At 39.4% G+C, this 121,896-nt stretch overlaps 1 protein-coding gene across 1 annotated transcript; it reads right to left on the bottom strand.

Annotated features, from left to right (window-relative positions):
- Positions 1-13,251: 13,251 nt before the first annotated feature.
- Positions 13,252-93,144, bottom strand: ENPP1 (ectonucleotide pyrophosphatase/phosphodiesterase 1). Its single transcript, XM_055433146.2, has 25 exons — positions 92,901-93,144; positions 54,632-54,704; positions 51,908-52,024; positions 50,704-50,829; positions 49,770-49,830; positions 48,642-48,739; positions 46,706-46,785; positions 45,715-45,834; positions 44,536-44,645; positions 42,180-42,245; positions 41,806-41,878; positions 39,570-39,678; positions 37,538-37,669; positions 36,052-36,083; positions 35,086-35,213; positions 34,067-34,136; positions 33,052-33,139; positions 30,217-30,386; positions 29,375-29,426; positions 28,184-28,335; positions 24,415-24,544; positions 23,322-23,402; positions 22,362-22,494; positions 19,578-19,740; positions 13,252-17,375 (listed from the first exon to the last, which is right to left on the bottom strand). The coding sequence occupies exons 1-25, from the start codon at positions 93,138-93,140 to the stop codon at positions 17,205-17,207; spliced, it is 2,775 nt and encodes a 924-aa protein (XP_055289121.2). The 5' UTR covers positions 93,141-93,144; the 3' UTR covers positions 13,252-17,204.
- Positions 93,145-121,896: the final 28,752 nt, after the last annotated feature.

Raw genomic sequence — 121,896 nt, 5'->3', positions numbered from 1 at the left:
CATATTGTGGTCATGGAGTGGAAAATGTGTCAATTCTCTCCAGATTGATTTGTGTGTGTGTGTGTGTGTGTGTGTGTGTGTGTGTGTGTTCAGTCACCTCCTACTCTTTGTAACCCCATGGACTGTAACCCACCAGGCTCCTCTGTCTATAGAATTTTCCAGGCAAGAATATTGGAGCAGGTGGCCATTTCCTACTCCAGAGGATTGTCCTGACCCAGGAATTGAACCCGCATCTCTTATGTCTCCTGCATTGGCAGACAGGTTCTTTAACACTAGCGCTACCATACATTCATTGCAATTTCTGTAAAAGTTCCAGAAGATATTTTACTGGTAAGGTCAAGGTTATTTTAAAATTATTTGGAAAAGTAAAGTAATTAGGGTAGTTAAAACAATTTTGAAGAAAAAATATAATCACATGGGAGGACTCACCCTACCTGATTTTAAGTCTTTCTGTAGTGGTACAGTAAACAGACTGTGCTGTGTTGATGGAGAGGCAGACACCCAGATCAATGGAAGAGAACAGAGAACCCAGAAACAGAGCCATAAACATCCACCGGATTGGTTTTTGACAAAGGTATGAAGGGAATGCAATGGAAGAAGGATACACTTTCAACATATAATGCTGGAGCAACTGAATACTTGTAGGCAAAAATATTAACCCTAACCTAAACTCACATTTTGTACAAAAATTAATTCAAAGTTTTGGATCATAGGTTTATATGTAAAACATGAAATGGTAATGTTTATTTGAAGAAATCACAGGAGAAAATCTTCAGGACCTAAATGTTTAGTGAAGGGGTCTTAGACTTGACACCACAAGCATGCTTCATTAAAAAAAAAAATAGGATAAATCAGACTTCATTGAAATTAAAAGCATTTTAATTTTACTAAGTAAATGCATCAAAAGTTCTTAACAAATCCCTGTTAAGAAGTGGAAAAGACAATCTACAGACTGAGAGAAAATATTTCCAAACCTACATATCTGATGAAGAATTTATATCCAGAATGTTAAAAGAATTCTCAAAATACAATAGCAAAAAAAAATAATAAATAAACCATTCAATCAAAAAATAAGCAAAAGACATGAAGGATATTACACTAGAGGACTTACAGGTGGCAAATAAGGACATAAAAACATATTAGCAAATAAGGGAATGCAAATTAAGATCACTATGAGATATTGCACATCTGTCAAAACAAGACAAATGAAATATTACACAGAATGTTGGCAAGGATGAAGGAAAACTGGATCCTTCATACATCACAGGTGGCGATATAAAATGGTATGGCCACCTGTAAAACAGTTTGGCAATTTCTCAAAAAAAACAAAAACTAGTAAACATACACTTACAATATAACCCAACAATTGTCTTCCTAGACATTTATCCCAGAGAAATCAAAACTTATGCCTAAACAAAACCCACACATGATTCTTCATAGCAGTTTTACGTGTACTAGCTAAAAATTGGAAATAACCAAATGTCCTATAATAGATGAGTAAGTAGACTCTTGAACATTCATAATAAGAACACCAGTTAGCAATTGAAAAGGACAAACTAGTGATTTATGCAACAACTTGAATAACTTGGATGGACCTCAAGGATATTGTACCGCGTGGGGAAAAAAAGGTAACATCAAAAAATTACATACTATTTGAATTCATTTACAACATTCTTGAAATGACAAAATACCTTAGTATATTTCCTTCATTTGATTTCCATGATTTCCATGTCTGTGTCTTGCTATTAGACATTATGTAGGGGACAATGCCATCTTTTACAGATTAACAGTGTCGGGTGTTAGGAATGCTGGAGGAGGTGGGTGTGACTCTCCGAGAATATACAGCACTGGGAGGTCTGTGGCAATGGAGTACTTCCCGATCTTGATCGCAGTGGTTCTCACCAAATCTAAACATATGATAAACTGACACAGAACTACGCACACGCTTTATACCATCATCAACTTTCTGTTTTGGAGCCACGATCACTGGGAAAACTGGGTGACAGAGGCAGGGGACTAGCTATACTACTTATGCAACTTCCTGTGACTCTGCAATTATTTCTAAATAAAAAACTGTTCTTAAAAAAATCTAACTAGAGAAAAAATGGAGAATATATTCAAATATATAACTAATGTATCTGTACGATCATATCACGTCATCTTAGAGAATTCTAAGGATAGGAATCCAGTTTACTAATCACACTTCTGCTGAACCTCTTTACTGCCTCCTTTTTGTCTTCATTCTTATTCTCTAGTACACAGACCACTTCCATCGTTGATAACACTTTACTGATGCAAACTCAACTGCTTTTGATGTAAACTTTAACTGCTCTTTAGTTTAGTGTTAGATTCTAACAAGTGCAGCGGCAGCAGTTTTCTAGGCTCAATGGACATTAAATTTCACTTAATCATTTACATGTCTATATTACTCTATTAGATGCCAAACTTAGATCCACACCAATGTCATCTTTGAAAACTGTTTAGCACAGCTCCTGGCACCTGTTAGGGTTAAACAAAAGTTGGAGGATAAGTGAGCTATACCCAAATGAACTGTACATTCATTTTAAGAAATGGAAAAATGATAAGCAAATAATTATAGATAATGGCTCTGGGAGATTAGTATCTCTATAGAAAATATTTTGGTAAATAAAAGCACTTAATCTTACATGAGCTTTCCTGCTGGCTCAGCAGTAAAGAATCTGCCTGAAATTCAGGAGAAATAAGTTCAATCCCTGGGTGGGGAAGATTCCCTGCAAGAGGGAATGGCTATCCACGCCAGTATTCTTGCTGGGAAATCTCATTAACAGAGTAGCCTGGTGGGCTACAGTCCATAGGGTCACAAAAGAGTCAGACAGGCCTGAGCAACTGAACAATAAATCTTACATGGGTCGCGTTTATTACATGACCAGCTTATTCCGTGACATTACTTTGCCAGCAAAGGTCCATCTAGTCAAGCCATGGTTTTTCCAGCAGTCATGTATGGATGTGAGAACTGGACTACAAAGCAACCTGAGAGCCAAAGAATGGATGCTTGTGAACTGTGGTGTTGGAGAAGGCTCCTGAGAGTCCCTTGGACTGCAAGGAGATCCAACCTGTCAATCCTAAAGGAATCAGTCCTGAATATTCATTGGAAGGACTGATGCTGAAGCTGAAACTCCAATATTTTGGCCACCTGATTCAAAGAACTGACTCATTTGAAAAGACCCTGATGCCAGGGAAGATTGAAGAGAGGAGAAGGGAGGAGAAGGGGACGACAGAGGATGAGATGTTTAGATGACATCATCTGCTCAATGGACATGAATTTGAGCAAACTCTGGAAGATGGTGAAAGACAGGGAAACCTGGCGTGCTGCAGACCATGGGGTCGTAGAGAGTTGGATATGACTGACTGAACTGAACTGAACAATTCTAATATGGCCAGCAGGGGGCGAACTGCTATTTAGTTTAGTGTTGGAATCTAAAGTGCAGCGGCTGCAGTTTTCTAGGTTCCATTTTATACTAGCTAGGTTTGTCATAGCTTTCCTTCCAAGGAGCAAGCGTCTTTCAATTTCTTGGCTGCAGTTACCGTCTACAGTGATTTCGAAGCCCAAGAATATAAAATCTCTCACTGCTTCCACTTTTCCCGCTTCTATTTGCCGTTAAGTGATGGGACTGGATGCCAGGATCTTAGTTTTTTGAATGTTGAGTTTTAAGTTAGCTTTCTCACTTTCGTCTTTCAACGTCATCAAGATCTAGTTCTTCACATTGTGTCATTAGAGTGGTATATCATCTGCATATCTGAGGTTATTGATATTTCTCCCAGCAGTCTTTATTCCAGCTTGTGAGTCATTCAGCCTGACATTTCACATGAAGTACTCTGCATACATGCTTCCCTGATAACTCAGTTGGTAAAGAATCCACCTGCAGTGCAGAAGACCCCAGTTTGATTCCTGGGTTGGGAAGATCCCCTGGAGAAGGGATAGCCTACCCACTTTAGTATTCTTGGGCTTCCCTTGTGGCTCAGTTGGTAAAGAATACACCTGCAATGCAGGAGATTAGGATTTGATCCCTGAGTTGGGAAGATCCCCTGGAGAAGGGAAAGGTTGCCCACTCCAGTATTCTGGCCTAGAGAATTCCATGGACTGTATAGTCCATGGGGTCACAAAGAGTTGGACATGACTGAGAAACTTTCACACACACTCTGCATGTAAGTTAAATAAGTAGGGAGACAATATACAGCCTTGTCAGTCTCCTGTCCCAATTTTGAACCAGTCAGTTGTTCTATGTCCGGTTCTAACTTTTGCTTCTTGAACCACATACAGCTTTCTCTGGAGACAGGTGAGGTGGTCTGGTAGTCCCCTCTCTTTAAGAATGTCCACGGTTTGTTGTGATCCACACAGTCAAAGGCTTTAGCATAGTCAATGAAGCCCAAGTAGATGTTTTTCTAGAATTCCCTTTCTTTCTCCATGATCCAATGAATGTTGGCAAATTAATATCTGGTTCCTCTGCTTTGAAATCCAGCTTGAACATCTGGAAGCTCTTGGTTCACATACTGCTGAATCCTAGCTTGAAGGATTTTGAGCATAACCTTGCTAGCATGTGAAATGAGTGCAATTGTACCGTAGTTTTAACATTCTTTGGCATTGCCCTTTTTTGGTATTGGAATGAAAACTGACGTTTTTCCAATCTGATGGCCACTGTTGAGTTTTCCAATGATATATTTTTGCATAAAAACCTAGACATAGTAGCTTAAAATAATGATTTAATATTTCTCATGATTCCTTGGGTGTGCTCAGCTGGGTGGTTCTTTTGATGGTCTCCTTTGGGGCTATTCATACAGCTGCAGTTATCTGGCAGCTCCACTGGAGTTAGACCATCAGATGGCCCCACATTCTTGTTTGGGCCCTTAGAATAGGCTGTGAGTTGAGCCTCTTTCCTACATAGTCTTTCATCGCTCAATAGTTAAGCATTGACCTCCCTACGTGGTGGTAGGAGCATTTTCAGAGCTGAAACCATAAGCCGCATGGTGACCACATCAGTGGACAACCTCGTTAGTGAAAAAAAGTCACTTCTTCTACATTCGGTTGGTCAAAATAAGTCACAAGTCTAGCCCACATTCGAAGGATTGAGCAGCAAAGTCATATTGAAAAGAGGTATTCAGAGTGGAAAAAACCAACAATCTACTCCAATGGTTAAATAAGGACATAACAGGAAGAAAACCAATGAAACAGAGAAAAAAAAAGTATAGTTGACAGATATGTGAAATCTCCTTGGTCTGCACTAAATTGGGGAAATAACTCAAAGTCCAAAATTATCCAACATAGGATTTTTTAACCGAAGATGAAGTGAATGGTTCTCTGAGACACAATCTCTGAAGAAGGAAAGATCCCAAATATCATAGAAAGTCTAAGACACCATCCCTACCATCCATCCCTACCCTGCCCTTGAGCTTCAGACAATTGAATAGGATACAAAATTATTCCTCCCTGACACAGTAGTTTAAAGGAAAACACAAATTCTCAGATGCAACTAGATGACTGCTTCATCTCAGAATAATATACAATGAGTAATATAAAAAGAAATGGCATTAAACTCAGAAAATTACTGTAGGATAAAAAAGGAGGGTGGGTTAGGGTTAGGAAGGAAGGATTGTAGAAAGGGAGGAAGGGCGGGTTCATTTCATCTATTTCATCTAGAAGAAAAACACATAGGTCAAAACAGTGGGAAGAAATGTTTCACATTACAGAACAGGTTAATAGAAATATGAATCCAGAAAATAAAATAAACTTAAGGAAGACAGAACAATAGAAGGATTTTGAAAAGAGGGGATAACAGGCTCAAAGAAGTAATAATATAAAAAAAATAAATGACAAAGAAGAAAAATATTGCTGAAAAATGGAATCAGGATCATGTAAAGATGCTTGAAAAAGTCATAATGTTTGAAAATACAAAACAAAAAGATTAATGCAACAATCAAGAAGTTAATTAACTAGAAAGAATGTTATCACTGGGAGCCTGCATCAATGAGTGCTTTTTTCCTTTTTACGTTTTACAATATATTTTTAAATTTCCAAAATAAAAATAAAATCTATCAATTAGGAAAATTTCTTAAAAATTTTTTTTTTATATGGACCATTTAAAAATTTTTTATTGAATTTGTTACAATATTGCTTCTGTTTTATGTTTTGCTTTTTTGGCCATGACATATGAGGCATCTTAACCCCCCCGCCAGGGACTGAACCCACACCCCCTGCATTGGGAGGTGAAGTGTTAACTACTGGACCACCAGGGAGCCCTACAGGAATTATTACATTTTTAAGAGAGGTTATAGGAAGTAAGGAAGTTTGGGGAGATGATTTGAAACCAGACTTTCAAACAAAGGGGAGAGATTGGAGAAGAAATAAAGTCAGGAAACAAAAACCAGTCACTTTTTTGTTCTCTCCCATAGTGAGAGAAGATTGTGAGGGAATCAGAGGGGCCAAACGCAACAGGGTAAATACGTTAGATAAATAGGACACACGCATAGTCACAGCAGAGACACGGGATCATTCAGAGGTAGGAATCAGAGATGTGTGTGTGAGAAAGAACGGTTAATCGTTAAGAAAACAAAGTCCTCCAGGCAGTGAGGAGTCAGGTCTGGGGAAGAAAAGAACCACACTTCCTCTCTGATACATTAGAAGGAAGTAGGATCAGAAGGAAGTTGAATCTGGTGTGTGTGCACGCAGAAAATGGAAAGGAAGATGATAAAAGACAAATGTCTTGTGCTGCTGCTGCTGCTGCTGCTAAGTCACTTCAGTCGTGTCCGACTCTGTGTGACCCCATAGACGGAAGCCCACCAGGCTCCCCCTTCCCTGGGATTCTCCAGGCAAGAACACTGGAGTGGGTTGCCATTTCCTTCTCCAATGTGTGAAAGTGAAAAGTGAAAGTGAAGTCGCTCAGTCGTGTCTGACCCTTAGCGACCCCATGGACTGCAGCCTACCAGGCTCCTCCATCCATGGGATTTTCTAGGCAAGAGTACTGGAGTGGCTTGCCATTGCCTTCTCCGAATGTCTTGTGCAGTATGGCAGAATTCAAGTCAGAATGTGCCTTTTGGAATTCTGTTAGCATTGCCACGGCAACCAGCAGTGTAATGAGTGAATGGCACATATAAACTACTAATAAGTATCTAGTCACTATCCCTCGGTACTGGGTACTTTCTGCTCTTTGGAGTTTTTACCACCTATATAGATATTGGGAAAGACACTTCAGGTACTTTAAGAATTTTTAAAATATCTTTTACCTAAATGAATTTTACTGTTTCTTTTCAGATTATGAAATTAATGCATTATAGAGGAACAAGAAAGTGAAGATCATTTCAAATCCCATCACTCAGATACAATTACTGTAAATATTTTAAGGTGTTTACTTCCAGAGGGAACAATAGCGAGAAAGAGAAGGAAGAAAAGGAAGGGGAAAGAGGAAGAAAAGGGATTTTCTTTTTCCTTTCACCAAAATGGATACGTTACCATATGCTATTTTAGAAGTTGTCATTTTCAATTCCTGTTGAAACTGAAAGTGAAGTTTCCTACTTTAATGAATTTAGATAAGCATCACATTTTAAGAGTGTATTCAATTATATGAATATACCATATCATTACTGTTTCTCTAATAATAGCCAACCATTTAGATTGAATATTACTTCGTATCTTCTGACAGTTGGATAATGGCTTCTTTAGAACAAATTTGAAGAATTTCCAGTTCTTCAAACTGAAGACTGAAGTGTTTATGGACGATTTTTAGATTTCAGAACACAATCATCAAATCGCTGTCAGAGATGTCAGAGTATCTTGTCTTGTGATGCCCTTCTTAAGGTCTCACTGCCTGTTAACTTTGAAACAGTGGAGATTTGTATCTTTTTAATTTTTTCACCACGGGGTAAGCACAAAAACGTTAATTAATGAAGTAAAACATTTTCATGCACTTAGGTTTGCTCTATGCATTTTTTTTCCTACAAATGACTTAATCCAAACTTTTGCCCATTTTTCAATAGAGGGTTAACGTATCTTGGCTATGTTTTTAAAAAGCTTTTTGAAAAATTGATGATATGTCCTATTATTAATATTTGCTCTATTAATAAATGTATTTCAAGTACTGTTTTAGAGTTCAATTACTGATGGAGTAGAACTTGATGCGGAGAAGGCAATGGCAAGCCACTCCAGTACTCTTGCCTGGAAAATCCCACGGATGGAGGAGCCTGGTAGGCTGCAGTCCATGGGGTTGCTAAGGGTCTGACACGACTGAGCGACTTCACTTTCACTTTTCACTTTCACACATTGGAGAAGGAAATGGCAACCCACTCCAGTGTTCTTGCCTGGAGAATCCCAGGGACAGGGGAGCCTGGTGGGCTTCCGTCTATGGGGTCACACAGAGTCGGACACGACTGAAGTGACTTAGCAGCAGCAGCAGCAGCAGAACTTGATGACTTGAGCATTTTCCATGTGTTTATTAAGAAGGCAACATGATATACTCGTTAAACATATGAACTTTGCCGGGATCTGAGTTCAAGTCCCTGCCAGGGATATAACCCACTAGCCACAGTTAGGTAGTATTTTCACATTACAGGATGGTTCAGAAAATATATGTAAACCATTTAGCGCAATGTCTGGAACAAGATAAGCATCCAGCAATGGGTAGTTATTATAATTATCATCATATTTGATCTAATTTCAAAGACTTTTTTTGTCATAATAATATTATTGATGCACTGGTTATTTGAAAATTTAAGTTTAGTCATTTGTCAACCTTCCATCAGAGAGGGGTTGGGTGACTTAACCCACCTCCAACACTTCTTACTTCACTACCATCATAGGCAATGCTAGATCCCATTGCCCTAAATTTCAAAAATAGGAGGAAGAGTTAGGAAAGAGGAAAATCTCTCCTCTTTGGTAAAGGGAAGTCGCCTGAAATCTATTTGTTCCAGGTGCTCCAGGGTGGTTGTTACCACCTACTTATTTCCTTCCAGGCTGATCTGTTTTCCCCTACTGCAGAAGGTGTTACTGGAGTTGATGAACATGAGAACTAGATCAGATGTGAGGGCCCCTCTTGGGACCCTACCTGAACTGAACTCCCTTCACCCCCATCCCCATCCTGAGCTCAGTCAGGAGGTTCTTTCTCGCTCAGGTTTGCACGGCCAATAATGAAAGAGTTTGGAGCAAGCAAGATAGACTTACACCAAGCCGTTGAATGAAAATTCAATGGCCAGAGGATAGAGAAGAGGTGCTTGAGCACCAAAAGCAACATTTTCCCAAGGGAAGGGAGGAAGGGAATTTTAAGGATCAAGAGGCAGACAGGTCGGCAGGGCTCCAGGAAAGGGGTGGGGATTTCAAGGGGCAGCCCAGGCACGTGCAGTCTTCCAAGCTCCTTTGCACACAGCACCAATTGTGCCAAGCACAGTGCAAATCCCTCCTTGTGGGGAGATCTTAGCATGGTGATAAAGCAGAGGTAACTCTACACTCCCCCAGGTTTCATATGTGCAAGCTTGGTTCTGTGGTCAAGTAAGAGCCCAGCTGGGGGCAGCTGATTGCTGTGTCTCTCTCAAAGCAGGCGTCTCTCCCAGTACAGCTGCACAGCATCTCTGCTCAACACCAGGTACTTTTGAAACAAACACAGAAATGAGTCAGGGCCAGTGTCCGTAAGCTTTGAGGGGTTGGTATGGGAACAGAGAGAAATCAAGACACGGAAAGTAGTGACCTTTAGCTTTCTTTGTCCACCGTCTTGGATTAAACCAGTTCAGTTTGATTTTGCCCCAGGCCTTTGTGCTATCCTGTTGATAAAACACAAATAGCTTGTATGGTCAAAAAAAAAAGAAAGCTTTTGCTCCTGGGGTGTGGGCTACATAGCATGGGTAACACTGCCACGCATCTCCACCTTTGCCAGTGAATATTTATGACAACAACTTGTTACTGGAGAAACACTAAGTGCTTTGTGGAGGGGTTTTCACTTGACATGTCAAAAACTCTGAAAAATTCCCTCTTGTGCTTTTAGTTCATCAGGCATCATACTTTCCACAGGATATAGTCAATGAAACAACTGTGAATGGCCCTTGAAAGGCATTCTTGATCTCTTATTATTTTTTTAAAAAAATCTGCTTTGTGCACTAGAAATATATTTATAAATGAACTCTTTTTAAAAAATATTCCATTGAAAATTCCATCTGGAACTTAAAAATAGGGATGCGAAGAATTATTCATTTCATTGTGATTGTCCTTCAGCTGCATTTTTGTAACCTGTGATGCCTTGGCAATCTTAAATGGATTCTTTGCTAGGACCATCTCAGTGGTTTCTATTCACTTGGTCATTTCTCACATTGAACAGCTACTGCATGCAAGGTGCTGTGCTAGAAACAGAGAATATAAAGATAATTTCTGTTCTCAGTGAGAAATAACTTTGGAGACAAGACGATAAATACATGAAAATCATCTATCAATTTAAGAAATACATGCCAAATACCAAATGAGAGTTATGTGAAATGAAATTCATATTTATGGCAAGATAATAAAAGTATAAACATAAAAATTCTTCTTTGGCCTCCCCTCTCCCTGCACCGTGCATTGTGTCGCTGCATTATGAATTGACCAAACTTCCCCCATCAGCAGGAATACCTAGTCAACTATAAACAGCAACATTCTCCTAGTACCAACAAGATAATTCCTTAGAAGATAATATTGTTGATGTTGTAAAGGATCACATGACCCACCATTATGGTGCTGAAATCTGGTTATATAATCAATAATGCATCATTTAATATACAGCCTTCTGCCTCAAGGGCTTCCCTTGTAGCTCAGCTGGTAAAGAATGCACTTGCAATGTGGGAGACCTGGATTCAATCACTGGGTTGGGAAGATCCCCTGGAGAAGGGAAAGGCTACCCATTCCAGTATTCTGGCCTGGAGAATTCCATAGTCTATGGGGTTGCAAAGAGTTGGACACAACTGAGCAACTTGCACTCTGCCTCAAAAAACGGATGTAAACTGTGCCTTGACTTCTAATGCGCACAACGGTTCTTAGAGCTTTCTGAGATGCTCTTCCTGGGTTATAATCCTAGAATTTGACTCAGTTAAAATTTCCCAATTCTTTCTTTAATTTTTTGTTGACAATTCAAACCACAGGGGTGGGGAATGGGGAGAGGGGGTAATATCCCACAGAATTGAGTTGTACTCCTGGTGAAACAGCAAACTCAATTTTACTCGACACACATCAAAATTACAGTATTCTGGAATAAGCTCAAAGGATGCAAGTTAACAGAAATCATAGGCTGAGAGACGTATACATGACGCAGCTTCTTGGGACTTCTCATTTTCCTTACACAGTTTATGGTAATGTTTTCTCTTTAGGAGACCATCCTGCCAGGTCTTTCCCTGGAAACCTCAGATGGAAGCTAAAAATCCTCTTATACCTATAACCACATTACCCTGAAACTATTTTATTATCTTTTATGGTTGCAGACTGCCTTTTGCAAGCCATGTACTTAGATCTAGCATGGGAGTGGGTTAAGGCGTTTGGGGACAATCTCTTGGGTCTCAACGCCATCTAGCAACATTGTGCCCATGGAACACAGGTCATGGAACACAGGCAATTGGGACAACTACACAAGAATGTCTAGTCTTGAGCGGAGGTGCTGTCTATAGTCTCCAAGGTCTAGGAGGGTATGATCACATGATCAATCCCTTAGGGGAATAGAGAAGAGGACTCATAAGGACATCTGCCTTGGAAGTGAAGTGTTAGTAGCTTAGTTGTGTCTGACTCTTCGTAACCCCATGGATTGAGGCCTCTGTCCATGCAATTATCCAGGCAAGGATACCAGGAGTGTGGTTAGCCATTCCTTTCTCCAGGGGATTTTCCTGACCTAGGGATCGAACCCAGGTCTTCTGCATTGCAGAGCCACCAGGGAAGCCCCAATGTGCCCTGGGCTAGAACTCAAGTACCAAGGAAGGGGACAGGCATCCTATCTGCCCTGTTCCCCAATTTATCCCTAATGCCTAATTCCTTAACAGAGTAAGCACAGCTTTGAAACTTATTGTCAGTTTTGCTCTAATTGAATCTAATCTAGTTGCAGTCTTAAAGTGTGCTACTGAGTTAATCAGTGGTGTTACCTTAAAAACAAGATAGTAAACAAATAAAAGCCCCATTGATTGACCAGCTTGTTTCTGTTTGGACCTTAACAAAACTGAGTAACTCAAGACAGTGAAATTGTGTCAAGGTATAGAATAGTTTGTGACCGAGAACTCAAAATCGTAGGTTTTATCTGAGATTTTTTTTAATTGTGAAATTGGAGCAATGAGATCTATTCATTGGACTGAGAATATTTTGTTCTCATTGATTTAAAATCATTTCAAGCTTTCATTAGCTTCTAAACTTTCCATTGAGACCCCTGTTTTTCTTCCTTTATTTAAACCCCAAACCACTGCGTTTAAGTGTAGGCAGAAACAATCTTTGATAGTGAAAAATACCTGGACATCATTGGACAAAATTATCAAAAGATATCAAAATCTCATTTCCTGTATCTTTATTAAATTGTTGTGTATCTCTGTTCTGTGAAAGCTGAAGTCTATTCTGAGTTCTGAATTTCTGATATATAGTGAAATTGGATGAGTTTTAAAAATAATATGTTAGATATTTTTATTAAAATCCTCAAATTGTCCCTTGAATTGAGTGCTTGGGGCAAGTATGAAGTTAAATGTAAAACAATTGCATTGGGGTAGGATTATATTGCTTCCTTTTACCATCCCGTAGGTGTAATACCCACTCCTAGTAGACTAAATGTATTTTATATATCTATTGTTCCGGTATAGATATGATTTCCAGTAAACATCTTTTTTTTCCCCCAGTCACTATATACTATGGAGAAGATAAATAGGAAAATTTCATGTTGAAAAAATTTATATGTTACAAGTTGGAGTCTTTCCTTCTGGTTTCAGATCATTTTAAATACCGAAAGATATTTCTATATGCCTTGCATTTATATATGTTACTTGTTTTTACTTTGAAATATAGCTAAAATGTAATTAAAATACCAAAAAACAAGGATAATCAGTCACACATCAGAAACGGAAGTTCACTTTGTGAACCTGGAATGAACTTTGGATCTTCTCGCGCCTTCGGACAACACAGCTGCGGTTAATTGTCTGCAACTCTTGTATTCAGCAGCAGTCCCGAGAGATGCGGCTCCACCCATTCCCCACCCCTACCCTCCATACACACATCCACATCCACACAGGAAAGCAGCCAGTCTTCTGGATACACAACTTTTATTTGTAAATCCACATTTCTTAGCTTAGAGACACTTATTCTATAGAATTTTTTTCTATCTTACAAAATTTAGACTGGCCAAAAAATCAGGGGAAAACTGTCCTTGAACTATAGTCATATAAAGATTTAACTTGGTCCTTATGAAAGCACCTACATACCAAATTCCTGTGCTAGTCTCCAGTAGGAAGTGTGATCACATTTAGTTTCAAAGTTCAACAGTTTCAATTATAGATAAACACGTACCCATAGATCCGGGCAGGACAGTTATTGCAGCTAATGGCAGAAAAGAGTCAAGAGGGGGTCAGAGCCTCCTGCAGGACTTGGTGGTTCAGCTCTCTCCCAGTCTGGACTATCTTCTCTCCTTAAATAGGACCAACCAGGCCAACTGACCTATGGATCTCCTTATCCCGCTGGCACCTGAACATTCCACCTTATTCTCCCTAAGGCTTGCCCTCTTTTCTCTGATTCCCGGAAATGTTTTTAGGTTTCACCTGATCTGCCATCACTAGACTAACCAAGTAGAAAATTTTGCATGAGAGTTACTTACCTCATTTAAGAAGTGCTGACTAGAGACAGGGCAGTAAAATTAGGGATAAACAAAAGTTTTTGCTGTTCATTTGAAAGGAAAGAATGGCCTTTATTGAGAAAAGTAAGAGAAAAACATTTCCATACATGATCATGTGAATTTAGCATTCAAACTGGAGACTAAGCGTATGTTTTAAGTTGATTAAAGAGTAAAAGAAAGGGTCTCTTTCAAGACAAGAGGGAAAAAAGAAAGAATGCTGTATAAGAGCAACTGAAAACTAAGTAGGAACAGATATGCATGCCTTTCCCTTTAAAGAGCACAGAATTTATATTCTGACATTTCCTTTAAGAACAGGAGGTCACCAAAGAAAAATGAAACAGTTGCATATTGTAAACTGGTCACAGTGACACTTGTAGAACATATCAGAAGCAGCAGTAAATGGAAAAATGCCCAAAATGTATGCATCCAAGGGAGGCCAAAATGCCCTTTCCTCACCTATTCACCTGAAGAGCTCAAATTCATCCTTCAAGTTCTAGCCCAGTCAGCACCACTTCTGGTAATTCACCACTCTCACTGCCAAGCAGCACCCAGTATCTCTTTCGTGCTCCCTGGCACTCCGCCCATGGCTCCATTATAACATTTACCACACTTTGGGGATCATTTACACTTCTTATGTCTCCTCCCTTTCTTCAAGACTAAAAAGACTGTAACTTGTTTTTTCTGTTATTCCTGGTGTTTGGCAAAGGGGAAAGGCATCTATCCACTTAATTAAGATCTGCTAAGATGTTCTATGTAGAGGCAACTGTGTTTGTATGTGTTTTGAAGAACATATAAAAATCAGTAAGATACTTCTATAAAGAAGTAGATATCCTTCTGCAAAGTGCAGATAAAAAGCTTTGTTATTATATAAAAAGAAACATAGGAAGAGTCTAAAAGGTGGAGAGGAGAAGGCAGACAGGCTACGGACCTCAAGACCCAAGAAGCAACACTGCAATGAGTTTCCCTGGATTTTCTTTCAGTTCATATATCCCAGACTTGTTGCTGAAAAAGTCAGCAACCTGGAAATTCCAACAAGGACAAAAAGAAGCCCCAAGAAAGGCCTGCTATCTCTCCAGCCAAAGGACCAGAGGAGGAGTGGCCTAGCAAGAAAGAAAACAATAACCACTCCACTCCAACTAAACATCACCATGCCAGGAAAGACAGGGGCTTGACAAGCTGTCAAGAGTTGCCCCAAATTCTCTGCCAGAATAGCATTAGAGAAGGCTGAGTAGGAAACTGGTAATTTTATTCCCACTAGTGATAAAAAAAAAAAAAACCACTTGCCTTGCCACCCCTGTCGACAGCATCAGTGAAGACCACATGGGAGCATTAATTAGGAATCTAGCACGTCCAATGGCAACTCACTCCAGTGTTCTTGCCTGGAGAATCCCAAGGACAGAGGAGCCTGGTGGGCTGCTGTCTATGGGGTCGCACAGGGTCGGACACGACTGAAGCGACTTAGCAGCAGCAGCACACCCCAGGCAGGGAGGCATCAATGGAGCTACAGTACGATATTAAATTCCCACTCTGTCCAGAAACAAGGGTTCCTCCTCCCTCCAAGTGTCAATAGAGGGTAAAAAACACCTGGACTCTAACACAACTGGCATTAATAGGATAGTGCCCCCAATTCCCCTGCTAAATTCAGCTAAAGCAGAAAGTGTAAATGAGATCCACAGTCTCAAATATAACCCCTAAAATATTCAGGTTTCAGTTGAAAATCATTCATTACAACAAGAACCAGAAAAATATTTTTGAATGAAAAAAGATAACAGATGCCAACATAAAGACCACACATGTAGGAATTATCTGACAAGGATTTTACAACATCCATCATAATGCTTCAATAAGCCATTATGAACATGTTTGAAACAAATGCAAGACTGGAAAGTCTCAGCAAAGAGATAAAAATTCTCAGCAAGGAAATAAAAGCTACAAAGAAGAATCTAGGAAATTTTAGAAACAAAAAATCTGCAATAACTGAAATATAAAAATCAATGAATGGGCTCAACAGCAAAATGAATTAGAGGAAAGAATCTGTGAAATTGAAGACAGAACAATAGACACGAACAATAGAAACTACTCAATCTAAATAACAGAGGAAAAAGAGACTGGGAGAAAAAGAAAAAATGTATAGAACTTCAGGGATCTGTGGGACTAAAACAAAATCAAGGCAACTTTCTAAATGAGTGAATAATTTTCAGATGCAAACTGTATTATCTAAAGGTTTGGGGGCCCCTATGCTATTGAAGAACAAGGGAATGTGAAGGACAAATACAGGCCTTTGGTGTCATCATTAATATAACACTTAAATCAGACTCAAGGAGCCTAAAAAATGAATGAAGCTTTTGAACATTCACAGGTTGGTACTGAAGGGTATATATAGTCTATGAGGTGAAGAAAATCAAGTTAATTTATCATGAGCATTACGAAGATATAAAATGATGGTAATACATTCTCTTCAAATCAATGGAACTTCAAAATGAACATCTCAGAACAGTACAGCTCTGTTGCTAGTAGGGTGATTTTTGTGTATAGAGGAAAATATTTCTATTATTTGGATGAAAAAATGCTATCTTGCATGAGTTGACAAGCCCCACGAAGTTTCACTAAGACAAGACACACTTTTAACAGTATAAAATAACCATTATTGAAGTTATTTTCAACCTATATTAGCAGTGATCAGATTGGGAATATTTCTCTTTTTTGGTACAAATGTAGAATAAAATTTTATAAAGGGTAGATACACTCAGTACAGATGGTCCCTCAAAGTTTAACCTGAAAGAAGAATTAAATCTGAAGAAACCCAGTCACAATTTAAAAATAGCTTTTGAGGGGGTGTACAGAAGAGATAAAAATAGGGCTTCAAATATTTCTGCTCCCATTAACTTTTCTGGTTAAAATGAAAATAAATGAATATCTAAGTTATCATAAAAGAATCCAGGATCACTTTTAAATTCCTGTGAATAAACTAATGAAACATGGTCTACTCCAGTCCTATTCATTAGTCTCGTGTTTGTCAGCATCATAAAAATGTATTAATGATAATATGATTCAAATATCTGGTGTCCAGAGAATGTTCACAGCTCCTTCTGCCCTCAAGAGAAGTAGAAGAGCAGTTTTAGGTATGATCTGTCTTTATTCCCAAATCTGAACAATTCTTACACATTCAAACATGTGTGAGACTCAGTAGGAACACTTTCCTACTGTTTGGCAGAGGCCACAAGTTTCCCTGAGAAGGTCGTGTATCACAGAGGATTCCCAGTTCTAACTCTGGTCGACAGTCTCCAAACAATGCAACAGTGTAAATAGAGGATGTATAAAACAGAAGGCTCTTTCACAAAGATTTACTGCTGTGTTTTTGGAATAAAAAAAGTATCAGTCTTCTTGGTTAAAGGTTGGCAAATGTGTTTTCAACTTTAAAATGTCTGAAATTGGCTCTTTTCTTTCTTGATAGAAGCTGAGTCCAGTGATGTGTTCAACATCTGTGATCCGAGCTCTGTGTAGCTTCAACAATTCTTCAACCCATAAGGATTCATGCTTCCCGTGCTATGAGGGTGGGAAAGGAAGAAAAGTCACTGGACAATAGTCAATCCACCTTCCCTACACACTCTGCATCTCCCTCATTGTAATCGGCCATGACAGACACCCTGTCTCTTAAATGGCAGATGCCATGAGAATTGTTAGGCATAATCCCTGCTCTTGAGCAATTCACCATCCAACACATACCATTCATGTTTGTTTAGTAGATGTATCAAATCTGAGGAAAGTATATGTGGAACAGATGTACCTACGTTGCCTTGGTGCAAGAAACACCAAAGTATGGGGTTAAAAATGTTGGAAAACAGAAGTAACATGTCATGGTAGAAAGAATATGGGAATTAGCAGAAAGGACCTTGGAATGATGCCAAAGAACTGATGCCTTCAAATGACGGTGCTGGAAAAGACTCTTGAGAGCCCCTTGGATAGCAAGATTAAACCAGTCAATCTTAAGGGAAATCAACCCTGAATACTGGTTGGAAGCACTGATGCTGAAGTTGAAACTCCAGTATTGTGGGCATCTGATGTGAACAGCAAATTCATTGGAAAAGTCCCTGATGCTGGGAAAGACTGAGGGCAGAAAAGGAAGAGGGCATCAGAGGATGAGATGGCTGGATGGCATCACTGATGCAATGGATATGAAACTTGGGCAAACTTTGGGAGATGGTAAGGGACAGAGAGGCCTGGCAAGCTGCAGTCCATGGAGCTGCAAAGAGTCGGAATGATTGAGTGACTGAACAACAACAACGTGGATTCAAGTTCTACTTCTACCATTATCCTACAGGGAAACTGAGGCAAGTTACTTAATATCTGAATACTAATTCTCTTACCTGTGCCCTCCTCACAGGGTTGCTCTGAAGATCAAACACAATGATGTGAGCAAATGAGCTATACAAATGCTAGTTCTTATCAGAATCAGTTATCTACACAGTTGCAGTGAAGAAAGGGTTAGGGGAAGTGGAAAAACACACTTTCACTTCTGGTGAAGTAGTGAAGTTCTAGCTAATGTGAGATCAAAAACGAATTAAAGGCTTATGCTCTGGCACATGCAAGCAGAGATGGAAATCATACATCCATACGTTGGTGTAAATTTTTCTGAAAATGGCTACTGGAAAAAGTCAAATGAAGAATATATCCACTGGCTAGTGTGCTATGATTATATTTTAAAGACATACTTCAATAAAGGTTCATGTGCCCTGATGATATTATTAGTTGCAAATAATATACAGACTTTTCACATAAAAGGGAACAGCTCAATAATTTCCATTTTCCATTAGCTTCCAATCATCCACCACCCTACTGCTATTTCACTCAGTCTCCTCCACTCCAGCAACCGTCACTCTGGCTTTCAAGGGAAGAGCCTGACTCAGTAGACTACTTGGCCAGTAGATACTGGCCCATCTGTTCCAGTATTTACATGAATAAATAAAAGACATCTGTTCTTTCAGCCAAAATCCAGCTAATCCTTAGTCACTATTTCAGACATGAAACAGAAGGGCAAGTATATGTGCTATGTGCTTAGTCAGTCAGTCATGTCCAACTCTTTGTGACCCCATGGACTGCAGCCCACCAGGCTCCTCTGTCCATGAGGATTCTCTTGGCAAGAATACTGGAGTGGGTTGCCATGCCCTTCTCCAGGGGATCTTCCCAACCCAGGGACTGAACCAAGGTCTCTCGCATTAAAGGTGGATTTGTTACCATCTGAGCCACCAGGGAAGACCAAGTATATGTGAGACACCTTCAAACGATTCACTTTCTGATTCAAGTCCAATATTCAGTGTCTTCTAGTTACACTGCCATTATAGAATTTGTTAAATGCTTATATTTAAGTTATTGGTATAATAGCTTCTGGAATGGTACAGATGGAAAAGGAACTTAACACCTAATTCAAGGCACTTGACATCATTTTGGTTAGTGAAATGTAAGCATAATCTATTGCAGCCCTTTTATTCCAGGGGAGGGCCCAGAATTTATACTTGGATTTAGTGGCTAAGCCATATGACGTCAACTAAGTTTTTATGTTTTGATCTTACTGTTAGTGCTTTAAACAGACAAGAATGATCTTCTTTGAATAAACTAAGAGGATCAAGTTTAAAACCATTCGATAATCTCAAACATGTATGTTCTAGTTATGTCTTCTTTTCCCACAGTAATGTTACATGTAATACATGCACAAATATATTTATATATCAATGTTTAAAGGCCACTTACCGCACAGCTTTCACTATTATCACTCCTGTGAGGCAAAATGAAAGCCATGGTATCTAAATGTTCACACTGTAAGGGAGTCTGGGATGTATTTTCACAACTTGTTAGCACAATGAAGAAGTGAGTTGGAATCAGAACTTCCTGATTACGGATGATTTTGCTGTTTCTATAAAATACGGTAATATTCACTTTAAGAAAAAAATAACTATTCCCTTTAATGGCTATTTCACTACAATACATCCCCAAATAAAATTCAGTCAAATAATTCAACATATTGTAAGAAGTTAATCATCATAATACCTCAACATTTTCTGCCGGATAGAGAAGAAGAAGAATTAGAAGACATAGAAACACAATCCAAATAATGTTACTTTTTATAGAAATTTATTAAAACCTTGTATTTTTTTGGTAATTCCACCTTAACAAACTGGAATTGAGACACTAAGGGAAAAAAATCATCAATTTTGAATATGTACAACCAAGACTCTAAAGCATTACTGAGAATCTTTTAAACTCCAGCAGTTATGAACAAAGTGTGAAAGAGAGAGAACTGGTTTGAGATTTTTTCATTCCAGCTCCTTCAGAGAAGCTGTTGTTTTAACTGGATCTTTTTTCCTATTCTATAACTTTGCTTTTACTTTCTTTTAAATTAAAGCATATTCTCAATGATGTCCCAAGTAACACCTTTACCTCATCTTAATTCTATTTCCTTAGGTCTCAAGACTAGATTTGTTTGGAAAAAAAAAAAGTAGATACATTTGGTTTTGTTACAGTGGTGGTATCATTAAAAAAAACACACACAATCTTATGTGGAACCAAGATACATAAAGCAGATTAAAATGTGTTCCAGTTGAAGCTGTGAATGGGAAAGGTATAAGTTCTGTTTACCCATTCTCCTGCTGCCATCTCTGAGGCATTTACATAGGATCCTTACGCCTTAAAGAATATAATGAAAATATAATTTTACAAATGATGTGGTCATAGGTGTATATGTATAAACAGTTATCTCTAAGTCAGCCTGAGGGAGCAGTTCTCAGAAAGGGGCTGAATCCCAGTGGATGTTACACTACACTTTTCTCATAGACTGAAGAACCAAAATTGCTTCCAAAAATTTTGTAATTGTTTTAATAAAGATCAACCGATCTCTAAAATGTTCTTTCTCTTTCCTTTATGAAAGCACCACTGATGGTTTCTCAAGAAGGTCATTGTAGCATTCTGAGACCGGAAGCGGGCAGGGCACAACCTTTATAAACATAACATAGCCCAAGGACATGACATAAATTGGTTAGAACAAACTAAGTCCAAGGTGGCAGACTAAGGTGGCAAACTAAGTCCATCAGTATCCTAAGTGACACGCCCACAGGCACCATGACATTTCCAAGGCCGACCATAAAGATCAGAAAGTGGGCAATGCCCAATTTCTGGAAATATCCACCCCTTGCTCAAAGGAGCTGGAATACCCCTCCCACTCATTAGCCTGTGAAATTACCCACCCCTATAAAAACTGACACGCCATACCCCAGTGCCTCTTGCTTTCTGAGATGGCCCACATTCTATCTGTGGACTGTGTATCTCCCTGAATACACCTTCTTTCTCCTTACTAGGGCTCACTCTTGAAGTCCTTCCTGTGTGCAGCCATCAACCCACAGTCGGTGGCCATCCCAGGGACTCAGAAGTGATCTGGGACATGGCCATCCTCTTCCAGCCCACTTTCACTTCTGCAACAAATTCCCCTTGTAGCAGAGTTGGATAAAACTGAAAGCTGTGACATTCAACCTACAGCAAAACTACGGCACTATGGCTTTATGTCTTCTGCTTCTTTGATTCAGGATGCCTCCAGTCACACTGTATCATTCCTTATCTTGAAACTGGCAGTTTGCTAGTTAAAACAGCATCTTCACAATAGCCACAGAAAGAGATTTTAAACACTGTTGTTATCTTCTTAACAAAAGGCAGAGTTCAGTATTTATTATGAGCTACAGAATTATTCATCTAAGCTGCTGCTGCTGCTGCTGCCAAGTCACTTCAGTCGTGTCCGACTCTGTGTGACCCCATAGATGGCAGCATACCAGGCTCCACCGTCCCTGGGATTCTCCAGGCAAGAACACTGGAGTGGGTTGCCAGTTCCTTCTCCAATGCATGAAAGTGAAAAGTGAAAGTGACGTCGCTCAGTCATGTCTGACTCTTCGTGACCCCATGGACTGCAGCCTACCAGGCTCCTCCGTCCATGGAATTTTCCAGGCAAGAGTACCAGAGTGGGCTGCCATTGCCTTCTCCACATCTAAGCTGAGTAGGGGATAAACACTGCTTCTGCTGCTGCTAAGTCACTTCAGTCGTGTCCGACTCTGTGTGACCCCACAGATGGAAGCCCACCAGGCTCCCCCGTCCCTGGGATTCTCCAGGCAAGAACACTGGAGTGGGTTGCCATTTCCTTCTCCAATATGTGAAAGTGAAAAGTGAAAGTGAAGTCGCTCAGTCGTGTCCGACCCTTAGCGACCCCACGGACTGCAGCCTGCCAGGCTGCTCCATCCATGGGATTTTCTAGGCAAGAGGACTGGAGTGGCTTGCCATTGCCTTCTCCGGGATAAACACTACTTTCATCTAAAAAAACATTTTACTGAACATCAAAACATCAAAAATAATCAGCTATTTCAAGGGGCTTCCTGCATAATCAGAAATGTCAGCTACACAGATATGAATAGTTAGATAGAAGAGGTTCTGCTGACTCAACTGGATGGTAGTCCCATTTGAGAGCTGTATTTAAGAGTAAATGAAATATGTTCTTACTGCTTCAGAGTCTCCAAGGAATCATAACGTCCATCATAATCAGAATCGAACACAGGACCACTGACAACATTGAGACCATTCCTTTCTTCAGCATACCTCTTCAGTAAGGTGCCATGTAAGTAGTGCCATATAACTGAAACAAGAAGGAAGACGCTACAGTGTCAAAAGAACAAGATGACATAAATCAACTATGAATCAAATCATGAATCAAAATTAACATCTGTCATAATTAGGGATAAAGTGAAGTCTGGCCAAAAATCCATTGTTCAGCTTTTGCTCTTGGAAAGACTAACCAGAAAATGCTGAATTCAATTCTACTTCAGGCATCCCTAAATATACATATTATCATGAAGCTGAGATCACACGTTAAGCATAAAAAATATAAGAACACAAACAAGGCAAGTTATTCAAATTTATTGTTAACATCTGTATTTTTAAAAAATATTCTAGAGAATTTGAACTATTCAAAAGCATTCTAGAGGTAAATTACAATAAAATTTTCCTTGTATGCTCTGTAAGTTACTTAAAGTATAAATGTGTATTTATTCTTAAAAAAGCCAATAGCTGCAATAATTAATAATGATGTAAAATATATTCATTTTAAATTAAAAACAATTATCAAGAACTTCCAAATAGTTAAATAAGGTAACAGACTGAAATTTAATATCTTTTAGTAGATTACATTAGCTAGATAAGTTAGGAGGAACAGTACATTCTTTTCCCACCAGAAGTGTTTGGAGACACTTAAATATAAAGCATAATAATAAATATGGGACTATACCATAATTCAATACTTGTAGGATTTTTTGTGTACTGGTATTTTCTAAGTTAAACAAACCTATAAGAACATATTTGATGTTTAGTCATTTAATTTGGAGGATCAGTCATTACACATAAATCATACCTATAATTTTGGGAAATTCATTTGAAATTATGAGATATAAGATTAAAAAATTTTACCTTGAAAACTCTGGTACATGGGCACTATATTAGTAGTAAGTAATGCTTCAGAATATACTTGACTTGAACCTTTATGTAATTCTACAAAGAAAATAACAAGAACAACTATTTCATTCTTCACAAATCACAGTAAGAATTATACTTTCTCATGGGGGTATTTTAAAAATGGGCTATCATCTTAAACTCGTAACACTCTCCCATGTACTAGATCAAGGGGGGAAATGCAATGTGATCAGGTCCCTTAAAAAAAACAATTGGATCTTTTCTTCTTCAAGGTGAATTTATCAAAAAACAAAATCTTTAATATGAAGGGCCCAAATTAAACATATTCAAATTTTACTTCATTTGCCTTATTTTCAACTAAAGTATATTGTGTCAACAATCTTTCCTTGAACTCTTTCACGGAGAAAAGTAAAGAAGAGACCATCTGGCTTCAGAACATCTACTAACCAGAAAAAACACCACAAGGGATGTCTGCCTTGAAATTGCTGTACAAGGCTTCTTTGTATGGACTTCTGGCTTGGACCTATTTTTATAATGCAAAAGCCAAGTTCTGACTTCAGAAGCTTGCTCTGGGGACTGGACTGGATATGGAGCGTACTGACTGGAGTCTTCTGACTTTTTAACATACAGATCTGCCACTTGAAAAAATAGAACACGATTTTAAAAAAAAAAGCCATTCTCCAGGGCTCTGTATCAGTGAAAGAGTAAGCAAACTCAGTCTCTCCCTTTACCTCATTCTTTGACAAATCAGAGTTTTCTTTTTAAACAACAAAATGGTATCTCCTTCCTAAGAACCCTGATGCATCCTTTTGACCTGAGTTTCTCAAATTCTGTTTAAAAGAAATGTAGAAAAGTGAAGAATGTTCTATCTACAGTGGTTACCCTAAATCCATCACTCTCCAAACAAAAGTAAACAGGTTTTCAAAACTCAAGTTTTAGATACTTGAAAAATTTCCCTAATAGTTCTAGTTCCCATTCACAGTTTTCACCAATAAATAAACAAGATGCACATGTCCCCACAAGAAAGAAAAGGAAATGGAAGAAAGAAAGAACATAAGGGAAAGGGAACATCAGTGAGGAAGAGACTTACGTGGTGGGGAGAGGAACCCATAGCTCAGTTTAGTGTTATTTTTATAAAATGAACATTTATGGACAGGACTAAGAGGAATTCGGAAATCCTGGTAAAGACAGCTGGAAAAGTCTTCTGTAAAGAAACTGTCCTGAAGAACAAAATGAAAAGGACAATCGGGGATGAGGCACACAGAACGAAACACTAGAGCTTTATAAATAATTAAAGGTGAACCACGTCATAAAATCATGCAGTTCAAGTTGTCTGTTCATGCCTTGCACCACTTTTCATTTTTCTATTAGTATATTCATCTTGTTTCTAACCAACGTGTAAAAACTCTTTATAATATTAAAGATATTAATCACTTGTAATATATGTACAAATTTTTCCTGCCGTGTTGTGCTACTTTTGTTTATAATATTTTTGTCTATCCAGTTTCAAACATTTGTGTAGCGAATTGCTGATTTTTAGAGATCAGACTCTTTTGTATTACAACACAGCCAAAAGTGGTGGGGGGCAGTAGGGGAAAGCCATGGAACAGCAATTCAATATGAAAACCTCATGAGTAGTGATGACTCAATTTTTGCAGCTTTCAATATATAAGAAAACTGAAAATTCAACCAGAGTCCAAGGACATTATAATTAAGGTATTAAACTATAATAAATAGGATGGGGACCTACAGAACACTGGGTAAACTGCTATATACTGAGTTGTCCAAAAAGTTCATTTGGGTTGTTGGAAGATGTTATGGAAAAACACAAATCAAGTTTTTGGCAAACTCAACATTACAAAGTCAATTAAAAAGTGTTTGAAATGTTTGAAGATGCTCTTCAAAAATTAAAATTCAAATTAAGGTAGAAACTTTATGTACATATGTTAATGTGTGTGTGTATTCTCTCTACATACAGATACAAAAATTACATATATATGAACAATCTTAGTGAGTAATAATAACTCTGTTTTTAAAATCCAACTGCTATAGTCAACTAAGCTCTCTCAAATCCCCTTTCTATCCCTTAAGAGCATCCTATATCTTACCAGACATTTTCAATTTCTGGTGGGATATATTTCCACCTTTCTAAATTCCATATATATGTGTTAGTATACTGTATTGGTGCGTTTCTTTCTGTCTTACTTCACTGTGTATAATAGGCTCCAGTTTCATCCACCTCATTAGAACTGATTCAAATGCATTCTTTTTTAATGGCTGAGTAATACTCCATTGTGTATATGTACCAAAGCTTTCTTATTCATTCATCTGCAGATGGACATCTAGGTTGCTTCCATGTCCTGGCTATTATAAACAGTGCTGCGATGAACATTGGAGTACATGTGTCTCTTTCAATTCTGGTTTCCTCGGTGTGTATGCCCAGAAGTGCGATTGCTGGATCATATGGCAGTTCTATTTCCAGTTTTTTGAGGAATCTCCACACTGTTCTCCATAGTGGCTGTACTAGTTTGCATTCCCACCAACAGTGTAAGAGGGTTCCCTTCTCTCCACACCCTCTCCAGCATTTATTGCATGTAGACTTTTGGATAGCAGCCATTCTGACTGGTGTGAAATGGTATCTCATTGTGGTTTTGATTTGCATTTCTCTGATTATGAGGGATGTTGAACATTTTTTCATGTGTTTGTTAGCCATCTTTATGTCTTCTTTGGAGAAATGTCTGTTTAGTTCTTTGGCCCATTTTTTGATTAGGTCATTTATTTTTCTGGAATTGAGCTGCAGGAGCTGCTTGTATATTTTGGAGATTAATCCTTTATCAGTTGCTTCATTTGCTATTATTTTCTCCCATTCTGAAGGCTGTCTTTTCACCTTACTTATAGTTTCCTTTGCTGTGCAGAAGCTTTTGATTTTAATTAGGTCCCATTCGTTTATTTTTGCTTTTATTTCCAATATTCTGGGAGGTGGGTCTTGGAGGATCCTGCTGTGATTTATGTCAGAGAGTGTTTTGCCTACATTCTCCTCTAGGAGTTTTATAGTTTCTGGTCTTACATTTAGCTCTCTAATCCATTTTGAGTTTATTTTGGTGTATGGTGTTAGGAAGTGTTCTAGTTTCATTCTTTTACAAGTGGCTGACCAGTTTTCCCAGCACCACTTGTTAAAGAGACTGTCTTTTCTCCATTTTACATTCTTGCCTCCTTTGTCAAAGATGAGGTGTCCATAGGTGCGTGGATTTATCTCTGGGCTTTCTATTTTGTTCCATTGATCTATATTTCTGTCTTTATGCCAGTACCATACTGTCTTGATGACTGTGGCTTTGTAGTAGAGCCTGAAGTCCGGCAGGTTAATTCCCCCAGTTCCATTCTTCTTCCTCAACATTGCTTTGGCTATTCGAGGTTCTTTGTATTTCCATACAAATTGTGAGATTATTTGTTCTAGTTCTGTGAAAAATATTGTTGGTAGCTTGATAGGGATTGCATTGAATGTATAAATTACTTTGGGTAGAATACTCATTTTTACAATATTTATTCTTCCAATCCATGAACACGGTGTATTTCTCCATCTATTAGTGTCCTCTTTGATTACTTTCACTAGTGTTTTATAGTTTTCTATGTACAAGTCTTTTGTTTCCTTAGGTAGATATATTCCTAAGTATTTAATTCTTTTCGTTGCAACAGTGAATGGAATAGTTTCCTTAATTTCTCTTTCTATTTTCTCATTATTAGTGTATAGGAATGCAAGGGATTTCTGTGTGTTGATTTTATATTCTGCAACTTTACTGTAATCATTGATTAGCTCTAGTAGTTTTCTGGTAGAGTCTCTAGGGTTTTCTGTGTAGAGGATCATGTCATCAGCGAACAGTGAAAGCTTTACTTCTTCTTTTCCAATTTGTATTCCTTTTATGTCTTTTTCTGCTCTGATTGCTGTGGCCAAAACTTCCAGAACTATGTTGAAGAGTAGTGGTGAGAGTGGGCACCCTTGAATGAGGGCAGGAGGGGAAGAGGGCGACAGAAGATGAGATGGTTGATGGCATCACTGACTCAATGGACATGAGTTTGAACAAACTCCAAGAGATAGTGAAGGACAGGGAAGCCTGGTGTGCTGCAGTCCATGGGGTCACAAAGAGTCAGACACGACTTAGGGACTGAACAACAACTAGCTTAAAACTTTATTTCCAGATAAGATCTAAATCTCATCTCCTGCCCCCATTCTCTTTCTCAAGCTCTATTTCTTTCCTCATTTATCTTGCTACCACAGCATCCAGGGGGTGAGGGTGAAGGAGAATGGTCTTATTCTGGAATATCCTCCTCTACTCCTTTCAAGGCTGAACTCCTCCAGTCTGGGTGGTGGACAGGACCCCAGACCTCTCCCTGGTTTGGTCTGGGAGGTCTCCCTGTAGGTGGTATATGCAGTGCGGTTACTGAGCTTCAGTGTCCTCCTCCATCCCTGAGGGCCCAAGATTTGGGCAGCTGAGGGAAATCCTTGTACTTACACAGCTGTGTATTTATAAATAATAACTGTAATTGATTGTAAAAGTGATTTCATGAAATTAGAAATTAGCATCATCAAATATTAAAACCAAGGAAAAAAACCAAAGCATGGGAGACACCTTCACTGCATACCCTCATTTCACAGAGGTTTGGTCTGAATGTCAAAGTCACATAGCTAGTCAGTGGCCAAGCTAGAACGGGGACCTAATTTTTCTGACTCTCGGTTCAGTGATCTTCTAATTTGGGAGCTGGTTACAGAGCCGAGATTGACAGTGAGAAATGATGCTGTCAAAGCTTTGCTTAGTAATAATATAAAATAATCACACAGAGGTAAAGAGGTGACAAATACTTGCATTTCTGTCGATGGTGTAGGATGTCCAAAGGGGCATCAGGATGTCATGGCTGTAACCACTCACAAACTGGTGCTGGTAAAGCAGACAGACAGTGCTGTTCTGGAGGACTCTGGGTCTTCCATAGGGTAGAGTGCCACGCTTAATGGTCTTCTCTTGGGTCATAAGAAGATACGACATGAGATTGCTAAGAATTTCAGTAATTAGGACTTATATTACTAAAATTCTTTAATATTATCTTTAATACTTATTTTCCAAGACATACTATCAAAAGAAAGTTTTCTGGATGATGTGTATACTCAGAAAGCAAAAATTTAAAACTAAAATTATGAGACTACACCAAATGGAATAATAGTACTTATACCATTTACTGTCCTTTTCTCAAGCATCAGATGCTTTATAGAATTCTCTGTATATATCATTGAATTTAATTCATATGGACCACTATAAATTGAGGCTACATACTTATTTTGCAGATGAGAAAAGAGCATCTTATAGGGAACAAATATTTCTTCCATGGACATACAGTTCCTAAGCTCATATTCAAACCCTTATCTACTCAGTTCCAAAGGTGTCATTTTTCACCATGACACTTTGCCACCTTGGGGTCATCTAAAATTTCTCTAATCTGCCCATTTATAGAGATTTTATAGAGATAAGTCCAAGTCAAGAGCATGCAGAATTCACTTTTTTATTTCAGCAAGAAAATACTGTTAGCCAAGTAATTTAAGGATCTGAGACTATGTCAAGGAATATCAAAGGGATATTAAATATCCACACTTCGTCAGTTGTCTGAATATGCTTAATTTTCATTCAAGAGTTATGAAGAAGTAACTTTAGATAAATCAATTTATACTCCCTTTTAATTAATAACTAAGTGAAACAGAAATTTAGTTATTTTAAATGGAATCTGAGGATCTATTATTATAATATAAACCTATAAATATCTTCAAAATCTCAAAATACTTCACTGAGTCCATAAAGCGTGATTCAGCTTCCACTAATTACATTACATACTGCTTCCACTGTAAACACCCCTTCCTTCCTTATGACTAACAGTTTAGATTGTCAAGCTAAGAAGTTCACCCAGTTCATCAGGTGGTCCTCCACTACTACCTTATTTTATTGGTTATTCTCAAACAATGACCCCAAACTAATTCTGAGCTTCATATTGTTGAGAAAAAGCCTGCTTACCTTCTGCCACGGTCAGATTCAACTGTGTCTGAAAATCCACAATTGGCAAAATCTAAAAAATTAATGATACAATTTTTGAGGATTGAAAAATGTGCTTTAATTTTGTAACAAATGACTTTTATAGCTTAAGTATTCCAGCATAGAACAAAGATAAAATTATAACCATTCTGTACAAGTGAAACTATTTTTTTGAAGAAAAGGATAAAAACATAGGGATAATAGTTGGAAAAAGACAAAATTATTAGCACAGCAGAACACAAGTCATTAAAAATAAGAATATAACTACTGTTTATAATTCTTATCTCTACTCTTATGGTCTTTTACAAGCATAAATTAAGCCTAAAACAAAACACAGAGCATATGATGAGCTACTCAAATGTCTGCTTTTATGGACATGATCAATTTTGTTTATAATTTGTCATATATTTTCATCTCCTTATACGTCACAAACTCATTTCATCCCCCCAAATATTTTCCTTCTAAATTTAAAATAGGTTGGGATGTATTTTAGAGAGGGAATACTGAGATTGGTTCACAAAAGACCTCACTGCTAGGAGGGCAGCCCGGATTCTGGGATTTAGTATATTTCAGAATTCAGCTAGACTTGTCACAGCCTGAAGCCAAATCAAGTTTCAACACAAGGGGATTAAAAATACAGTGACAGTATAAAAACTAAGGGGGGAAAAATAAAAAGGTTGGCATATGTCACTAGAGTTGAAAGTATGTACATTTGCTCCCACTCACAAATTTTAATTTAAACATCATGTATTTCTGTAGCATACACTATGCAGAAGGTGCTATAAAATCATAGCCACTGGGCTAAATATCTTCAGAATACTTACTGAGGGATCACACGAGCAGTCAAGGCTCTCCCTGGGGGCTCTTGTGAAGGGGCACTGGACCAGGGAGCGGACTTCTTTGGGATGCTTTGGAGTATAAACAGGATTGCTTAGAAGGTGATTAAGGCTTCCATGAGTCCCATTATTAGGAGCTGGTGTCAAATTCAGTAAATCTGCATAATTGCAAGAATGGTAAATAAAGATTTGCTTAAGAAATTTCAAAACTAAACAGTTTTGCACTATGAATTTTATTTTTTAAATCCAAATCTATATAAGAGTCTTTAACTCTTTACCTAAAATAAAACTAAAAACCTCTCTTTCTCAGGTTGTAGAATATTTATAATCAGGCTATTCTTGATGGAAATACTGATATGCACACTGTGCCTCTCTATAAAAATTTCTAAATTTTAATGTAAACAATAACTATAGCTATCCCCTATTCAATGCTTCAGTTCAGTTCAGTTCAGTCGCCCAGTCGTGTCCGACTCTTTGCGACACGATGAATCACAGCACACCAGGCCTCCCTGTCCATCACCAACTGCCGGAGTTCACTCAAACTCATGTCCATCGAGTTGGTGATGCCATCCAGCCATCTCATTCTCTGTCGTCCCCATCTCCTCCCACCCTCAATCCCTCCAAGGATCAGACTTTTTTCCAGTGAGTCAACTCGTCGCATGAGGTGGCCAAAGTATTGGAATTTCAGCTTTAGCATCAGTCCTTCCAATGAACACCCAGGATTGATCTCCTTTAGAATGGACTGGTTGGATCTCCCTGCAGTCCAAGGGACTCTCAAGAGTCTTCTCCAGCACCACAGTTCAAAAGCATCAATTCTTCGGCGATCAGCTTTCTTCACAGTCCAACTCTCACATCCATACATGACCACGGGAAAAACCATAGCCTTGACTAGACGGACCTTGGTTGGCAAAGTAATGTCTCTGCTTTTTAATATGCTATCTAGGTTATTATATGCCAATCGTGCTAAATATATTTAAGTTGGCAATATTTGGTAGATGAATACAGTCACACATCATTTCATTGTTATTCAGTCATTAAGTCATGTCTGACTCTTTGCAACCCCATGGACTACAGCACGCCAGGCTTCCTTATCCTTCACTATCTCCCAGAGTTTGCTCAAACTCATGTCCATTGAGTCGATGATGCCACCCAACCATTTCATCCTGTCATCCCTTCTCCTTTTGCCCTCAATCTTTCCCAGCATCAAGGTATTGTCCAATGAGTTGGTTCTTTGCATCAGGTGGCCAAAGTATTGGAGCTTTAGCATCAGTCCTTCCAGTGAGTATTCAGGGTTGATTTCCTTTAGGATGGACTAGTTTGATCTGCTTGCTGTCCAAGGGACTCAAGAGTCTTCTCAAGCACCACAGTTCAAAAGAATCAATTCTTCAGCACTCAACTTTCTTTATGGTCCAACTTTCACATCTGTACATGACTACTGGAAAAACCATACCTTTGACTTGACGGAACTTTGTTGGCAAAGTGATGTCTCTGCTTTTCAATACACTGTCTAGATTTGCCATAGTTTTTCTTCCAAGGATCAAGTATTTCATTGTACTTCATTTATTACACTCCATAGATTTTTTTTTTTACAGTTGAAGGTCTGTGACAGTCCCACATTGTGAGATGATGCTTAGCATGTGTTAGTGATAAAGTACTTTTTAATTAAAGTATGTACATTTTTCTGAACATAAGCTATTGCACACTTAATAGACTACAATATAGTGTAAAAATAGCTTTTATATGCACTGAAAATAAAAAAAAAAAATTCATGTACTTGCTTTATTAGAGTATTCACTTTATCGCAATGGTCTAGAACTGAATTTCAATTTCTCCAAGCTGGGCTTCCCAGGTGGCGCTAGTGGTAAAGAACCTGCCTGCCAATACAGGAGAATTAGCAGATGTGGGTTCAATCCCTGGGTCAGGAAGATCCCCTGGAAGAGGAAATGGCAACCCACTCCAGTATTCTTGTCTGGAGAATCCCATGGACAGAGGGGCCTGTCGAGCTACAGTCCGCAGTGTCTCAAAGAGTTGGACTTGACTGAAGTGACTTGGTACACATGCACGCCTGGAACAGCATGCTTACTTAGCTCAAGGTCTCAAGCTACTAATATAGTAGACCTAGGATTCAAAATAAGCTCAGTCCAAGTCTAAGACTCATACTATTAATAATAATAATAGCAAACACTTACACAGTAAAGCACTTATTATATGCCAGGCACTGTTTAGATGCTTTAGGATATATTAACTCATTTAAGTATTCAGGCTCCCACTAAAAGAATTATGTCAATACTTAGGACACGTTTGAGGTTTTATAAATTCCAGTACTGTTATCAGAAAAAGGAAGCAATATTTAAAATGCAGTACTCAACCATAAAAGCTCTAATTTAGAAGGTATGGAGTAAGCTAAGAAAATAGCCAGTGTGTTCTCCTCCATTTCTGCAACCTTGACATTGCCATCCATTCAACTATTATTGCTACTAGAGGATCCACATTTTACAACCTCCAAACTCTTTTCTCTGGCTTCCACCCTGATCTGGTTCAACTGTCATCTCATTAAGTCTAAAGCCTAGCAAAGTACCAGGCACTTGGAATTTATAGATTGTCTGCTATGACTGCTATATTTTACCACTGTGCAGCCTAGTGGAAACATCAGATAGCTGTTTTCCATATTTTTTCAATGACTCTGGGTCAGGAAGAAGAAAGGTGGAAATATGAGGATCTTGCCTTATCATCTCCTGAAAGGTGCCTGACATGTGACCTACTTTTGATAATCTATTCCAGCTCTGTGTTCAGAAGGGAGAAGAACTACCTGTTTACACTTACCACACATTAAGTTATAGACTTCAATATTTTCAAAGGAGTCAACTTCAGTGCTGTGCTTGAATCCAGGTCCGTAGCCAATAAAGAGGGCCTATGTTGGCCAGAAAAGAAACTGGTCACTAAAGAGTTGGTCACTAAAAAGGTATTTTATATCTTTGCCCGTTGTACATACAAATTGGTTATATTAAGTGGAAAAATACTGTGCCCAGTGGACCTTCTAGGATATTATTTTAATCCCTGTTGCACACTTAATCTAAAGACATCTAGGATATCTTTCTTAACTTTATTACAATTCCTAACCTGACAATCAGAACAAAATGATGAAGAAATCTTTTTTAAACTGTGAAATGGGGTCTAAATCTTCCTCTGCCCACCATACACCATACTGTAGGGATTAAATTAGATAATGATATGAGTGTATTTTGAAATTTTTACAGTGCTAGGCAAATGGAAGGGATTATCTTTATTTAGAACATAAGTATGTTATTTTTCCACCTATTAATTACTGCCTTTCGTTTACTGTGAAGCAACATTCTTAATGAAGTACAAATAGATGAAAAAATAATTATTAGAAATATAGTATGAAATATGGGCTTCCCAGGTGGCTCAGTGGGAAAGAATCTGCCTGCCAATGCAGCAGACACGGGTTGGATCCCTGGGTTGGGAAGATCTCCTGGAGGAGGAAATGGCAGCCCACTCCAGAGTTCTTGCCTGGAAAATCCCATGGAAAGAGGAGCTTTGTGGGCTACAGTACACAGGGTCACAAAGAGTTGGATACGACTGAGCATGTGTGCGTGCACACACACACACACAAAGTGTAAGTCACACATTCATGAAACATAAATTTTTTAAAAATTCTCTTAATGTTCAAAGTAAAACAGCTATATGAAAGTATGTGCCTCATTAATTCTCTTTAAAGATACCTAATGACAGTCTGTGTCTTTAAGTCTAAAACTTTATATATCAGTTTTTCTTTAGATATAAACTATAATTTTTAAAGTAGAATAGATTTACTCACTTGCATATTCAAAAATGCATTATCAGAGCCATGGAATCCACTTCCACAATATTTCCTTTCTGAAGGATTCCTAATTGTCACATAATATGAATTAATAATGTAAAGTCCACTCATAAAGCAAAATCAACACTCAGGACGTTATTTCCATTAATAAAGAGTAACTATTTTTTGATATTTAAAAATTTATTTGCAAAAATTATACCATTTAGCCTAAAGAAATGCTTGAAACATAGTAGATGTTCACCAAATATTAGTTCTTTCATGAGGATAAGGACCTTCTCTTCTTTCATATTCTTTTTCTAAACACTGAAAGCACAGTTCTCTAAGAAGGGAGACAGTGTAATTCTGTTGACTGAATCCTGGTTTACTGCTTAGGTTTTGCTGGACAGAGGTATATATTTATCATCTCTGGCTTCCTGGCTTCCAAGAGTTAATGATCAACTTTGAGATATTAACAATATGCACAATCTAAATAATTTGCTAAACATACCAATAAACTGAGGTTTATTGATGGATTTAGCACAACAAGAATGAAAAAAAACAGCTCTGTCTAATGAAGATGGTAATTGCTCATTATTGTAAAGTAAAGAGCGTTTGCCAATCATTTGTTAGACTTTGAAGGCATTATTAGACATAACTAGAACATGTAGAAGAGACACAATGGCAAGTGGAACATAAGAAATAATCAAGATGGATGTGAGAGGACAGAGCAGTGGTTCTTAGCTGGAGGTGACCCCCTCTCCCCAGGGAATTGCAGCAATGCCTGCAGATATTTTTTGTTGTCACAACTATAGACAGTACTTTTTTATCTAGTGAGTAGAAGCCAGGGATGTTTTCAAATATCCCATAACACACAGGACAGCTCCCCACCACAAAGAATTATCTAATCCCAAATGTCAATAGTCCAAGACTATGAAAAAGAGAATCATATTTGAAGTCTTCATATTACAACATCATTGGAAAGGACCCAATGGTTACCTTGAATGACTAGGTTTACCTGGGAGACTGTCAGAACTTACAATGCAAGTTGCCACTGAGGATCCAAATAGAATGTCAAGGACTCAATTCTGTCATTTTTGGCAAAATGCAAACGCTTGGGTAAGAATTGTTTCAGGTAAGGTTTGAAGTGCTGGTTTGGTTCCTGGCACTGAAATTGTAAGAAGCAAAGAAAAACCATTATTTCCATATTTTCTTAAGTGTAAACTGCTCTTGAAATTGCTTCCTAAGTCCATATGAATTTTTTTCTCCCAAATGTTTAATCAGTATGCCCAATAAGTCATAGATGCAAAAAATAACTGAGTTTTCACTACTTATATAATGCACAAGTTGTATATTCCCAACTATTGTATATTCTTATTTTATAGGAAATCATAATTATTGCATAAGAGTACTAGTCCTCAATTTAGTCCTTAGATTCAGTCACTAGTTTATATTTGTGCTGTTACTGATCATCTATTTTCAAATACTCTTATTTTAAGAACTTTCTTTAAAATTGTAAGAATTTTCATCAAGTAAAAAAATGGACTATAGGTAAATCAGCACTAGGACAAAAGTTTAAGAAATCAACACAAGAAAAACTGGTAGGAAATATATTATAATGCCAAGTGTTTATGGTAGTGTGGCTACAGGGTTTCCCCTCCTACTGTTTTCAATTATTTCTTGTACTGTCATATAAATTTAATAATGTCAATAAATTCTTACAATTTTAAAAACCTACATTATTGAGATATATCCTTAAAGACCTTTAAAAACTACAGGGCATTTAAATGTTGGCCCAGATACTCAAAAAAAAGAAAAGAAAATAGGTGAGGTTCAGTTCAGTTCAATTCAGTCACTCAGTCGTGTCTGACTCTCTGCGACCCCATGAATCACAGCACGCCAGGCCTCTCTGTTAAAATCCTACAAATACTAAAACTTTCTTCTAAATATATTTTATACAAAACTAGCAACAAAATGGTAATAGGGAAAAAAAAAAAGATACTCACAGAAAGATTTTTGGCAATGCCTTCATAATCAACTGAAGAGAGGTAAAGATAAGAATAGTTGAATGGTATGCTACCATTAAAAATAATACAAAAATATAGCACATCAGACACAAATTCATTTAAAACAATCACATACTACTTTAATAATTTTTCTTAAGTACTAATTAAACTTGTTATTGTACAAGTTAGAGTATATGCTTTGGGTTACTATGTCAATATATTTGCATAACAATTTTCCTGGAGGGAAATCTACTTCTCCTCATGAATATTCAATCATATCTACTGAAACATATAGCACTGCATATATTCAAACCTAATCCAACACTGATGACTGTAAGAAAAATCTCTTTTCTCTTTCCATTTCAAAGGTAATTGTAACAGAATGATAAAACTGCTCTTAGTATTTTAGAAAAGAAGGGTATAACAATCAGTTCTTAACCAGGCTTGTTAAAAATTTTCAAAAGATTTTCAAAAGAATGAATATTTAAAATTTCCTGGCAGTTTGGGTAAGACATGTGGTCAAGAGGGAATGTGAAATTTCTTCTTCTCTGCTCAAAACACACATTCTGTTTTTTGTAATAGTTTAAGAAAGTCATTTCTGAGAACAGAAATTAGTTGCTTATAGAATTAATCATCTCAGCCAGCATTCCTCCTCATAATGGAATATTCTCCTATAACATCTGTAAGTTATTTTAATGAAATAATATTAATTAAAGTTGAATAAATGTAGCTGAAAATTTGAGTTTTTTTTTTCCTATAAGTAATCTTGAATCCAACACAAGCAAAATATGAAAGTGAAAGTGTTACTCGCTCAGTCGTGTCTCTGAGACTCTTTGCGATGCCATGGACTGTAGCCCGCCAGGCTCCCCTGTCCATGGAATTCTCCAGACAAGAATACTGGAATGGGTTGCCATTCCCTTCTCCAGGAGATCTTCCTAACCCAGTAATCAAACCCAGGTCTCCTGCATTGCAGGCAGATGCATTACCATCTGAGCCACCAGGGAAGCCCAAGAAAAATATACATGATAACATAAAACTACCAAGCTCATCAAATAATATTCTTAGTCATGAATAACAGGTAAGTGGTTAGACTTGTGCCCTCAAATCCAGTCCCATAAAATCCCTTTGGGTACAGAAGGCCAGTCCTGGATATTTAATCATGAAAAATAAATTAATTGACCACCTTTAATTTAAAGATATGATTCAGAGGAATGTATTGTAAATATAGAGCCTTCCCAGGTGGTGCAGTGGTAAAGAATTCACCTGCTAATGCAGGAGATGCAGGATCAAGCCCTGGGTCCTACAGGAAGATCCCCTACAGTAGGAAATGGCAATCCACTCCAGTATTCCTTCCTGAAGAATCCTATGGACAGAGGAGCCTGGCAGGCTACAGTCCATGGGGTTACAAAGAGTCAGACACGACTGAGCACGTACACACTAATTGTAAATATAATCATATTCAAAATTAGCACAGAGATATACTTACATGAATAGTATTTATCTGGAACATCAGAGGGTCTCAGTCGAGCTGCAGGTCCATATACAACTTTAACATCTTTAGTATCTCCCAAGTATTTATTCAGATACACATATTTCTTACAACTGCCTTGTTCCATGCCTAGGAGAAAAAAAAAATCCCCAAACATGTTGCAATTTTAATAAAAAACCTTTAACATGTAGGACAGAATTTCTTTCACTTTCAGAATTAAAATCAGTAAATATGAGGTCAGCACTCATGATGGGTTTACTAGGTGGCGCTAGTGGTAAAGAACCTGCCTGACAGTGCAGAATACTTAAAAGATGTGGGTTCGATCCCTGGGTCAGGAAGATTCCCTGGAGGAGGGCATGGCAACTCGCTCTAGTATTCCTGCTTGAAGAATCCCATGGACAGAGGATCCTGGTGGGCTACAAGTCCATGGAGGTCACAAAGAGTAGAACACGACTGAAGTGACTTAGCACGACATGCAGTACTTGTGATAGTTGAACATCTAACAGGTAAGACACAGAGTTTCACATATATCTTACCACTTCACTTAAAAAAAAAATTTTTCCCTTCTCTTTATCCAAAATTAGTTCAGTGTTTCTTATTTATGTATTACAATATTTTTATGTGATGAGGAAGAATATCACAGTTTTAGCCTGAATATGAAAGTACAGTTATTTTCTCAGAATCAGAATTTTAGGAGTATAAAACACTCATCTCATTTTCAGACTGGAGGCTTCTTTAGAATACATCTTCTTAGGACTGTTTCTAGAAATAGTTTTCAACAATTATTTCTGAAGCAAACAATAATAACAACAAGAACAAACAAAAAAGAAGCTTTTTCTGATTTTCCTGTATACACATTGCTTTTACAGTCCCAAATCGGCATACAAACATGTTCTAAAGGTCACAGTAAGAAAGAGTTAGATCAAAATACTGACAAAATTAACACATACACCCTTTAAAAGTCAGATTTATCATTCTAGAGAAAATAGAAGCACATAATAATCTGTTCAAAGTATGCTGAAAATGTTTAGAGGAGATTTACCAAAATTTAATATTGAAGAAAAAAACTATTTTAACTCTCCAAGTTCCTGATGTAAGTCTTCCCAATTCAGGAGATGAGAGCATTGTGGTGAATAAGCTCTGGGGTGTCTGTGAGTTCTGGGTTTCACTTGTACGTTCTATTTAATGTAGTATTTTCTAAAGGTTCTCCACAAGAAATAATTAGCTATAAAAGTCAGAGGAAATAATATGATCCAGCAATCGCACTCCTGGGCATACACACCGAGGAAACCAGAATTGAAAGAGACACGTGTACTCCAATGTTCATTGCAGCACTGTTTATAATAGCCAGGACATGGAAGCAACCTAGATGTCCATCTGCAGACGAATGGATAAGAAAGCTTTGGTACATATACACAATGGAGTATTATTCAGCCATTAAAAAGAATATATTTGAATCAGTTCTAATGAGGTGGATGAAACTGGAGCCTATTATACAGAGTGAAGTAAGCCAGAAAGAAAAACACCAATACAGTATACTAACACATATATATGGAATTTAGAAAGATGCAAATGATAACCCTGTATACGAGACAGCAAAAGAGACACAGATGTATAGAACAGTCTTTGGGACTCTATGGAGAGGGTGAGGGTGGGATGATTTGGGAGAATGGCATTGAAACACGTATGTTGTCATATGTGAAACGAATCACTAGTTCAGGGTCAATGCATGTTATAGGATGCTTGGGGCTGGCATGCGGGGATGACCCAGAGGGAGGATAAAGGGAGGAGGGAGGTGGGAGGGGGGTTCAGGAGGGGGAACTTATGTAAACCCGGGGCAAATTCATATCAATGTATGGCAAAACCAACCAATATAATATTGTAAAATAAAAAAAAAATTGAAAAAAAAATAAAAGTTTGAAGAAATAAAAAAAAAAAAGTCAGAGGAAATAATAAAACATTAATCAATCAAGTAAACTTCTGGAAGCTCCATTTAACCTGAAAGATAAATGATGTAAACTCAGGTTACCATGATCTGAAATAAGGATGAGGTTCAAGCATCTATGCAAGTTCAGCTCCTTCAGACCATCCATTAGCATGCCAACCATGTTGTCAACCCTCTGCAAAGCTCTGATGACCTAAGAAAGGGAAACAATCTCATGTCATGCAGTTAATGCTTCTTAGAGTTCTGTGTACTTAATTTTTGAAAACTAGAACTTCTAGGAATAAAGCCCATTATTTCCAAACAAACTGCATTATTTTGCATGTGAATATCACAAGGACAAGAATGGCATATGGTTTGGGCAAACTGCCTTTGGTATATCTCGCCTCCTCTCTCCCAGCAAAATCACCCAGGGGAAATTCTGTGCAGCCTTGCTTATAGCAAACTAATCCAATCTTTACTTATAGTCTGTATATTTTACTGTATTATGAAACACGCTCTTTCAACATGATTTCTCATTGACTGAAATATATCCAAGTAACATGGACTGGAATTTTTTAAGTGTTAAGATAAAGTAGGTTTTGATGAGCCAATAATACTACCATTTAACCAAGTTTATAAATTGATGAATATGACTTGAAAAGCAATGGACTGGACTCTGAATGAAGATGAATCACAAAAGCAGTTATGTTGGGAAATCTTTCAATTCAGTTCAGTTCAGTCGCTCAGTCATGTATGACTCCATGCAACCCCATGAACCGCAGCATGCCAGGCCTCCCTGTCCATCACCAACTTCCACAGTTCATCCAAACTCATGTCCACTGAGTCAGTGATACCATCCAACCATCTCATCCTCTGTCGTCCCCTTCTCCTCCTGCCCTCAATCTTTCCCAGCATCAGGGTCTTTTCAAATGAGTCAGCTCTTTGCATCAGGTGGCCAAAGTATTGAGTTTCAGCTTCAACATCAGTCCTTCCAATGAACACCCAGGACTAATTTCCTTTAGGATGGACTGGTTGGATCTCCTTGCATTCCAAAGGACTCTCAAGAGTCTTCTCCAACACCACAGTTCAAAATCATCAATTCTTCTGCACTCAGCTTTCTTTATAGTCCAACTCTCACATCCATACTTGACTACTGGAAAAACCATAGCCTTGACTAGACGGACCTTTGTTGGCAAAATAATGTCTCTGCTTTTTAATATGCTGTCTAGGTTGGCCATAACTTTCCTTCCAAGGAGTAAGCGTCTTTTAATTTCATGGCTGTAATCACCAACTGCAGTGACTTTGGAGCCCAGAAAAATAAAGTCAGCCACTGTTTCCACTGTTTCCTCATCTATTTGCCATGAAGTGATGGGACCGGAAGCCATGATCTTAGTTTTCTGAATGTTGAGCTACAAGCCAACTTTTTCACTCTCCTCTTTCACTTTCAACAAGAGGCTTTTTAGCTCCTCTTCACTTTCCGCCATAATGGTGGTTTTATCTGCATATCTGAGGTTATTGATATTTCTCCCAACAATCTTGATTCCATCTTGTGCTTCATCCAGCCCAGCGTTTCTCATGATGTACTCTGCGTATAAATTAAATAAGCAGGGTGACAATATACAGCCTTGATGTACTCCTTTTCCTCTTTGGAACCAGTCTGCTGTTCCATGTCCAGTTCTAACTGTTGTTTCCTGACCTGCATACAGGTTTCTCAAAAGGGAAATCTTTTGTGAACAGAAAAGTAACACTGGTCTTAAGATTTATATGATCTGATAATCCATTACAAAATGTTCCTTAGACTTACTTGTAGCCAAACTGACCTAAAGATGGATCTTGATAGTGAAAGAATAAAAATTATATTAGCATCTGGCCAATTGTTTAGACTAACATAAGAGGTACGGGAAACTTTCCTCAGTCTAGTGATGACACAACCACACTGTTGGCCATGCATCTCCCACCTCTAAGAAAGAGCATCTCTGCTGAGCTGATGGACAGAATCAAAGCAAGGGCAAACACGGTTGTTAACTACACTGAAGTCACTGGAGATGGTTTTGCTGGAAAGAGAACAAAGGGTGGAGTGTGACAGGTCTCATTTGAAATTAAAAATACAGAATTTAACTCATCATTTGTTCAGTTCAGCACCATAGAGAGTGTAAAATCAAACAGTGCTCTCAGTTCCTTTTGATTAAAATGCATCTTTTTAGTTTAATAGAAATGTCCTTAATACTCTTTCCAGAAATCATGGATTCTTAAAGAATAATCAAGAAATCAGCTTTAAAGCAAGGTTCAGTTAGATGCTACCAGGTTTAATGAAAAAAACCACTGATAAAAATGTACTTACTTCACTGCTGACTGGTCCGTAAGAGTGACCCGAAGAATCTGGTTCTTCTAAATACAGAGTGTAAAAGTGTGGTCTAAATCAAACAGTATCAAAATGTAATATTTTACGAACACATTGTAAAACAGAATAGAAAGAATAATTCAACAAATGATAGTGAATAAAAGTTATACAGCACTGGGGTAACATTTCTAAAAGTGCTGAGAAATAATTTAGATGTTTAGAATTCATCAAAACGCAGCTGTAATAGTCACTAAAAAGTTCACTTGGATATAAAACATCATAGCCAATAGCAAAGTTTTCTGTCATCTATTTAAAATATTCAGACATTTTTATAAAACAAATGAGTATTTTATGGTGGAAATTAATCTACATACCTTTCATCTTTAGGAAGCTGTAGCCACTTAAGAATGGCTAAAATTCTTTCTTCAAATGGTACTGAACTAAAATGAAAGATAAAATGTGACAAGTGTTAGGGTTTAAAATATCAATGTGTGTCTTACTGAAAATGCATTCAAAGAGATTAAAACAATTCAAGACTTCAAATGCGTTTGAAGCAATGTAAGAGTTTCATCTGAAAACTTAAAATTGTTTTCCTGACCTAGGAACAAACATTAAGTTTCTACACATAAGAAAGTTGTTGTTGTTCATTATTATTCAGTTACCCAGTCATGTCTGACTCTTTGCAACACCACGAACTACAGCACACCAAGTCTCCCTGTCCCCCACCATCTCCCAAAGTTTGCCTGAGTTCATATCCACTGCATTGGTGATGCCATCCAGCCACCTCATCCTCTGATGTCCTCTTCTCCTTCTGACCTCAATCTTTCCCAGCATCAAGGACTTCAATGAGTCAGCTGTTCACATCAGATGACCAAAAACTGGAGCTTCAGCTTCAGCATCAATCCTTCCAACGAGTATTCAGGGTTGATTTCCCTTAAGATTGACTGGTTTGATCTCCTTGCTGTCCAAGGGACTTTCAGAAGTCTTATCCAGCACCACAGTTTGAAAGCACCAATTCTTTGGCATTCTGCCTTCTTTACGGTCTCACAACTGTACATGACCACTGGGAAGACCATAGCCTTAATATATTGGACTTTTTTTTGGCAGAGTGATGTCTCTGCTTTCCAACACACTGTCTAGGTTTGTCACAGCTTTTCTGTCACAAAGCAATCGTCATCTGATTTCATGGCTGCAGTTACCATCCGCAGTGATTTTTAGAGCCCAAGAAGAGGAAATCTGTCACTATTTCCCCCCTTTCCCCTTCTATTTGCCATGAAGTAATGGGGCCAGATGCCATGGTCTTAGTTTTTTTTTTAATATTTAGTTTTAAGCTGGCTCTTTCACTCTTCTCCTTCACCCTCATCAACAGGCTCTTTAGTTCCTGTTCGCTTTCTGCCACAGGAGTGGTACCATCTGCATATCTGATATTGTTGTTTATCCCGCCTATCTTGATTCCAGTTTGTAACTCATCTAGCCCGGCCTTTCTCATGATATGCTCAGAGTATAGGTTAAACAAACAGAAAGTTTGTAAAAAAAAGGAAAGTTGTAGTCAGGTCTAAAAATTTCCTTCCCATATTCTACCTGAGGATTTTATTCCTGTACCTGAGAATAGGACCTGCCATGTTATGAATAACCCACATGTCAATATACTCTTTAAAGGGGAACCTCATGAAGATGAACTCACTCATTGATGACTCTCAGTAAAATTGGGAAACGGACATTTGATGGGCAGACAGTTCTCTAGGCAACAGTTTCTGGGCAGAATTAATGACATCTTCCTCTGGGCACAGAATTTTGTTTACAGGTCTCCATCAGAGCACTTGCCCAACCCCAAGTACACTAGGTTGTTCCTTGAGAAGGTCTCTATCAGAACTTAAGAAGGCAGAGAACGTGTATCACTACTCTGCAAAATTCTCCAGGTCTAAGACAGTGCCTGATGCATAGAATCTCAATTACCATCCATGGAATGAAATTAATGGCAAATGACACGGTTCTTACATGAACCACAAAGAACAAACAGTAGCATAAGGTTACCAAAGAAAATATGCATTTCTTGTTTGGAATTTATGAACTTTCCCTTTTGTCCCTCACATTCACTATTGTATTGGTTTTATGACATAAATTCCCCAAGTATAAGCCAAATTATATTGCTAGTCTCACTAAAATGATCCAAAAGGAGTCTTCCAGAAAAAAAGTTTATTTTTTTCCCCCCACAATACCTCATGGATTTTGCAGATCATAGGGAGGTTACTCTAATAAGTTCCACTATAAGATGGACTGTTTAAAAAGGTAATTTGAAACTGCAAATCTAGAGGTGCCATTAATATCTTCTTTCAAATAGTATTTTTGGACACCAGAGGGTAACTCCTACCTGTGTCCCTTTAATACTTTCAGCTCCTTCTCCCAGTTCTTTCTTCCTGGAGAGAAAATGTTCAGGACCCCTACTTGGACCAGGACTTGAATTCTTATTCCTATCCAAAGATCTGAACTCAAACTCCAACATGTTACCACCAATGCTTTCTAAAAAACCTCCAGAAAAAAAAAAAACAAAAAAACCTCATCTAGTTTTACTATCTATCTACCATCTATTTAAAACTCTTCGAAATAGAGTTCTTATTTTGATAGGTCTCATTTTTCAGATAATATCATTCAAATGCTAGAACTCAGGCTGTGATAAGAAAATAAACTGTTCTACATTACAGGTCCTAGAAAAAGTACAGTTATACATACCCATTATAGATTTTATAGATGTCCGGGAAAATTCCATTAATTTTCACATCTGATCCTGGCCAAAAAAATGTGCCTGTCTTCAGGCCTTGATGTTTAGCTGTGAGCCAAATCTGGAGAAGACAGAGAAGGAAAATTAGGAAATTATGTAAGCACTGAAAAGCACTGATTTCTTAGGAAACTGTGTTCATGCAACTGCCAATGCTTTCCTCTCAAATGCTAGAAAGTTCTGATGTCAATAAGCTCCATCAGTTAGACTACAAAACAACCATGTAATATGACTCTAAACGGCAGCAAAAAGAAATTAAATAATCAGAAATTAAATTAACTTAAAGAATATAAACAGTTGGTAACTCCTGCAACTTTTATAGACTTGCTTCTACTTAATAGGCTTCTGTTAAAAGCAAAAAAATCATGTAAAAAGAAAAATTCACAAATATACATATCTTTAACTTACTGACATATTTTGCTTATGTAAGTTAACGTTTATTGAGCACTTATTATTGCCAGTTACAGTTCTAAATGGTACTCCTATAAGCAACTTAGATTACTAATTTAAATAATCATCACAATAACTCTATGAGGTAGCTAACAGAATTATTTACAGTACAGAAAACTGAGACACAGAAAGAATACTTTGCCCAAAAATCACAGTTTTAAATGTCAGAGCTAAAAATCCGAAATTATAACTTGCAAATTAACATCATGCTCTTTTCCTTCTAAGAGGGATATCAAGACTATTCAAATAGACCTTATAGAATTGTTGTGGCAATTTTTGAAAATTAAAAAGGAGAACACATCTAAATCACAGTTGGAGAGAATCTTCTAAGTCAGCAAATGCAAACAAAGTCATAGTTTACTCCTGCAGAAACAATCAGCTTTGTGTAGATCAAAATATTACCCCCAGAGTACTGCTCTTTGCTACTAGGACAAAAAGGTAGCATTAAGCAGAAAAGAAAACTAGCTCAGAATAACCTGAACCCTACTCCAGAATAAAATATACAAAGATATAAGCTATATTTAGAGTTATCTGCATTTACCTCTATTTGCATAAGGATTGCACAAACACAGTAGATTAAGTAGGTTCTTAAAAACTCCAGGGGCTCTGTTATTTTACTCTGATAGAAACAGACGAGAATAATAAAAAATGATTTTAATAGCTAAATTAAATAAACAACTCACTGGTTCTCCTTTGTACCACTCAGGGTTAAATTTCTCTTTGCTTTTAAGTGCAAAGTAAGCGTTCATTTGGGGATCATACATTTTATTGTCAATGATGCCATGGGATTCTGGATAAAGTCCCTAGAAAATATAAAATACAAGTTTTATGCAAGTTGTGAGTTTTTAATGTTAAGGTTAAAGAACAAAATCATCAGAGAGAAATACACAACTGAAGCTACAAGGAACTTAACCTAGCTTAAGGAGAGAAGAACAAAACACTTCATATGATCAAAATACAACCAACTGCTTAAGGTTTTATGTAGTACTTGTGTTTTAATTTATGTAATAGGAGAATATAAATTAGGAATGGTAGCATCCTTTTAATTCTGAAAAAAGTACTGAGATGTCCTTTGGATTGCTCAGTGAAAAATTTCTGCTTAACAAAATCCTTTTTCATTGGGTCCAATAATAGCTTGTACCAATATAAGTCAAAGTATTAATTCTCTGGCTTCAACCCTGAGGCCTAATGAATTCTACGTTTTTTTTTTTCTGGATCCAAATTAAATCTGAAATGAAACAAAAAGAGAGCTGAAATCACATCTAGAGTCAGCCAAAGTGGTTTGCTTAGACTCATACATTGAAATGATTGGAAAGACGGCTGAGGACCTGTGAGTGCAGACAGCTTAGTGCTCAAATAAAGTAAGCTAAAAACTAATCAGAAAGAACAGAACCTAAGAATATTACACTGAAAGGGAATTAAGAAATCATTTCGGGGGGTCTTCAATCACCTCTTTTCACATACAGGAAATGGAGACCCAGAAGGTAAAGTGACTTTCCCAAAGTCACAATGGGTTAGTAGAAGAGCAAGAACCAGAACCTCAGTTTCCCTGCTTAACTACATAATGAAAAAGAAGTTATTTTTTTCTGACCTGAAATCTGATTATTCTCTTGAAAAATGTTATATTTACATCTCACTTTTGTGAACATACAAAAATTGAAATGCAGAGCTTACTGTGACAATGCTGTAGTGATTGGGGAAAGTTTTTGTTGGATATACTGGTCTCATGTTTTTAGTATATGTCCCACAGGTTTCTACAAGGGAAAAAAAGATTGTTATTAAATACAACTGACAATCTGTTTCCTTCATTTAGTGTTGGTACCACAGACTTCTGAGTAGTACTGAAACATGAATCCAAAAGGGATTTACAACCATATAAAAATTCAGGGTGAATTACAAAGCAACATTGTGGATTCAAACTCAATGCTGAGAGCTAGTTTTTCATTTTAGTTAAAAAAAATTAAAATAATTAAGCCAATGGAATATTTATCCCATACTTACTAATAACATTAAGTTCCAGATGGACCATAATGATGCTTGCTAGATCTTTGCTATTTCTTGGTAGTAACATATTTAAATACAAGATGTAGTTTTTAAAAAAACCAAATAGCTAAAACAAAACTACAAACTTCCCTAGCAGCTGATTCAGCAAAATGAAAACAAGAATGAAGCAGTAGCTAGGAGGACAGTGTCCCACTCCAAAGTCCAAACCAGTTAACTCTAGACAAATTCAACACTACTTTAACGATAAAAGGCATCTTCTGGCTTCAAGTATTAATACAAGAAGGACAGAAGTCAAACTGTTCCTGATTTAGCCCTAGTGTCACATTCCTCTTCTGCCTCTATGACTGAGGAGGGAACACATAACTAATGATTCTAGCATTTCAGTACCTCATACTTGAAAATGTTCCTCAGGTTGGTACATGTCTATCTATCTCATTGCATTCCAAACAGTTCAGAATTACAGGCTACACTTCCTAATTACCCAAAGCAAGGACTTAAGTTAACTATGTATTGAGTTCCTTTCAACCTCACATATAGGTACCTAAGGCTCCTTAATTCTGAACTCAGGATATTGTATTTGATGCTATGGAAACAAACTTTCCTCCTGATGATAACAAAGGGCCAGATGCAAGCCTCAAAGTCCATGAGCCTGGCTGATAAAACAGTCTTTCTTGTCCATGTAAGCTCTTTCCTAAAGACTTTTATGTCAAATGATTATTTATAAAAACACTTTCTTCCCAGTATAAATTAAAAATGGAAATTTGTAGAAGTTCTCCAAATATTAGTTTCTTACAAAAGAAGTACAATAAATGTACCTATGTAATTATGGAGAGTGATTCTGACATTTAAATATTCAAGTCCAGTAAATAATGTCTCAGAACTCCAGAAGAACACCAAAATAGTGAATTTACTTATTTCCATTTCAGTCCAGTATTACACTGTGGCTATTTAAATACTGATCACTGATAACAAGTAATGTTCTTTGGCTTTTATACCCATATTTAATTTTTTTATTTTTTCAATAACGATGATACGAGTGATACCCATATTACTGGTGGTTAATGTGATTTAAAACTTTTGCATTCATACTAAGAAAAGACTATTCTACTGTATTACCAACTTATATAATAATCGTTTAATTAAGGCTTTAATTGAGATAAATAAATTGGAAGGATGCCTCATGATACTAAAGGATAAATAACAAGTAAATATTCTATATCTGCACTACTAGATTCATATAAGAAATACCTTCAGTTTTTGAAATTCTACTTTAAGATGTAGTCATATTAGATAAATAAATATATAAATAGTTTGTCCACAAAATGAATCCAAAAGTCTAAGGAAAAAAAAAAAAAAGTATGTCATCCTTAACAGCTGTAACCAAGGAATAAAAATCCCCAGATAATCATTATTATCTTAGAGTTGTTTAAAAGGTAGTTTTAGAACAATTATAATATTAAAGACTAGGTCCTTATCACTAGGGTTTAACTCTTTTACAACAGACAAGTTTAGTAAAACAGATTCTGCCGTATTTTTCCAAAAAGAGACTGCCTCCTCAGTCTACTGACACTGTGGCACTCCAATAGCATACTCTGAAGTTACTCACTCAGCTTGCTAATAACAGGAAGAAGTCCGCCCCAAGTGTGTAAATATTCTGCCCTGAAACCATCCAAAGAAAATAAGAGGGTAGGAGGGGTTTCAAACCTGGGTAATGAGAAAGAAAGAAAAAAAAAATGTGTAAAGAAGAAAGAAGACACAGATCCAATGAACATTTTCCACTGAGGTCGGGATGTAATCTAAGGTAAACTGACAAGCTCAACAAGCATCTTTATAAAGAATATTTTAGAAGTGTCTATATTCACATATATGATTTTGTATTTCATTCTGCACATTATCAAATTGTACTATTGAGCACTCACACCATTTTGAGGCACCATACAGAGACAATCATTTATGGTTCCTGCTATTCCAAATGACAGATAAAATGCAACCAAAATGCAATAACATTGCTCCAATTTGCAAAAGAATAAATATTAACAAACAGCATATTCTAAATTGTGTTCTTGTTTCTACTAGGACAGCTTTATAATGTTTAACAGTTTGGAAAAATCATTATTTTAAACACATAATATATTTCTGAAGATTAAAAATTCAAATTATATAGATCTCAAGTGGAACAAAGATAAACATGTCTAACACTGTCACCAAATTTCCACTTTTCAAATTCTACACAAACCTTTCCTTATAAACATAAGGTATTTTATAAAATAGACAAAAAATAGAAAATACAAATTATAAAACTTATGTAACATCTTCTCATAGACATGTTATCCTGAAAATATATGTGAATCAAAACATTTTTTTAAAAAAAGCTGTAATTTGTTATAAGTTCAACTTGAAAAACTTCAAATGAAAATAAAGATCCTTTTTCCCTAAGAAGGAAGACACAAATTCTTTCACCCAACACTCATGAACATTAAATATTCATAACCTCTCCTTTTTTTTTTTTTCCAGTTTCCAGACCAGGAGTGGGAAGTCGGGGGTGGGGATTGGGGGTGGGGGAGAGGGTCATGCCATAATCACTTCTATACCACCAATGCCAAAAGAAGGCCTAACTAAAAATAATATTCATCAAACCAATGAATGATAATTATTATTTTTATCTTTTCAATTTGGAAAGAGAAAGAATGGTACTTCTATTAAAAAAACCCAGTATCTTAGAGTATAATCTTACCCTGCTGGACACTGTGGCTCATCAATGCTGTCACATTCTTCTTCTGCCCAACTTTTCTCCCCTAAAATATTTTCAAGAAGTACAGTGAGTTGAACACATTCAACAGAAACAATGGTCGTGATCTTTGTGAGACACATAAGCACACATTCCAAAAAAAAGAAAAGTTAACAGATACATAGATCATGTAGGATGTGATTCTCAGGGAACAGAACAAATAAAGAGTTAATCTATTTCAAAATAAGAGTTAGTTGATATCAGGAATTAAAGAATGAATTTATAATTGCAAGACTAAAACATATTGCTGTATTTGTGAGAACTTGGAGACACCTTTCCCATTTTCAAATTGTCATTAATAATATTTTCAGCCAAAATTTATAACCCTACTTCTATCCACCCAACAGAATCTTCTGCCTTAGTTCCTCTCATACAGTCAAGTTCTGTCAAAGAATTTCAAGGAACCCTGTAACACCTAGGCAAGACATCATAGTAATACCAGCTTACACAGAATCTTAGGCACTAACTTCTCTCAATGTCAGGCAGACACTGTCTTTGTTTGCTATGAAAGAACCTGTTACATAGTCATCCTGTGAAGTGATTGTTCCACAAATACAGCATTAAATATGCAGCTAATATCAAAATAGCATGAGGGCGTAGTAGCAGCAGAGTGTATGACTATAGATAAAAAAAGACTAGCCGTGTGTAGACAATCATGATTATTAGACTGGGTGATGAAAGCTTTATTACATAGTCTCTCTATTCAGTATATATGTTTGAAGCTTTCTTTAATAAAATGCTTTTTAAATATTTTTTCAGCCAATATGGTTTGTCAATAACTATGACTTCTACTGTAAAAAATATACCCATGCTAACCCCCTCTGAGACCTAGGAAGATGTCAGCCTGTTTCTGAACCTGGTGAGGGCACAACCTCCTGACCTCGGCACACGGATCCGTGGTTGATACAACAGTCTCCCTTTTCCTTGCAGTCATCTGAACAGGAGCAGAGGCTTCGGGACAACCTTTTCTCACCACACCTGAATTTGCTGCAAGTCCATATCCTTTCTAGAAACAAATGTCAACATAACACATTTTATGGTCCAAATTCAACATGTCCAAAATGAACACAGAATTGTCTTCTAGAACGTGATCTATGAGAGATGATGGACCATTTCTTAACCCTCAGTGACTCACAGAACTTTCCACCACAGTGGTCAATCTGAACTAACAGAAAATACACAGGCAACAATTATTATTTCACTGAAAATCCAGAATCTCATCATTTTAAAATGTAAATGCTGAATGAGAAGCAAGTTCAAAAGGGAGGGAATATATGTATTAATATATGTATGGCTGATCATTTTGCTGTAAGATAGAAACTAACAAAACATTGTAAAGCAACTATACTCCAATAAAAATTAATTAAGAAAATAAAAAAAACGTAAACAGATGTAACTTTTATTATAAAACTCCTATGTCAATCTTGGCTTATTCCACCAGTCATTGCCAGAGTTCTCCAAATTTATCTAAATCTGGTTCACTCTCATTTAAATGTTATCATTGCACGGGCTTCCCTGGTGGTTCAGACGGTAAACGAATCTGCCTGCAATGCAGGAAACCTGGGTTCAATCCCTGGGTCAGGAAGATCCCCTGGAGAAGGGAATGGCAACCCACTCCAGTATTCTTGCCTGGAAAATTCCATGGACCGAGAAGCCTGGCAGGTTAAAGTCCAAAGAGTTGGATATGACTGAGTGATGAACACTTTCACTTTCATAGGTAAAGAATATCAAATCAAACTTTTCCCAGTCTGATAGTTTTATTTTAAAGTTTAAGTGGATATCTTAAGAACTCTCACTTTAACAAGCCCATAACAGAAAGAGTCATATATTTTTAATCAGCCTTTTTGAACTTAGGTGAAATGCAAATTAGACTATCTAGGTTGTCAGCAAACATTGAAAACCAGCACAGTGCTGCCATCCATAAAATTTTTAACAAAGGCAAGATATGAAAATTTTGTTTGTGTCAGGAAATACAAAGGACACATTTTTTAAAATCTCATATGGGTTAGGTAAAATCACATATCTAAAAGACGCAGAACTTTCCTCTGCTCTTTTACCTCGTCTTTTCACCAACACATTTTTACCTGGTTCTATACACGTCTCCTGGTAATCTAGACAGCAGTTTCCAAGGTCGACACAAGCAACATCACAGCGGCAGTTTCCAAATGTTCTCTCAAAACAGCGACCCTTGCAACTTTTAACTGAAAATATCAAATGAGTTAGATGTTTCTCATCATTATATAATTACAAAGCAAACGTCAACTAATATACCCTAAGTCTGGTATTGAATAGGTTTAAATATTCTTTTAGAAAACACAGATGGGATGGGCAAAAAGTTAACCAAGAGTCTTTTCACAAATACCTATAGAAAGTGACGCAAACAGAAGGCAGTAACCTTATGTATCCAGTTTGCAATTTTATCTCTTGCCATAGAAACAAAAGATAATTTTTTTCTTTTATATAGTATAAACCCTACAGGGGCTAATTAAACTTAGATACCTATAGAATATTAAATAAAGGAAAAATAAGAAGAGCTTGTTCTGAATATTTTATGTGGGGTTCTCTAAAAACTGATAATCTCTGAACACTTCATGAAGAAAAGGAATACCTGACTTAAATCACCCTCAGTCTGGTGTAAAGAAGTAATGTGTTTGTGCAGAACATGTTCTGCAAGACTCATCTCCCACCACAGATTTGTCCACTGCACCTTCAGATCTGGCCTGGCTCCCTCTGAGAAGCTTTCCCAAACTCCCCAGTCTTCTTTTTCCATTTTTCAAAGTTTATATGAAGCCTTATCCTCCCTTTCAGTCACTTAATTTCATTTGTAACTAGATCATTTGGTTAATAACCCAATCTCAACCTGGACCACAAACTTCTTAGGAACGAAGATCACACCTGGATGCTGCCCAGCACACTGTACCCCGGGTATCCAGCAAGAGCCTTGACTACAGTTGGTACTAAGTTTTTGTTAAATGGACAAATGTCAGACGTGGAAGGAAAACACTTTGCATTAAAAACAACTTTACAAGACAAGGAGAACGAATCTACGGACACCAAGAGGGGGAGGAGGGGTGAGGTGAATTGGGAGATGGGACTTACATACACTATTGAACTATGAATAAAATAGATAACTAATGAGAACCTACTGTAGAGCTCAGGGAACTCTACTGAGTGCTCTGCGGTGACCTAGATGGGAAGGAAATCCAAAAAAGAGGGGGTATATGTATAGCTGACTTATTTTGCTGTACAATAGAAACACTGCAAAGCAACTATACTCCAATAAAAATTAATTTAAAAAATTTACACTGTAACTCTTTACTATCAAGAATAATCTAGATTTAATAAAAAATAAATCAGGATGGTAAGTAAAACAATCCACTTGTAGAATAATGGAAGTCCAAAAGAAAGAAAAAGGAATAATCCTTCCTCTTGGTTGCAATGGTCCTCTGAGCCAAGAAGACACTGTCACAGAATTTAACTCATTTGATACCAGGAAATGAGGCAATTTTAAGGACATGAAATGACAATAATAATTTCTAGGGTCAAAAACACACACTTTCCTGATCCCAGGGGGAAAAACTATTATAATAATAGCTATTACTTGCAGATCATTAGTATGCTTCCATTAACTTAAAAAAGAAAATGTATTTCATCTTGAGTTTAGATTAAAATTGCTGTTTTCAATCACTCAGTTTTATTTTTATGTGCCAAACTAAACTCAAGGTGAATTACTTACTGTTTAAAGGCTACATAGGTGAACACTAAAATATGTAGCTTCTTAATTTTACTAAACGGTGATATGCTTGCTCTGAATTGTTGCCGACTAAATATATAAAATTACTACATTTCATTCATTTTAAAAATAAATGACAGCTTAACAATCACTAAATTTTTAAAAAAATGACTAACAGTACAATTATAGAATAGTTGAATAGAAGGATTTGTTCAGTTTTCAAAACTGAATTCCTTAGGAATTCATCAGTGATTTAAAAGGAAGACCATCAATGATTTAAAAGGAGTAAAAATAAAAAACTACTTCAAATCCAATAACGACTGCTACAATGTATTATAATTCAAAGTTTTATCATTTATAGTGATCTTTCCATGGTGGTGAGATTTCTGAACTTCATAAAATGAAAAATGTAAGTAACAGCTTAAAAATATCACTATTGTTTTGAAATGACTGCACTTCTAAAAGACCACAAGCATGTAAGGATGTTTCCAGCTGCCCAGGCTTGCTGTTTACCTAGTAACCTCAGGGCTGCTCCAGCACCTAATGCCTTAGGGAGAAAAAGTAGGAGTCCCTGGAGGAAGTCAGGGAGAGAGGCTCACAGAGCCCAGCATAAGAACCTGTCATCTTGTTTGTGTCTTTGTTCTTTTCTGTTGTTTTGAGGTTTTTCACTGTTTGTTTGCTTTTTTCTTTTTGTCATAGGCCCTCTTTGTTGTTTGGGGATGAAGTTTTGCAAGTAGATAGTGTGCAGCTAAAATAATAAAAGATCTTCAAATAGAATTCTCAAACTAGCATCAGATTTGCAATATCTATGGAGTACTCACCTCTAGAGGTAGAAATGGCACCCCACTCCAGTATTCTTGCCAGGAAAATCCCATGGACAGAGGAGCCTGGTGGGCTACTGTCCATGGGATCTCCAAAGAGTTGGACACAACTGAGCACGCACACATATGCATCGAGTACTCAGGGGATGAGGACATGACTATTGTCTCAATCACATTCTCAAGAAGACTATCACCCCCACCCGTGCAGCGCACATACATACACCCACGCACATATGAATTAGTAGACTACTTACTTTCTTTGGCACAGCTTGGTTTCAACCCAAATATACAACCAAGGATTGTTGTTAACACACAGACTGACAATACCTGTCAGGAGAAAAAAGAAAATGATGTGGTTTCAAAGCCCTTTTATTTCCTCAAATGTTTTATTTCTTTAAATGCTTCTAAACATGTCGGTGCTGCTCTGTTTCCTGATCTGGGTGTCGGTCACACGACGTGTACGCTTTGTAAAAACAGAAACTGTACATTCACGCTTCATGTACTTTTCTGTATGTATGTTCTACTTCAACCAAAGGTTTACTTAAAGATTAGCAAACAAATCAATGCCCTCCTAGGTTAATGTAGTCAGAAATTTCCCAGTTGAAGCAAGTGAATCCAGTCCAAAAACTTATAATTAAAGAAGAGGAAAGGAAAACCTAATAAGAGATTCAATTTTCTACTTTTTAATCCATAAAAGGTAATATGATCATATCAGGTGCCTCTTTTAACAGTTTTGTTACACAAACCTAAACAGTATCCTCGTGCACACTGTGACCGCTTGTGAGCATGAGCAGCAGACAGGGTTGAAAGATTACGTCCAAGACCCAAATGTTACCATAAACTAACTATGTATATAGATTTGGGGCAGGTCACTTTAACATTCCAGACACCAATTTATTCACTTATAAAATTAAAGGGCTGGACTCCCTGGATCCCTAAAACTCTTTCCAGTTCTAATATTTTGCCACCTTCTCATTCTTCAATACTCTGGACTTTGACATTTTAATATAAGTGGTTACATCATATAACTCCCTAGAACAATGACAGAAGTCTGTGAGTTAGGAAAAAATAAAAAAGAAGCAGAAAAATCTACAAAATCGTCTTCAGTATTTCTCAGTGGAATGGAGCTCCCGTGGCAGTTCTCTGGAATGTCACATTTCTGGACAATCCAACAAAATCTGCACTGAGCACCAACTATGTGTAAAGATTATGTTATACACTGAAAAAAATGAGTAAGAGATACCCCCGGGAGCTTCTGCTTTTTGGGAAAAAGCAAAGTCACAAATGGCTCATATTTGGTTGCAGAATTCTATAGTGTTTAAAGAAGAAAGGCTAAGGTGTTTAGTGAGAAGGAGATCAGAAAAGGTTTCACCAAAGAAGATGCTCGCTGGGCTCTGAAAGGGGGAAATGACAGTGTGTTACCGCCAGGCAGAGCTGATGGAAGGGAAGACAGGACAGAGAAGAGGAAACCCAGCATAAAGCAAGGCCTTCAGGATGGAAGGTATCTGGGAGGCAGCAGATGATTAATGAGTAGCCTCCTTTTACAGGAACAAGAATATGAAAAGGGGAAGAGACGTAGTATAGAAAGGTGGTGTGGCAATTCCCAAAAACCAAAACGATGAGATAACAGAGCCAGGAGGAATGGGTGAGTGGCGCAGGGTGGATGGTGGGTAAAGGCTGTTATGTTCTCTGAACTCATTCCCTCAAATAAAATATACTGCGTACTGACCATATGCTGGTCTGTAGAGTAAGTACTCGGTACTTAGTAAAAAGGAGACATGACCTCTGTCCTCAGGATGCCTACTGTCAGGGGCCTGCAGAACAAAGAGAAATGGAGTGGCAAGAAAACTAAGGAAGCAGGTCTAACTCATTTCAAAGGAAAATGAGAGTAAAGGAGAAAGAAGAGTAAAAGAACAGTAGGCCTAAAATGCAACAGGGTCTAGGTCAGTTTCCTTTTTGGGAAATCAAAAACCTAAATGTATATATGTCCATTAAAATAAATAACCATCAGAAGAAGAGCTTGAACAAACAAGTAAAGAATAACAAACAGAAAAAGGTATCTAAAGAGAATACTAAGCCTTGATGGTATAAAGCAACACAAACTTATGGAAGGGTGATTCTAAAGGATCTATCAAAAATAACAAAAACTCTCTTACTGTCAACTATAAATATACAGGGAAATGAAAAAACAGTCAAACTAATCTGTATTTAGCATCCTGTGATAAAATCCCATGGACAGAAGAGCCTGGAGGGCTATAGTTCATGGGGTTGCAAAAGAGTCAGACATAACTTAGCGACTAAACAATAACAACTTAAACCATGAAAATTAAAGTTTCATTTCTTTGTAATAAACCTATTAAGAATAGTTTGAACAATGCCGTATCTACATTTTATCCTAAAAATCATGAAGCTTGGAGACACACAAGAAAAGTTGTTGGAATGCTTTGCCTGTATGTTAGAAGAATATTTATTTGGAATTTCCTGCTTGTTTAGAGGATCTGAATGATTTCTTGGATATTTATTGAACCAAAATAGGTACAAAGAAATCACTCAATCTTTTTTTGTTCTCACCTATTCCCTCAAATACAGTGGTATTAACATAATGCATATTATTCTCTTTATCAAGTACTCATCTAAATATGTGGCTACTGTGTGAAATCCTGTTGCTAAAGGCCAGAGATGCAAATGAAAGCAATTTCTATCCTGCCAGAGAAGCAAAGCATGTGGACATTAAAATGTATGATTACAATAGAACTGGACCAGAGCTACAGTAGAAATATGTAAAAAAAAAGTTAACATGCTAATAGTACAGCGGAGAGAAGAAAAGGAGAGAATGGTTATAAAAAGACATCATGAAGAGGAAGCTACACAAAAAAGGATTTCCCCTTCAATCAATAAACAATGTCTGAGTGCCTGCAATATGCATTGGATTTCAATTCTGTGGAAAAGTACAAAATTAAAACAAAAAAGAATTTGTGGTGAAATCTCTGAGTTGATAATCTACTCAGGGCAATAACTCTAGAACTTGTTGATGATAAAGACATGAAATAGTGAAAAGCAACCTAAGAATTAACGTACACAGTGACAATGTGTCACCCATGCAAAAGTGCAGAAACTACTTTTTACCTACAGAAGCTAGTTGTGGTTTATTAACATGATGCCACAAACTCCTGCAGCAAAACTAGACTGAACCAGCCAGCTCCAAGATGGCAGATAAACTAGGATAAATGTCACCACTTTCCATGCCTTGATTTATCTCTGTGTTTCCATACCAACCCTTGAGAGCTGGACACTGGCCCTTACTCATCTCTGTGTTTCAAAAGCACCTGGCGTTGGGCAGATGCTTTGAAGTTTTGCTGAGAGAGATATGTACTTTGAGAGACACACAATGGTCAACCGCTCTGAACTGGCCCTGACTTGACCACAGGATCTCGCCTGTGGAGATGAAACCTGGAGATGTCCAAGAGTTACCTTTGCTTCATCACCATGCTTCATCTCTACCTGCGGGGAAGAGGGGAATTTGTACTCTGCTAGGCACAATTGGTGCATGTGCAAAGGAACATGGAAGACTGTGTATGCCCCTACTGCCCCAGAAGTCTCCACCCCTTCCTAGAGCCCTGATGTCCTGTCTGCCTCCTGATCCTTAAAATTCCCTTACTCCCCTCCCTTCGGGGAGAGCGTACCTTTAGAGCATGAACACCCCTTCTCTATCCTCTGGTCATTGAGTAAAAGCCTGTTTTGCCTGCACCAAACTCAGCTTCACTATTAGCAGCACACACCTGAGTGGGAAGGAACTCCTTGAGCAATCAGGGGGTGGGGAGAGCTTTGGTTCAGCTAGAGCCCCAACAGAGGGTCCTGGTGTCTAATTTGGTAACAGATCTATGCAATGGTGCTTTGTGCAATGCCAGGGAAGGAAATCATACCGGTCTAGGAAAGAGGAAACAACAGTGATGGCAGTAAGAGCCATCACTTGTACAGAACAGTAGTAATCATCCTTTCTGTGGTACTTACCCACATGCTAGGCACTATTCTAAGAGTTTTATATCAAATCATTTAATCCTTACAGTAACACTGAGACACAAAGATTGTGTATACTGAATTTAAAGAAATAGCTGCAGAAAGGCTAGCAGCTTGCCAAGGATCACAGTTCATAAGCGACAGGAGCAAGATCTGAACTTAAGCAGTCAGGTTGGAAAGGGAGTGGACAGTTGGTGGTGGGGGGAGGGCCAATGGAGTGGCTGAAAGGTGGTCTTTGGGGCAGTGAGAAGCTGTTGAGGCATTTGAACATGGAAGTAACATGACTAGATTTATAAATTCTAGAAAGATCTTCTGGCGACACTGTGGAAGTCTGTGCTATAAGTCACTCATCCACCTGCTTTCTCTCAGGATTTGCTCTGTCCTCCTCCGGTCCCTTCCTCACTCCCAGTTACTGCAACCTGACCATGCTCTGAGAGATCTGTTTATCTGTCTGCTTCTGACTGGACTGTGAGCTCCAGGAAGGCATGGATTTATTTACTCATCTTGGATTTTCCAGGCCTAGCACAGGGCCTAACACACAGATGTTCAATAACTGCTGACCTGAAAAAATCAGCAAATTAATTAAACACAACTTGGAGGAAAACTATAAACCTCTCCCCTTTTCTTCATGTGAGTTGATAAAGTCAATCAGTTTGTTAAGTGCCTTTGTGTTTGCTTTATATAAAGGGCCCCTATAATGAATAAAGGCAAAAAGCAATTTTTTTAAGGAAAAGGAAGATGGCTGGATTTGGTATTCAGATGTGACAGACCTCCCCCCCGCCCCCCCGCAACTTGAAGATGAATTAATTATCTGACCACATTGCCTAATCAGTCTTCTGACCTTTGACCAAAGCTGCATACTTCTGGAAAACACTCTGAAAGAACTCTGACCAAGACACTGCTGGAGTCTTCAGGGATTTCCTTTCCTAGAGGATGAGGATTAGATCCTAATGCAAAAAATCTGGTGCCAAGAAACACCCACTGGAGACTCAAAGATATGAGGGGCTCAAAGATAGTGTCTTGTTCTTGAAGGACTTTCAAGTGTTACAAAGTTCAATACAAAAGTTGTGCTTGAGTGGATGGAGGAGCTTTCTAAAGACAAAGTTCTAACTTTTGTATAGCCTCTTACACACAGCATCATTTTAGTTACCTTTGACCTCAATGAAGATTCCCCCAAATGGCAGTGAGATCTTATATAACTGGTCAAATGAAAATGGGGAAAGAAGACTTAACTAAGCCCTGGGCAAGCACATCACTTAGGGGCAAACCTCATACCCAACCACTCAGTGAAACCTAAAACTCTGAAGAAGTTGACATCTGCCTGGCAGAAAGGGGTTCAGTTTCAAAATGGCAAGGGCTCAAAGCTTCCACAACAAACCCATATAGGTTTAGGATCAGTATACTGGAGAACCCAGAAGCTAGCATGGATATTAGTGATCCAGAGTAAAGTTTACCTTATTCTGGCATTTTAGGGATCTTCAGCATAACAGGAAGCTCCTCCTTGCCGACTTACTCTAAGCAAACTCTAATCAACAAATTCTGCCTCCATTCAACCTACCTAATCCCTCAATCCTAAACATCAATGAACCACCATGATTCACCCATCATTTGAGGTAAACTTACAATATAAAATAAACAAAAAGAAAAGATCTAAGATAAACAACAAAGGAAAAAAACGGAGAAGAGGAAAAAAATATTTAAAACAAACCCATCTAAATAGTATTGTTAATGGCATTTAAAAAGATATGAACAAATCTTGAAATCAAAAGGTCCTAATATCAAGCATCCAGAATAATAAATCAAAAGCTCATACTTAATCACATCACTGTAAAATACCAGGACACTTAACAATAAAAAGATCTTAAAGTAAAAGGCCATGCCAACTTCATAAAATAAGCAGTAAAGATGTGTAAGATCAGAGTTAGTTCTTCCTTGGAGGATAGAACTAATGGGGAGGACTGGACCTAGAAATATCAGTGTAAGTTTATTGATTTCCAGTTCAGTCTCTCCATGGGTTACAGAATTATTTAGATTTTCTAATTTTTCTTGACTCAGTTTTGATAAAGTACCTTTTTTTCTTGGAATTTTTCATCTACATTTTTGAATATACTGATATAAATGATTTACAATAACAAACTGTTATCTTTTCAGTATCTGCAGGATTGGATTTGTGTTCCTTTTTCTCATTCCTGATATAATTTGTGCTTTCTTTTTTTTTTGCTTAAGCAGGTTCACTAGGGGTAATATTACTTTTTCAAAGAAACTGTCTTTTACTTTGTCAGTCTCTTTAATATGTTTTTTTTTTTTTTTATTATTTTACCGATTTCTCGTCTTATCCTTATTCTTTTTCTTCCATATACCAGGTCTAATTTTCTGGGTTTTCCTTTTTTTATATATTAATGGTTTCTCTTCTACTAAGCTGAGATGTGGATGTTTAGGTTATAGCTTTTTAGACTTCCTTCTCATTTAATATTACTTTTATTCTAACTTTTAAACCCCTAAGACCTTGTTATTTTATAAGTTTATTCAGGCATACCCAAATATTTACAACTTTATGCATTTTAATGCATTTTTTCCCTTTACACCTTTCATCTGGGGAATCAGTTACCTTCTACTTAAAAAAAATCTTTTAAAATGTTCCTGATGGCAGAGTCTCTCAGTAAGTTTTTCATAAACATGTCTTTATTTTGTTCTGATTCTTGAAAGATATTTCTGCAGGGGTATACAATTCTAGCCTGGCAACTATTTTCTTTTGGCACAGTGAAGATCTCATCTCTTTATACTATTTCATATTTTTAATCATTGCTATTGAGAGTTCAGTTGCTGTTACACTGAAAAAATCTGATATTTTTCTTCTATACCGTCAATGATTTTAATTTTGACCTTTATATTCTGCCATGTTATTCTGTTGTTTTTTGGCATATAGGTCTTTTATGGATTAGGTCTTTCACTGGTTTGAGAAAATTATCATTTCTTCAAATAGTGCCCAAAATGAAAGGAAAATGGATAATGTTATCAAAAATCAATAAACCTAAAAGGTTTTTTAAAGAACCAAATAAAATTTCTAGAAATAAAATGAAAAATGAACAAAATTAAGGGATTAGGCTTCACATTGAAGAGAGGTAAAGTAGTGGAAGACATTAACTAGAATTTGTGAGCTGAAAGGTAGTTCAGAAGACATTAACTAGTATGCATCACAAAGAAAGATCACAAGAAATTCTTCTAATTCAATTCCCTATTATTTCTCCCATATTTTCTTTAAAAAATGGTCAAGACTTTTATAATCTGAGTCTGATAATACCATCATCTGAAGTTGTTGCTTGTCTTCTTCTGCTGTGTGATTTTTCTGCTGGTTTTTGCTCCTGGTGTGTGCTTGATTGTTTCTAAATATATTGTTCACTTACGTTAAAAAATTCCAGGATTCTTTGAAGCCTAGGATGAAGGTGTTTTCCTCAAGAAAGCATTTATGTTTGCTTCTGCCAAAAACATCGGAGAATCATCAAGTTTGAGATCATCTTCACAACTTAAGATGGATAAAGTGAGATTAAGTGAAGTGAAAGTGAAAGTCGCTCAGTCATGTTCAACTCTTTGTGACCCCATGGACTATATAGTCCATGGAATTCTCCAGGCCAGAATACTGGAGTGGGTAGCTATTCCCTTCTCAAGGGGATCTTCCCAACCCAGGGATTGAGCCCAGGTCGCCCTCATTGCAGGCGGATTCTTCACCAGCTGAATCACCAGGGAAGCCCAAGTGAGATTAACTTGTGTGTATCTTTACATATGGGAAATACACCACAAATTACACAATAGCTATGGTCCTTCAGAGGATGTTCTAACTTGAAGAAAGCTGATCGCCAAAGAATTGATGCTTTTGAACTGTGGTGTTGGAGAAGACTCTTGAGAGTCCCTTGGACTGCAAGGAGATCCAACCAGTCCACTCTAAAGGAGATCAATCCTGGGTGTTCACTGGAAGGACTGATGCTAAAGCTGAAACTCCAATACTTTGGCCACCTCATGTGACGAGTTGACTCACTGGAAAAGACTCTGATGCTGGGAATTTTGGGGGCGGGAGGAGAAGGGGACGACAGAGAATGAGATGGCTGGATGGCATCACCGACTCTGTGGACATGAGTTTGAGTGAACTCCGGGAGTTGGTGATAGACAGGGAGGCCTGGCATGCTGTGATTCATGGGGTCGCGGAGAGTTGGACACGACTGAGCGACTGAACTGAACTGAACTGAATATATTTATAATATAGTACACAGAATATAAGATATATGAGCAGGCAGAATTTCTTTATAAAATTAAGTTTATGACTTCAAAATTGTATTTCAATTTCTGATAGCTTCCAAAAACATCTTTTATATCTCTGTCTCTCTGACCCATGTTCAACCTAATCAAAATCAATTTAAGAAATATTAGTGTCTGCCAGTACTATACAAGGGAACATCTCATATGATAACTGTATTAAACTGAATGTCCTTTACCCTCACCATTATGCCAGCTTTGGCAATTATGGAAACAATGACAGTATGTATTCTCTCATTGACAAGTCTCAGAAGTCACGGAAGTAATTATCACAATATCTATCAGCTCATGACTAGCATAGGCTGAAGATTACAATGACAGAGAAGAGATATTAAAATAAAAGTATAATGGAGAATTATTTTATGAAGTTTCAAGCAATAACTTGTAATTTCTTAAACTATAATACACACACCAAAAAAATGACAGCAAAACCCCAAACATACTTGGTGACCAAGGTCACCAAACCATTGCTTATAAGAACAACCAGAAGGACAAATCAGAAGGCTAATGAGAGTATAACAGAAAGGAACACCATGGCAGGTTCCTTTGACTCTGCACAGATCCTTGCATGTGGGGTAACCACCTGTTCAAGCCCAGAATGTGGATAGGATATGTCATTACCTTCTCAAACTCAGCTGCTAAACCATGTCTAAGACCTCTGCATAAGTTACAAGCAATCTAAGATCACCAGCCATAGCACTTCCCTCAGAGAGACTCTTACTTTTATGGACAGAAAGAATCTCTGCTCTGTGGATACCAGTAATTTCCACAAACATAGAAGGGAAAATATTGCCTTTAAAATGACATATGCTAAGACAGGAGTTCCCAAAAACAAGCTTCAATGACATATCACAGAGATTTTTGGTTGACTTTCCAAGAATCTACCAACAATGCATTTTTTTTTACAATAATGATTAATAGAATTGCTGGATGTATACCATGACTTCCAACAGCACTCACTTCTAATTTATTCAGAAATATAACTATGAAATCAGGTACATTTCTTAAAATAAAAACTACTTTTCATATTTAGTGAATAAGGGAAATCAGTAGCACGCTGAATATAACAGATTTTTACCAAAGTGAATTCTAGTCATGAGTAAAAAGAAATAATATTCACATCAAAAAACTACACACTCTTCTTTGGGATTCTTTTTTCTCATACCCCTTTAAAAAAGAATAAAGGAAAAAAAGTCAGAAGGTGACAGATATTTAATTAAACATTAGATATTTACTTAAATATTAAATTAATATTTAAATATTTATATAATATTTATATTATTATGAAATACTGACACTTAATGGCTCCCCCTCCTTGTTTACTCTGAGCTTTTAACTGTTTTCCTAAGTGAGAAACAAAGATAATAGCAGACAGATATGTTTTAACATTCAGATATGACACTATATACATGAAAGAGAAGATGATACCCACAATCTGTTAGGAGTTACTGATAATAGAAAGCATACTTCAAAATTATTTTTGAATAAGCACAGTACACACTTGGTTTCGCTAGTCTCTTGGGCAGATAAAAATGTGAAAGTCTTGTCTAAACTATAATAGTCTAAAAAAAGGGTTTTACTCCTTTGATATTTAAGCAGTCATTTAATCATTTCCATAATTTTCAATGAATTATGAATGTAAAATAAGCATCTGAAGAAACGTTTCAAGGAAAGTTCAAATCAGTAGCCCACAAGAGCTAGTAATGATAACTGAAAAATATTTTTTTTAGGAGAATATGTTAAAATGAAATATCAAATGAGAATCCCTTCTTAAGAAAACAGAAACAAGGTTAGAATGTTACCATATCATAAATTGTAGGGAAATTATTTTTAAAACTATCCATTTTCAATTAAACCTATAACTATAATAAAGCTGCAGCCTTTGGGAGTTTTGTGACATTGAGAATATCACATCATCTACAGTCCCTTTATTGGTTTGGATTCGATATTTTCTATGATCCCTAATAAATATATAATATCTATGAGTCTACTTTCCCTTGACATTTGATCTTTATTTGGATCAACCCAACCCCACATCAAGCCAGGCTTCAGCAATACGTGAACCATGAACTTCCAGATTTCAAGCTGGTTTTAGAAAAGGCAGAGGAATCAGAGATCAAATTGCCAACATCTGCTGGATCATCAAAAAAGTAAGTTCAGTTCAGTTCAGTTCAGTCGCTCAGTCGTGTCCGACTCTTCGCGACCCCATGAATCACAGCACGCCAGGCCTCCCTGTCCATCACCAAATCCCGGAGTTCACTCAAACTCATGTCCACAGAGTCGGTGATGCCATCGAGCCAACCCACTCTCAGTCGTCTCCTTCTCCTCCCACCCCCAACCTTTCCCAGCATCAGAGTCTTTTCCAGTGAGTCAACTCGTCGCATGAGGTGGCCAAAGTATTGCAGTTTCAGCTTTAGCATCAGTCCTTCCAATGAACACCCAGGATTGATCTCCCTTAGAATGGATTGGTTTGATCTCCTGGCGGTACAAGGGACTCTCAAGAGTCTTCTCCAACACCACAATTCTAAAGCATCAATTCTTCAGCGATCAGCTTTCTTCACAGTCCAACTCTCACATCCATACATGACTACGGGAAAAACCATAGCCTTGACCAGACGGACCTTTGTTGGCAAAGTAATGTCTCTGCTTTTCAATATATTATCGAGGTTGGTTATAACTTTCCTTCCAAGGAGTAAGCGTCTTTTAATTTCATGGCTACAATCAGTATCTGCAGTGATTTTGGAGCCCAAAAAAATAAAGTCTGACACTGTTTCCACTGTTTTTCCATCTATTTCCCATGAAGTGATGGGACCAGATGCCATGATCTTTGAGTTCCAAAAAACATCTCTTTCTGCTTTATTGACTCTGCCAAAGCCTTTGACTGTGTGGATCACAATAAACTGTGGAAAATTCTGAAAGAGATGGGAATATCAGACCATCTGTCCTGCCTCTTGAGAAACCTATATGAAGGTCAGGAAGCAATACTTAGAACTGGACATGGAACAACAGACTGGCTCCAAATAGGAAAAGGAGTACAGCAAGGTTGTATATTGTCACCCTGCTTATTTAACTTATATGCAGAGTCAGTTCAGTTCAGTCGCTCAGTCGTGTCCGACTCTCCGTGACCCCATGAATCACAGAACGCCAGGCCTCCCTGTCCATCACCAACTCCCGGAGCCCACTCAAACTCATGTCCACAGAGTCGGTGATGCCATCCAGCCATCTCATTCTCGGTCGTCCCCTTCTTCTCCCGCCCCCAACCTTTTCCAGCATCAGAGTCTTTTCCAGTGAGTCAACTCGTCGCATGAGGTGGCCAAAGTATTGCAGTTTCAGCTTCAGCATCAGTCCCTCCAATGAACATCCAGGATCGATCTCCCTTAGAATGGACTGGTTGGATCTCCTTGCGGTACAAGGGACTCTCAAGAGTCTTCTCCAACACCACAGTTCAAAAGCATCAATTCTTCGGCGATCAGCTTTCTTCACAGTCCAACTCTCACATCCATACATGACCACGGGAAAAACCATAGCCTTGACTAGATGGACCTTGGTTGGCAAAGCAATGTCTTTGCTTTTTAATATACTATCAAGGTTGGTCATAACTTTCCTTCCAAGGAGTAAGCGTCTTTTAATTTCATGGCTGCAATCAGCATCCGCAGTGATTTTGAAGCCCCAAAAAATAAAGTCTGACACTGTTTCCACTGTTTCCCCATCTATTTCCCATGAAGTGATGGGACCAGATGCCATGATCTTTGTTTTCTGAATGTTGAGCTTCAAGCCAACCTTTTCACTCTCCTCTTTCACTTTCATCAAGAGGCTTTTGAGTTCCTCTTCACTTTCTGCCATAAGGGTAGTGTCATCTGCATATCTGAGATTATTGATATTTCTCCCAGCAATCTTGATTCCAGCTTGTGCTTCTTCCAGCCCAGCGTTCCTCACGATGTACTCTGCATATAAGTTAAATAAGCAAGGTGACAATATACAGCCTTGATGCACTCCTTTTCCTATTTGGAACCAGTCTGTTGTTCCATGTACAGTTCTGACTGTTGCTTCTTGACCTGCATACAGGTTTCTCAAGAGGCAGGTCAGGTGGTCTGGTATTCCCATATCCTTCAGAATGTTCCATAGTTTATTGTGATCCACACAGTCAAAGGCTTTGGCATAGTCAATGAAGCAGAAATAGATGGTTTTCTGGAACTCTTTTGCTTTCTCCATGATCCAGCGGATATAGAGTACATCATGAGAAATGCTGGGCTGGAAGAAGCACAAGCTGGAATCAAGACTGCCAGGAGAAATATCAATAACCTCAGATATGCAGATGACATCACCCTTATGGCAGAAAGTGAAGAGCAACTAAAAAGCCTCTTGATGAAAGAGAAAGAGGAGAGTGAAAAGGTTGGCTTAAAGCTCAACATTCAGAAAACTAAGATCATGGTATCTGCTCCCATCACTTCATGGCAAATAGATGGGGAAACTGTGGAAACAGTGTCAGACTTTATTGTGGGGGGCTCCAAAATCACTGCAGATGCTGATTGCAGCCATGAAATTAAAAGACGCTTACTCCTTGGAAGGAAAGTTATGACAACCTAGACAGCATATTAAAAAGCAGAGACATTACTTTGCCAACAAAGGTCTGTCTAGTCAAGGCTATGGTTTTTCCAGTGGTCATGTATGGATGTGAGAGTTGGACGGTGAAGAAAGCTGATCGCCACAGAATTGATGCTTTTGAACTGTGGTGCTGGAGAAGACTCTTGAGAGTCCCTTGGACTGCAAGAAGATCCAACCAGTCCATCCTAAAGGAGATCATTCCTGGGTGTTCATTGGAAGGACTGATGCTAAAGCTGAAACTCCAATACTTTGGCCACTTCATGTGAAGAGCTGACTCACTGGAAAAGACTCTGATGCTGGGAGGGATTGGGGGCGGGAGGAGAAGGGGATGACAGAGAATGAGATGGCTGGATGGCATCACTGACTCGATGGACATGAGTTTGAGTGGACTCCGGAGTTGGTGATTGACAGGGAGGCCTGGCATGCTGCTATTCATGGGGTCGCAAAGAGTCAGACATGACTGAGAGACTGAACTGAACCCCACATCCTGTACCTTCCTCTTTTATGGACTGCTACTCCAAATCCATACATATATTAAGATTTCTTCCTGAATGCAGGCCACTGGGATAAACTCCTAGCCCTGTCACGAGAAGTACCTGAAACAGCAGCCCTGAAGCCTTACTTTCCCAGGTGAAACAGAAGAGGAGTCAGGCACTCACCTGAGCCATATTCTTCATATTGGAAAATTTTCCTGGGATCCTGCAAGGTCTCCAGAGAATTGATTTATCTAGGCTGGTAATTCTCCTTTCCTATCATGTTCACTTATTTCTTTCCCCAGTTTTATTAAGAAATAACTGACATACATCACTATGTATGTTTCAGGCATACAGTATGATGGTTTGATTTACATACATGGTGAAATGATTACAATAGGCTCAGCTAACATCCATCCTATCATATAGATACAAGACAAAGAAAAACATGATCATTTACTTTTGTTTCTAAAAGGAGCAAGCATTTTCAAAGGAAAATAATACCCCGCTACTTTTTAAACTTCTGCCTGAGTGAGCAAATCACTTCTCCCAGATTTCAGGGATAGTTTTCACAGACTATTTCCCTCTGAAGTTAAAGGTCAAAGCATAAAATGTCCATTTTGTGTATAAAGTAATAGTCTCAGCAGAGATTCAGCTTTGATGGCCACCTTCGCTCCATGACTGCTATACCCTCACTGAATCTTGAGATGTAAGCAGCTAATCAACAAGATTAGTAACAGGAAACACCTCAACACAAAGCAAGATCCTCTTAAAAACCTGGCAGGTAACCAGAGTTTCTATCTACATCCAAGAGTGGGATCACAAAATTATTAAACACCAACACTGATTTTGGTCTATGGCTTATTTAACTGTCTTCTGCTTTCAATGTTGAAAAATACACTTTTGTGGCCTCTCTTTAATCTTCAGAATTACTGTAGCTTCTTTAAAAAAGTGGTAAGAAAGCTCAGTTGGTAAAGAATCCGCTTGCAATGCAGGAGACCCCAGTTCGATTCCTGGGTCAGGAAGATCTTCTGGAGAAGGGATAGGGTACCCACTCCAGTATTCTTGGGCTTCCCTTGTGGTTCAACCGGTAAAGAATCCACCTGCAACATAGGAGTCCTGGGTTTGATCCCTGGGTTGGGAAGATTCCCCTGGAGAAGAAAAAGGCTACCCACTCCAGTATTCTGGCCTGGAGAATTCCATGGACTATACAGTCTATGGGGTCACAAAGAGTCAGACACCACTGCACGACTGAACTGACTGACTGACTGACTCCTGCAATTCCAAATCTCTTAATTTATCTGATAGAAAGGTTCACATTGGCAGATAAGGATTTGCATATATATTTATTTACTGTAGCATTACTTGTAATAGAAAAGGTATACAAATAACATAAATTTCTGTTAATAAACAATTGAGTTAATATAATACATTAGCTGAAACTCCAATACTTTGGCCACCTGATGTGAAGAACTGACTCATTTGAAAAGACCCTGATGTTGGGTAAGATTGAATGAGGGAGGAGAAGGGGACAACAGAGGATGAAATGGTTGGATGGCATCACCGACTTGATGGACAGGAGTTTGAGCAAGCTCTGGGAGTTGGTGATGGACAAAGAAGCCTGGCATGCTGCAGTCAAGCCAAGCCTTTCCTGAATCCTCGACCCATCAAAAACCACGAGGTGCTTTTGAGTCTACAGAGCTGATGACCAGATGCTGACCAGAGATGAATTTATCAAAGCTGGTAGTACTAACAAATATGGTTTCCTGACCATATGAGGGAACATGCTTGCTTTTCTTTCTCCCAGATTTTATGCCTAAATTCCCATAATAAAATGGTCAGTGAAGGAATCTAAGAGCTGACTCTGCCAAAAGTACACAATTGGCCAGCTTCATTCAGAGGTAATGACCTGGGTCTTCATCACTTCGCAGAGGAAGAGAAATGTCTAAAAACTACTCTACAGAGTGATATGGAGATGTGAGTGGTGTGACGAACACTCTTCTTCCTTTGGTAAATGCACAGAGAGCTCAGGTATACACATTGACACAAGTCCACTTCTAATTTTCAGGTGAAGAAGTGGATTCATTGGTTATAGTCATGAGTTTTTAGAGTATCAAGAGATTAGTAAACATTTAGGGGAAAAAATAGGACAAGAGGAGCCTAAAACTCAGACTCTTGTACTAGAAAGTAAGGGAAGGCTACACACACACACACACACACACACACGCGCGCGCGCGCACACACACACACACACAATCATTGGGTAGGACAAAAGGTATAAATTTTCATTTCTGTAATAAGTACTGGAAAAGTACAGTATCATGATCATAACTGAGAATACTAAAATGTATATTTGAAAGATCAATCCTGGGTGTTCATTGGAAGGACTGATGCTAAAGCCAAAACTCCAATACTCTGGCCACCTCATGAGACGAGTTGACTCACCGGAAAAGACTCTGATGCTGGGAAGGATTGGGGGGCGGGAGGAAAAGGGGACGACAGAGAATGAGATGGCTGGATGGCATCACCGACTCGATGGACATGAGTTTGAGTGAACTCCAGGAGTTGGTGATGGACAGGGAGGCCTGGCGTGCTGTGATTCATGGGGTTGCAAAGAGTCGGTCACGACTGAGTGACTGAACTGAACTGAACTGAACTAAGAGAGTCAGTCTTGAAAACTCTTATCACGAGAAAAAAATTGCAACTATGTGTGATGAAGTTTCAGACTTTTAGAGTCTTCTTTTAGCACCAGAAAGTCAGGGAGTACTAAAGACACACACACACAACCATGTGGGTGTGTCAAAGGGACATGGAAGCCAACTCTCAAAGGCCAAAGCTGGAACAATTTGAGCAAAAATATAAACACTGTACTATTAGGTTACGATACAAAGTCTAAAATAAATATTAATGAGTTCATACTGATACAAATAAATGATTGAATAATAAATATGTTGTGAAGAATAAACAAATCTCCAGTACAGCAGAATTCCAAGCAATTTATGCAGATACTCCACCCTGAGAGTGAAATCTAACTCTCTACTCTTTAAGTGTTGGCTGGACATAGTGACTTCCTTCCAAAGAGTACAGAATGGAAAGGCACAAGAGAGTATTTTTGAGGTGGAAAACTCTCATAAACACTACCTCAGTCAGGTAATTAAAGTTAACATCATCAACAATGAAGTCATATTAATGGCATAGAATCTTGATATGTGTTCAGAATGACACTTCACTTCTGTGGTCTGCCTCCCAAAAGCACATAATCCCAATCTCATCATGAGAAAAACATCAGACATTCCACAAAATACATGACCAGTTCTCCTTGAAACTGTCCAGGTCATCAAAAACAAAGAAAGTCTGAAACTGTCTGAGAAACTTTGCCAAAAGGAACCTAACTAGACATAACATCGAAACATAACCTGGTATTCCTGGATAGGACACCGGAATGACAAACAAGGACATCACAAAAAAACTAAGGAAATATGAATAAAGTTTGTACTTTAGTTAATAGGGCCGCATCCACATTAGTTCAGTAGTTGTGACAAATGTACTATACTAATATGTGACATATGAAAACTCTGTGCTAGCTTTGCAACTTTTCAGTAAATCCAAAACTATTCTAAAAATAAAAAGTTTATTGAAAAAAGAAATAGGCAAGAATCCATATTATTCCACTACAAAATTTCCACTACTTAAAAACATTGGTCTATTTTCCTTTAACTTTTAAAAAATGCACGTATATATACGTATATATCGGAGAAGGCAATGGCAAGCCACTCCAGTACTCTTGCCTGGAAAATCCCATGGACGGAGGAGCCTGGTAGGCTGCAGTCCATGGGGTCGCGAAGAGTCGGACACGACTGAGCGACTTCACTTTCACTTTTCACTTGCATGCATTGGAGAAGGAAATGGCAACCCGGTCCAGTGTTCTTGCCTGGAGAATCCCAGGGACAGGGGAGCCCGGTGGTCTGCCGTCTATGGGGTCGCACAGAGTCGGACACGACTGAAGTGACTTAGCAGCAGCATACGTGTATATATATATATATATGTGCATTTTATACATGCATTTATATATATACATATATTATATATATACACACACAAGTGTATATATTTACATAGTTGAGAAATTATTCTATATATAATTTTTTCAATTGAAAAATCACTTTATATACAATTTTGTTTCTTTTCACATTTAATACTATCTGATAAGCATTTCTTATTTATCAATAAATCTTTAAAGTATATATTTTTTTAATAGAGTGACAGGTTGGGACGTGGAAATATTTAAACAGTATATGACATTGTTAAGTGAGAAAGCTGTACTTCTACATCATACATTTCAGTACCACATGATTTCAAACAATAAACAGTGTGCAAACGTGGTTTCATATCTGCCCCTGTCAGTAGCGGTTCCCCTTCAAATAGGAAGGAATTGCTCCTCTGGGAACTGGGGGTGCCACTGGACTAGAGCTGTCTCAGCTAAGGAGAGCATTTCCCCAAGGCCACACCCCTCCCCCAGGAAAGACTGCTCCCTCTTCAATGGCTCTAAGGGTTCCGGCCAGAAAGTACTGCCTCCATGGAGAGACCGTGTCACAGCTCACCTCACCTTCCCCAAGTCCCTTCCCTTCCCCAGGAGCTGATCTCAAGAGCAAACCCGATGAAACCCCTGGCGTGCCAGCCTCCATCTCTGTTTCCTGAGAAACCCAAACTCCGACGCTGCCTTTCTCCTGTGCTTCTACCTCAGAGAAAGGACCTCTTAACTGATTACATGACCTGGGCTCCCTGACTCCAGCATCACACCAGAGAAACACCAACACAAGACGGGTGTGGGGGAGAGGGGGTGGCTGGAAATACAGTCAGAATACACCTTCCCTGTTCTCCTTGCCTCAGACAGGACCCCTTGGCAGAGGCTTCATCTCTCCAGGGTTCCAGCTTCTCTCCTGGCTGCCAGCTCCACGCTTCATCAGCTTTTCCCTTTGTCTTTCCTGCCTTCACGGTAGCATAAGCTTCCTTCTGTTCCTCTTCCGTGGGTTGCCTCATTGCCACACCATCCCGCTCGGCTTTCAGCTCATCCAACATTTGACTTTCAGCTCTTCCAACACCTCTGTAACTGGTTTCTTATACTAAATTCTCTAGATTCAATTACCAGGTATGGATTTTATTTTTCTAATCGGACCCTGGCTGCATAGCAAATAACTAGTATCAGATACACACATACGCACATCCCAAGGCATAAATGAAGTTACATTTAATACAGGCAAAGAACTTTCCATTTTGAGAGTCCACTTGTTTTTAATTCTCAGTCTCCCAGATGCAGAACATATTTTAATTAGATCTTGCTTCAGCTGGATTCAAGGAAGCGGGGGCGGGTGGGGCAGGGAGGGGAAAGCACTGTCAAAATAATCCTGAAAATGATCTGTTTCTTTAGAACCTACAATCAAGAAAGACATGACACACTAAATAAAATAGTATTAAGTGATTTTAGTGTTGTTAAGCTCATGAGACAGGAAAGAAAGCAAACTAACTTATTAATGGTACAGGACAGCCCTCCCACCCTTAGGCAGAGGATGAAACAGATGGACTAGGAGGTGAAGTGCTGTGGGCTTTATACAAATGGCATTGCTTTTCTTGCCTAGACAGGTACCTGCCTATTCAGGTGGTGGGTCAGAGATGAAGAACCAAAATAAAGCAGACAGAACATCATGTTCAGTTTATGTGATTTATTCCTAGGTTTTTTTTCACAACTATTTTTTGGAACATAATGACGAGCATTCCCTGAACTTATTCTTGAAAAATGAGCAGTGGAAATAGACAACAAAAAGATAACTTCCAGAAGATTTTTGGTCATTCCTCCTGAGGACAGAGAATGGGATTAACAGGGAGCTTAAAAATGACCCCTTACTTTCTGTAAAGACCCAGTGGCACTCAATCACAATAACACTCTATCACAATTACACTCAATCACAATTAAAGTGACAAAGACAGAACTTAAAATCTGGTAATGGATACACGGGTTTATAATTTAGGAGGCAACCATGATTTCAGAAAGGTCACCTTTTAATTTGTATATCCTGGCTTAAGTCAACTCAATTACATGGATTCATTGGATAAGGAATCTTAAAATTATACTTATAAGAACATTCACAACTTACCCCTCTTAAGCAATCAATTTTGTTCTAACAAACATTTCTTCAGCAAAGAACATTTGTTCTATGTACATTTTCACTATCACTTCCTGGGAAAAGACCATAAAAGTGAAAAAAAAAACTGATATCACAATCGTCAGCATTATGCAATACAATTTTTTAAGATGATAAAGTGTTCCCTTTGTCTGTGCTGACCTTCAGGGTGGTGCCCGCACATCACTGCTAGCACTTGAAAAGTGGCCAGTGTAATGAGGAACTGAATTATTTTTTATGCTATTTAAGATGCTGATTGCAGCCATGAAATTAAAAGACGCTTACTCCTTGGAAGGAAAGTTATGACCAACCTTGATAGTATATTAAAAAGCAGAGACATTACTTTGCCAACAAAGGTCCGTCTAGTCAAGGCTATGGTTTTTCCCGTGGTCATGTATGGATGTGAGAGTTGGACTGTGAAGAAAGCTGATCGCCGAAGAATTGATGCTTTTGAACTGTGGTGTTGGAGAAGACTCTTGAGAGTCCCTTGGACTGAAAGGAGATCCAACCAGTCCATTCTAAAGGAGATCAATCCTGGGTGTTCATTGGAAGGACTGATGCTAAAGCTGAAACTGCAATACTTTGGCCACCTCATGTGACGAGTTGACTCACTAGAAAAGACTCTGATGCTGGGAAAGGATGGGGGTGGGAGGAGAAGGGGACGACAGAGCATGAGATGGCTGGGTGGCATCACTGACTCTATGGACATGAGTTTGAGTGAACTCCGGGAGTTGGTGATGGACAGGGAGGCCTGGCGTGCTGTGATTCATGGGGTCGCAAAGAGTCGGACACGACTGAGCGACGGAACTGAACTGAACTTTGTGCAAATTTTAACTTGCATTCCGTTCCGTTCTGTTCCGTCGCTCAGTCGTGTCCGACTCTATGCGACCCCGTGGACTGTAGCCTACCAGGCTTCTCGGTCCATGGGATTCACCAGGCAAGAATACTGGAGTGGGTTACCGTTTCCTTCTCCAGGGGATCTTCCCGACCTATGGATCGAACCCGGGTCTCTCGCATTGGAGGCAGACGCTTTAACCTCTGAGCCACCAGGGAAGCCCTTAACTTGCATAGCCACATGTAAAACCTGTAAAACTTAAAAATCCAGCAGGAAAGAGAAAATTAATAGTTATGAAATAACCAAGTAAAAAAAGAAGATAGTGCTCTTTCTACATGCAACACACTCTCTTTAATTTGTTCCTGCCACTAAAGCTAAAATGACCTTTTTAAAACACGAGACTTTGTTACTATGAGCAAAAACAGAAACAAAACCAAACAGAAAAAAACATTTTGGTGATTCCCAATTGCTCTTAAAAGTGAAACTCTAAAGCCCTGAGATGGTCTACAAGGCCCTGCCTGGACCTGGCCCCGACTACCCTTCCTGTCTCTTTACATATCTTTCTGCCCACCAGCAACCTGGTCAGCTCCTGATTCTGGGTCACACCACATCCTTGCTACCCCAGGCCCTTTGTACATGCTGCCCCTCAGAATCCTTTGCTGTTTGCCCATCACTTCCTCCTGATACCTTCTTACATCTCTCTGACTAACCCAACTCCCTCTCACTATCTCTTCTCACAGGCCTGCATATTCTAGGCAGCACCAGTCACAGGTGCAGTGAGAAACAATCCTGGAGGACTCTGATAAACATCCAGTCCTGTGGGGATGGACCATGAGAACAAGGGGTAAGCCTCTCCTCTCCCCTCACTACCAAGTAGCTCCTAGCCTCTTAACCATTACTGCTCACTCAATAGGAACTCTAACTATTTGTTGAATAAGTTACTAGCTATCACCATATTAATAATAACCCCTAATCTAGCATCTACTATCTTTCAGGCACTTTTCTAACTAGTTTCAGTTCAGTTCAGTCGCTCAGTCGTGTCCGACTCTTTGCGACCCCATGAATCACAGCACGCCAGGCCTCCCTGTCCATCACCAACTCCCGGAGTTCACTCAAACTCATGTCCATCGAGTCGGTGATGCCATCCAGCCATCTCACTCTCTGTCATCCCCTTCTCCTCCTGCCCCCAATCCCTCCCAGCATCAGAGTGTTTTCCAGTGAGTCAACTCGTCGCATGAGGTGGCCAAAGTATTGGAGTTTCAGCTTTAGCATCATTCCTTCCAATGAACACCCAGGACTGATCTCCTTTAGAATGGTCTGTTTGGATTTCCTTGCAGTCCAAGGGACTCTCAAGAGTCTTCTCCAACACCACAGTTCAAAAGCATCAATTCTTCGGCGATCAGCTTTCTTCACAGTCCTAGTTTACATAGGTTAATTCACTAAATCCTCAAAACAAATCTGCAAGGTAACTACAGTTATTATTTCCAATTTACAGGTGAGGTGACTAAAGCACAGAGAAGTTAAGGGACTGTGCCCAAGGATGTGTGTGTCTGTGCTAAGTCATTTCAATCATGTCTGACTCTTCGCAACCCTATGGACTATAGCCCCCAGGCTCCTCTAACCATGGGATTCTCCAAGCAAGAATACTGGAATGGGTTGCCATTTCCTCCTTCAGGGGATCTTCCCAACCCAGAGATTGAACCCGTGTTTCTTATGTCTCCTGCACTGGCAGGCAGATTCTTTACCACTAGCGCCATCTGGGAAGCCCTATGCCCAAGGATACATAGCAGTTAACGGACAGAGAAACGATTCAACTCCAGCAGTCTGGGTCTTAACCACTAAGCTCTATGCCCTCTGAACGATTAAGTGGAAATTGAGTCATTCAGGGACAAGGGACACAGGCCAAAGAGCAGTAAAGGAGTGTTTCCTTTGGGAAGATGAGTTGGATTCCAGGGGGTGCCTGGTGTTGGATGAGAAAAAAGCAGGTGAAAGGCCACTCCTGGGGTGAAAAACAGAAATGATCTCTACAAAGTGTACCTGGAGAACAGTACAAGTCTGAACTGTAATGTAGGTTTCTGGGTTGTTTTTTTTTTCAACAGAGCTGGACATTTATGAGATAGGCATCTTGAGGCCCTTTATGACTCTTTAAAATTGGTAAAATACCACCAGAGCAGAAGCTGAAAAATAACCTGAACCCTTTGAACCTCTAAATCCAAGTTATGCATATAAGATGTGCGAGTCCCCTATAACATATGGGACACAGAGTCCCTTGAGATGTGGGTCCCAGACTAGGCTCGCTCACCAGCCAACACATTTGCTCCCTCCTGCCATACACAACTACTCCAAGTAAGGACATAAAGGGCTTAACCTAGAGTCGGACAAAGAGTAAACTCAGTAAAGTCACGCAGGAATTCAACACATACCACTTACCATGTGCTGAGTCTGATCTGCATGCTTGACAAACATTGACTGATAAATGGCTACATACATTTGTCCCAGATCTGTAGGACTGCTCTGAATGCATGAGGGTATAAGTGTTAAACCCTCGAGTGGTAACACTGTCATTGGAATAATGAAAAATAAGGCTAAAAAGACCACCGCACTTAGGAGCACACATTTCCCCACATGTGCTGTGGCAGTACCTGGGAAATTCAGAGTGGAAATACAGTTCAAGGAAGTCATTATTTTCAGAAAACTAATAATCAAACCATAAGAAGAAACAAAGACAGTGGAGATGGAGTTGAGGGATGAATTAAACAAAAACTGTGTCCTGTGTACCCCAATGTTCACTGCAGCACAGTTTACAATAGCTAGGACATGGAAGCAACCTAGATGTCCATTGGCAGAGGAATGGATAAGAAAGCTGTGGTAAATATACACAATGGAGTATTACTCAGCCATTAAAAAGAATGCATTTGAATCAGTTCTCATGAGGTGGATGAAACTGGAGCCTATTATACAGAGTGAAGTAAGCCAGAAAGAAAAACACCAATACAGTATACTAACGCATATATTTGGAATTTAGAAAGATGGTAATAATGACCCTAAATGTGAGACAGCAAAAGAGACACAGATACAAAGAACAGACTTTTGGACTCTGTGAGAAGGCAAGGGTGGGATGATTTGAGAGAATAGCATTGAAACATGTATATTACCATATGTGAAATAGATGACCAGTCCAAGTTCGATGCATGAAACAGGGCACTCAAAGCCAGCGCACTGGGACAACCCATAGGGATGGGATGGGGAGGGAGATGGGAAGGGGGTTCAGGATGGGGGACACATGTACACCCGTGGCTGATTCATGTCAATGTATGGTAAAATCCACTACAATACTGTAATTAGCCTCCAACTAAATAAATTGATTAAAAAGAAAAAACTGTGTCCTAAAAAATATTTAAATTATTGCAGAATGATTATGTCTGAGGTATGAGCAGAGATGCTTTCAAAGATTACCCCATGAACTAAAGTTGATAAAATTCTCAAAATTCCATTCATGAAAGGTGCAGTAAAAAGCTGTCTAGCAATGGGAAAATCTCATAAGGGAAATACAAGCTTAAAACACATATAGAACAGTGTATGCAGCAGCATGATTCCATTTTTGTTTTAAAAAAATAAAACATACACAGAAAAGTTCTGAGGGAACAAACAAAATATTAACACCAGATAATAGCACATACACAATTTTTATTTTCTCCTTGATACTTTTTTGTACTTTCTGAACTTTCTGCAATATGTAGTACCCTTATAACAAAGGGAAAATATTATAAGCTGTCCATACAAAGATTTTTAAACCTAAAAGAAACCTACCTAATCCAAAACACTCGGGCTATGGTCAGAGAAAGCAAAACAACTGCTCAAAGGTCACACAGCAAATTATTCTTGTGACTCCAAGTCTAGGACTCTTTACATGATGCCTGTCTCTCAAGATCTTTGACTGTCTTCCCAGAAAAAGCAATGTTCTCTTTTTCTTTGAAAGTATCCCCAAAATGACACAGGCATAATTACACTTTCCTCTGTCAACATTCTTCACATTTATTTCCTGTGAGCTGATCAGTAAGGTATTTAAATAAATACTGTATAAGCAGAGTTGTTCTGTACTTATTTCTCTAGTTAATCCAAAAACAGATAAGATCAACATAGTTTATTTACAATGCTCCTAATCCACGCCCTTTCCACCTTCCCACCTGAATATACTTCATTCACCTGTTTCTCCTGGTCTCCAAAAGATTCTAATCTAAATGGGGCTGGGTGGCACTTTATAAAAAGCATATGTATTTAAAAGATGAAGTATAATGGAATAAACTCTGTGCCAAGGATGTTGAACCTGATTCAACACCACCTGAAAAAGCCCTGATCTAAGATTCCTTTGTTTTGGTATTGTGTCAAGTATATTGTGGATTGTTGAGAAGGCACTGCAGTGGAAACTTTGAATTGAAGAGCTCTATTGATGGAGCAATGTAAAGTGAAATCTACTTGATATTCTGATAGATGAAGGGCTGAACTAGAAAGAACATGGGCATGTTATCAGATCACAGCAAAGACAGAAGACTGGAAGCTTAGAGAATTAAAGAACAATTAAAGGACAAGCCCAGGGTACAGTAAGGACACGCAACTGAAGAAACCAATAGGAGCAGAGGTAGACTCCTAGGAGAAAGAAAACACACACAGGAAGGAGAGTAAGAGACTGTGCATGCAATGCTCTGTACACATGACAGGCAATGGAGCAACTTTAATCAACGTGCCTCTTAACTTCAAAAAAGGAAAGGGACAAATATAACCAGCAGCAGCACCACTTCCACCCAATTCCAACACAGTTGAGGTCATTAAAGAACATTTCAGCTCAGTTCAGTTCAGTTCAGTTGCTCAGTCGTGTCCGACTCTCCGTGACCCCATGAATCACAGCACGCCAGGCCTCCCTGTCCATCACCAACTCCCGGAGTTCACTCAAACTCATGTCCATCGAGTCGGTGATGCCATTCATCCATCTCATTCTCTGCCGTCCCCGTCTCTCCTGCCCCCAGTCCCTCCCAGCATCAGAGTGTTTTCCAGTGAGTCAACTCGTGGCATGAGATGGCCAAAGTATTGGAGTTTCAGCTTTAGCATCAGTCCTTCCAATGAACACCCAGGATTGATCTCCTTTAGAATGGACTGGTTGGATCTCCTTGCAGTCCAAGGGACTCTTGAGAGTCTTCTCCAGCACCACAGTTCAAAAGCATCAATTCTTTGGCGATCAGCTTTAACATTTACTTGTTCTTTAATCAGAACATTATGTGTGAAGTCAATGGAAGGACAAGGGTTGATTGGAACCCCCAGCTAAAGAAATTCAGGTTGGTATACCTAAGGAGTGCAGCCCCTCAAACTTCAATGTGCAGAGAGACCCCTGGGGGTTGTGAAAATGCAGATTCTAGTAATGGTAGCTCTGGGGTGGGTGCTAGATTCTGCATTTTGTACAAGTTCCAGGGAGATGACTCTGATATGCTAGTCTGCAGACCACACTTTGGGTTGCAAGGATGTAAGTATCTTCTGAGTAAGAATTTAAAAAAAATTCAGTAATACTGCAGCTTTCAATAATAACAAGAAAAATGACTATTCAAGTCACACTATGTGCCACTTTGTAAACTGTATCTAACTTAATTCTCCTAACACCCAACAGAGTTTTACGAAGTCTACCTAATGATTATGGAAGCTGATATTCAGGAAATTTAAGTTATTTCAGTTATTTCCCTACCTTCAAATAGCTAATAACAATACTTTAAATCCAATTTTGTCTAACTTCATTTGTCAATAAGCTACAGCAATGAGATTAACAGAATTATTAGTTTTGTGATCTTAGAAAGCTCCCCAACTTTCTCTAAGTATCATCTTTTTCATCTCTAACATGAAGATAATGACACAGCTGTGGTTTGGACCAAACCAGGTAGTAGATGAAAAACTATCAGTATTTTGAAATCAATAAAGGACCTTACCTAAATAAAGATAAAATTATTGTAAATAGCTGATTCTTTTTATGTCTTAATTTCCTTTCCCTTTCTTCCTAGTTCTTAAAATAGTACTGAACGTACACCTTTCCTTAAAGTAAATATTCTCAAAACTTTTGATCTCAGAATCACTTTATATTCTTACAAATTACTGAGGACCCTAAAAAGCCTTCTAAGATAATTGTGCACATCCTTCTTTAAAATGACACCAAAATTTTATGGTCTGTAATTTCTTGTTTTTGAATATATTTGTTTTTATTGGAGGATAATTGCTTTACAATATTGTGTTTGTTTCTGCCACACATCAACATGAATCAGCCACAGACATACATACGTCCCCTCCCTCCTGAATCCCTTTCCCATCTAAGCTGTCACAGAGCAGTTAGCTGAGCTCCCTGTGTCACACAACAAATCCCCACCTCTTATCTGTTTTACATATAGTAAACTCATTGGAAGGACTGATGCTAAAGCTGAAACTGCAATACTTTGGCCACCTCATGCGACGAGTTGACTCACTGCAAAAGACTCTGATGCTGGGAAAGGTTGGGGGCGGGAGGAGAAGGGGACGACAGAGAATGAGATGGCTGGATGGCATCACCGACTCGATGGACATGAGTTTGAGTAAACTCCAGGAGTTGGTGATGGACAGGGAGGCTTGGCATGCTGTGATTCATGGGGTCGTGGAGGGTCGGACACGACTGAGCAACTGAGCTGAACTGAACTGAATGTATATTTCCATGCTATTCTCTCAATTCATCTCACCCCCTCCTACCCACACTGAGTCCACAAGTCTATTCTCCATGTTTGTGTCTCCACTACTGCCATACAAACAGGATCATCAGTACCATCTTTCTAGATTCTAGATCCCATATGCATGTATTAATATACAATATTTGTCTTTCTCTTTCTGACTTACTACACTCTGTATAATAGGCTCTAGGTTGATCTACCTCATTAGGACTGACTCAAATGTGTTCTTTTTTATAGCTGAGTAATATTCCATTTTACATATGTACCACAATTTCTGTATCAGTTCATCTATTGATGGGCTGGTGCTGGAGAAGACTCTTGAGAGTCCCTTGGACTGCAAGGAGGGCCAATCAGTCCATTCTAAAGGAGATCAATCCTGGGTGTTCATTGGAAGGACTGATGCTAAAGCTGAAACTCCAATACTTTGGCCACCTCATGCGACGAGTTGACTCACTGGAAAAGAGTCTGATGCTAGGAGGGATTGGGGGTGGGAGGAGACGCGGATGACAGAGAATGAGATGGCTGGATGGCATCACCGACTTGATGGACATGAGTTTGAGTGAACTCCGGGAGTTGGTGATGGACAGGGAGGCCTGGCGTGCTGTGATTCATGGGGTCGCAAAGAGTCGGACACGACTGAGCGACTGAGCTGAACTGAACTGAATTTCTTAAAGGAAAAATGCAACATCAAACTTGAAACAATATTAATTAACTGTTACATTAAAACCCATTATTCTATCTTATACTTTGATTAGAACTTATACCCATACATATTTTTGTAAATCATCCATTGGTCCTTTGGAAAATATTGGTCCACTGAGCTAGGAATTCTTCCAAACATTGACACATATCATTATAGCCATGAAAAAAGTCATATCCCGTACTATCTCCATCGATTTCATCAGAAAAGTAGGATTGGGATGCTGTCACACTTACAATGGCAGAATCAAATTCTCCAGAATTTCAATTTTTACCTGAAAGGTTGGGTTTTATTACAGGTACCTTACTTCGTTTCCCTGGAAGTGACTAGCTGACACTATGCATTTTTGAGAAAATGTGGGCCAAATACCCAAGTCTGAATAATGAGTGTGTTAGTTGCTCTTTCAAATAAAAATGATATTTCCCTCCTGTCAAAAAAGGCAGCTGGGTCAGCTCACAACTCAAAGAACAACATGACTGCTTTTCCTCCAGAAACAACAATACTTCAGTCTGCAGCAGACGTGCTAACGGCAGACTTCCAATTGTGTCACAGAGAATACTAACAAGGCAGGTAATTTAGGTTGATATAATGAAATCTGCTCCATCGAGGACACTTTTACTGCTTCATTACATGAAACTGGCTTTTCTGGTTTTAATTGCAAGTGCAGGAGGACAGGTACAATTGGTGCCACTGCCCCCGTTCCCACCGAGGTGCAAGCAGTTTTCGTGCGGTGTAAACAGCAGCACAGTGCAAAGGGCAAATAATGTCTGTGCTTAGTCGCTCAGTCGTGTCCAACTCTCTGCAACCCCATGGACTTTAGCCTGCCAGGCTCCTCTGTCCGTGGGAATTCTCCAAGTAATAGTACTTGGGTTGTCAAGCCCTCCTCTGGAGGATCTTCCCGACCCAGGGATCAAACCCAGGTCTCCCACATCGCAGGCAGATTCTTTACCATCTGAGCCACCAGGGAAGCCCAAATAATGTCTATCATTGTTCAAATGGTTTAGACACACAGTCCCTCTGTAAGGCTCTCAGGGGCCCATTCAGAGATCTACAGACCACACTTTGAGAATTGCTCCTTGAAATATTTTGGCTGAAACTTCTACCTGTGTTGCCTTTTGCCTCGAAATACATTTATCCAAAATCACTTACAGGTAATCTGGAGTAATATGAAACTATTTGGAAAATAAAAAGTCTCATAATGATGGTTAAATTTATTTTATTGTATCACAGCATCATTTTAAAAACTGTTGAGTTTTTCAGCTCTCCCTCTCTCTTCAGAGAGACAAAAGGCTCCAGTTGCTTGTTAATACCAAAAAGTGTATCAAAGGAAGATACCGGCTCTGAGAACAAGCTACTTTCTCAGGACTGTTTCCTGAAAACCAAGATAGAATGATCTTTAAAGGACTCAAACCACAGTGGTAGGATCCGTCCGTCCGTCCAGTCGCTCAGTCGTGTCCAACTCTTTGCGACCCCGTGGACTGTAGCCTACCAGGCTTCTCCGTCCATGGGATTCTCCAGGCAAGAATACTGGAGTGGGTTACCGTTTCCTTCTTCAGGGGATCTTCACGACCCAGGGATCGAACCCGGTTCTCCCGCATTGGAGGCAGACGCTTTAACCTCTGAGCCACCAGGGAAGCCCTACACCTAAATCTGTGTCAAGTCCTAAGAAGTGGTAAGAAAATGATTGACCCACACATGAGATATGCCAGCGAAAATTCACTCACTCCAAAATGACTACCATGACTCTATTTTCCTGTTCTAGCACATCTAAAGATGTATTAAGAAGGAAATTCATATTAAGAAGAGGAAAGTCACTTTCCCCAAAATTGGTATACACTGGAAGCTCACAATAACATGATTATTGACTTCCCACTGACAAAAGGAAAATGAATGGGGGAGAGGAGGTGTGTCATTAGTCCAGCATAAAAATCTGTAGTTAAACGTCCTTTCAGTTATCATAGTCCTCTACTTACAAATGATGTGACTTTTGCCTATAAATTTAATCCACTGTTTCTATAAGGGGAGTAAATGAACCAACTACTTCTGAATAACTTGAGGTACTTGTCTAAAAGATTTCTTGGGTCCCTTCCTATCTTAATCTGATCAAATTGCTAAAACAAAGTGCCACAGATTGGGTGCCTTAAGTAACAGAAATGTACTTCTCACAGCTGTAGAGGCTCAGAAGTCCGAGATTAAGGAACTGATAGATTTGTTTCCTGGTGGGGCTATTTTCCTGGCTTGCAGATGGCTGCCTTCTCACTGTGTCTTCACACGGTCTTTCCTCGATGGATGGGCATGTTTTCTCAAATCTCCTCTCTCTCTCTCTCCCTTTTAACAAGGCCACTAGTCCCATCATCAGAGTTTCATCCTCATGACCTCATGTAAATCTAATTCCCTCTGAAAGGCCCCACTTCCGTAAACACACATGGCTGGGCTGGCACTTCAACATATGAATTTGGATGAGACAAAAGCCTTCACTCCACAACAATTTCATATCTTCGAAATCACAATGTCTGGGATTGGAGCCCAGGAGTCTATGGTCCAAACACCTCTCGGCTGGTACCTATGCACCTTAATGAAGAACTCATTCATTTCTGCGAGCCTCAGTTTCCTTATCTGTAACCATACTTTCCTATTTCAGAGTGGCTGATATGACAAGGGTCAATTAAAAAAAAAAAACGAGAAAATGCTTCAGAAAGTGCAAGGTGCTATGTGAACATAATCATCTGAACTTTTACCACCTACTCTTCCACCAAACATTATTCCCAAAGCGGGAGGATAAAATGAAAAGTACTACTGATGCTATCTTAATTCTTGTCATAGAATCTGAAATAACTAAAATACCCAGGAAAAAAGAATGTTCTAGTTAAAATTTATCAGAACATTCTGGTCATTCTTTTGAAAAGCTCTTTTAAATATATTATTATAAAAGATGGAGAAGCTCTATACAGTCAGCAAAAACAAGACAGGGAGCTGACTGTGGCTCAGGTCATGAACTTCTTATTGCCAAATTCAGACTTAAATTGAAGAAACTAGGGAAAACCATTAGACCATTCAGGTAGGACCTAAATCAAATTCCTTATGATTATATAGTGGGAGTGACAAATAGATTAAAGGGATTAGATCTGATAGAGTGCCTGAAGAACTATGGATGGAGGTTCATGACATTGTACAGGAGGCAGGGATCAAGACCATCCCCAAGAAAAAGGCAAAAAAGAAAAATGGCAGTCTGAGGAGTGCTTGCAAATAGCTGTGAGAAGAAATGCGAAAGGCAAAGGAGAAAAGGAAAGATATATCCATTTGAATGCAGAGTTCCAAAGAAAAGCAAGGACAAATAAGAAAGCCTTCCTCAGTGATCAGTGCAAAGAAATAGAGGGAAACAATAGAATGGGAAAGACAAGAGATCTCTTCAAGAAAATTAGATACCAAGGGAACATTTCATGCAAAGATGGGCTCAATAAAGGACAGAAATGGTATGGACCTAACAGAAGCAGAAGATATTAAGAAGAGGTGGCAAGAATACACAGAAGAACTGTACAAAAAAGATCTTCATGACCAGATAATCACGATGGTGGAATCACTGACCTAGAGCCAGACATCTTGGAACGTGAAGTCAAGTGGGCCTTAGGAAACATCATTACAAACAAAGCTAGTGGAGGTGATGGAATTCCAGTTGAGCTATTTCAAATCCTGAAAGATGATGCTGTGAAAGTGCTGCACTCACTATGCCAGCAAATTGGAAAACTCAGCAGTGGCCACAGAACTGGAAAAGGTCATTTTCATTCCAATCCCAAAGAAAGGCAATGTCAAAGAATGCTCTAAATACTGCACAACTGCACTCATCTCACACGCTAGTAAAGTAATGCTCAAAATTTTCCAAGCCAGGCTTCAATACTACATGAACCATGAATGTCCTGATGTTCAAGCTAGATTTAGAAAAAGGCAGAGGAACCAGAGATCAAATTGCCAACATCTGCTGGATCATCGAAAAGCAAGAGAGTTTGAGAAAACATCTATTTCTGCTTTACTGACTATGCCAAAGCCTTTGACTGTGTGGATCACAATAAGCTGTGGAACATTCTGAAAGAGATGGGAATACCAGACCACCTGACCTGCCTCTTGAGAAACCTGTATGCAGGTCAGGAAGCAACAGTTAGAACTGGACATGGAACAACAGACTGGTTCCAAATAGGAAAAGGAGTGCATCAAGGCTGTATATTGTCACCCTGCTTATTTAATTTAAATGCAGAGTACATCATGAGAAACGTTGGGCTGGATGAAGCACAAGCTGGAATCAAGATTGCCGGGAGAAATATCAATAACCTCAGGTATGCAGATGACACCACCCTTATGGCAGAAAGAGAAGAACTAGATAGCTTCTTGATGAAAGTAAAAGAGGAGAGTGAAAAAGTTGGCTTAAAACTCAACATTCAGAAAACTAGGATCATGGTATCTGGTCCCATCACTTCATGGCAAATAGATGGGGAAACAGTGGAAACAGTAGCTGATTTTACTTTTTTGGACTCCAAAATCACTGCAGATGGTGACTGCAGCTATGAAATTAAAAGATGCTTACTCCTTGGAAGAAAAGTTATGACCAACGTAGACAGCATTTTAAAAAGCAGAGATATTACTTTGCTAACAAAGATCCATCTAGTGAAAGCTATAGTTTTTCCAGGAGTCATATATGGATGTGAGAGTTGGACTATAAAGAAAGCTGAGGGCCAAAGAATTGATGCTTTTGAACTGTGGTGTTGGAGAAGACTCTTGAGAGTCCCTTGCACTCCAAGGAGATCCAACCAGTCCATCCTAAAGGAAATCAGTCCTGAATATTCATTGGAAGGACTGATGTTGAAGCTGAAACTCCAATACTTTGACCACCTGATGTGAAGAACTGACTCATTGGAAAAGACCCTGATGCCGGTAAAGATTGAAGGTGGGTAGATAAGGGGACAATAGAGGATGAGATGGCTGGATGGCATCACCAACTCAATGGACATGAGTTTGAGTAAACCCCAGGAGTTGGTGATGGACAGGGAGGACTGGGGTGTTGCAGTCCATTGGGTTGTAAAGAGTCAGACCTGATTGAGCAATTGAACTGAACTGATACTTTCTTTCCTTGGTAAATACATAACTTACCTCTTGTTTGATGTCAAAGGGTTTTCATATTGGGTCAGCCTTCTGAATATCAGTTCTTGTTGCACAGAGCTTAGACTAACAAGGGTAATCTATGTTCTGCTTGGTCTCATTTGCTAAAAGGTTTCCTGTTTATTTTTTGTTGTTTGGGGTATAGTTCATGGTTGATGGAGGCATGTTTATCTTAACCACAGGCAGATCTCTAATTACAAGTTGTATTTCAAAAGGTTTTTGTTCCTAAGTTGTTTGAAAGTTGAAGTGGCTTTCCCCTTTCCCTCCACTCCAAAAAGCCATGAACCATGAATAAATTCTCATTTTCTATGTCTTATCAGTGACACAGATAGTTGGCAATTAAATTTATCAGACTCAAAAACAAAACTGAATTTAAAACTACTTTCATTTGCCTTTAATACTTAAATCTGAGGGGGAAAAAAAAGAATTACCTAGAGGAAGATAAGAAGCTGATTAAAGAAATCTATAAGTATTCTTAAAAGGTTATTGGTCCCCAGTTCTTCATTACAGAAAATGCATGAGGTCTCTCAATATGGTTCCAGAGATTCTCTTCAGAGTCATGATTAGGATGTGATGTGGCAGGAGACAGCAAAACTGAGAGCCTAGAGGTAACAAAAAAGTGGAGGGAATAGACTGGAAAAACACAAAAAGGTTGACAGGGCACCTGCGTATTCCTAAGAGGCCACATGAAGTAGAAACAGCTGAAATATAAATGGTGAGAGAGAGTAAGACTAGAATCTGACTCAAACCAGAAGGAAAGGAAGCCATAGAAAGCAATGCTGAAGATTACAGATCCCTAAAAGAACCACACAAAAATGGAATTTGGGATGTGACAGCAAAGTCACAGAAGAGGCCTTGGCATAAGCAAAGGAGATTCATTTGTACCTGAAGGATGACCTTACTTGTGCCCATGGGAGAACCATACCTGGGCTGTTTCTTTCTAAGGGCATGGCCAGTGGCTAGATCTTGATTCTGAATCCAAGTTATCATGAAGGCCCTCTGGCCTCTCAGGTATGCTGACCTTAGTTGGGAATTTTTGTTTGTGGTTCATTCACTGCCTCTTCCATCTTGCTATGTGCTAAATAATTGATATTACCATTTTGATCCTATCCCTGAATTGATACAATTGTCATCTCTATTGCATGCTTATTGCATGCTTAGTCACTCAGTCTGGAGAAGGCAATGGCAAACCACTCCAGTACTCTTGCCTGGAAAATCCCATGGATGGAGGAGCCTGGTAGGCTGCAGGCCACTGGGTCGCGAAGAGTCGGACATGACTGAGCGACTTCACTTCAGTTTTTACTTTCATGCACTGGAGAAGGAAATGGCAACCCGCCCCAGTGTTTTTGCCTGGAGAATTCCAGGGACGGGGGAGCCTGGTGGGCTGCCATCTATGGGGTCTCACAGAGTCGGACATGACTAAAGCAACTTAGCAGCAGCAGCAGCAGTCACTCAGTCGTGTCCAACTCTTTGTAACCCCATAGATGGCAGCCCACCAGGCTCCTCTGTCCATGAGATTCTCTAGGCAAGAATACTGGAGTGGGTAGTTATTTCTTTCTCCAGGGAATGTTTCCAACCCAGAGATTAAACCCAGGTCTCCTGTATTGCAGGCAGACTGTTTACCATCTGAGCCACCAGGAAAGCCCAATTAGTGCATTTATATTTGGATTCCTGACTTTCAATTGACTAAATGAGTACATAGTTGTGTGTTCAGTCTTCCTAGCTTACCCTCTTCAAAGTCAAAGTGTTACTCAGTCTAAGTAAAAATGTACTGCATTCATTCAATCAAAAGCTGACACTGACAGTGAGGTACCATAGGCCCAGCAGTAAACACAACAGTCTTGCTGAGTTCCTAGAAACCTAGAGTACATTTGATTAGAATATGTGAAACAAAACACCATAAAGGAAAAATAGGAGACATTTCTAGACCCTAAGATGTGCTGGTAATTTTTGAAATAAAATGCTCAACTATGGCTGGGCAGATATAAAATTTTACAAACCAAAAAGCAACGTCAATTTCAAGTTGGATTAACAGCAGAGCTCTATCTTGAGTATTCTCCAGGTGGTAGTCTGGAAATAAGATGATGTGTTACAAGAAGGGAGAGAGAAGCTAACAGAATTAATAACTTTCACACTCAAATCTCTGATAAACAAGGGCAACTTCTGCCACTTACAAAGAACTCTTTCATCAAAAGGTGAAAGTTGTCTTCACTCACCACCACCCACACACAAGGCCACCTACGAACACACACAGGTATAAGTATTCAGAAGGACAGCAAAAGGTCACAAACACAGGATGATGCTGTGGAAGAGCTAACTGAAGAATAGAGAAGTGTATCGCAATGTGGTTGAAAACCCTGCCAGGGAACAGGAAAGCTATTTCAAATTAATGTCCAGGAACAACCTTACTGGAAGCGGACATTTCAGTTCAGAACTTAATGTGGAACCTGGAAAAGCATTCAGATCTAACATATCTACTGAAGCGTATATTTGTTTGACCTCCTGGAGTTTCCCACAGCCTGGCTCAGTGCCTAGGCATGAGTACATCCACAGACCAGGGCCAATGTTTCCAGAGCAGAGCCTGTGGTCTGCCTAGGGATCATGTGGGGAGAAGACAAGGCAGGGAAGGACTGTGCCTTCTGCATCCACTCCCACTTCCCTCCAGCATTTAAGTGTATCTGAAAAGGTCCGTCTAGTCAAGGCTATGGTTTTTCCCGTGGTCATGTATGGATGTGAGAGTTGGACTGTGAAGAAAGCTGATCGCTGAAGAATTGATGCTTTTGAACTGTGGTGTTGGAGAAGACTCTTGAGAGTCCCTTGGACTGCAAGGAGATCCAACCAGTCCATTCTAAGGGAGATTGATCCTGGGTGTTCATTGGAAGGACTGATGCTAAAGCTGAAACTCCAATACTTTGGCCACCTCATGCGACGAGTTGACTCACTGGAAAAGACTCTGATGCTGGGAAAGGTTGGGGGCGGGAGGAGGAGGGGACGACCGAGAATGAGATGGCTGGATGGCATCACCGACTCTGTGGACATGAGTTTGAGTGAACTCCGGGAGTTGGTGACGGACAGGGAGGCCTGGCGTGCTGTGATTCATGGGGTCGTGGAGAGTCGGACACGACTGAGTGACTGAACTGAAATGAAGCACTTTCAGAAAAAATGTGACAGTCCTGTGGCCCCTGCTTATCTCTCCGGAAGGTAACTCTTACGTTAATCCTGCTAGATGAAAACCGAAGACCCCTTCAGTGGTTGGACTCTCGTAATCCCAACCTCAGATGCAATTAGTCAGCCCATCTCTTCAGCTTTATGAAAAGTGTGCAGATGTTCCACTTGATATAATTGCAGCTTCTCTCTAGAACACATGCCCTAGAGCTCTTTGGTGACAACTGTCAAGCTCCTTTTGGAGACTTTTCCCTTTAGAAGTGCATCATTTGGGAAAGTCTAGAGGAAGAAGGATACAGAAGTAGGGAAGGGAAAGAATGGATGCGTGCATGCGTGTGTGCCAAGTCACTTCAGTCAAGTCTGACTCTTCGCGACCCTGTGGACTGTAGCCCTACAGGCTCTTCTGTCTGTGGGATTTCCCAGGCAAGAATACTGGAGTGGGGTGCCATATGCCCTCCTCCAGGGGATCTTCCCAACCCAGGAATCAAACACCCGTCTCCTGCACTGGCAGGTGGATTCTTTACCACTGAGCCACAGGGGTTTCATTTTCACCTGAAACCATTAATTAAGAGTTTCAAAAACACAGCAGTGAGTTTGGGTATATATTAATGGCCCATTGTATTTCATCAATGAAGTAAGAATTCTTTTCAATTCAACATGTGTTACAGCAAAAGACTCCACCTAATGGTGTTAAAAATTCTCATGATTGTCCCACTTGTAGCAATATTAAAGAAATTTCCATGTCAATGCCCAGAGTTGTATCAACAGAGTAAAACAAAATGCTGTTTGACCAGCTGATGGCAGGTGTCAAAGACTGAAATTCATGTTCCAAAGGTAGACCTCTGCAGATACCTACTGTGGATTTATAGGTAAATGAATAGGAAAGATCTTAAAACTGAATTTAGCAACTGGCAAATTTAGCAAACTTTTAAGTCTGCAGATAGGCACATAGAAGTGATTTCACATGGGAGTTACATACAGATTCAATGTACAATTATTGAATGCCTGAGCCAAACTGAAAAATATTAAGTAACAGTGTTGCAAAAGCTAAGGTTTCCCTCTGACAAAAACAAAAATGGTGACTCAAAAGACTACGTTCTTGTAAGTATCAGGTGTTCTTAAACAGTGAGATATGATGCAAAATATATCCTGAGATACAAACATTATGTGGTTTGGGACACTTACTCTTTGAATCTTAGGCTTATTTTTAGGTACTAATTATATGACACCATCTCTTTAGGAAAGTTGGTTCCTCAAAGCACTGTATCATCTCCATTACACCCAAAACACAGTGAAAAAGGAAAGTTTATTAAAGGAAAGATTTCAAGTATCAGAAAAGATGTCCTCCACACTGCTTTCTCCAGTCATAAAACGTTAAGTGACAATATAGTTTAAGGCACACTCTACATGGAAATGTCACTTCCACATAATACAATAAAATGATTCCACCTCCTTGTGGTTTTCAAATTTACTTCCCCACATACACTGTTCCACCTGACCCTCACAATAACCCTATGTGATGCACATGGAGATGATGTCCTCATTTTAACACTGAAGAAACTGAGGTTTGGGGAAAGGTATAGGAGGCCCCAGCAATTAATAAAGGCCATGAAAGCAAGAACCCAGGATTCTGGGTCCAGTACTTCCTGCCATAGATGCAGAAGGGAAAACCACCCCCACATTTCCTGAAATTGATTGTGGATCCTGCAACTGTGGATCCTGCAACTGTACCAACGAAATGGCAGAGGACGAGTGGGTACTTTTGTAACAACAAAAAACGTGGTTGGAAGAATGGACGACGAATCATAAGCACTTTTTCACATTCACGTAACATGATTATTGATGGAGTTTCTGAACAGCTGCAAGGAAATTCCTAAGCAAAGCCAACAGAAAAAGTACTTTCTAAAGTTCCTGATACAACTTAAAGAGCTCTGCTACATCTTTCAAGTGGAATTGGTTAATACAAGGAAAGGATATCCCCAAAGAGGTAAAAAATTAAATTAACAATTTAAATAAATAAAAAAAAAAAAACCACCTTGTCGATCATCCTAAAACCAACAACTTTCAGGTTGGTCATTTTCCGCCACGAACGACCTTGTACTCTCTGGGGGAAAGCGGTGGGATTTCTAAAGATCACGATTTTTAACAGTAATACCAGCGAGAGTGAGCTATTTCCCCGAGAGGAAGAGAAGGCTCGGTGGTGATGAGCACGGATAAAAGCCCGCGGAGGAGAGCCAAAAGGCGACGCAGAGCGGCACGCAACTGTCTCTCTCCGGGCCCCGGGTGCTGACCGCACGCTCGCAGCGCAGGAGCGGGCGCCGCCCTCCCCGCCCTCCCGCGCGCGGGGCCAGCGGGGACCTACCAGCGAGAGCACTTTATAGGTGTTGGGGTCCTTGGCCGGGCGGGCGCGCGCCGCCTTCTCCAGCGGCTCCTCCCCCAGGTCCATGGGGGCCAGCAGCGACGCGGCCGCCTGCGGCTCCCCGGACGCTTCGGCGGCGCGGCCCGGGCCCGGGTCGCGGCCGTTCCCCGCCAGGCCCTCTGGGGGCCCGCGCCCGCCCTCGCCGCCGCGGCTCCCGCCCCCAGCGCGACCGTCCCGCTCCATCGTGGCCCCGGGCGCTCGGGCCCCGCCGCCCCGCCGCGCCTTTAATAGGCTCCGCGCCGGCCCCGCCCCGGCCCGCCCGCCGCCGCGCCCGCCCCTCGCAGCCAGACCCTGGGCTGGGCGCCCGCCCAGCGCTGCGAGTGCGGGGAAAGCAACTCAACGCCCCGGATTATTTGGCTTCCTGTCTGATTTCGGGCACTCAGCGTGTCGGTTATTTTGGGTCCTTTACGTGGGCGTGTCTTTAACCTCCCCCTCCAAGCCTTGCCTACCTCGCGCCTCAGGCAGCGTCCGAACACTTGCAGGAATCGCCCTGCGTGGCCTCGCGGCGCGGGCTGGTCTGGAATTGCAGCGTGTGGTCTGCAGAGGGCATGAGATCATGGGGCCCCAAAATAGAGCGGGTGGACAGGGAGGATGCGGCCCGCCTGTGCGGCTTCTCAAAGGCGGGAGAGTGGAGTCGGGACCGACCTCTGTGTTTCTGGATGGACAAGCAGAGAGGCTATAGGGTACAGCGCGGGGGTGGGAAGCGACACTTCTACGTAGAAACACTCAAGAATTCCCTGAATACTTAACGCTGCTCGGGACTATCCAACCTTAAAACACCTGATTTTACAAATGCAACAACATAAGAGATTTAATTTTCTGGGATCTTCGGTGTTGGGGGTGGGGCTGCTGCTCTTGTGAAATATTAGTGACTTTCTACATCGAAAGCTTCAAAGTGTCGGCGCTGCGCTATCCTAAGGTTGCTGCTGCTACCAAAAAAATTAACATCTGAAATACTTTGATACTTTGTTTCAAACTAGGACACGAGCTGCTGCTGCTGCTGCTGCTAAGTCACTTCAGTCGTGTCCGACTCTGTGTGACCCCACAGACGGCAGCCCACCAGGCTCCCCCGTCCCTGGGATTCTCCAGGCAAGAACGCTGGAGTGGGCTGCCATTTCCGTAGGCTATAATTCTTGGTGGAATTTTATTCACCTTTGATTCTACAGCTTTTACACTTCCTTGCTCATCAGGGAAACCACAAGTGTGCAGTCACGTGAGTTTTGCTTGTCGAGTGGAAAACCGTGACTTTCAATACCGGAGCTGACGTTAGTGAACAGGGAAAGTTATACAATCCAATATCAATTAATTTTTCAATTCATTTTGATTTCAGGAATATATGCAAATATATTTTTTATAAGAATAGATGCCTACGATATAAACTGTTTGTTGTCCCCTTTAAGATAGTTATCTTGGGACGCTTTCCATTTAGATCCTTTGATTCATTCATTCATTCAATAATGAATCCTTCAGTTCAGTCTCTTGGGTTTCAACAGTGCTGATGGCCTCCAACAAGATCAAAGATGAACAAAAGTATATCTTTCCCAAGTGGCTCCCAGTCTGATCAAAGAGGAGAGGGCAGTAAACAAAAATCTAAAACCCGAATCATAGATGCATAATAGAAACACACATAGGATATTATGACAGCTCAGTGGAAAGGGTAATGGACATCTGGAAGAAGTAAAGGCCTCAAAGCATGATTGAGCTCTTTTTTTCCCTTAATTACCTTTGAGTCAGCTTACAAACCAAACCACCCAAGAGAAACAGGTTTCACTGTTACATGGTCACACATATTTTTCACCCCAAACTTGGCTCTAAATTTTCCTTTGACTGTTCCCAAAAGTCAGATTCAAGGTCAAAGATTTACTCCATGGAGACTGGTCAAGTGAGTCTCAGATCTTCTAAAAGCACCACAACAGAAACATTCGCAATGGCTTTGAACTTGGGAAAATGAAGTAGGTGTATTGTCTGCATCCCAAGTCAACAAATCATTTTAAAGACTCGGCCCATTGGTGGAGGGGACTGCATGGTCATTGACTCAAACATCCAGGACCAGCAGAAATATAAAAGAGTGAGACAGCCCCCTGAATGTGAGTTTGTGCCCTGTCAAGTGGTGGCATTTACTCAGCAGGCTAGTGTGCCCACTGTGGCCAAATAGTCAGATTTTTCAGGAGAAACAGGAAATTTAGATGTTTATGTGAATTCTCCAGATTGCAAAATTTTGTCTATGAAATTCAGAAAAACAATTTCTTTAAACCACTTTCAAGGCCAAACAAAACGTAAAAACACATCTGCAGGGTGGGCCTGGCACACAGGCCACCAGGATGTGGCCTTTGCCTTATGCTCAGGCCTCGCCTAATGCCAACTGGGACTTTTATGGGTAACTATAAAAAATCCAATTGAAACTCTAAAATCAGAATAAAACTGGATTGAGCAGGCCACTCATGTTGTTTAGCCACAAACTGAGCGATAGACAAGTCTTGCCTCCATCTTGTTTATATTCAACATGATCTGAGGGATAGCCTCACATACCAAAGTGCAATAAGGTCAAGAGACATAAAACTGCAATAAAACGTCTCCAGTTAGTGTAAAAGTGAACAATATGCCAATATGTCATCCTTAGTCCTAAACCATTCTGCCTCAAATGAAGACTCTAATCTAGGATGGCAGTAAGGATGAGAGGGTAAGATTCCTCAGGTTGTACTGTACAAAAATATGTGAACACTCCACATGCCCAAAGTACAATAAGGGCAAGAGACATAAAACTGTAACAAAACTTCTCCAGTTAGTGTAAAGGTGGGCAATCAATGTGTTGCCCTTAGTCCTAAACCATTCTGCCTTGAATGACTTAGGACTCTAGTCTAGGATGGCAGTAAAGATGAGAGGGTAAGATCTGATGATTCCTTTGATTGTATTGTACAAAAATATGTGAACACTCCCCTGGGTGCCTGGAGCTCTGAGGTGTGAGCAAGACCAGAACACCAAGCGCAACCAACTTGTTATCTGTGTTTGGAACTAAGGTTTTTCAAAATTGAGAAACAACTTTTCTCAGTTTTTAAAAATGAAATATATAATAGAGTAATTATTTTAGCAGCTGCTCCAAAGCTTCTCCAGCTGAAATCCCTCCAGTTCTCCAGTGAAACGCGGAAGACATCTAGGCCAGTCGAAAATGAAAAAAAACCACAAGTCTCTTTCATCTTTATGAGATGTAGAAAAAAATTTTTTCCATGACATTAATTCATTTTTAAAACTTTGCATGACATCCTGGTTTCTCTTCCTTTTTTGTAAATGTGAAAATATTCCCCCTGGAAGAAGCTTGGATAACAACATGACTTTGTACAGAGTGCAAGAACTCTCTGTGCCTTGGTTTCCTCATTTATAAACTGGAGTTACAAATAATACATAAAATTACACGATCTCTAAATGTCAATAAAATATTTTGCATTTCTCTAACTTTACATAAAAATTTAAATGGATCCTTTTCATATTTAAATCACCCAATCCCTACACCTGTAAGAGAGAGAATTAAATGTTTTAATTTTACGTAAATTATGCATGATTAAAATACTTTAATATGATTTAACTACAAATGATTTAAATATAATCTAAGCATAATTTCTTGGAAGATTTGAGAGCCCCTACTGGATATGCATCTATGAAGGGAGAACCTAGGGTATCAGGAAGAGATACTGACTCCTCTGGGATGGAGGAAACACACCTCATTGTCAGTCAGGTAACAAAATCAGAAGGTGAATGCAATTAAGTCATAGAAACTGTGGGAAAATGGCAAGTGCAGATCCCATCTAAAGGGAACTGCACTACGGTCTTCACTTTCTGGTTGTTCAAGATCTCTGCTACCCCTGTTCCCCACCCCATTGTCTCTTTTGTACCTCATTTTGAACAAAACCTGGGGTTGCCAAATAATCTGAATTCACGCCTGCCACTGGAGAATCCCAGGGATGGTGGAGCCTGGTGGGCTGCCGTCTATGGGGTTGCTCACAGTCAGACACGACTGAAGCGGCTTAGCAGCAGCATCACTCTGCTACTTGTTTTCTATCTTTTTTTGTCTTTCTGTTTCTCCTTCACTTCTTTAAACTTCTGTTTTAAATGTGTTTTATTATATCACGGTAATTCTTCTGTTGAATTTTAGCTTTTCTAAAGGTATTTTCTTGGTAGTTGCTCTGGGGGGCTTCCCAAGTGGTTCAGTGGGTAAAGAATCTGCCTGCAATGCAGGAGATGAAGGTTCAGTCTCTGGGTCAGGAAGATCCCCTGGAGGAGGGCATGGCAACCCACTGCAGTATTCTTGCCTGGGTCAGAAAGAGTCGGACATGACTGACTGAAGCGACTGAGCAGGCACGCATGCACAGTTGCTCTAGTGGTTATAATAGAGGGCTGCTTTAGAGTGTGGTTGGTAAATGCCTGACTCATCTTCTTGCTCCAACAAGGCTCAGGAACCCTTCAGAGTTGATTAAATTCTACCTCAACTCATGGTAGGGCTGCAACCACTTCTGAGTACAGCCACATCTTCCATCCAAACGTGGTGTAAACAGTTGGCTCTCTGAGTTAGGGTCATCTTATGTCTGACTAGGGCTTCCCAGGTGGCTCAGTGGTAATGAATCCACCTGCCAACACAGGAGACATGGGTTTAATCCCTGGGTCAGGAAGATCCCCTGGGGAAGAAACTGGTAACCCACTCCGGTATTCTTGCCTGAAAAATCTCATGAACAGAGGAGCCTGGCGAACTTCAGTCCATGGGGTCGCAGAGTCAGATACAACTGAACGACTGAGCACAAGTGACAAGTAAGTATCTTTGACTATAACGCCCGCTGGGTAACTCTACTGGCTCTCAACTGAGGTAACTTCTGCATCCCCAAAAGGCATGTGAGAAGTCCAGTATTGCTCCTTTCCTGCAGGAGAGCCAGTAGGGGCTCAGAGTGCTACTTCAGACTCTGACCAGCCACGATGTGTAACTGTTTTTCATTTGGAAGAAGCCCTTTCCATGTGGATGAGGGGAACATTCTGCCAACAGAGGCCCAATCAGAAAGTAGGTTGGAAGCAGTTCTGCTTCAGGCATTCTATTCAGCCTGCTGCTGCTGCTGCTGCTGCTAAGTCACTTCAGTCATATCCAACTCTGTGTGACCCCATAGATAGAAGCCCACTAGGCTCCCCCATCCCTGGGATTCTCCAGGCAAGAACACTGGAGTGGGTTGCCATTTCCTTCTCCAATGTGTGAAAGTGAAAAGTGAAAGTGAAGTCGCTCAGTCGTGTCCGACCCTTAGCGACCCCACGGACGGCAGCCTACCAGGCTCCTCCATCCGTGGCATTTTCTAGGTAAGAGTACTAGAGTGGCTTGCCATTGCCTTCTCCGGCCTACCTAATGTTTATCTTCCCATCCAGGATTTCAGCTCACAAAAGGTCAAAATGTCATGAGGGTGTCTACCTGAGCACTTCCCTGTCCCCCTTCTGTTTCCATACTTCACAGAATCCCAGTCAACTTTCTCTCATTGCAGTGTAGCAGGGACTTTTTATGCATCATCTCCTGAGTTCTGTATTCCCCTGGTTTTCAGTACACTGAACTGTCCATTTTTTCAGGCCTCATTCTTAATTTGTTTGTGGGAGCTTAAGAAATTTAGAAATTGTTTTCTCTCTTAAGAATATCTGTCTTTAAAATAGGTTTTACAATATATATTTTTGAAGTGTTATAACTATATTTTTGCAGTTGAAACCTGATTAAAAAATCCTTTCTCTTTGTATATTATTTGTATAAAATATGTATATATTGGTATATTAGGCATAATAAAGCCAAGGCTGCCCGGCTTGGCTTTATCTTCCTCTCCCGTCTCTGAGGCAGGTGGAGAATTTTAGTGGCCAGGTATCCACTCCTTCACGGAGGAAAAAAAAAATAATTTAATTCATCATTCTTTTCAAAGTTATTATCCATTTTAACCCCTACAAGTCATATAATCACATATAACATGTATATAGGAAAGATACTGACATTTTTTTGATTCATTAATATAGGGCGTCTCATTTTTTCTGTTGATGTGGTCAGCACAGCTGCTTATTTAAGTGTGATTGTGGAAAACAGAGGACCAAGTCTGAGACAAACACTTGGCCTTCCTTCTCTTTCATCTGAGAGAACATTTGCTACAAAGATACCACCGTTGCAGGATAGGCTAAAATCTGGGAGACAGGAGGAATGTTGTAGCTGTGGACCCCAAAGAATAAGAATGTCCTCTTCCTCACTGTGCTGGGGACATCAACCAGTTTGTCAGATGCTTAGGTCTGGCCTGGTGTAGGAAAGATCTGATAACTCTCATACTATGGAGAACAGTGAGAGGGAAAATCTTTTCCTCTTTATACCTTAAGATACCTGAAACCAAAATATTGGAAAAACTGTATAAAAAGGGGGCATTTTATTTTATTCCAATATAAACTTCTAAAAGATAAAAATGTAAATATACACACATGTATAAAAACCCTCATAAATGCATATGAAAAAATACAGGTGATTGTAAAAAATTACCTCATAGCTCCTGGTCTTTCAAACAAACATTTGTTAGAAGATTGAATAAATGAGAGATAAAGTATGATCTTTCTTAATTTGTAAGAAACTTTATAATTGTTTAAAGTTAATGATATTTTGAAAATTGCAGACAGTTTAAAAAATGACAACTCAATTCTTTCTATTAAAAAATAAAGTTACCAGCTACTTACCAGAAATGGAAAAGCATATGACCAAGAAAACATTCAAAGCAATGCCCTAACTAATAATAGAACTGGCAATGAAAGGAATCTTATATTACCAATATAATACAATTAGACAAAACATATTAAAAGTGTTTCTTCATCATATTAATAACAGGCAGCTAAGGACTATTATAAGTAAGAGAAACAAAGTGAAGAACAGAAATTAATGAAATCAAAAACAGAAATAAATGAAGAATTTCAATGATACCAGAAGATGTCTCTTTGAAAAGCTTAATAAAATTGATAAGCCTCTAGGTAGACTTATCAGAAAGAAAAAGAGAAAAGTCCCAAATTCCTGATATTGTGAAGCAGATGACACGAATACTACAGATTCTACAAGCATCAAAATGATAAGAGAATATTATAAACAGTTTTATGGAAATTCTAGAAGGGCTAAACTATAGTGAAAGAAAGCAGGTCTGTGTCTGCCAGGATCAGGATGGGAGGAGGAAACTGACTACAAACAGGCATACAGGGAGTCTCTGGAGTGATAGAAGTGCTGTACATCATGATTTTTGTGGTTACATGACTGCAAATATCTATCAAAACTCTTTGAATAACAGACCTAAAATCAAAGCGTTCTACCGCATGAAGCTGAAACTCCAATACTTTGGACACCTCATGCGACGAGCTGACTCACTGGAAAAGAGTCTGATGCTGGGAAGGACTGGGAGCAGGAGGAGAAGGGGACGACAGAGAATGAGATGGCTGGATGGCATCACCGACTCAATGGACATGAGTTTGAGTGAACTCCAGGAGTTGGTGATGGACAGGGAGGCCTGGCGTGCTGTGATTCATGGGGTCACAAAGAGTCGGACATGACTGAGCGACTGAACTGAACTGAACTGAACCGCATGAAGAATAAATAAATAAATAAAGCTGATCTTTAAAAATTTTTTTAAAAGAAATAATGCAAATAGGGACATCTGGAAAAAGATGATGGGTCAAACATATACATTTACTTCCACTTTTCTCCTAAAACCACACTAAGCCAAAAGAGCATTTTTTGTTTGTTTGTTTGTTTTTTAAGACATAAATCCTCAGGGACAAAGAAAATTGGCAAGACATGACTAGAATTACACAATAATTGGATGGAAAAACAGATGGACACTTGATAAATGTTTTAAGAGACCAAGGAAAATTTAAAGCAGAAATAAAGAAAACTAAGACGTAACCAGATTTATACATAAAATGGGCTACACCAGGTACTTCTCTGTTAGAGGATGTGAAGGTAGGACTCAAAAAGCGGACGAATTGGTTCAAAGTCTGTTTGAGGAATAGAGGGCCAGATCCTCTCCCCAGTTCAGGCAATGGTGACTATCTCTTTCCACTTTGTCAGCAGAAAACTGGAGGTTTATTCTGTGGAGAAAATAAAACACAGCCTTTGGACTCTAGGACTCCAGAACAAAAAGGCATGAAATTACCATATTAGCATATTTGGTTAATTACTAATCACAAAAAATATATTTAGTATGAAAGCTAGATCGCCACTGTGCATTGTTTTTGTTGCTGTTCAGTTGCTTAATCGTGTCCAACTCTTCACAACCCCACGGAATGCAACATCCCAGGCCTCCCTGTCCTTCACCATCTCCCAGAGTTTGCTCAAACTCATGTTCATTGAGTCGGTGATGCCATCCAACCATCTCGTCCTCTGTTGTCTCCTTCTCCTCCTGTTTTCAATCTTTCCCAGCATCAGGGTCTTTTCCAATAAGTCAGCTGTTCCCATCACGTGGCCAAAGTACTGGAGCAACTGTGCATACTGAATGCTAATCCATCAACCCCCTGGAACACACATTTATTGATTACTTACTGTATACTAAGGACTGTACTAGAAGCATTGGATAAAGAAAAACAAGAATGGTCCATCCTCATGAGAAGCTCCTAGCCAAGAGTGGAAGCCAGAAATATTCACTAACCGTAACTGTAATATAGTATGTTGAGAGCCACCAAAGGGTGGCACAATGTGTTGGGAGCCCACAGAAAGGTGCCAATCCCAAACTGGAGGGTTATAGTCCTAATTATTATTATCACTTATACCTCCTGTAGTCCATTTTAGAAAATCTGTTCACCTGAAAGCCACTAGAAAGTACAGCCCCACACATCCCGGAACATGGCCTGGCTCTTGTGGTCACAACTGATTTGATGAGATGCCTCACAGAAATCCAGCCTGTCCATTCACTCTGCAGCGACTGGGGTTTTCTCTGTCTTGAGCGCTGAGGTTTGTTATCACTTGAGAGTTTTGCAATCAGAGCTGAAAAGTCATGATGCTGAAAGAGCAGCTGCCAGCGACCACATTGAACACTGTGCAAGGTGAGTCAGCAGAGGACTGTGGTGGAGACAGAAAGGGAAGCATGGAGTGGGCACTTGGAAAGAAGCAGAGTCAGGAAAAACCACGAAGTGACTTCCTCATCTTCAGCACCCCCTCCCATGACCTCTGTGACCCAGCTTTACTTTACATATTGTCTTTGGATCTTACCTGTGACTCTGTTCTCAAGAATGCCCCTCATTTGGGCCATAATCTGATTTTAGTGGGTTCCTCTACTTTCATATGTAAAGACTAGAACAGGGATCATGGAAACTTATTTTATTAGTCTATAAAACATCCCAGGAAAGAGTTAGTCGACAAAGAATGAGAAGGATGATATTTCAGCATTAGGGAGCCGTCCACATGAAACCCACAGGCACAAGAAAGTGTGCTTGCAATGCAAGCTCTGGAGTACGTACTGAAGCCCATGGCAGCGAAAGATAAAGAGACTAGGGATGTACAGCTGGCTTCTAGGAACTGAATAAACAAAGTGATGGGGTGAAATAAAAGTCCAGCCATATCTTCAAATTGTATTTCTGCAACTCAAAGAAAGTTAAATAAGTTTACTGGAAAGTTTAACAAGCCAATTAAAAGACACAATGAGCTGTGACATTATGGTTCCAATAGAAAAATTTATAAAAGTATTGCTGTGTGTAAATATTCTGTTTAGAAAATTATTTCAATGCGGAAAGGGTGCATTCAAAATCTTCATTGTCTAAATTCATTTTAAGAAATTAAATGTAACAATGGAATGATAGTCAATCACAAATCTCAAACTTTCTATGTGGATCTAATATCAAGTAATTTTGAGTCCTTGCTGTTACCAAATTGAGAATCAAAATGGAAATCAACTTTAGCAGAAAAATAATTAATTGTCCAGAGATCTCCATATTATTGAGATTATCATACTTTATTCTAAATAAAATGAAAGCCTTGAACTTGTAATTTCTATTAAAATGTTCAAATTAAAAAGAACAGAATCAAACTTTACCCAAAAAATGTATGGATAATTAACTTTGTTTACTTTTAGTCATATATTCTTGATTTTGGAAATCCTGATAAGAATTGGTAAAATTTATACTAAAATTTTATTAATGAAATGAAATCAAAGTGAATATATGTTTAATATGCATGATTACTAACTAGAAAGATTGTTCACATATTTTTGCATCTGAAAATTTGTTGACTTATTCTTTATTGATACACATTCACATGTCCACATACACACATATATCTTTATATCTGCATATTTGTATATTGCACAACTATAGGCAAGAATTCAACTATAAGAAGGAACATATTTGAAGGAGCACGTAACTTTTAGTTTCTGAAGTCACAATCAAGTTTGCAACAAACTGGAAATAATCAGCAAATAGGTCTGCTCTGGAATGGAAACAAGCAAAAATAATGTTAACTATCATTTTATTAAATGCCGTCACATACTGGTCACAGTTCTGGGGACTTTGGTCATTCATTCACTTTTTTACCTCTTTATTTATTCATTTCCTCACAGAATATTTGTTGAATCTCTATGAGTCAAGAGTTATTCTAGGCTCAGGCTATATGGGGAAGAGACCATCAGTCTTCTCAAAGAATTTGAGTCTAGCGAAGAAAGATAGATATTAATCAAGTTAGTGCTGAGAACTGGAAGAAAAACATGATAATAAACACTATGGTAAAGAAAAAAAAAGTATAAGAGAGCAGAATATATAACTGGAATGTCTGACTCAGTCTGTAGTAGGAGTGGATCAATCTGTAGCATGTGGTCAGCAAAAGATTCCCTGAGGAAGAAATGCTTGCACCAAGGTTTGAAAGATAAGGAAGAGGTATTAATAGAAAGGAAACCACAGATCCAGATGACTTTGAAACATGGCTTTTGTTGGTTGTGTAAGATCTGTGTATAGGAAAAAATGAGATAGATTGACTAGGAGTCATAAACTGGAAACTATTTGGACATAAGTTCCTAATTCACCAGTTTTGTGGATTCCCTTCTATACGTGAGAATAAGCCAAGATCCCCCAATATTGCCAGAAACCTTTTGGGAAGCACTGGAATTGACACGGTTAAAAAAAAAGCTTAAAAGGGATAATAACAATAATATAATTTGAAATATAATGTAGGAATGTACATTTTGAACATAGGAAATGGTAAATTAGGAAATAGATTCAAATATATTTTTTGAAAATAAGGGACATCCCACTATACGTGAAGGAATACATCTGAAAGGAGAGCCAAGAAGAAAGCAAATCACAGAATGATGTTGAGGAACGAGATCAGTAAAGATATTTTTTAACTTCTGAGACATTGTAAATAGCAAGTGATCTATAATAGGTTATGAATGTCATGTCTTTTCTCCTCAATCATATACAGTTACACTTGCAAAGACATTTCGTCAGAATGCAAGTTGACAAGACGAAAAAATACTGCATAAATATTCATCCTGGTTATTTTTACACTTTCTTCAGAGTAGAGTTATTTCAACATTTTAAGTCACGAATTATAAAATGTTCCATAAATTTATGTCCATAAATGTTATGTTTTTCAAGACGGGGTACAAGGACTCTGTGGGTCACAAGGTTAGCCTTGGTCTGTCTGTCCGCAGGGAAGCTTGGAGCAGAGGCTGCCATGTGAGCAGAATAGGTGGCCCTGCCCTCTAGCAGGTGCTGTCCTGGAAACACGGGATAGTACTCGCAAGCAGAGATGAAGAGAACTTTAAGGATTCACTCAAGCACGCTCTCCCAATCCCTGGCAGTAAGCCACGACTGGGACTGGCTGGGAAACAGCTGCTGGTAACAGACCTGTCTGACAAACAGTCGAGAGATGCTTTTTTTGAGCAAAAGCTTCAAGTCACTGATATCTCTAATAGACATTGATACAAGTCCAGTGTTATTTGCTCAGTTGTGTCCAACTCTTTTCAATCTCATGGACTGTAGCCCACCAGGTTCCTCTGTCCATGGAATTCTCCAGGCAACAATACCAGAGTGGGTAGCCATTCCCTTCTCCAGGGGATCTTCCCAACCCAGGGATCAAACCCAGGTCTCCTGCATTGCAGGCAGATTGTTTACCATCTGAGACACCAGGGAAGCTCTTTAGTTTCTAAAGATCCTGGCAAATGGCCCTTTACCTGGAGTAAATGAATTTGCTATGACTTAAGCAGTACATAAGTGTTCCAGTTCCCAACCCTAACTTCTCAATACTATAATTCTGGACACTGTTATAAATGGCTTGTTCCGTTGCTCAGTCGTGTCCGACTCTTTGCGACCCCATGGACTGTAGCCTACCAGGCTTCTCCATCCATGGGATTCTCCAGGCAAGAATACTGGAGTGGATTACCGTTTCCTTCTCCAGGGGATCTTCCCAACCCAGGGATCAAACCCGGGTCTCCCACATTGGAGGCAGATGCTTTAACCTCTGAGCCACCAGGGAAGCCCTATAAATGGCTTACGTACATTAAATCACTTAATCCTCATAAACCACAAGTGATAAGTATGGTTGTTATCATCACCAATTTACAAATAAAGAAACTGAGGCAGGCAAAAATTAACAAATTTGCCCAAGTTCAGTCAGTCAGCTTTGATTTCTAGGACGCATAGTTTTAATTCCCACAGTTCATGATTCAGGTTTACTTATGCCTGTCTGTTGGGTGAAAAGGGGTACCTCATTATAGTGTTTGTTTGCATTTCTCAGATAATGAGTAAGATTGACATTCTTCATATAAGAGTTTGCAGTTCTTTTTTTCTGCGAATTGACTATTCTTTTCATTAGTCCCCTTTTCTACTGGGTTGTTGGTCTTTTCCTTACTGACCCATCATATAGTCAAGATCGTTTGACTTTACTTATGACTCTTGATTATGATTTTTTCCCAGCAACATATTATTTTATGTAGTCATATTTATTGATCTTTCATAATTTCAGAATTTTATATCACACTTTGACAAATCTTCCTTCTAAGCTTTCTTTTTAAAATTCTCCAATGGTATCCTAGTAATGTTTTCATTTAAGTTTTTGCATTTCACTTTTTGACCCATTTGAATGTATTTTGGCATGAGATATGGATTCTATTTTTCAAATGTCTACCTACTTTTTTCCAGAACCGTTTATTGAATACTCTATCTTCCCCCTACCTATTTTAGGTACCACTGCTGCTTAATAAACCACCTCCAAATCAATAGTGTAACTAAAAAGCTGCTATATTCTTTAAGTTAGGAATTCAGAAATGTCAGATCAAGAAAGGCTTATCTTTACTCCACAATGTTTGGGGCCTCAGCTGGAAAGACGTGAGGGCTGGGGTGACTAGACAGCTGTGGCCTGGAATCATCTGAAAGTACTTTCACACATCAGTTATTAGCTGGCTATTAGCTGGGACATCAGCTGAGCTACTGGCCAAAATGCCTATTTGTGCTCTCTCCACGTGGGGACCAGGCTTCTTCAGAATATTGTGGCTGAGTTCTGAGAACAAACTTCCCAGAAAAGCCAAGTGGTAGTTACTGAATTTTATGACCTGGCTTCTAAATCATGTAATGTCACTTCCACATTAGTCACAAAGCCTACTCCATGAACTGCCTAAGAAGTCAATACAAAATTGCCCCTCTGTCTAATACAAAAGGTGTATTCCTAGAGGAAATAACCCCCAAATGAAACAGAGAGTGGCAAAAACAGACCTTTGTAAAACTGTCAGTGTTCAAAAGAAGAATGAATGAAATCTAACGGATAATAATAATAAAAAAGGTTCACAGAACAGAAACACAGATTCACCTCAGAAGTAAGGTGTCAAAATCACATTATACACACACACACACACACATCTGCTCCCAGTTCCTAGTGATAAGAACACTAAGAGTATCTCTTGTTCTAATATTTGGTCTTTGACCCTGGGCCAGAGACAGGGTTCCTAAAATCCTAGTAAATTCCAAAGGTAAGAATAATAGGAGCATCTTTTGTTCTAAACAGTTAACTCCGAATGGGATCCTGGATGGGGGCTTATCATCAGAAGGACCAAGCTGTGATTAGAAGCTTGAAATTTTCAGTCCTCCCCTCCTCACTTCAGAAGGGTGAAGAGCTAGAAATGAAGTTAATAATTGATCACACCTAATGTGAGGAAGCTGCCATAAAAATCTCAATAGTACAAAGTTTAGGGAGCTTCTAGGTTAGTGAACTCATCTATTTTTCAGATGGCACCCCACCTCTGTGGGCATGGAATTGTTCAGGATCCTCTCTGACCTCACCTTATATATTGCTTTATCTGGTTGGCTATCTGTATCTTTTATCCTATTTTTGATTAACTGGAAAACCTAAGTAAATGTTTTCCTGAGTTCTGTGAACTGATGTAGCAAATTAATCTAACCCGATGAGGGGGCCATGGAATCTCCAGTTCATAGCTAAGTCAGACAGAGTTTGTGGATAACCTGGGGGCCTATTACTTGCAATTGACATCAAAAGTGGGGTGGATTGAGTCTTGTGGGACTGAGTCCTTAACCTGTGGGACCTGACATGGTCTCCAAATAGATAATGTCAAAAGTAAGTTAAATTGTAGGAGACCCAGCTGGTGTCATAGAATTGTATGATACAAGAAAACCCCATACACAACTGGTGTCATAAGTGTGAGTGCAGTAGTAGTGTGAGTGTAGAGGAAAAACCTAGGAGGATGAGTGTAGGCTTTTCCTATATGAATGTACAACAGAGAAGAGGACACAGAGGGGAGACCATCATGTAAAGATGGAGGTTGGGGTTACACACCTGGAAGCCAGGGAACACCAACGATTGCCAGGAGCCACCAGAAGCTTGGAAGAAGCAATGAGCATCCTCCTCTAGAGATTTCAAAGAGAGCATAGATCTACTGACACTGATTAAAGACTTCTAGCCTCCCAGAACCACAAGAGAGCACATTCTTATTGTTTTACACGCTAAGTAGCTTCAGTAGTCATGTCTGACTCTTTGAAACCCCATGGACTATAACCTATCAGGCTGCTCTGTCCATTGGATTCTCCAGGCAAAGAATACTGGAGTGGGTTGCCATTCCCTTCTCCAGATCTTCCAACCCAGGGATTGAACCCACATCTCGTATGTCTCCTGCATCGGCAGGTGGTATTCTTTACCACTAGCACCACCTGGGAAGTCTCCCAAGCCATCTAGTTTGTGGAACTTTGTTACAGCAGCCCAGGAAACAAACACAGTAGTTTAGACCCTATATCTAGGTTTCTGAGCATTAAAGCTCACAACATCAGAGAAAAGATACAATCATTCATTCACCACCTTCAACTTTAGCTGGATCCTTAACATCAGTCAATGTACTTGAAGACCTCTCTGGTGTATCAACTCCCTGCAGACCTCCTAAAGCAGCCCCACTGCTCCCTACCACATATAAACAGCAGCTGCAGTTGCAGTTACATAGTTATGACTTGTTTATGTTTGTAGTTTCCCAATGTCATCTGCTCTTTCTGGCTTATGTAGGGGCCATCCTTTTAATTGGTCAGTAAATTAAATGTAGGCGTGATAGAGACCACTACCTAGGAATCCTTTATGTCTTTAAGGGTCATGCAAATTTCTGCCATTTTTCTAGGGATGTGAGATTGGTTTAGGTTCACTGTTTTGGCCAGCAGAGGCACTTTTAGAGGCTTGGACTTAGCCTTCCCACTATGTGATAGCTCTTACCAACCGGCCAAGGAATCCAAAGGAGCATTCAGACAAATGCCAAATCTGTCCACTCCAATTATATTTTCAGGGCCTGAGGAACTAAGCACTTTGTCAATCCATGGGCCCCACACAAGACAGACATGAGCCAGACTCTGTTTACTGCTGGGCCAACACACGCCCCTAATTTAACTAGAGAGATCAGCATGAGGCCTCAGGTCTTTGACTTCAATATCAAGTCAGGTATTAGATTCAACAGTTCTTGGAATGTCTGGATGTATCCTTTTTCCCAGAGTATAATTACCTAGCAAATGGCTATAGAACCCTTTTGGGAAAGAAGTGGAAAGAATCATCAATGCCTCTACCTGCTGTGGTATGGCAGTGGTCCATCCTCATGGGGACACAGCTTGCCCTTGACTCAGTATGGTACAGGTCTGAAAACCGGCTCAGTTCTAGAAACTAGGCTAAGGATTGTGACATTTGATTGGACTGTTGGCCCTCACCCTCCTAATTATCTATCCTGGTTTTTTTTGTAGGTTACATCAGACAATGCCCTTGTTGTCTGCCCAGCTATCTTGCCCTAGAAACATCATGCTCCATTAACCTTCTTCATAGCTCCTGGTGGTTCAGGCTCTTCTACTTGCTACTCCTACAATGCTCTTCATTATGATAATCACATTTCCTTCGCTTCGGAAGGTGAAATTCCATCACCTGGCTTCTATTATCTCCATGACTTTCAGGGAGCCTAGTTCTGTAGAGCTTCTCCTAACCTCTAGCCCTGACCTTCAGAAGACAACACCACTGAGCCCCACAATAACACTGGTGCCCCCTCATCAGCGCACCTATTGTGGGCTTGGTAAACTGCATTCTTTTGGGCTCTCCCACAGCTGGTAGGCTTTCTGGCCTTATATAGCATATCCATTCTGGCATGCCCTCTTCTGTGAGCCTCTTGACCCCCTGCTTAACCACTTACCTGCGGGTTTTGGAATTTCTACTTCAATAAGAGTGAGCCATTATTTCCCCAAAGTTTCTGAAGTTAATCCAGCAATATATTAGCATCATCCTCAGTGGACCCTACCAGCATTAAATCCTGTGTCAAGAGAAGGGGATCACTGTATCAATAAACTTATATTTTATTATATCAAATATCATGCATTATATTCCATTCCACTTGATCTGGCCCACTCTCAACAGTTGTCTCCTAGAGACTGCCTGCATGCATTGACTAGATTTTGTGCCTCATCTGTTCAGTCCCTGTCCTTCCCTAGCAGGTCCAGAACCTCCCCAGCTGGATATCATGTCCCCAAGCCATGACTAGTTATTGGTCTCACAGGCAAATAGCAGAGGAAGTGACTTCCTGGGGTGGACTTGTGTTTTCTCTCAAGGCCCTGATCAGCATCATCCTCAAAGTGGGAGTACTAGCCTTTAAAAAGAAAGAGTAAGGCAAATGTGATAGGAAGTTTGGGAAGGTCATGTGCACACTGCTATATTTAAAATGGATAACTAACAAGGACCTACTGGATAGCACATGGAACTCTACTCAATGTTATGTGCCAGCCTGGATGGACGTAAGGTTTGGGGGAGAATGGATTCATGTATATGTACGGCTGAGTCACTTTCCTGTTCACCCGAAACTATCACAATATTGTTAGCTGGCTATACCCCAATACAAAATAAAAAGTCCAAGGTTTAAAAAAAAAAAAAGGAAGAGTGAGATCATTCTGTAGTCCTGTTTTCCATCAGAGAGCAGGTAGTTTTGAAAGGTAGAAAGATAAATTCTTTTGGAGTGGCAGGCATGGACCCAAAGCAGAATGTAGACATATCATGTCAAAAAATTGTTATTTAATCATTCTGATCCTCTCTGGGAAGAGCATGAAACTACACTTATCACATTTTGAAGAAACAGAAGAAAAAGTCATTGCTGAGTCAGGATGCTTGTACTGTTGTCTAATTGCTAAGTCTCCTTAGCTGTTGTCTGACTGTTCTGCAACCCCATGGACAGCCCACCAGGCTCCTCAGTCCATGGAATGTTCCAGGCAAGAATACTGGAATGGGTTGCCATTTCCTTCTCCAGGGGATCTTTCTGACCTAGAGATTGAGCACCGGTCTCCTGCATTGGCAGGCAGATTCTTTACCAGTGAGTCACCAGGGAAGCCCATGCCTGTATTACTGCTTCAGTATTTCACCTACTTTTTCATGATATCATTTCTACAATGTGCTAAAGACATGCTAAGTACTCAGTTGTCCCTTTGTTTATGTGGAGCCCAGAGTAGTCACAAAAGCTATTAAAAATAGTTGCTTCTCAGGATTTAACCTGTTTGGAAAATCTGCTTCCTAAATATATTTACTCATACAACTTCCTCTGTTAGTTGCAGATATTTTATTAGAAGATTTTTGTCTAGAGAGAGGGAAAGGGACATGTATGATTAGGTTGTGCCCAATATCCATGGATCCCAAGCAGACTGCACTCAAACATGATTGTTTTGAAGGGTCTGCAGCTGTTTCTAAAGGTGGTTAACATAATTTCGTGGTGAGAAAAGGCTTTAGAATCAGAATCCCTTTGTTGAAGTCCTCATTTATCTAGTTAATGACTGGATGACCCTGCTGCTAAATTGCATCAGTCGTGTCCGACTCTGTGCGACCCCATAGACGGCAGCCCACCAGGCTCCACCGTCCCTGGGATTCTCCAGGCAAGAACACTGGAGTGGGTTGCCTTTTCCTTCTCCAATGCATGAAAGTGAAAAGTGAAAGTGAAGTCGCTCAGTCGCGTCTGACTCTTAGCGACCCCAGGGACTGCAGCCTACCAAGCTCCTCTGTCCATGGGATATTCCAGGCAAGAGTACTGGAGTGGCTCGCCACTGCCTTCTCTGGGATGACCCTAGCGAAGTTATTTAACTTCTATCTGTTCTGGCTTCCACATTTTAAGAATGACGGTAATAATACTAACTGATAACTCAAAATATGCTGTTTGAAATATTAATTAAGATTGTAGCATGTATATTATCATAAGTGACCAGTCCAGGTTCGACGCATAAATTTTCCTCTGTTCATTTCTTTGCATTTGCGCTTTTTTAATAAAATTTTTTTTTAGAAATAAAAATAAATAAATAAATAAATAAAAAAAAAAAAAAGATTCTGAACCTGAAACTTTGTAAATTTTAAGGGACCTCTAGGGCTGGTGATACCGTTCCTGTTGTAATTACTATGGAGCAGTTACGGAGAAGGCAATGGCAGGCCACTCCAGTACTCTTGCCTAGAAAATCCCATGGATGGAGGAGCCTGGTAGGCTGCAGTCCGTGGGGTCGCTACGAGTCAGACATGACCGAGTGACTTCACTTTCACTTTCACACATTGGAGAAGGAAATGGCAACCCACTCCAGTGTTCTTGCCTGGAGAATCCCAGGGACGGGGGAGCCTGGTGGGCTTCCGTCTATGGGGTCACACAGAGTCGGACACGACTGAAGTGACTTAGCAGTAGCAGCAGCAGTTACAAACCAAAGGTGAACTATTTATTCCTAAAGGGTGAATTTGTCTCTTTGGGGTTGGCAGTTTGTATCCTCTAAAATTCCTAGGATTTTACTTTTTTAGTTTCAAACTAAATAAGTATTGGCAAGCATAACTTGTAAATATTGTATGTTTTAAATTAATGTTCATTTCTAATTTCATACCATGACTATTTGAAAACAGGTTTCTTTACTCTGAAAAAATATCTATGGGTTATAACCCCAGAGAAGGCAAACTGGTTTTTCTTAATTGTTTCAAAGGACATTCTATCCCGAGGTGATAAAGTGTAAATTTGTAGACATGTTTGAGGATCCAAAGTAAATTTCTAACTATTTAGAACTCTATGCAAGAAAAATGTCCTTTTATTTCAAAGTAAAATTTGAGTTTAAATGTAAAAGTCACTGTGATTTAAAAAAAAAAAAAAGGTCTATGGTGAGATAGACCTGCCTTTCCTCTGCCCTCCCCCAACTATAAAGAACTTCACTTCTAAAGAAATCACATAAGACTTGTTTGCTGCTTAATATTACTTCTTTTTGACCCATTGTGGACTATTCTTACTCCCTTGAGTCTGTAATTCCAAGATGACAGCAGTTTTCAGGTAATAAGCAACATGCAAATATCCTTTCATAAGGAAGATTGTGGATATTCCCTGATCCTCTTTCCCCTAACTTAATATCTCTGTTGCCTTCTTTCCAAGGATGTTTTATTATTTTATTATATATATATAATTAGACATAATAATACAAAGATATTATTATCATGAATACCTAAAGATTTTGCTGACTTTCAGTTATTCTTTGGCTGAAAGAAGTAGTAGAAAGAAGTCTCTGAAAGCTATCATCCTGTTAAAGAAACAGCATTTTGAAATGATTCTCCTACATGTATAATCAGCTTACAATGGGAAATAATAAAGCTCATTTAAAAATAATCACCTGGCTTGCAAAGCATTCTGTGTTTCTAAATTTTCCACCAGTATTAGAACCGATCTATGCACAAGTTTCAAGCTTGGAAACCATCCACTTTATCCCATAAATAGCAGGCAAACTAGAATGGAAGAAAGAAAATATGCTTATCAAATGGAATTATTCCAGTTGACTGTTCCCCTTAATCAAGTCATTGGGATAACTGCCAAATTCATTCCCTTGGATGGATCCCACACACTCCTAATAGAACCAAAATGTCAGGAGGTTTTATAAAGTTGAACCCTCTGTAGATCAGGAAAGTGGACAATTCCAGTAAGTCTCTACCCACCAGTCCCCACCTCCAAGCCTCAAGATAATCCCTAGCAAAATCACCCGTACTTCAGACCAGAAATCTTCCATGGATTATATAAGACTGCTCAGATATAATTTTACACTTGGAAAATCAAATAAAAATGATTATTCTGAAATTTTAAGTTATGTTTTGTTCATTTTATTCACTGGAAGGACTGATGCCTGATGCTAGGAAAGATTGAGGACAGAAGGAGAAGTGAATGACAGAGGATGAGTTGGTTGGATGGCATCACCGACCCAGTGGACATAAATTTGAGCAAACTCCAGGAGATAGTGATGGACAGGGAAGCCTGGTGTGCTGTAGTCCATGTGGTCTCAAAGAGTCAGACAAGACTGAGTGACTGAACAACAACAACAATTGTTTACTTAAGGGTTTCCCTGGTGTCTCAGTGGTAAAGAATCTTTCTGCCAGTAAATGGAAGAGATGCAGGTTCGATCCCTGGAGTAGGAAATGGCAATGCACTCTAGTATACTTGACTGGGAAATCCCATGAATAGAGAAGCCTGGCAGGTTACAGTCCATGGAGTCACAAAAGAGTCAGACCACTTAGCAACTAAACAGCAACAACTTTGTTCATTTGTTTTTCAAGGGGGACACAAATTTTAAAATGTTGAAACATTTTAGACTGTCTAGACTTTTTCCTCGTTTCTGCTCTTTGTGAAAATTTGCCGCCTCTCGTGCCAGAGCTAAGATTTGTGCTGACAGTAGGTGTCAAGGAGACCACTAGCTTCCCAGAGGACAAGCAAGAGAAATCCAGCCTCCATGACTGCCTTAGCCCAAGGCACAAATGCCTGTGTCTGTCCCCAACCTCCCCTTCCTCAATCAGCCTTCCTGTAGAAACTGTAAACCCAATACCCAAGGATCACACATGAAGCCTGAGTCATGTGCCTGGAGAGTGAGCTGATGGAGCTCTGGGTGAGAGTTTGAACACAAGGAAGGTTGCTATCCCAGGTAAAGTGATTTTCTCCACACCAATCTCCTGGGAGAGAAGTACAGTGCAAGAGGAGAAGGGGAAGCCTGGCCCACATTTATCAGTATAGGCTTGCTTATTGCTTTTTGCTAAGTAACCAAAGAAACCAGACTTCATTACTACAACTGGAAAGTATTTTTCGTGATTAATGCTTGTTAGTCTCCAACTCTTGGAATACAGCTCTGCTGGTGAGAGTGCACTAATAGTTTTCAGAAAAGCTGTGAGCAAGTTTGAAATCACATGTGCTGGAACAATCAAGAAATGTTAACATATACAAGTTGTGATGCTGACCTTTTCTTATGGAGAAATAAAGATGAAAGTCAGTTTACCACACAGAGTAAGCAATGGGAACTGGCCCCCAAAATGATGAATTGGCTAGCTTTCTATACCTGAGATTTACTGAATATTTACACTTCTTCTTGATCAGTGGTGATTCCAGAAGAGTGAAATCTCAAGATTGTATGGTCTCTATATTCTCTAATTAAAAGTGAAATACCTACTGTACATGGATCAATCTTTCCAGGACCCTGAGGGTCCTCAGCCTTAGGAAGCAAAGATCTGGAGGTGTAAGCAAGGCTGACTGCATCTCATCTTTGTGTTCACTGACAAAGACTCTGATTTCAGAAACCAAAGCCTCCAGGTGCCAGTATCCACTATTGCTGCTGCTGCTGCTAAGTCGCTTCAGTCGTGTCCGACTCTGTGCGACCCCATAAACGGCAGCCCACCAGGCTCCACTGTCCCTGGGATTCCCCAGGCAAGAACACTGGAGTGGGCTGCCATTTCCTTCTCCAATGCAGGAAAGTGAAAAGTGAAAGTGAAGTCGCTCAGTCGTGTCTGACTCTTCACAACCCCATGGACTGCTGCCTACCAGGCTCCTCCGTCAATGGGATTTTCCAGGCAAGAGTATTGGAGTGGGGTGCCATTGCCTTCTCCTCTAGTATCCACTACCAACCAGAAATGCTGAAATTACATACTGTGTTAGGAATGCCTTTGATTGGCTTTTATTTACCTATGTGTGTGCATGCATAGTCACTTCAGTCATATCCAACTCTTTGTGACCCTATGAACTGTAGCCTGTCAGGCTCCTCTGTTCATGGAATTTTCCAAGCAAAAATACTGGAATGTGTTGCCATGCCCTCCTCCAGGGGATCTTACCGACCCAGGGATTGCACCTGCACCTCCTGTGTCTCCTGTATTCCAGTTCAGTTCAGTCGCTCAGTCGTGCCTGACTCTTTGTGACCCCATGAACCGGGAAGTCCTTATTTACCTATATCTATATTTATCAAAATGAAAATATGATTGAGAAGGAGAACAGAATATGTTTTATCTAGCTTTTATATCTTAATGGAGAAAGATCTATGACACTTCGGGAACTGGTTCTGATAGAAAAGGAAGCAAAAGAAGATGAGGGCAATGAGCATCTAAAATGACTGTGACAAATAAGGGTGCACACAGAGGCCACTATGGACTCTGAAATCAGTTTGTGTATTTATTTCCAAGCCTCCTTCTACTGAACCTATCCCTTCCAGCATTCTCCCTTCAGGATAGCATTATCCCTTCAGGATAGCATTATTCTAGATATCCAGATACTATCTGGATTAAAAAAAAAAAGACAGAAACTAGTGAGTTAGATAAACCAAATTCCTGCATCTGATGAGGCAAGTGGAACAATTTCAAACATCCCTTGGTCAACAGGAACAAAAAACTCCAGCGTAAGTAGCCAGGCACACCTAGAGAAGGTGTTACGGAGTGCACACGTGGAAAAGCTCTAAGAATACACACAGCCTTGGCTTAAAATGCTGATCATAGTACCAAAGTATGCAGGTTGCCCTGGTTTCTGCTGCTTTTTAATGTTCTCTCTGCTCTCCTACCATCCTAGGTTTTCATGTCCACACTCTGATAGCCTGTCGTATCCTCCAACCCCATGACCCTTGGGTTCCTGGATTGTTTTCAGGGTTCTGTTTTCAAAAAACTGTTCTCTTACTTAATATCAGTGACAAGTTGGCCCAGGAGTTGTCACTAGACATCTAATCTCCTTCTAATGCAGAATTAGGAGGTCAGAAATGTGTTTAATCTCACCAGGCCCATCAGACCATCTCAGTCCCTTATTCTTCCCACCTCATGGTCAATCTTCCCACTTTGCTACCTATTTGAATCTCTTTGAATCTCTACTTTTACCATCACCACCACCATCAAGATCCTTACACCCTTTTTTATGGACACTCATCCATGTATCAGACAAAGAGATATTGGGGGCCTGCTATGTGGCCGGCACTGGGAATGTAGGTAGCAGTGACTGAAAGTGAGACAAATCCCTGCCTTCCTGTCACTTACAGTTTCATGGGGGGAGGCAAGCAACAAAGAAAATAAATACAATATCCAGTATATTAGTAAGTGGTCAAAGCCATAGATAAACATAAGCAAGGAGAGAGATGTGGCTGCAGTTTTAACCATAGTGGCCAGGAAAGTCCTTACAGACAATTCAAGGAAGACTGGGAGGAGGAGTGGAAGAATACTTGAGGATGATTGTTGCAGGAAGCAACACGGCTACAGAAGTTGGTGGGGATTTGTTTGCTGTGGAGTTTTTAGTCAATTAATTCAAGATCAAAGGAAGTATACTGGAGGGCTCACAATCGGAGGCAGAGGCATTTTTCAGCCATGTCACTAAGAATATTGAGGTGAGATAATGACCCACAGAATATGTGAAAGGCAATGATGAATTCTAAAAGGACACAATTGGCTCACATCCACTGCCAGGTGTCCCCAGTGTCTAAATCACATCACAATAATATTTCATACAATTTCTCTGTGTTAAAAGCAACTATCGAGAATACTTATTTTTTATGAGATGCTGCGACAAGTATATATTCCTATATGTATTACTCCATAAAAATTTCTGAAATAAACTAGTAGTATTATGCCATTTTATAGATGAAAAAATTGATGCTTAGAAAGTTTAAGAAAGTTTCACTGTGTTGCTATGTGTCACTGCCAAAGGCACACATTTTCACTCACTCTGCAGAGGAAAGCATGGAGAACGAGTAAAATATACTCAAATCTTAGGAAGCAATATGTACACCAGTGTCATTAGATCTACCTGTGATATTTAATCTAGTTTATTCCCTGATAGATATCTCTGATGGATGAGGGATATACTCCTTTAAGAGCTGGGTGTAGGTCAGGAAAACTGTAGGAAATCTTGGCCTGTTCAGATTTTACAGCCGCACCGATTGGCCTGAAACCCTTGTAAAAATAGACAGGCTATCTCACTTTTTCCATATCTTAGTCCAGTTTCAACCAAGAATGTCAGAATGGTGTGCTCCAGCAAAAATCATGGAAATAAGCTAAACGAACTGGGATACTCCCAGGTACCCCGTTGTCCTGCCGGAGCTCACGCAGCCCTGCTCCTCTGGGATTTAGCTTCATCCTCCTCATCTCAGGATGAGAAATCCAGAAGGGTCTCCAAGAGATGGGACAACTAGGAGAATTTCCTTTCTGCAACCTCAACAGAGAGAAGAGTGGCTCTGAGACTCCAGAGAAAGCTCCCCCGAGGACACTAGTGAATTCAAGGACACATTGTTTACTTTCCTCATGGCTGGGTCCCTCAGGAGCACAGAGAGTGCCAAGTATCCAAACTCCCATGGTTTTTGCATAAAGATTCTCCACCTATTTCTCCCCCACTGTTTCCCTATTCTCTTATTTCATTGCCAACTACTTGAATCCATCACATTACATAAAGTAAATCTTTACAAGCTTGTACATTCTAGAATAGTTCTGATTTACTTATTTGCAATTTCTATGAATCTTATTAATGTTTTTCCTTGGTATACACTGTCATTTCAGACATATCATCTCATTTGAAGAGAACAACTTGATCATATGCATGTATTTTTAAATTATATACTTAGATATGTAAGCATTTCAGTTCAGTTCAGTTCAGTCGCTCAGTCGTGTCCGACTCTCCGCGACCCCATGAATCACAGCACGCCAGGCCTCCCTGTCCATCACCAACTCCCGGAGTTCACTCAAACTCATGTCCACAGAATCGGTGATGCCATCCAGCCATCTCATTCTCCGTCGTCCCCTTCTCCTCCCGCCCCCAACCTTTCCCAGCATCAGAGTCTTTTCCAGTGAGTCAACTCGTCTCATGAGGTGGCCAAAGTATTGGAGTTTCAGCTTTAGCATCAGTCCCTCCAATGAACATCCAGGATTGATCTCCTTTAGATGTTCAAGCAGGTTTTAGAAAAGGCAGAGGCACCAGAGATCAAATTGCCAACATCCGCTGGATCATGGAGAAAGCAAGAGAGTTTCAGAAAAACATCTATTTCTGCTTCATTGACTATGCCAAAGCCTTTGACTGTGTGGATCACAATAAACTGTGGAACATTCTGAAAGAGATGGGAATCCCAGACCACCTGACCTGCCTCTTGAGAAACCTGTATGCAGGTCAGGAAGCAACAGTTAGAACCAGTCATGGAACAACAGACTGGTTCCAAATAGGAAAAGGTGTACGTCAAGGTTGTATATTGTCACCTTGCTTATTTAACTTATATGCAGAGTACATCATGAGGAACGCTGGGCTGGAAGAAGCACAAGCTGGAATCAAGATTGCTGGGAGAAATATCAATAACCTCAGATATGCAGATGACACTACCCTTATGGCAGAAAGTGAAGAGGAACTCAAAAGCCTCTTGGTGAAAGTGAAAGAGGAGAGTGAAAAGGTTGGCTTGAAGCTCAACATTCAGAAAACAAAGATCATGTAAGCATTTAATATACATGTATTATTTTATAAGCTATACTAATAGTCACATAGCCTGATGCCTCAAACTGTTTGAAATCTCACATTTAGGACAAATATGGTTTCTGATAAGATTTATTTTTTAAATTTTGAATGAAAGTTGTTTTTTCTCCTATTTCCAAATATTTGCAGATCAAAATCCCTCTCCTAAATTTATTCTTTTAACAAATATCGATTCATTCAACAAATACTTGCTGGGTGGTTGAAATTTGCCTTGAAACCTATCACCTGCCAGGCACTAGGCTAAGCTATGGAAATAGCGTGACTAAATGAGCACCAACAAAGGTGGTCCCTGCCCTCCTGGGGTTTAGAGTCTAATGAAGGTGCTAATCAATTAATCACATCAATGGCATAAGTAAAAGCACATAAAGATTATGAGGGAAAGATATCCAGAGTTCACCAGCAATTCAAATCATTTATACGGTAAATAACTTTTATCAATGAACTGTGCTATGATGTGTATAAAGTGACTGAGGAGTACCCACCAGGTTACTCGACTACTGCATTTAGCCGTCTAATCAGCATCTGAAACTCAAGGTCGAAACTAGGCTCCTTGTCTTCTCCCTAAACTTTTTTGTTTTAGTTAATGTCAACTTTATCCTTGCAGTTGCTTGGGACAAATACTTCGGTGTCATCTTGACTTTTCTTTCTACTTCAATCCTTGTATCTAACTCTTTAGCAGATCTGTGCCTCTATTTTCAGAATATTAATACATGCAGAATCTGACCACTTATTCCCTCAACTGATCCCACTGACATCCGGACTGTCAGAATACAAGTGATAGTAAATACAGCAATACCTCCTTAATGGCCTGCTTTCTACATTTTCCCCATAAACAGTCTATTCTCAATATGGATGATGTAATGACCCTGATCAAAGTTAAGGCAGAATGTCCCCTGCTTCTACTTAAAACATTCCAGTGCCTCCTACTCACGCATTAAATTCACAGCCCTACATGGACCCTTGACCTAACCTCCTGCGCCTCTGCTCCTCACTCCCTATTCTTGAATATCCTGACCTTCTTGCCAGTCCTCAGATGGCCAGACACATCCCTTTTTCTTCACTGCTCCCCTTGCCTGGAAATCCTCTCCTTGGAGATCTGCATGGCTCCCTCATCCCTCACCTTCCAGTCTTGGCTCAAATGCCACCTTTCCAGTGAGATTCACTCTCTATGCACTCTCTGTTTTACATGGCAACCTGCCCTGGCCCATACTGCCTGGAATTCCTGATTCCTCTGACTCTGCCTCCTTTTTTTTGTCCCAGAACTTAGCACTTGTTAACATGTATATGACTTTATTTGAAATTATACTGTTTCTTTTGTCTGTCTCTCCCATTGCAATCTAAAAGGGAAGGAAGTTTTGTTTTTATTCACTGATATATCCTGAGTGGGGCTTCCCAGGTAGCGCAGTGGTAAAGAACCCTCCAATACAAGAGACTTAAGAGACATGGGTTCGATCCTGGGTCAGGAAGATCCCCTGGATGAGGGCATGGCAACTCACTCCAGTATTCTTGCCTGGAGAATCCCATAAGGTTGCAAAGAGCTGGATGTGACTGAGCACACACACATCCTAAGCATTTAGAACTGTGCCTGGCATCTGGTACATACATTCAATAAATATTTTTCAAATAGATAAATGGAAGTCAGTAGGCAGGGTCATGTAGTTGAAGAGTGGAGGCACTGAAGAAGCAAATCTGAGTTCAAATGCTGACTGCATTTCCTGGTTAGATGAGTTACTACTTACTCTGAAGTTTCAGTTCCTCTTACGATAATAATGTGAAAATAGTGTCAATATAAAAATTATGCATGAAGCACTCAGTGTGACATGGGTTTTACAGATGTAGTAATGACCCAGATGTTCAAGCTGGATTTAGAAAAGGCAGAGGAACCAGAGATCAAATTGCCAACATCTGCTGGATCATTGAAAATGCAAGAGAGTTCTAGAAAAATATCTACTTCTGCTTTATTGACTAAGCCAAAGCCTTAGACTGTGTGGATCACAACAAACTGTGGAAAATTTTTAAAGAGATGAGAATACCAGACCACCTGACCTGCCTCCTGAGAAATCTGTACATGGGTCAGGAAGCTACAGTTAGAACTGGACATGGAACAACAGACTGTTCAACAGTCTTTTGAACAACAGACAACAGGTTCCAAACAACAACAACAACAGATTCCAAATAGGGAAAGGAGTACGCCAAGGCTGTATATTGTCACCCTGCTTATTTAACTTATACGCAGAGTATATCATGAGAACACTGGGCTGGATGAAGCACGAGCTGGAATCAAGATTGTCGGGAGAAATATCAATAACCTCAGATATGCAGATGACACCACCCTTATGATAGAAAGTGAAGAAGAACTAGAAAGCCTCTTAATGAAAGAGGAGAGTGAAAAAGTTGGCTTAAAACTCAACATTCAGAAAACTAAGATCATGGCATCTGGTCCCATCCCTTCATGGCAAATAGATGGGGAAACAGTGGAAACAGTGTCAGACTTTATTTTGGGGGGCTTCAAAATCACTGCAGACAGTGACTGCAGCCATGAAATTAGAAGATACTTGCTCCTTGGAAGGAAAGTTATGACCAACCTAGACAGCATATTAGAAAGCAGAGACATTATTTGGCCAACAAACCAACTAGACTTGTCCGTCTAGTCAAGGCTATGATTTTTCCAGTGGTCATGTATGGATGTGAGAGTTGGACTATAAAGA

The sequence above is a fragment of the Moschus berezovskii genome, chromosome 10, assembly GCF_049115385.1.
Source record: "Moschus berezovskii isolate FMDL1 chromosome 10, NW_MosBer_1.0, whole genome shotgun sequence".
Taxonomy (NCBI): Eukaryota; Metazoa; Chordata; class Mammalia; order Artiodactyla; family Moschidae; genus Moschus; species Moschus berezovskii.
Note: the sequence above shows the minus strand (reverse complement) of the source record. Positions and strands in the feature narration are given on the sequence as shown.

Coding starts and splice junctions, on each gene's coding strand:
- ENPP1 (XM_055433146.2), bottom strand. CDS start 93,140: ATGGAGCGGGACGGTCGCGCTGGGGGCGGGAGCCGCGGCGGCGAGGGC. Junction 52,025..54,631: donor ACCAAGCTGTGCCAAAGAAA/GTAAGTAGTCTA, acceptor TGATATTTTCAG/TTAAAAGTTGCAAGGGTCGC. Junction 17,376..19,577: donor ATAATAGTGAAAGCTGTGCG/GTAAGTGGCCTT, acceptor CCACCCTCATAG/CACGGGAAGCATGAATCCTT.